This window comes from Vombatus ursinus, unplaced genomic scaffold, assembly GCF_900497805.2.
Source record: "Vombatus ursinus unplaced genomic scaffold, bare-nosed wombat genome assembly UNPS02014811.1, whole genome shotgun sequence".
Taxonomy (NCBI): domain Eukaryota; kingdom Metazoa; phylum Chordata; class Mammalia; order Diprotodontia; family Vombatidae; genus Vombatus; species Vombatus ursinus.
Genome location: NW_020954589.1, coordinates 5,727,803 through 5,855,270, shown reverse-complemented (window position 1 = coordinate 5,855,270; position 127,468 = coordinate 5,727,803). Strand labels below are relative to the sequence as shown.

General features: G+C 39.1%; 3 protein-coding genes across 11 annotated transcripts in view; 1 reads left to right on the top strand and 2 right to left on the bottom strand.

The window, feature by feature from the left end:
* The window catches only part of LOC114053387 (E3 ubiquitin-protein ligase TRIM39), a 31,577-nt gene extending 7,218 nt beyond the window's left edge, over positions 1–24,359 (bottom strand). Inside the window, exons 1-4 of one of the 7 annotated variants that reach the window (XM_027876390.1) lie at positions 22,981–24,359; positions 7,406–7,489; positions 5,603–5,800; positions 457–916 (exon numbers count right to left, since the gene is read on the bottom strand). In XM_027876390.1, the coding sequence (XP_027732191.1) occupies positions 457–909 (453 nt within the window). In that variant the 5' untranslated portion in view covers positions 910–916; positions 5,603–5,800; positions 7,406–7,489; positions 22,981–24,359. Of the gene's footprint in view, positions 1–245; positions 917–5,602; positions 5,801–7,405; positions 7,490–8,192; positions 8,289–22,980 lie in introns of those variants that run through there. The other 6 variants (XM_027876388.1, XM_027876391.1, XM_027876389.1 and 3 more) reach the window with 6 other exon arrangements.
* Positions 24,360–41,670: 17,311 nt separating this feature from the next.
* LOC114053299 (tripartite motif-containing protein 59-like) lies at positions 41,671–59,122 on the bottom strand. Of its 2 annotated transcripts, XM_027876237.1 has the most exons (9): positions 58,941–59,122; positions 57,453–57,519; positions 56,338–56,811; positions 54,285–54,374; positions 53,015–53,245; positions 52,654–52,676; positions 45,276–45,391; positions 44,903–44,949; positions 41,671–44,301 (listed from the first exon to the last, which is right to left on the bottom strand). In XM_027876237.1, the coding sequence occupies exons 3-9, from the start codon at positions 56,779–56,781 to the stop codon at positions 43,162–43,164; spliced, it is 2,091 nt and encodes a 696-aa protein (XP_027732038.1). In that variant the 5' UTR covers positions 56,782–56,811; positions 57,453–57,519; positions 58,941–59,122; the 3' UTR covers positions 41,671–43,161. The 2 variants fall into 2 exon arrangements, with proteins under 2 accessions (XP_027732038.1, XP_027732039.1); XM_027876238.1 differs by lacking the exon at positions 54,285–54,374.
* An 18,246-nt stretch (positions 59,123–77,368) lies between these two features.
* TRIM26 (tripartite motif containing 26) lies at positions 77,369–113,847 on the top strand. 2 transcript variants are annotated; one of them, XM_027876239.1, is made up of 11 exons: positions 77,369–77,421; positions 79,098–79,232; positions 89,182–89,478; positions 92,843–92,946; positions 103,941–104,429; positions 104,669–104,764; positions 106,234–106,464; positions 109,971–109,993; positions 110,399–110,514; positions 110,776–110,808; positions 111,439–113,847. In XM_027876239.1, exons 5-11 carry the CDS (start codon positions 103,992–103,994, stop codon positions 112,113–112,115), a joined length of 1,614 nt encoding a protein of 537 aa, XP_027732040.1. In that variant the 5' UTR covers positions 77,369–77,421; positions 79,098–79,232; positions 89,182–89,478; positions 92,843–92,946; positions 103,941–103,991; the 3' UTR covers positions 112,116–113,847. The 2 variants fall into 2 exon arrangements, with proteins under 2 accessions (XP_027732040.1, XP_027732041.1); XM_027876240.1 differs by lacking the exon at positions 92,843–92,946.
* The last annotated feature ends 13,621 nt before the right edge of the window (positions 113,848–127,468 follow it).

The following is a 127,468-nucleotide window of genomic DNA, read 5'->3' as shown; positions in this document are numbered from 1 at the left end:
GTGTGTGTGTGTGTGTGTGTGTGTGTGTGTGTGTGTGTGTGTGTGTGGTAGGGGGTAAAGGGTGGAAAGAAGGGAGAAGGGGAAGGCCAGATCACTGTCCAGTTTCTCCCAGTCAGAAATTCTCAAACTGTCATTTATTTGCACAAAATACTGTAAATTCCCAGATCAGACACACCGATATTCACACATAAGGCCCCAAAATGTGCTGCAAAGTCAAAAATAAATGATTTTTGGATAATCCTCACCACTGTTTGCTTCCATTCGCGTGGATAATTGAGTTGACTGGATGTACTGAGCGCCCCCTGTGTGTGTAGCTCTGGGAGGTTTACAGAATGTGGACCAGATGCAGTCTTGCCCTCAAGGAGCTTACAATCCTCTACCCAATGGAGTCTCCCATCCTCTGTTGCTCCTCCCTCTTTTTCTCCCCACGTCGGCATCACGCATCAGGTTCCCCACCTTGTACTCCTGTGCAGCATCATCCAGTGGCACGATGGTGTGAGCCCGATGGGCATGGGAGATCTCGCACACCAAGCATACAGGTTCCTGGTCCTCACAGCAAAAGAGGTTAAGGGCTTCATGGTGCTGGGGGCAGAGACTCTCATCTCGGGTCTTCCGCTTGACGGCTTGTAGCTGTTTGGCGATTTCCACCATGTTGCCCAGTTGCCTATTGGGCCGGAGGCTGCGATAACGTGATGTCTTGCGGCACACAGGGCAGGGGAAGTCTCTTTCCAGTTCCTCCCACCAACGGGTAATGCAGGCCCGACAAAAATTATGCCCACATTCAATGATGACAGGCTCCTTCAGGTACTCCAGGCACACTGAACAGCTTGCCTCTACTTGTAAGTTCTCCAGGGCTGTAGCTGCTGAGGCCGCTGAGGCCCCCGCCTCAATCAGGCCTGTATCTGCCATTATTCACCTGATAGTAGGAAAGAAAAGGAAAGAAGGTGGATTGAGTTTCAATTCTTTGGTGCCCTAGTCCAACAAACAGTCTCATCCCTCATCCCTGATCCCAATATTCCTGTATGATCCTAGGTCTGGATGCCACTAGGTATTCTCATCCAGGCATTTTCCATATTACCTTGCCCTAGCCTAAACCTTCCATACCATACCTTTTGAAAAACATATTTACCACAGTTTTTATTTCATTTACCCTGCTCTCAAACTCTGTACCTTTTATTATGTTTTCCTGCTCTGTTTCTTTGGCACATCCCCTCTTCTGTTCTTGGGTTCTTCTATAGATCCCCATTCTCCTCCCACCTCTACATCCCATTGTGCTGGGCAGTAGAAGGGATACAGAGTTTAGATAAGATAGTTCCCCTGCTTTCATAGTACTTTTCTCCTTTGATTCTCCGTGAGGTATGCAGGACATATAGACATTCCCAGCACAATGGTCTGCATATTGAAAGACTATAAATAAACATTACACAAATGCAAAGTATTAGTATACAGTGTATCTAAATAAAATAGTCCTGTAAAAAAATTTGGTAAAAAAAAAAATTTTGTTTTGAAGAAAATCAAGTGGTTAGCTCCTCTTTACATACATTCCTAGTCTGACACTGGTCCTTTGCAGACATAGCAGGTACTTTGGAAATGTATAAAGTCCTCCAAAAGGCAAAGTACAATAATTATCTCATATTCCACACCTTTTCATTTAAGTTATTCCAAAACAAAACATAGCAAATAGGATCGTATATTTTTATAGTTGGAAGGGGTCTTTAAAGACCATCTAGTCTAATTCCTTCATTTACAGATCAGGAAGGTGAAGTCCAGGTATTAAATGACTTGCCCAAGTTCATATAGGTGATTTTGCAGTGACATAAAACTGACTAAAAGAGCTATCTTCTCTTGGAATAGCACAGTTCCACTTAATAAACATACCTCATTCTATTCAATAGGATGTTTGCACAATCCTTCACCATACTTTTAAAAATGAAACTTGACTAGGCCTAGTAAGTTTCATGGTGTTCCAAGTGAGCACTGTTCTAATAGCAAACTATTAAGGTTTATTACTTCGAGTATGCTCCCAGTCTTCTCATCCTTTCATTAGTTACTCCTATTAACACTGCTTTACAAAATTATTTTTCCTCAAGTCAGCTGATAAATTACCAGAGTGCATCAATTTGAATCCAACTTATCAACATAACTAAGAAAAATAGTCAACTCTTAAGGTATGGGATACCTCTGCTTATTACACAGACATTTACTTCAAGCAGTGGGTTCCAACCTGTAGAGCAGAGCTAAAACAAAGGATCCATATTTCATTACATGACTTAGTATAATAAGTAAGCAAACATACCTTCTGGAGGCTCAATATATTATGTCACATATATGCATTTATTTTCAAATCTATGTGGATGGATAAAATACAAATTCATTTTAAAGTTAATAAATTCATAGTAGCCTTGTCATAATATATCTTCTCAATCAATAGATAATAGTACAACTGTCATCATATTAAGATTCTAGAATTTTATTCCCCTCAAAATCAAAGCTTCATCTGAATACCAGAAAAGGTTAGAAGCCACTGAAGCTTCGCTATCAAAAATAATCCCTCCAAAGCCCTTCTCAATTTTACAGGCAAACAAAATTCTTGTTAATTAGATCATTAACTGAAGTTTACTATTACATTATTACTTAGTTCCCAGGACTAAAACCTCCTTGTTATTTTTGACCTTCCTCTCTTCCTTCATTCCTAATTCATAAAGTTACCAAGTCTTGTCACTTTACTTCTGAAATCTTTGCCACGTGGCCTTTCTATAGTCCCACTGCCCCCACCCAATAGGCCCTTATTACTATGTTCTCTTCACTCCATTGACAATGCCACTTCCCTGGTGCAAGTCTCATTCCCTCACATCTGGACTATTAAATAAGACTGCTGGTTGGTCTTCCTGACTAAAGTCTCTCCCTGCTCCAGTCTATCTTCTACTCAGCTGTCAAAGTGAACTTCCTATAAAATGCAAGTTCAACCCATGTCACCCTCCTCCTCCTCCCCCCATTCAATAAACTCTAGTAAGCTCTAAGATAAAATTACAAAATCCTGTTTAGCTTTCAAAGCCCTTCAGATAACTTGGGCCCTTTTTACCTTCCCAGTTGTCTTATATTTTATTCCCCTCCATATACCCTATGATCCAAGGACACCACCCTCCTTGCGGTTCCTCCATAGTAGTCCATCTTTCTGACTCTGAATTTTCACTGGCTGTCCACCTGGATGCTCTCTTCTCTCCAAGTTTCCACCTCCTGGCTTCCTTCAAGTCTCAGTTATGCCATGTTTTGTAAGAAGCCATTCCTGGTCCTGCTTAATGCTAGAGTCTTTCCTGTGTCACTAATAACCTCTACACTCTTCTGATCTCAAACAGCATTGCTGGACGCAGAAGAGCCAGAGAGGGTCAAGACCTTGGGCAATTCACTTAATCTAGGACTGTTTCCTCATCTGGAAAATAGTAATCTCACTAATCACGGGGTTGTTGTGAAGAAAGTTCTTTATAAATCTTGAAGCCCTATGTAAGAATTTATTGTTATTATTACATACCCCCTACTAGGCTGAAAACTGAGGGCAGTAGTCAAGTAGTACTTGAATCTCTTCCAGCACCTACCTAACACAATGGCTAACACACAGTAAGGCTTAGTTTTAGGTCAAGTTTATGATGCTGTAAAGCTGTATTTATGTGCGAGGAGCAGTGCTAATTAACAAGCTGGCTTGAGGAGGCAGGAAAACCAGGTTTTAAGTCCTACCTTGGACACATAATGGTTGTGGGACCCTCGGAAAATCAGCCAACCTCTCAGTGCCCAAGCAATTCTGTAAGACTGAGCTGCACAACACGTGTTGCTTTGAATTAATAGACTTTGCTTCACCTAGAATTTCAATATTCTTACACCACCAAAATCAGAGGTCCCAACTAGGAAAGAAAAAATATAAGCACTGGGGCCCCTTATATAACTGGTGTCTAACAGCACAGTTATATGGGATTTGGAGCATAATTTTATTACTATAAATTAATCAGAACCCACCAAATGAATCTGAGACATCTGAACTTCATTATGGATGGTGACCGCTACAGCACTAAGGAGGTCCCATGGGAAAAAGTTAAAGAAGCCCTGACCTAGGGGGTCTTAGCTATTACATGATCACATTCTCTGAACATCCAACCAAACTGCAAAGGCTTCTGGAAAGAGACTGTTCAGAGGCTGTGTCTGCTGAGAATCACCCCATGGTCAATGAGGCTCATCTTCAGACTGGTCACAGGTGAGGAATTTCTGATCCAGAATAAAACATTAAGATTATCTACTAAGAAATGGAAGTGTTCTAATTTTTATGTTTTTCAGAATACCCTCCATGATGAAATCATTAGTTCATTGAAATACAGAGATATACTATATAAATATGTTTGCTTTAACTATTGGTCACACTTATAAATTATTTGACGACAGATTCTATAAGAACAGAATACTCCAATTTCTGCTGCTTACAAATATGCCCAAGTCTCCCCTATTCCTTAAACCTTCACTAGACTCTATACCATCTACTCAAGCTATCATCCATCCACCTTTTCTCAGTCAAACTCCTAGAAAAGGCTATCTATAGATCTTCTTTCCTGACATCATATGAGGAAGAACTATAATACTGGCCACTTCTTGCTTTAAATTCCAAATCAAGAATTTTCTTATGTATTTTAGACACCATATGAAGTCACTAAAACTTTCAGAGCAAGGTAGTGGTGTGGTGAGACCTGTGCTTACTGGCTACTCTTGACACAAAACATTTCCTCTCCTCTCACCTTTCAACCTTAAGCAATGTCTTCCAAACACATCATTTATCTGAAATTGCTCTCTTTTGAGTTACTAATGTCCCTCTTCATGTCTAAATTTGATGATTATTTCTAAGTCCTTGACTTTCTTGACCCTTCTGTAGCTTTTGACACTGTTGATCACCTTCGCCTCCTAAATGCTCTCTAAGTCTTTGTTACACTACACTGGTTTTACTACTACCTGTCTGACCATGCCTGCCCAATCTCTTTTGCTGTTTATTTATCCATATATTGGCCCTGTGGGTCAAGACTCAAGGCTCGTGTATGGAACCCTCTCTTTCTCACTTTATACTCTTATTTGGTGACATCAACAGCTCCAGATCCCATGGGTTTAATTATCCATGCAGATGACTTGCGGATCTACATCAAGCCTCAGTCCCTCCTGAGATTGTCAAAATATCACCAATTGACATCTTACAGATAACAAAATTGAGGCTCATAAATTAAATTAAACTCATGGAACACAATTAGTAACATAAGAGATTAAAAAAAAAAGGATTTAGATTCAGGTCTCCTAAGTTCTACTACAAGTATCAGAATGAGGATTTTAGAAACTACATCTCTTCTTCTCCCCATAACCAGGACTTCAGATCTGTCTGGCCTACAAGGCTCATACTCTTCATACTGGGCCTTTCCAAGCATTATCATTATCATTATCAATACTCAAAACTGTGTAAACATTTTATTGAAAGAATTAAAGGAGGCATACCTCCCCATCAAAATTCTGTGATACATACAAAATGAACATTTTCCTCTCTACTCTAGGACATACCAAATTGTCAACTTCTACCACTCACCTGTTATCTACTATTTTTCCCCATCCTCCAACTTGTCCCAATCATTCTTCTCTCCTAGAGTTGCTCTTCATCTTTCTTCTAGGCCTATTCCTCACCAATTTTTTCATACACCTCCTCATGGGTCATTCATCCCCCACTCTTTCACAGGACTTGAATTGGGATGAGGATGGATGCCACCCTGCTTCTTTTCAGGAAGGCCTGATAGATAAAGCCAGCAAAAAGTAACATGATGTTAAAAGGTGCGCACTTTGCCCCTCTGTTCTAACTGAAATGATCCACAAAGTGCTCCATTGCTCTTTGGGCACATTTTGTCTGAACATGCTCCTGATACTGGAGATCTATTCATGTTGGTGCACACATTTAAAGTGTTGCAAACATGTGGCACCCATGTTCAATAGCGACAAGGGTAATGCCCTGTAGGCTCAAGGAAATCACCCTTTGAAAACAAGAAAGGTTGTCAAACACACTCCCAATTAGTTAGCAGTGATGAGATTTTTTAACATGGATCACTCCAGCACATTCCAGAAACACATTCTACTTCATTCCATCAAATCCATCAAAAAGTATTTATTGTATACTATGTGCTGCTACAAAATCTGCTAAGCAGTAAGGATAAAAAAAAAAAAAAGAAAAATACCAGTAAGCTTGATCTTTTCACTAACTCATTCTGCCTTTATCCTTCCCTCCTCCAGGATCCAAATTCTGTAACTACCTCAAGTCCATACTCCCTTATACCTAATTCATAGCTTACTGCCAAAAACTATTTACAGAGCTCTCTACTAAACACAATCCACTGGCCAAATTATCTTTCTTCCATTAGGTCAACAATAATGTAAACAAAATCTGCCAACAAATCATCTCAAAGCAGAATGATTTTAATGATCAATCTTTGCAGTATGAAAGAGATAAGGAAAGCTCCTCCCTTCTCTCTAAAAAGTTGGGAACCTATAGGAATAGAACATTGCATACCTGTTCAGAAGTGTCAGTCATTATGTTGATTTGCTTAATTGGTTTTCTTTGTTTCAAGGTAGGGTTTAGGGGGAAAATAACTGACACAAAATCTGTTTAAAAAAATGCAACTTCATCCAGTCCAATCTCTAATCACAGAAGAGTTTTCACCCTTTATACCTATAAAAATATAATGTTCAACCTCTAACAAATCCTATACTCACTTTTTACTTTCTTCTCGACCTATATGGGGAACACACATCCTCTCTATGCCATATCACAGGTCTCTTTTTTATGCCTAACACCAGGAAAACTCTAAATGGCCCAAAGAGAACAAAAAACTTCTATGACCAGCAAACAAACTAATGTCTAACATTACACCTTCTCCTGACTCATTTTCTCTATTATTAGATTCTGATTTTTTTTTTGGGGTGGGGAAGAGAAGGGAAAGGGAGGATAAGCAGTAGTACAGTATCTCTCATTATGCAGTAATGCATAATAAAGCTTAGAAATAAAGGATGTTAAAGAAAAGGAAGCTGGGATTCTTAGACATTCTATATCTATTAGTACCTACCTAAGTTCATTAAGGTCCCCAATGGGGGAAACTAGCATTCATTTTCTTTCATCCCCAGAACCTAACATAATATATTTGGGATTAATAAGTATGTATTGATTTGCACTATAGTTCCCTGTGAATGGAGAGTAAGTTAGCAACAGGCCGTTCCTGTGTCATCCTTTCCTCATCAACCAGGAGATGAATTAAGTTTTTACATTTTTCTACCTGTAAGGAACCCAGCTCTAAGACCTTCTCTTGCCATGTTCATAAAACATCTAAAAGCTGAGAGGTTTACTCACCTGGGGAAGAGTTGTAGTCTCTGTAGCTTAGGAGCCAAGATTGAACAGGGCATTAGGATGGGAAAAGGGAAGGACCACCCAGCCCTGAAGAAAGAAAGGGAAAGAAGGAAAACGGTCAGATATTTAGAGGGGGAAGGGTCTATGGAAGGAGCCAAAGCCAAAACTCTGTTCCTACAGATACTGACTCTGTGGGTGGTGAAACAGATTCTCTTCCTCCTCCTCTGAACGTGTCAGTGGATGAAGTGCAAATTTTGTGGGAACCCCCATTCTGCTTCTCCCCATCTTTGGGGGTCTCTAACTTTACCATTCTTTTCTTCTAAGCATTGACCTCAACTCTGTCCCCAGTACACCCTTATTTCCTCTCTCCAGCTCTGCCTAACGTGACTTTGCAGGGAGGGAGAAGGATAACAAGGCCTCTGGCTGGCAGCAAGAGTGATTTTGACTCCAAAAGGAGGAGAGTTTCTCAGACTGTTATGATGGAGTGGAGGGTATCTATGACATCATGAAGTTGGGTAAGCAGGAGGATGACGAGCATCATGAAGAAAGTACGGCAGAGGGAAGATGGTAAGGCAGTGTAGCTAGACAACGCTGGACGCCCTGACATCACCAGGGCAGAGGTGACGTTGGCACCAGCCCCCCAAGCAGGAGGAGGAAGGCGATTGTTACGTGCTGGGGGTGGCAGTGACGTAGTAACAGGGCGCGGGGACGCTGGAGCGCAGAGCTGAAGCTGGCCAGGGAGAAAAGGGTAGCAGAATCGGGGGGCGAGGGGGAAGGTATTCCCACTTACCTCCCCCAGGTCCAGATCCGGGGGTCCGGGGGACCGGAGCCGCCGAGGCCACTGCCTCCTCCTCCAGCCCCCGAAAGATACACACAATACACACCGGAAGCGGAATCTACGCTCCACGAGTCCCACCCCGGGCTGAAGCCTCGCTGCCCACAGCCGGCTGGGGGGAGGAGCCCGTGATGCCATCGCCAACACGACGTGGGTATAAACTAGGCTCAACCCCGATCAGCTGGGGCGAGAAGGGATTAAGGAAAATCGGGTTAGGGCCGTTACGTTGTTCGCACCCAATGGACCCGCGAGGCCATCGCGAAAAGGGCGGAAGGAGAGGGAGGCGTTGGGAACGCACGCTTGCGCAGAGGCCCCAGGAGCTGGTAAAGTCTCCGAGAGGGGTGGTGTTGGCCAGGTTGGGGGTGGGGCATCGGAGAGCAGGCGCCCCGGAGCCATCTGAGGCCACTGAGAAGCGGGCGCGGGCTAGAGTGGCCGTGGTAACGGGGTGTTAAGCCCAGGTGGCCGCGGGCGCCCTCTTCAGCTGGCCTGGGAACTGGGGCGAGGTGAGTGAATCTTCTGATGGGAAGGCTGAACCACCACACCTCTCCCTACCCCCATGACTGGGCCTGGAAAGCAAACCTAGAGGGAAGCTAGGGCAGAACCCCCGGCGGTACGGTGGCCGGCCGTGCCCATTTCTCCTCGCACCCCTGGAGGGGAAGGTTTACCAAAATCAAAACTAAAATGGGAATTATAGTATTAGTTCAATTCACTGATCTGTCTGTCCCAAGAAAAGCGTTTTTACTTAAAGTGCTATGTGAATGTGAGCAACTCTTACATAGCGTTCCCTCTTTAAAAGAACAGATCAGTAAGAAGGCTCCCTCCCCCTTTCTATTAAATTACAGCTGGTAGGTAAACGTACTTTGAAGGTGGGGGAAAGAGGCGGCGTGGCTCAGTGCAAAACAAACAAACGTGCATTTGAACTCTGAAGACCTCTGTTTCAATCCCGATCCGGACCTCCCCTTTACTAAGGCCTTGTGTGAGTTTGAGCTCGAGCTTGGATAGAGAAGGCTCTTCCACCTCCGTGATTCTGGGAAATCTCAGGTGATAATGGCACGGGGGAAGTTTGCAGTCTTGGGAATTTGGGGGGAGGGGCAGCAAGAATTGGTTCTCGAGCAGGATCCTTTACCTCATGTGGGAGAATTCAAAGGACTAGGAGGGCGAACTATGCCCAGAAAGGTGTTGCTATTAAACTTGTAAAGAATGATGACAACTACATCCTTGGATACTGATCAACGTTGTTCAACTTAAGTTCAGAAAATTCCAAAAGTTTTGCTAAGCTTATTTGAAGAATTTTCAGAACTGAAGATCAGTTGTCCTTAGTTTTGTAAAGCATCTGCAAGTCATACCTTGAAAGCCCTGTCACGTTTTTAGTAAAGCTTTCACTTGAACTACTTTGCAAGAGCCTTCCAATTGGTCTCCCTACCTCCAGTCTTTTCCTTCTTCAATTCTTCCTTTATAGGGTTCTTCCAGATACACAATCATAATAACCACGTCACTGCCTCTTTCTTGCTAGCCTTATTTTGTACTTCAGACACTACATTTCAGCCAAACTGTACTTCTAGCTGTTCCTCAAGACATTTAGCACTCATATTCCTTGAGTTTTCCCCCATACCTGATATTATCTTTCACCACTTATCTCCCTTTTGAAATCCTCAACCTTCAAGGTCCAGATCACGCACCTAGAAGCCTTTTCAGATCTCTCTCCCCAATTAGGGAGGGTATGTGAGTCTTCAACCAATAAGGAGGAAAAATGCATGAGTGTGTTGCCCCACTGGCTAAACTGAATATTTAACTGTTATAAGAAAACAACAGCAGAATATATAGAAACAACATACAACAACAACTAAAAGTTGACATTTTACATAGTACCCTAAGATTTGTAAAGCCTTTTACACAGATTATCTCATTCGAGCCTCACAACAAATCCCTTAAGGGACGTGATAAGCACTGATTATGGCCAATCAAAATATCCCCTGCTGGAACTGATTTTTTTCCTCTGATCTTAGAGTGCTTGTCCTGGGTCTCTGCTTTATTCTCCTTGTATCTTACCTGTTTGTGCATCCATCTTTCTCCCCTATTAATATTGTAAAGTCCTTGAGAGTAAGTTCTTTGTTGTTTTTTTCATGGATATACATACACAGTATATATGCATATCTATTTATAGATCTCTTTGTGTATATATAATACATACACATTTTTTCATCTTAGAATCCTTACTGTCCTTCAATGTTTAGTTTAGGTGTCACAAACTTAAGGTACCACAAAGTTGAAACCTCTTCGGATCTCCCCAGTTGTTAATATACTTTCTCTTCTCAATTTATCTTGTACATGCTTCTTTGTATAAATACTGTATTTCCCAAGGAAAATGTAAGTATTGAGGGCAGGGAATATTGTTTTTGTCACAATATTGATAGAGACTAGCACGGTACCTTGTAAGACAAATGGATTTACTAAATGTTGGTTGTATCAAATGAAAGTTCAGCAGTTCACAATGATGAGTTAGAAAGGAGTGAAGGGCAGATGGAGCAAGCAGGATGCAGGATGTCAGATATGAGATACAAGATAAGATGCAGGATGTGACCAGCCAGAATAGTGATCAAAGAAGACTATGTATTGAATCCCCCCATTGTGGACTTAATTGTGTGCTTTCACAAAGTACTCCCAATTACCTGACATTCCAGAACAACTTGTCCCCTCCCCTTTCCTGTTCCCTTTGTTTATCTGTATGGACTTGGTTCTACCTGATACCCCAGGCATTCCAGAGCCATGCTTGCGTCTCTTCCTCTTCTTCTGTTAAACTATATTTAAGATCAGACGGCTAACCTGGCCAATCACTCTCCTTCCCACAGGGGAGCAGGGCCCACTTGAGTGCGTCACCCCAATCAATGCCTTTCTTTAACTGTCAGAGTGAATTCCTTCAGGACACTAGAACCCACACTACAACCCGTCTGTACTCCAACATTTCTAGTACCTATCATTTCTGGATGCTTGCTTCATCTGCCTAGAGCACTCTTTTCTACTTCATCAACAACCTCTTAAGAAATTGAAAAATGTAGAGGACTATAGGAAAATTCTGTTCTGGTTCCTTTTTTCTTCTCTCCTCTCTCTCTTTCTCTCCTCAATCCCTTGGCAATCCCATCTGCACCTCATCTCTAGACATATTATTCTTAAATCTATAAATACTCTGCCTCAATTGCTCCTTGAGCTCAAGTCCTACCTGGGTGTCCTACTGGCATCTCCAACTCAGCATGTCTAAATTATCTTCTTCTTCCCATCTCCTTCACCCCTCCCCTACTTGTCCTTCTTGTTTTTGCTGATGATAACACAACCATTCAAACTCAAAATTTCCAAATTATCTTTGACTCTTTGTTTCTCCTTACCTTTACAATTCCTTAACTGTCAAGACCTTTAGCAAATCACTTAAGTCTCTATCAACCTCATGCAATCCTCATTTGCAAAATGGAAGTAACAACACCTGCATTATTTATATTATGAGTTTCTTGTCAGAATTAAATGAAGTAATGTCTGCAAAGTGCTTAAAAAAACTTTGGTGGTTGTTGTTTTAGCTCGAAGAGGACCAAAATATCACTATGTTGGGGTCAAGGTACAATGTGTCTGACTGTGGCTTATCAGACCAATATGAGCTCAGAAGGCAATACCACAGGTTGGGCACAAATAGTCCATGTGAACATTTGCAGCGGAGCTGTTTTTACATTTTCACATCTCACGTTTCTTTTGAGCGCCTTCTTTGATTTGGGCACACCATGCTGGGTGGTCCTGTGCCAGTCTCCCATACTAAAGTTCTTCAGAGAGACCTTGAGAGTATCCTTGTATCACTTTTTATGACCTTGTGAGCACTAAGCGCCTTGTGTGAGTAAAACCTTAACATGCTATATAAAAGCATCTATTCTCATTAAATTTCACCAGATTTTAATAGGTGCCTACTATGTGCAAAGCATTGTATTAGGTGATAGATATACAAAGGGGTCAGGGAGACACAGGATTAAATCCTAACTCAGACACATTAGCTGTGTGGCCCTGGACTAGTAACCTAACCTCTCTCAGCCTCAGTTTCCTTGTTGGTAAAATGGAGCTCCAGGCCTGAGCCTCCATGGCTTACAGTTTAGGTTCTGATGGCTTAGAATAAGTGTAAACAGCAATTGTTTTTCTATGAGGGCCAGAAACTTTGAGGGTCTTCCCCTCCCAGATTGATTTATTGACTGGTTGATCTTAAGCATTGGGGATGAAAGTATAAAGAATGAAACAATTTCTATTGCTAAGGAGTTAACATTCTAATGAAGGAGACAAGTAAATATTTTACACATACACATCATAAATACAAAGTGAATACATACAAATATTTAGAAGTAGTTAAATATAAAGTAGTTTGAGAGGGAGGACATTAGCATCTGGGAACATCAGGAAAGGCAGAAGATGGTGCCTTAGCTGTAGCTTAAAGAAAGAGGGACTCTATTGGGTAGAGGTAAGGAGGGAGTACATTCCAGGAGTGGAGAATGACCAGTGCAAAGGCAAAGAAATAGGGGATGGGGTGGTATATGTGTGGAGCAGGGGGCAGGCCAGTTTGTCTGGATCAAAGAGTGCAGGATGTAGATTACTGTCCACTGAATCTAGAAAGACAGGCTGAGGTCAGGTTGCAGAGAGTTTTAAAAGCTAAACAGAGGAGATTATATTTTATCTTGAAGGTAAGAGCCCCTGGAGTTGGCTGAATAGGGGAGTTAGATGGTCAGTTTGTCCTTAAGGAAAATAACTTTGGCAGTAGTATATAGGATGAAGAGGAGTAGTCTAAGACTTGAGGCAGGGAGACCAATTAGGAGGCTGCTGCAATAATCTAGGTGTGAGAGATGATGAAGGCCTAAACCATGGTAGTGTGAGTGGCTATAAAGGGTCAGATGGGGAGAATGTGAAGGTAGAGAAAACATTGGATATGGAAGGTTGAAGGAAAGTGAGTTCAGGATAATGCTGAGATTACAAATCTGAAACACTAAAAAATGATGGTGCGCTCAATAGAAATAAGGAAGTTTAGAATAGGGGAGTTTGGAATGTGAGTTCAGTTTTAGAGATGCTTAGTTGTTTCTGGTGTTATGGAACTGAAACTGAGAGGAGAGACTGGGATTAGAAATATATGTATATGTATATAATACACACACAAATACATATATATACACAGACCTATATATATATTAATATGTATACATATATATATATATATGTATATAGTCTGCATAGAGATGAAAGATAGTTAAACCCATAGGGACTAATGAGGTGAACAAATGAGAGAATGAACTGCTTTTCCTCCCACTCTTTTTTTTTTTTTAAGTTCTCTGTTATGATGGAAGAGGACGGTAGAGGAGAGATTAAGGATAAATTAGGAAATTAAATGATTTAAAAACAATATATCAATAAAATTTTTAAACAATATCACCATGAAACTCATGGAGATTGCTTCAGTTTTGGTATTAATATCTCATTACAACTCTCTGCCCTTCTGGAGGGTTGGAGGGAGGAGCAAAAAACTCTTCCCAAAGCCTCCTTTTTAAAAAGAGCCCAGTGAACTCTTCATTTCCCATCATCTGCACTCTTTGGATTCTACTCCAACATCATCATGATGCCTCCATGCCTGGTATCTTCCCCCCTCCCCCCAAGGTTGTGTGTTGTTTTGTTGTCTTGTGTGTTGACTTCCCCCATTAGATTGTAAGCTCTGTAGACCCCTCTCCAAACCATTTTGAACCCCCAAGACCTAAGAAAGGCCTAAAACCTGGATTGGCCAATCAGGAGAGACACTTTTGGCCCACTCTGAGCTTAACCTACCATAATGCTTTTTATGTGCCCTGGCATAACAGACATCCCTTGCTTTGCTCTCTGAGTGAAAATGCCCCTTCCTGTGTTAACAACTACAGGGCTGGATGAGGCTGACCAGGAGCATTTTTCTGTTTATGACCACTAAGGACATGGCCCCTGGGACCAGACACTTTCTTGAATAATGAGACTTTTCTTATCTTGGTAAACAAGGATATCCTTTCAATTGACACTTTGACATTCTCCTATCTTACTGTATTTACAATCTATCCACTTAAGAAATTCCTTTCTCATATCATGGTTAACACATATGGAGACCATGATTTTGGCTGCCATAGGTATCCTGAGCCAGGAAGGGAGGGAGAGGTGAAAGGGCATTGCTCTGAAGATATAAGGTCTTCTTTGTCTGTCCATCCTTGGACTCATTTGAACAATGAGCTCCCATGTGTATCTCTATATGCATGTTCCACAAGCTTTGATAGAAATAAACACTCACTTGCAGCCTAATTTTGTCTTTCTAAGAATGAATTTAGAAATGGTAGACAGCTCCTAGAGGAAAGGAATTCTTATTTGTATCTCTAGCATTTAGCACATTTCCTAGCACACAGTAGGTGCTTAATAAATGTTTATTATTTGTATGTTAAAAATGGCATAATAATACCAAAAACCTATAAGCAACCCAGAATGGCCTACAACAGGACTGAGACTTGGCTGACTTGCTTGGCACCTAGCAAATTCATGATTCTCTACATTTAGAATATGTAAGAACCCCCCCTCCCCCTTTTAAGGAAAGAAAACAAGGAAACAAAGCAGCACATTATGTTCTTCAAGTACAAGTCAAGACCCAAATTAGTACCATTGCAGGATCTCAAGTTTCTCTGGAAGGGCTTAAAGCCATATCTAGGTAAATTTAGTCAGAGTGTAAATGCAGCAAGTATTAAATACTATGAGAAGTATTGACAAAGTTTAGACAAGACTTTCCTTGTTCTCAAAAAGTGTGCAGTCTAGTGGAGCAAGAGACACTAATATAGATAGCTATAATACATACATTGTATTGTATGTATTCTGGGCCAGGCCATTCATGCTTTGGACTGGACTTTGTACTGGAATATAATGAAATACTCATGGACCAAAAAAAATTCGACAAAAATAAATTTACATATAAGAGATTTAAAGGGATACAGGCACTCATTATTAATTCAAATGAACTGCTCTCCTTCACCTACACATTTGCCATGGTAATGCTGGGTTAGAAAGACATCCTGCAGTGTATTAGGAATTCTGCTAAACTTCTAGCATCTCAACCTCCCAAGGTCAGGTTTTTTATGCCTTGGGGAAAAAAGGAAACTATCTTAATGGGTCAAGCCTGAGTTCCCAACCAACCAAATTCTGAGGATACCCTCCCTGCTCTCTCTAAAGGGGAACTAGTTCAGCCTACATACAATGAAACTACATCACTGGTTCAGGCCCTAGTTCCTTAGATTAACCAAATCCTGATGGTGCCCTTCCACCCCCCCCCCCCACCAGGATGCCATTCTTACCACATCCCGCTCCTTGATGTCAAGATCCCTAAAATCTGCAAGGAGAACTTCCGCTACTTAAATGTCCTTAATGCCATTATTAAACAACTCAGAACTAGGGGATATGAGAAGCCTACCATAGGCAGTACTGAAGGAGATAAACATAAGTGAGAAAAAGTAAAAATAGAAACATCAAACAATATCAAAGTACCCTAAGTGGGGCAGGGGGATATGACAAATGGTTCATAGGGAGTGTCCTGATATAAAACAGTGATAATGATCAAAAGCAAGATTAGGAACACTAGTAGTATATCACCCATGATGACACCTCTGACAGTCATGAACCTCCCTCACAAGTCAGAATCATCTGAAGCAAGGTAACTAGGAGATCATAAAGCTTCTTTCATGCAGCCTGTCCCAGGGCCTGCCTGAGTTGACATTGAGAACTTGCCCTATGCTGCCACCCATCAGTGTTCTCCAGCCCACTAGCTCAAATCTCCCTCTCCATGGAAGTCTTGTCAGAACATGATCCCAAATCCTTGCCCTTTAAAGGTATCAAATTCAGTATTACTCTCCTTTTTCTCTGGTGTTTCTGTGGGAGTCCCTCACCTTCATCCAGGGACTCAGGATGAAGAAGCCTAAGGGATTTCCTTTTTTTTCCAGAATTCCCATTCCCCATAATTATGTAAAGAGTTTCACTTTCTCCATATCATTAGAAAGTAAAAAACCATTCTACCCTTTTGTCAGCCAAGCTTTTTCTAGAAAGGAGTTACCCTAACCATGGGGTCGGGAGTAAGACTTGCCAATTAAGGGGCTCCTGAAAGGTTTGTTCTTTCCTACAGAACCTTCTGAGGTGAAAAAACTTCAAGACTTGAGTGATTCTGATCAGGGGTCAGAATAAGGGTAGAGTGCATATGATTCTAGACTATGTCTAAAAGTAGTTCATTCTTATCAGTTAAGTCTCAGAGGCTACATCTAAGAAATCTTGAAGAATATTGCTAATTTATCACAGACACAACTTCTGGAAGGTATGATCAAGGCTATGATAACAAAGCTTTTAGTTCAAGAGTCCTTTCTGGTATTCAACAATTCCAGATGTCTGAGAAAGATAGAGGATATGGAAAACCCAGAATGTAATGGTGGTGAGGTCAATTTATGATCTCTGCTATAAAATGGGCTCCCTGATCAGAGGTAGAGAGGCACATAGGAAAGAAGAATATGTTCTTAAACAACATATGGTGGGGTATGTTCTTAAAGAATATATTTGACTGGCACTGTAATGTCATATACCCTGAATAATTATCAGTTGCTGTAAGAGCAAACCTTTTGTCCTGAGATGGGAAAGAAGGCCAGTGTAATCAACTTACTAGTTGGAGGCAGGTTGGAAATCATTCATGATACTTATCTTTCAGAGATGGGTGCCCCAAGTGGCATGAAGTGTATTGTTGCACATAAGTAGCTGCCTCATCCTTGGTGGATCACATGGTCCTACACCTACTGCAACATAGCATCATGGCCCCTATTAATAATGGACACAGTCCCCAATCTCTATCATTTTTATGAGGAAACTATATGTGCTCATAACTGTAAGTGGTAGGAAGCATGGCAAAATTCCTCCTTTGTTTCTGACTCCAAAGAGAAGAACCTTTTATTGTCCAGTCCTTTTTTCTTCCAGGCTCTAGACCACCCACTCAGACTCTTGGCCACCACTTAGGAATCGGTATAAATGAAGCTCTTATCTGCTCTATTCCTCAGGGCTTTCTCACAGGCTGTCTTGTGACATGCAGCTTGGTCCATTGGGAAGATTTGCCATTCCCATTCCTCAAGGCATTCTCCAATACTTGATTAATAGAGATACTGAGGTCCAATTAATTATTCATGCCACTCTCATTGTGTATAGTACTGTAGGTTTACCAAGTAACATAGTTCCTCAAAAGTTAAGTCTTCATAGACTGGCCCACTAGTTTAGAGAGGAAAGCAAAACATTGGAACTAGTAATCAGTTCTATACTACTTGCAAAATTACAACCTTTTCATGAAGGACACTAACAACAGACAGACCTGGGTGAACACAACATTCAATTTCCATTTAACAGTATCATCAGTCAATTGCATCAGTCAATTCATAATGTGCAATTTTTGATGAAGGGTGATGGCATGACCCAAACTCATTTGTTTAGTGTAGTTAAGTCCCAGTAATAGACAAGCAACTAATTTTTCAAAAGTAGCAGCATAATGAGTGGCCACGTTAAAACCTAACAATCATTTAGTCCAGCTACCTACTGGTGCTTGCCAAAGGACAGAGACCTTCACAAACACAATCACAAGGATCATAAGGATCCAGGGAGAGAGATTGCTAAATAGCCAACTTTAGCTCTTCCAAGGTAATAGTTTGTTCTGAGCCCCACTTAAAAGTAGATCTGCAAATGACTTGGTAAATAGGGAATATTAAAATAATCAGATGACGAATATGAATTCTCCAGAACTCAAAGTGTCTAATAACCTCTGAGCTTCCTTTTTAGATTTTGATGACGCAAATGTCAGCTTATTTCAGACTACATCTGGAGTCATCTGGATTTTCTCTACCCAGTGTGTTCCCCCCAAATTAACCAAATAGGTTAGACTCTGAAATTTCTTAGGGTTTATCTCCCACCCCTTTTTTCTTATATAAATCACCATCTGATAACAGGTTTCTACCATTGTTGGCCCAGTCAACATTACATCATCAATACAGTGGTGGTTATTAATGCCCTCAGGAAGTAGGTCTCCTCAGCTCTTTGCCCACCAAAATGGTAGCAATACGAAGGAAAATTATGATAGACAATAAAGGTATTCTCAATTCCTTTCCAGGTAAAAGCAAACTGCTTCTGACAAGCCTCAACCACAGGAACAGAGAAAAATGTATTGGCCCAATAACTCCCTACCATTAGCCCAGGACCTGCGCCTCTGATCTGCCACATTGATAAAGTCAGGAAAGACTGCTCTAATTGGCATAACAACTTTATTTTAGCCTATTTCATCTCTATTACTTGGGAGAAAAATCTTTGTAAAACTTCCCAACTTTGAAATCAAACAATTCCAAGGGCTTCCATTTAGCTCCTCAGATGCTCCATTTCCCACTTCTGTGCCTTTGTACTGGCTGGCTGTCCCTTATATCTGGAATGCCCATCTTCTTCAACATGGCTTCCTGGAATCCCTGGTTTCTTTTAAGACTTAGATGAATCATTACATTTTACTTATGAAACCTTTTGTGATTGCCTTCCTCCCTCCCCCAACTTCTAGGGCCCTCCCTTCCAAAACTACCTTGTCCTCATCAGCACCCTTGTCATTTTCTGCTGCTACTCTTTCCATATTGGATGTCTAGAATTCATGCCCAAAAGAAGCTAAGCTCGTCAGCTATGAAATCTCTAGAGTTGTTCTTCCTCATCTTCATGACTGCCATTTGCTGTTCTGACACTATATATATATTGCCTTACTTTCCACCTCTTCATCTAAGAACTAATAAAATCTACATTACCTTTGCCTTTGGAAAGGGCACGTAAATGGACTGTGATAACGTCCATACCAAAACAACCCTCCCTGGCTACCACTCTCCTATATGTACCGTCTTCTTGAGGTCAGGAACTGTCTTTGCTTTTGTATTTGTATTCTCAGCTTAGCACAGGTCTTTGGCACAAAGTATTTGATAATTTTTTATTCATTCAAATATGCAGACTATATTATACATGAAAATGAGTACAAGAAATAACCGAAAAGGGCAGAACACAAAATATATATACTTTGATGACAACTCAGCAAAAAAAAAGAATAAACATTAATAAAGATCAGAAGACAGTTTTGAAAGATGTACATAAAATTTAATGTTCATTAAACCATTAATGTTCATTAGGTTCATTAAGAGGTGTGTGTGTGTATGTGTGTGTGTGTGTGTGTGTGTGTGTTAAAATCATGATAAAAAAGCAAATTAAACAAAGTAAATGCCATCCTGGTCTGCCAGACAGTTTTAAAGATGACCCTACAGGAATCTAAAAGGGACATAAGAGATTATTTTATCAAGTTCACTCATTTTAGAGACAAGGAAACTGAGGTCCAAAGAGGCTAACTTACTTTAGCTAACATCACACACTTGGTTGATGGTAGAATTGTGATTACAGTCTAGGTTTCCTAAAAAGTCAGCAGAATATCAAAATCAACTCTGAGGGAGGAAGGAGGGGATTAGAGTAACACGTACCCAGGAAGAGGCTTACCAAATGGTAAGACCATTGGACATCTCATGCCTTCTTGACTGGAATTAGGAAGAAGATGGAATGCATAATTCCAGAAGAATTAGATTCCCTAGTAAAGGAATAGTCAAGCTAAACCAAACTCATGCCAAGATACTATTAGCAGACACCCTATTTTCCAGAGCTAAGGCCCAGCAAGCAAGTTGTGACAACAATCCTTTGCGCTCACCTTCTGGAACTGATGGTCCCTGAATGTGAGCAAGCACCAAAGGGCCCAGACATGAAACCCTGCTATGAATGGACTTTTTGTCACTGGACAACCTTGTCTCACTGTTGTTGTGCCTCACTACTGTTGCTGCACTACACTATTTGACTCTTTGTCTAGCCACAAGTATATAAATCAAGGTTCTACCACACTAAAGCAGATCCCCTCACTAGGGGTGGGGCCCCAGCACGAGTCTAGATCCCTTTCTTGCTTGCAAGCCGTTTCCCTCACTTTGAAATTAATCTTCTGTTTGATTCCTGACTCTCCTGTCTCTAGCCTGCTCTGTTCAGCTCCAGCCACCCAGAGGTTAGAAGTCTGTTAGGTCCAGTTGACACTAGCATCTGTCAAGACAGGCTATACACCAAGAACTTTGCTATCATTGTCATTTTTTTCAGCTTTTTAAATGTTTGCTTCATGCTGTGCAGTCCCAAGAAATACTACAGATAACATTCATGTTCAAACTTCCCACACATGGATAAATGTAATGGTTGTGCTATAAATACAAGGTGAGAAATGAGAGAAACATGCTTATTGGTGTTGCTAATAGGGCTGTGGAATGTCGGCAGGTGCTGGGATTCTGTAATGATACAGAAAAATCTCTTAACTGGGCTTATTTTTGGGCTAGAGATAATTCAATTCAGTAGGCACTTAATAAGTATCCAGCACTATGTTGGAAATTAAAAACACTGAACAGCTCCTGCCTACAAGGAGCTTACATTTTATTGGAAGGAAAAAATATGTGCACAGATCAGTAATTGCAAAACATATTCAAAGTAATTTCAGGATTGAGGGAGAGCGTTAACTGAAAATCAGGAAAGGTCTTCAGTGGGAATTAGCACATGAACTGAGTCTAGAAGGGAAATCAGGATTCCAAGAGGCAGAGGTGAAGAGGAGGCATATCCCAGGTTTGAGGTAGATTTTGTGTAAAGGCAATACAAGCAATGCATTGAGTGCCACATATGAGAAAGACCAAGAAAGCCAGTTTGAATGGTATGTATATTGCATAGGAGGAAGTATTAATCAGTCTAGATAGTTTGAAGACGATTATGAGGGGTTTTAAATGCCAGAAAAAGGCATTTATATTTTATCCTAGAGGCAATAGGAAGATACTGATTCTTCTTAATCAGAGAAATGTTATGGTCAGACCTAAGCTTTGGGAATATCAATTTGGCAGCCGTAAGGAGGATAGACGAGTGGGGAGAATAGAGGCTAAGAAACCAATTAGGAGGTTATTTCAATAGTCCAGGGAAGAGGTGGAGGTAAAAATGACAAGATGTGGAAACTGATTGGACTTGAGAGGTAAAGGAGAGAAGAGTTGAGAATGGCAAGTTTTGAATGTGGATGACTAAAAGGATGGTTATGCTATCAGGAAAAATAGACGATTTAGGAAGAGGAATGAATTGAGAATAAAGATAATGAATTATTTTATATATGTTTGAGATGCTAATGAGTCATTTGGATAGCAATGTCCAGCAGACAGTTGGTGATGCATAATTGGAGCTCAGGAAAGAAATGGGGGCTAGGTAAGTCAATTTATAGTCATCTCCATACAGATGATTAGTGGACTCATGGGAATTGATGAGAGAGTGAAGTGAAGAGGACCCAGGACATAGCCATGGGATACCCCCATGCATTACAGGTGGGTAGGGATGTTCCAGCAAAACACTTGGCAATTACAATTAGAGTAATTTCCATTGATGAGTGGGGTTGCCAAATTTTAAGGGGCTGACAAATGAGTGGAAGGTGAGGATGTGGAAAAAACAAATGTAGACACTTTCTCCTGACAGTTTAGCTTTGAAAAGTTTGAGTTTGAGAAGGATATCAGGGAAGAGTTTGAGAGGATAGCAGGGTCAAATGAAGGGTTTTTCTTAAAGAGGGAGATCTGGGGATGTTTATAAGTAACAGAAGAAAAGCTACTGGAGGTGGAGGAGAGAAGAGAATGATCAAGGAGCAAGTGTTCAGAAGCAATAGGATCAAGGGCACAAGTAGAGGGACTGGCCTTCAGAAGGATAAGGTCTACCTCTTCCTCCTACACTAGATCTAAGGGGGAATGATGACAGAATTTGAGGCACAGAATTAAGAAGAATATATATTTACACAGTTGGCCTTTTAAAAAAAATTACAAGGTGAGGTCTTTTGATAAGAGGAAGGGGTTATGTAAGTGGCTTGAGGAGAGAAGGTTTGGAAAGGTCTCTGTGAGTAGGAGTATATCTAGAGTCAATCAGGGATGAGTAAGGGTATTGACATGTAGCAGTGAGAGCCCAGTTGAGGTTAGATAATGTAACTTTGTAGCAGATTTGGTCAGCACAGTTGTGACTTCCTCCAGAAGAATTCAGACCTATGTGAACAGGAGTAGAGTAGAGAAGGTGGGAGTAACCCAGAGGTAGGGTTTGAAAAGGTAGGAGCATTTATAATGACAAGGCAACAAAATACATGGCTATAAAGTCGAATCTGGTTGAGATTGTGAAGGGAAGAAAATGGGGCCAGAACAGGGACGGTGAACTATGAAAGCAGGAAGGGGTAGAGTGACTAGAGAGAATGATGAAGATGAAGAAAAGGTTTAGGAGTGAGCTAGAGGAAAAGAGGGAAAGATAAGCAGTTACAGTCTGATAAAGGAAACTCTGAGTTCTGAATCATGAAGGTCAAAGAGCTAGATGTGATAGTGGGATCAAGAGCATTATGATCCCTCTGTGCGGATGAGGGAAAATGGAGGTGCAGATCATGGAGGCTGAGGAGATCAGCATTATTTTATGTGTCATGTGTGTAGGGACAATCAACATGTATACTGAAGTTCCTAAGTTTGAGGGAAGGGGTGGGGTAGGGAAGAAGCTTAAACCAGGTACTAAACTACTAATGACATGGGGGGGACTAGCAGATAATAGTAACCAGGATGTTGTAAAGGAAAGATGATTGTCCTACCTTGTATGGTAGAGCATCCTCCTCCGTCTGCAGCTCAAAATAATCTTTGTACTTTTTCAGATCTTTGTAAACTCCACATTGGAAGCACTCATCCTCTTGAAGTAGAAAATGTCACCCCCAAACTGCTCACAAAACTGATACTCCCTTGGTGGCTGCCCACTCTAGTGCTCTAGAGTAATAAGGCTCAGCATTAAATTGGCTAAAATCCCATTGGGTCTGGCGTCTCTTTTTTGAAAAGGCTTCTGGCATAAAGTTCAGGTTGTAGTTCCTTCTGTGGATTTCGATATGCCACAGCCCTCAGGTTCAGCAGAAGCTGGGGCCATATGGGATGCTCAGGGTCCAAAATGTATTCCAGGCAGATGCTACAGGTCACTTGCTCAAGCAGCTTTTCCAGAACAGGCTCAGAAACCATGACTGCTGTCTGAGGTGTGTTTGAAAATTCCTCCTATGAAGGATTCTGCTTCCTTATTTGATTGGTGAGAGGGATAGGGTTGGGGTCGTGGGGTATGGGTAGGAACTCAAGATGGGATTGGAAGGATTTAGGACATAGATAATTGACAGCCCTAGTACTATCAAGTGCTACCCAAGGCAGTTTTTAAACGTCTCCAATATCTTATCAGCTAGGACTCATGGTTATTAGAAGTTACTGCCTCTAATTTTATACCCCAAGAACAGTAATGGATATTAAAATTAATGGATTTAGGGGTTAATTCCTCATCGCTGAGGAAGGTGTCATGGAAGATAGCCATTACACTTTCCAATGAACCATCCTTGCTGTCTCAGAGAAAGAATATTGGACTAGCATGGTGCTTGCACCAGCGTGGTATTTATTGATTTCTTGATTTGGACTAGAGTGACTAGGGGTCTGACCCAGTGTGGCAATTCTTATATTTGTTTTGCTAGGTTTTCTTCTTTTTATTTCTCTCTCATTCTTCCTACTTTTCTCTCTGTTCTTCCCTTCACTAGGGCCCCTCAATCAACATGGATCTCTCCCTTCTATGACGCTAGACAGCTCCTATTGTAGCCCTTAATCTCTCTCTCTCTCTCACACACACAGAGCTTTTCCCTGTTGTTTCTTTTGAATCTTTCTCAATGCCTAGTATGTGTTGAATTCATAGTAGGTATTCAATAAAAAAATTTCAAATACTGATTGAATGGATGCCAATGGCAAATGGGATTATAGCTATACTTAGAGTTTAAGAAGTTAAGGCAAAGAAAAGGAACTTATTTATATAGTGAACAGTAAACAAATGAGAACACTGGGGAGGCATCAATTGAGTAAGTGAAAAGAACAACAGATGAGGAATCAGGAAACCTGGGTTCTAGTCTCAACTCTGCCAGTAACATGCTGTATGACCTTGAGCAAGTCCCTTAATTTCTTTGGACTTCAAGTTCCTCACCTGTAAAATGAACATGGTAGAATAACTGATATTTAAAGTCCTTTCCAATCATAAGACCAGGTTTTCTCTGTGAAAATTTTGATTATTCCTTTTTCATAACCCACATAACCAATTATAACTATTGCCAACTCATTCTCTTATCTACACCCTCACAACTCACCAAGATATGTTTGTGGAGGGCAAATGGTTGCAAGCTAGATGCTGAGTCAATCCACTGTATACCCTAAACACTGAACACCCAGGCTAGGGAGGGAGGGCAGAAAAAAACAGATTTTCCTCAGGCTCTTCTAGTATTACTTATACCCCAGGAGTACATCTGTAAGAAGAGAGGGGACAAAAAGGGAACCTGAGATGAGGAGGCCTGAGAGAAAGATGGGATTGATGCAGAGAGAAAGAGAGATACTGATTTACTTACATGGAAATGATCAACTTAAAAATCTTGCTGAAATGAATTGAAAAGAGCTCTACCTACTTTGCTTCATCCTTCCTTGTGTCCTGTGTGAAGAGCTACAAAGAGAAGTAGCACCATGGTGTTGGTGAAAGAGAACTGACTCTAAAGTCAAAGGACTTGAATTCAAAATCTGGCTCTGGCTCTTCTGCCTCTATGACCTTGGGCAAATCACTCTGTCTGGGGGCCTTAAGTATCCTCATCTTTGAAAAGAAAAAATTGGTCTACAATGCCAAGATCCCTACCATCTCTAAATCTATGACCCTATGAATAACACATAAGGAACTTAGACATATACACCAATAATTCAACAAGAAATATTTTTAAAGCAACTACTCTAGAGGATTATGCTAGACACTGGAACAATAACAAGATTAAATGAGATAAGGTTCTTCACACCTAATCTTCAGATAATTTGCAAACTAGTAGTAATGGCATGTGACTCCTCACTGGGGAGGAGGGGTGGGGTAACAGCCCTATGATATTTCACAGGGAAAGGCTGGTATTAACACATGTAAGTCACAACTAAGGTCTCTGATGCTGCTGAGTCTAAAATTCCATGCACCTGGATTTATGAACCTTCAGAATAAGAGGAGAAGGAGCTCATTATAATTGTGAGGTAGCATAGTATAGTGATAATTTTGGATTTGAAGTCAAATAATGTGATAAGTGACTAGTAGAGAAAATAAATGCCATAGAGGATCAGAGGAGAGCTAGTTCACCATGGTCTGGAGTAGTCTGAGAAGGCTTTACAGAGGAGGTATGACTTGAAGGACAGGTGGGGCTTAGATAAGTAAAGAGAGGGGCAGCTAGGTGGTGCAGTGGATAGAGCACCGACCCTGGATTCAGGAGGACCTGAGTTCAAATCTGGCCTCAGACACATAACACTCTAGCTATGTGACCCTGGGCAAGTCACTTCACCCCCAATTGCCTAAGCAAAGAAAAAAAAAACCCAAAAAACTAAAAACTATGTCAACAGAGTACAATCTCTGGTAGGTTCTACTATATTGGAAAGGCTTTAAGGATAGTTCCAGCAACTGATTATGTCTGCTTTCTGACGACCAGCCAACTTAAGTACAAAGAATTTCATTACCATTAGGATGGTAGTGAATTCTTTGGTTATGGCAACCAGTGAAACAAAAGTACAAACTGGTCCTCAATCCTGTGAGTTCTGGTTTTGAACTTACTAAGGCAGAATAATGAAGAAGGGCAGGTGTTAAGAATCATAGTTTTTAGGGACAGCTAGGTGGCGCAGTGGATAGAGCACCAGCCCTAGATTCAGGAGGACCTGAGTTCAAATCCAGCCTCAGACACATAACACTTAACTACCTGTGTACCCCTGGGCAAGTTACTTAACCCCATTGCTTAGGCAAAAAAAAAAAAAAAAGAATCATAGTTTTTAGACAATTGATAAACAGTAACATTGATACCATAAATATGTTATCCTTGTCCAAAATCTGATAGGTCAACATACTGAAAGAACTGAATCATAAGGAAATTGTAGCTAGATGGAGGGATGGCTTACAGTTTCTCCCTGCAGAAGGGGAAAAAAAGGAGCCAGTGTAATTGGTTGTATGTTGGTCCAAAGGCAATAAGAAACATAATTTCATGGAATACTTGTTCATCTCATATCGAAATGCTCATAATAAGTATTTTGGAGGGAAAATCCCCAATTATCATTAAGATAATTTTAGCTTATATATCAACATTTGTTGCAGAAGATGAAGAGGTAGGGAAATTCTTTAAAGAACTAAATAAGACAAACATAAATTAGTGACTTCAAATACAAAGTTGAACACTGGGGAATGGGAAAAACATGGCCAAAAGTTAAAAAATGAAGGAGACTAAAGTTTTGTAGGTAAATGACTGATGGCTTATGTCTATGTATCATGAACACTTTCTTCCAGAAGGAAGTCAGGAGATGGAAAGCATCTACAAACAGCACAATAAATGAAATTTAGTGTATCTTAATAGACATGAAATACCTGATTACCAATGTCATAGTCATTGCTAAGTCTATGCATAGTAAGACTATCAGTTTTTTAGAGCAAAGATTAAAATTAACACCAAAGTAAAATAAGAATGAGAAGATGATATGGAGTATAATTTAAAACAACTCCTATCTGACTTCTGCAAACAGAAGGGGAAAAAATGGAAGTGGATATCAAGGACAGCCAATTCCTACTGAAATTTAAGTGATATAAATCAATTGCCAGAATAAAGAAGCCAAAAAAGTTAAAAAACCACTTCAGCAGGCAGCCAGAGTCAACACCAGTTTAAATAATAAATTCATTTGTGAAATTTTATTGGATCTGGGAAAGTTATAAATCGTATCCTCTCAGAAGAGTAAGAAGCAATTGAGGGGAAAAATAAATTTACAGAAAGTCTGATGAGAGACCTAATTTAAACCAAGATCATCCTGAGAGCACTTAAGGATGAAACCAAAAAGAGGACAACAAAGACAAAAAAAGGGAAAAGATCTGTCAAGATTTCTATAACAAACTATTTCTTCCACATTTGGATTAAAACATCATAGTCCCCAACATGCTACAAAAGGATACAGAAATTACATTAAAGAAAATATAGATAGGAAGAGCAGTTAGACTAGACTAAATATACAGAAAGGAGGTCCGTGCTGAAGGTGACACAATTTGGGGCAGTGGTGGTGGGGTTTGAGAGGTTAATCCTTGAAATGTCTGAAAAAGGTGAAGACACTAAACACTTGAAAAAATGGACAGGGTAATCAAGAAAACATTGATAATAAATACCTAGTTTCTCATACCTATGAAATGAGAATAGTTAACAAACATATCAAAACTATCCATGAAAGTACTAGAAAGGAACAGGTAGGCTCTAACAATGGTATTCTATAGCAGACCACTTCTTTATAGTCACATCACTGAATGGAAGCTACAGAGAGTACATGATCTTACTGTGCTTACTGTTTGTTGACTGAAAAAAAGCATTTGATTTGGTAAAGCAAAATGCCGCTTTAAAGCCTCTCCTCCAACAAAGTGTCCTCCATGCATATGTTAAAACCATACACGACTCCTTGAAAGATTCAACAAAACTGGTAACATTGTTCAATAATTCTCTAATATTTAATATTAAGCAAGACATAAAACAGGGAGACACATAGTTGCCAAAGGTATGTACCACTGTCATGAAGGATGTCCAGTGCAGAGACCTAATGGAAGATAATATAGATTCCCTATAAATATTGAGGTCTTCCAGATAACTTCTGTTTACAGATGACAGTGCTGATTGCATCAATTCCCAGCTACTCAAATGACATCCGTAATCATTCATAAGAGTTAGATTTAACTAGATACATTGGGAAAACAAAGTGAATGAGGAATACCTATTTTATATACTATGGTAGGAGTTGGCAAACCATGCGAGTCAAATCCAGGCCGTGCCTGTGAGCTAAGAATGGTTTATATATTTTAAAATACAATAAAGCTTTGTTTAAAAATGTAAAAACCATTCTTAGCTGGGGAAGCTGTACAAAAACCAGGCAGCGGGCTGAATTTAGCTCACAGATCATCACCAACCCCTGTATGTAGTTGGATGCACACAACCTATAGAACTGGTCCATTAGTACATAGATCTTAGCCAAACACCATAGATGGATAATGAAGTAGGCTTAGAATTGAATAAGAAAAGAAAGGGCTGGATTATATTTGGGAAATCACATAGTGATTTCTGAAACAGAAACCCAACTTTTTACATCAGTATTCTTCCAGTGATGTTAGGTATTTGAATCATGGAACAGCATTATCTCTGAAAGACCAAAACCACATGTCATTCTAGGGGCAATGGAGAGATGTATGGTGGGAATGAATAGATCACAGCATACTACTGACAGAGAATTGCACACAAGATGTGGTGCAAAAAATGTCACAGAGATGTCCTACTAGAAAAGAAGGTGGGCTAGCCCTGTAGCAAGAACAAGAGCAGCTGTGCAGCCCAAATCTATGTAATGTTAGGAAACCTGGTTACATTCTTTACTTTTATATTCCCAGCAGCTAGCACAGTGCCTAGCACACAGTAAGTACTTAATACATACTTCTTAATTGACAACTCTAATTCTGAGCTGAGTTTGGCCTCTTCTAACCCAGGGCACTTACTCTAATCTCCTTCTCCCTCCCAACTGTCATGGCAATGCCAAAATGATCCTGCCTTTAAACTGTGGCCTCCTTGGACTCTCAACATTCTTTCCCCAAACCTCCCCCACCTTCACCCAGGGAAAATGGTGTAAACTACCTCTAGTCAACTCTCTGACTATAGCAACCTTAATAGCAACCAGTGACTCCTACCACCATCTATTTCCAGAAGCAGTCCTTCCCCATTCTGCACTGCCCTACTCCCTCAGGGTTCTCTCTCAGCTCAAAATTTCCTAGAAAACTTTGTCTTGATCCCTCCATTGCCTCCATTCCAGTCTACCTGTTATTATACTTAGGTATGTGCAAATTGTGCCTCTCCCACTCACACCCCCCTTAAGTTGACTAGAAGCTCCTTTAAGGTAAAGATTGTGTCACTTTTTAAAATCTTTGTATTCTTAGTGAAGAACATAATGCCGTGCACAAAGCAAGACCTTAACGAATATTTATTTAATTGGGTTTAGTCCAAAGCCGTCATTTTATAAATGAGGAAAGTGAAGTACAGTGAACGGACTTGCCCACGATCACAGATGTGGCAAAGCCTGGACTAGAAACCAGATTCCTTGACAACCTAGAGGGAGTTCTTTCCGCCTTACCTTCTCTCTTTTTAAATTTCCCCTTATATTTCTCTCTCCTGTTTCTGTTTCCTCAAAGCACATGGTCTTAGGAACGAGACCCACGTGATCAGCCCCTGGGCTTGAGCTCATCTGGTAGCAAGGAGGGCCTGTGAGGATCCTAGAGGAAGCTCAAGAGCGGAGGGATGCATGCACAGCAGCAGCAGAGGAGGAGGAAGGAAGAGAGCAGCAGAATCTGCTGTCCCTCACGTCTCCGCCTTTCCCCTTCTCCCCGCCCCTCCCCTCCTCTCAGGCTACAGGTACCAGTCCCAGGCCAGTGGCCCTTGGTCCCTCCAGAGCCCCTCCACCTACCCCGAGTCTCGGTCTCCGCCCTGGGGGAGAGGAAGTCTCCTGGCTTCTCAGCAATACCCAAGACATCTCTTCAAGGGATGGAAGGAGGGAGAGAGGGAAGGAGGGAGGAGAGGAGGTGTGTGAGTGAGTGTGTGTGTGTGTGTGTGTGTGTGTGTGTGTGTGTGTGTGTGTGAGATTTGCCCGCATGCAGAGGAGAGACCGTGCAGAGGGGTTTCTTCTCCGTGGGCTCCGCTAGCTCCTCCGAACTGCTTCCCGTCGGGGCTGGGTTTCCGGTTTTCTCCTATTCATTCAGTCAGACTGTTCTGCCTAGAGACCGAAGGGGGAGCTCCGATTGTGGTTCTCATTGGAGCAGCTGGACCTGGCCTGGACCAATCAGCGAGGTGATGTGTGGAACCCCATCCCACTTTTAGACCGGATCTATTCCATTCCCTGAGGCGACTCCAATGGGCAATAAGACTAATAGGGAAGTAAGAAAAACTTGGGGGTTGGGGTGGGGTGGGGTTGAAATGAAACAAACCTTGCCCTCAAGAAGATTACAGACTCAGGTGTCCTTTCTCTCCCTCATCTTTCACTTGACAGGAGGTCCCAGCTAGGGGTTATGTTGGTAAATGTTCAACCACCAACTCTCCTGGAAAAGAAAAAAAGAAACCACAGGTCCAGGTCATATTTCCCGTAAAGTTTATAGAGTACTTTTCTCAAATCAACCTCAGAGATATATAGTGTAATTATTAATACCCCCATTTTACAGATGATAAAACTGAGGCTTAGCAGAAAGGCTAAATGATTTGCTCAGGTCATATAGCTAGTAAGTTTTAAGGATTTCGAACTCCAACTTCTGACTTCAAATTCAGCATTTTTTTTTCTTCCACATCTTGCTGGGATGTCTACTTGTATTATCCCAAACTGTATAAAGAGAAAAATACCTCCATTGAGAGCTATCAGTTCTTTGTTATATATTTGGACATTCCCAATTCCATTTTTCTTTAAAAAAATTCAGCAAAAATCCACCTTATTTTCCTCCCCCCCCAATTGAGAACAAAATAAAAGCAAAACCCTTGTAACAAACATGTATAGTCAACTAAGATATGTTTCCTCATTGGCCATGTCCAAAAAAAAAAAAAAAGCCTAATTCTGCACTCTTGAATCCTTCACTTCTCTGTCAAGAAGTGAGTAGCATCATTAGTCCTCTGGAATCATGATTAGTAATTACACTGATCAGAATTCCTAATTATTTCAAAGGTATTTGTTTTTACCTTTTGTTAAATAAATTATTCTCCTGGTTCCGCTCACTTTACTCTGCATTAGTTCATATAAGTCTTCCCAGTTTTCTCTGAAACAGTTTCCATTATTTTTTATACCACAGCAGTATTCCATCACATCCAACTTGCTCAGCCATTCCTCAATTTATAGGCACCCCCTCAGATTCCTATCCTTTGCCACCTTAAAAAGAGTTATACATATTTTTGTATATCCTAAGTTAACGATTGTTTTGCTTAGGTAGGACTGATCCCTCCCTTAATCTGTCCTTTTACTAATTCTCCCTTTTCCCTTCTCTGCTTTCCCTATTGAGTGAGATGTATTTTTGTACGCAACTATAGGTGTATGTGTTATATGTGTGTGAGAGGGTCTGTTCTTCCTTCCTTTTACCAGAAGGTGGTTAAAGGGTTAATCACTCCTCTCTCCTTCGTCTTTGTTCATTTAGATGCATTCTTACTTATCCTGATTATGTGAGATAATTTCCTCTACCCTTCCTTTCTATTCTCCTCCACCCTTCCCAGTGTATTCCTCTTCTCCTTTCTTTCTCTTATTCTCTTACGATCATCCAGACAGAACCATCCCAGGTCTTCTGATTATGATGATAAGGTTTACTGGGACACATCTATCATTTCCGTGTATTAAAATATGAGCAGTTTATCTTTGTCCTTTATCTTTGTTCACTTGTGTTTATCTTTTTACATTTCTCTTAACTTTTTTGTGAGTTTCAAAGTTCTACTTAGCTCTGGTCTTTTTAGCAGGAATGCTCTATTTCATCAAAAATCTATTTTTTTCCCCTGTAGGATTATAACTTGGTTTTGCTGAGTAAGTTATTCCTGAACTGTATTCTTTACCTTCTGGAATCTTATTCCAAGCTCTTTGCTTCTTTATGGTGTTGGCTGCTAAATTCTGTGTAATCCCAACTGTGGCTCCTTGATATTTGAATTATTTCTTTCTAGCTGCTTGCAGTATTTTTTTTTCTTTGACCTGAAAGCTCAGGATTTTGCCTACGGTGTTCCTAGAAGTTTTCATTTGGAGGTTTCTTTCAGAAAGTGACTGGTAGGTAGATTCTTTCTGTTTATCATTTTGCCCTCTGGTTCTAAGTGATCTGGGCAGATTTCTTTTCAATTGTCTTGAAATATAATGTCTAGGCTCTTGTTTTGGTTATGATATTCAGATAGTCTAATGATTCTTAAAATTTTTCTTTTCAATCTGTTTTCCAGATCAATTGTTTTTTGCTACAAGATACCTTACATTTTCTTATGTTTTTTAAGTCGTCCAACTTTGTTTTAATATTTCTTGTTGTCTCATACTTTCATTGGCTTCTATTTGGTCCACTCTAATTTTTAGAGATTTTGTTGCTTGGGCAAGGCTTTGTATCTCTTGTTCTAAGCTATTAATTTCCTTTCCAAGTCATTCTTTCATAGCCCTCATTTTTTTTCTAATTTTTTCTTTTAGTGCTCTCATTTCATTAACTACATTTTTAACTTCTTTTTAAACCCTTGCTTCATTTCTTCCAGGAATTATAGTGCATTTGTGCCTTTGCTGTGTTTTTCCTTAGAGGCTTTGCTGGTAGATGTTTTGGAGTCCTTCTCTTGTACGTTTGTGTTTTAAGCATTCTTGTCACTATAAAAACTTTTTATAGAGGAATTTTTATTTTGTTTGCTTATTCTTCCAGCCTATTTCCTGAATTCAGATTTTATGTTAGGGCCAGACTCTGTGTACTTTTGTATGAAAGGTCTGGCCTGGTCCCATTGCTATTTTCTTAGGGTATTGAATGTTGTGTTGTTCCAGGATCTTAGGAACAGCTTAGACTGGGGACCTGTGAGTCTTCAGTGCTCACAAAGTAGTCTGATCCATTAACATGATACCATCTCATTGCTGTCCCCCTGGTCTGATCTCTGCAAATTCTTGACCTAAGTTTGGGTCTTAGCAATAATAGACTCCTTCTAGACTCAGCCACTATCAGCCAGATGGAAAACTGTTCTTTCAGATTCACAGAACTGTAACCTCCCCTTTGGTCTGAAATTCCAGCCCTGGTTATTCTTCTGTAGGCATCAGATTGGGTTAGAAGCTGGAACTGAGATCCTGCTCTACTCCTAGGATCTGAGCCACATCATTACTGCTTGCTTCTGAATCTGGGACAACTTGGGTTGGAGAGAGGAGTGGAGGGAGGGGTAGACAACATAGTTTCCCTTCCTCAGTCCACCCTAGACCTGGAACTGGGTAGTGGGTGACAAAGCTACCATTTGGCCCCTGTCCTCAATTCTTATTTTCTACATCTTAACTCAACCCCAGGCAAACCAGGATAGTCATGCCTAGGATCTCACCATCACCCATAAATGTTTGAACTCCTTGATCCAGAACACCAAACTTCCTCTGGCATATTATCAAAGAAACGCTGGAAAAATGGAGAAGTTAAGTTTAGATTAACATCTTATACCACATACCATAATAATCTCAAAATGTATATTCTACCTAAATATAAAAGGTCATATCACACCAACATACACAGAAAGGCACAGATATGGACAGAGGGAGAATTTTTTTTTTAAATAATTCATTCTGTTATATTTTACTTTTACAATGTATGCGTTTCTTTTTTAAAGCTACATTTTTAGTAGTTTCTATCTATTCTAGTCTTGTTTTTTTGTTTGCTTTTGGCTAGGCAATAGGGTTAAGTAATTTGCCCAGGGTCACACAGCTAGTAAGTGTAAAGTGTCTGAGGTCAAATTTGAACTCAGGTCTTCCTGACTCCAAGGCCAGAACTCTATCCACTACGCGACCTAGCTGCCCCCAATCTATTCTAGTCTTGAGTGGCCTACTCATTACCAACTTAACATGCTCAGAAGACAGTCATCTCTAGTCACCTTTCCTAGATTCTAATCTAGCTTAATGGTAATAAATTCCCTCAAAACCATAACTAATTTATTCTCTAATCTCCTTTCCATTTCAGTATTATCCCCAAAGACTATTCACTTATATGTAGATTAACATTTTTTTACTGAAATGAAATTAAAAATCAAAATAGAGTATTGAAACCCATACCAGCTTAAGTAAACCATAGATCTTTGTGGCAGAGTCTGAACTTTTCAACTTTTCCCCATTTCCTTTGTGCTCTATCTTTACTGTCACCATTCAGATAAATGTCGTCTTGGTAGGAAATCACCCCCTGTGATCTCAAAAGTAGAGAATATAGGGCAAACTCTTGACTCACCACCATTGGCTCTCACTTCCTCGATTGCCATCTCACCCAGGCTAATCTGTTTTGTGCCACTTTCCCTTGATAGAGGGTCTGTGGCTAGCTGCTGTCTCAGTATCTTCTCATGGGGGAAGGTGCTGCTATGCCTCTCAGTAGTTCTCATTACCAGCTTAGCACTTCTTGATGGATTTTTCTTATTTGTATCATCTCTTACAAAGCATGGCAGCTCTCTTTTTAAAAGGTCCCACTCACAGAGTGAGTTATATTAGAACAATCTCAAATAACTCCATTTATGTTTAAAAAAAATCTAAGAGTTGTCCAAGACCTACATTTCCTTTTATTTTTGGAATCTAAAAAAATTAGGAAATTGAGGGGATGAGAAAACCAAGCTGTTTTTTTTTTTTAGCAAGGGTCTTTTCAGCTTTCATTAACAGATGAAAGTCCATATGCACATATTGCAAAATAGGAAAGAGATATTGGTCACATACTAAAGGAAAAGACTTGGTCCCACATTTGATCCACTGACTCAGTATATTTGCAGGTGATAATGCCTTTGTATTGTTTACCCAGGAATATAAAAATCCTGCATTGCTATCCTGAACTCCTTCAGATCAGCAAATGGCTTAAAGGGAGGTGGGTACAAGGGGAAAATGGGGCTACTTTTTCATATGTGTTACTTATAACTCAAAATAACGAACTATGGAGGTAGAATCTTTTTATATGTTAAGCCCACCACTGGAAAAATCAGGTGGATGTTACCCTCTATTAATTGGTTCATCCAAAAAGACCAGAATATTAACCTTAATGATTTACATCTGATACTTTTTCTTTTAAAAAGTATCTTGCTGATGCCTTTATTTAAAGAATAAATTTTATTGATGCCTTTTGTCTTTGTCTGTGGTCATTTCATACCTCCCTGTATGGTGAGACTCAGTTCAAATATGTCAGCCCTGGCCCTGAGCATTTGGAGGGTCCTATTAGGAGCAACAGGGGTGTGTAGCCAGTGGGTAGTGATGTTAACATCTGGGCAGGCCACCAGGTGGCACTCTAAAGCCAAGCTGCACCAGGCTACTTTAGCTATGTCTACACAGCCTTGACCTACCCTCTCACTCACTCTGTGCCTATGCAGATAGCAACAGCTTTTATTTTTGGCTAGGCAATTGGGGTTAAGTGACTTGCCCAGGGTCACACAGCTAGTAAGTGTCAAGTGTTGTACTCAGGTTCTGCTGACTTCAGGGCCGGTGCTGTATCTACTGCGCCACCTAGCTGCCCCTAGTAACAGCCTTCAAAGCACCATTAATTTGTGAGCTCCTCAAGGACAGGGATTGTCTTTTGCCTTTCTTTTTATCCCTAGCACTTAGCACAATACTTGGCACATAGTAGGTGCTTAATAAATGTTTATTGACTGAATGAATGTGACTGGTATCCCCTAGTGACAGTGATATAAAAGAACAGAAAAAAAACAAACGGCAACATTAAAAATTTTTTTTTTCATGTAGAAGAAAAGACCTATGTAGAGAGAATAGCCCCACATGTATAGAGAGCTGTACTTGTGTGGCTTGAGAGAAAGCAGAATAAACATCTCTAGCCCCTTCTCCCTCTACCCTTTTCCAAGGGAGACTTTAATTCCTGCCAAGAGGGGAAGCTCGAGGTTGGGGCCAGAGGCCACCACTCTACTCTCTTCAAAGAGAGGGGATACTGGGCTGTATGTGTATCTATCTGTTCCCTTAAATATTGTTCATCTAGGGAATACGATCAGTTTGAACTAACTTCCAATCACTTTGTTGTTTTTGGAGGGGACTGCAAGTTCCATATTCAAGACCTGACCACTTTCCCACCAAATGCCAGTTCCACAATGAGTGAATTGAGAGAATTAGGAAGGCAAGTAGGTAATTGTGGCAGTTGAGTGAACCACATTTATTACATCATGTGACTCAATTCTGGAGCTACCTTAGTTCCTATTCAATTACGCATTTAGTCCAACTTCTGTCTTGTGAGAAAACTTTATTCAATTGTGGGAATTGGGAGAAAACTTTATTGTATTGTTTGAAACTAACACTGCGTGTCGGGGAAATAGGAACACCTCTACCTTCTGCTTATAGACCCTTAATCAAGCATGATAGATGATTTATTGGACCCCTATTTTATTCTGATCAGTATTAATCTGTTTGATATGATTCCATGGGGTGGTGATAAGTTCTTTACGTTGGGCCCCAGAGCTGTGAACTGCAGATAGTAAATTCACTTGCTTAATCATAGGAAGCTGAGAGGACCTCCACCCTTGTTTTTCCTTACTTGACAGAGGTGACTCAGTTACATGGAAAGTCCTCCAGCTATCTTTGTTGCCCCTCTGTCCCTTGTCATCCCTCTGTTGCCCAACATGGGGAGATGACCATGAGCATGTAGCCAATGAGTGACCCTGGTTGCTGCCTGTGGCTTGCCCTTCTACTGGCCTGTCAGCTCATGCATTTGTTTTGACATCTGCTCATTAGCCCAATCCCATGCTTCTCCATTTTGGTAGGGCCTCCTGGAAGGTTAAGATAGGTCTGTTAAGGTATGCTCACAAGCCTGTCTGTCAACCAATGGGATTCTGTATTTTGTGTAGACCCTCCTGGAGGGTCAAGGGCAAGGTCTGTCCACCAATCAGACTCCGTGTTTTTGGCCTGATCCGCCTGTGCTGTCCAGGTATCAAGCACTATAAAACTAAGGCCCTGGAGGAAGGGGGCATCTCAGATCATGAGGAAGATCTGGGGTTCACTTCATTGGAGGGGACCATGGAACCTTTAATAAAGTGCCATTGGCTCAGAGCTCTGCCTCAGTGGTTTTTTTTCTCCTTGCAGATTGTACAGTTTTGGAAAATCTACACACAAAGACCCCGATAGTCCCTTCCTTCCTTCCTCTTCCTCTTTCTTTTTTCTTTCTTTCTTTCTTCCCTCTCCTTCTCACTCCCAACCTCTGTTGAAAAAAACAAAAAACAAAGACAATTTCTTACATTGACTGTATCTGAAAACGTACTACTTCTTCAGCATCTTGAATCCATGACCTCTTTGTCAAATGGTAGGGTGAGAGGTAAGAAAACTATTATATTTCCACATGAGGAAATTGAGAGAACCGGTAGCTCTAGGTCAGAGGTTCTAGAACTGACTAAAAATGGATGAAACTGGTTGTTTGGTTAAAGAGGCAGGAAGTAGGACAAAGATTAAGCTTTACTTAGAGTGCAGCATGTGTAATGGGCTCATTAATACTGACTTCTCCCCCCAGAGGGGAGCAATAGCACAAAACTAGGCACATTTCATATGTTAGCGGGAGAAGGAACATGTTAAGAAGTAATATGAAGTGGAAGTATCAGGTAGATTGTAACCTGGAAGAGCAGGGACCAATCATGGCTCTGAAGGGAGGGACAAGAAGGAACTAACTGCATAAAAGGCTTGCTGTGGTGTCTCTCGGTTTGTGTGTCTTTTTGGGGTACCACACACACCCACTTCTTACAAGAATTATAAATAAACACCTCCTTCACTCACTTCAGTTTAAGTTTTGTTTCTTAAGGGAGGATGGAACTCTATATGGTATGTTTCTAGGGGACCAGTGGGTTGTGACTGCATGCTTGGGCTAAACCCCTAACCCTCCCAAGGAGTGACTGAACCCCATTTCTCACAGTAGATAATTGGCTTCTTCACAATTTCTCAAAAATTGTGGTTGGCTAATGCATTGATCAGAGTTCTGAAATCTTTAAAAGTTGCTTTTTTAGAAAATGTTATTACATAAATAGTTACTTCATTTTACATACATACTTCATTCTATATCATTTTACACAGGTCTTTGTTATCTCAGAAAACATTTGTAACCCTTTTCCTAAAGCCCAGTGGTATGGGACTCTCCTCATTGGTGGAGATGAATGCCCTGCCCAACCTTAGGGGCAGGGCTGAGTTGGTGAGAGGTGAGAGAACCCCAACTTTTGCCAGTTCTTTATGGACTCTCCAAGTGAGTCTTACTTTGAGATTCTTCAAGGCTTGTCTCCTTTAGGACTGGTTAAGCTTTAAGTCTTCTTGTTGAGTCATTTCTGTTGCTCCTGGCTTCCAGCTTCAATAGAGATGTAAGAAGGAAACTCCACTTCAGGTTGCTGAAGACCATGGGAAGGCAAAAGAGGAGCTGGCAGTCTCTGTCATGTTCCTGTTTCCAGCTTGCTACTCTTGAGACTTTGGGGAGTTTTCCCTTAGGTGAGATCTACAATACTCTCTGGGTTAAGCTGAGTTATCTCACTTCCAAAGGGAGAGCTCCTTCACTCTATATTGTCTGGTATATATTCTCCTACATGTACCTTCTCTGATTTTTGTTTTGCTATCGATTTGGATAAATGGGCTTCTAAAGTATTCCCTGTGTATGATCTTTAAGGAACTGATATTTCGTGGGAAAGGGGTCAAGTCTGGCTATAGAGCTTGGAGTCCTTTTTCCCCCACCCCAAAATGACAAAGCAATCACAAGTTAACTAGAACCTAATCATGTCCCCCTAGATGCACAGTGTTTAAAGGAGCAGATAGATATACTTCTAGCCCAGGACCCCTCCTCTCTGAGGAGAGCAGAGTGGCCTCTGGCCCCAACTTCCTGTTTCCCCTCCTGGCAGAAATAAAAGTCTTTCTTGGAGAAGGGTTGGGGGGAAAAGAAACTAGAGATGTCTATTCTGCACTCCCCTCCCCCTTCAAGCCATACGAGAACAGCTGTCACCACACATGGAGCCTCACTATACGTAAGGCTCAGTCTCTATCTCTACACATCCTTTTCACAACTTCTCACAACACAATTCCATTTCATTCATATACTATAATTTGTCTAACCATTCCCCAATTTATGGTCATCTCCTTAGTTTCCAGTCCTTTGCTTCTACAAAAAGAGCTGCTGTAAGTGTTTTTGTATATATGCATCTTTTTCCTCTTTCATTTTTTTGGCGGATGGTAGTGGTAATTGAGTCAAAGAGTATACCACTGTTTAGTGATTTTGGGGTTTATGGCTCCAGATCACTTTATAGACTGGCTAGACCAATTCATGGATCTACAAACAGTGTATAGTATGCTTTATTCCATTCATGTTTTCTTTGGTCCAGCGACACTGGCCTTCTTGCTGTTCCTCACACTCTGCCTCCCAAGTCTGAGCATTTTCACTGACTGTCCTCCAAGTCTAGAGCTCTCTCCCTGCTCATCTCCACTTTTCTGGATTACCTGTAATTTCAATCTGTAATTTTCAACTATGTTCTGTAAGAAGTGCTTTTAAGTCCCTCTTCCTCTTAGTGCCTTATGTCTGATATCTTCAATTTATCCTGACTATATCTTATTTGTACATAGTTGTTTGGATGAATATGAATTTCTGGAGGGCAAGGACTTATTTTTTTTTTTAAATCTCTAGCATTTATCACAGTTATTAACACATAATAGACACTTAAAAAATGCTTGCTGACTTGACAGTTTTCCTGAAGCCCATCTAACAATTGTGATTTTTTTGGTCATCTTTGCCAGTCTGTGGGTGTGATGTAGAACCCCAGAGTTGCTTTAATCTTCTCTCTAATTATTAGTGATTTAGAGCATTTTTTTTCATATGGTTGTGATAGCTTGAATTTCTTACTTTGAAAACTACCTATTCATATTACTTGACTAGTTATTGAGGAATGGCTCTCATTTTTTATAAATTTGAATTAGTTCCTTATGTATCTTGCATATAAGATTCTATTATTTTTCTGGATATATTTCCATCCTAATTTTTACTGCATATCAGACCTTTATGAGAGAAATTTACTTGTAAAGGCTCTAGCCCAATTATCTATTTCCCTTCTAATTACAACTACATTAATTTTGTTTCTGCAAAAGCTTTTAAATTTTGTGCAAATTTGCCCACTTTATTTTCACTCATTTCTTCACTTCATTTCAGTTAATAATTCTCCCCCTGTTCATAGATGTAAAGGGTATCTCTTTCCCTTCTTTTCTAATTTATGATTGCTTGAGTATTTAGATCATGTAGCCATGTAAAGCTTATTGTTGTATATGGTGTAAGTTGCTGGCCTAAATCTAATTTCTGCCAGACTGCTTTCCAGTTTTCCCAGAAGTTTTTGTCAAATAGAGGAGTCCTTATCCCACTAGTTGGTATCCATGGGCTTATCAAACAGTATGCTACTATTTTTGCTTGCTTCTTGTTTACTTAATCTACTCCATTGGCCAACTTTTCTGTTTGTTTGTTTGTTTTTTTAACCAATACAAAAATATTTTGATTATACTTTCCTAATGTAGCTTTTTTTTTTTTGTTTTTTTAGCCTGAGATTTGGTACTGAGGCCTCCTTCATTTTTACTTTTACCCCATTATTTTCCTTCACCTTTTGTTTCTCCAGATGAATTTAAAAAAAATTCTATATAGCAATACCTTGCTATTTTGAATGTTTTAGAACTAAATCTGTAAATTAATTTAGATACTATCATTTTTATTGTTAATACAGTCCAACCATGACAATTAATCTTTCTTCATTTAATTAAGTCCTTTATTTTTACAAAGACCATTTTGTGTAGTATTCATATGTATCCTGAGTATGTTTTGGTAGGTGAACTTCTAGCCATTTTATACATTTTGTAGTTTTTTTTTTTTGTTTTTTTTTTGGGCTAGGCAATGGGAGTAAGTGACTTGCCCAGGGTCACACAGCTATTAAGTGTCAAGTGTCTAAGGCCAGATTTGAACTCAGGTCCTCCTGACTCCAGGGCTGGTGCTCTATTCACTGTACCACCTGGCTGCCCCCTGTAGTTATTTTTAATAAAATTTCTTTTTCTATCTTTTCCTACAGAGGCTTGTTAGTAATACACTGAAAGTTTGATGATTTTTATGGATCTATTTTATATTTATTATCTTAGTGAAGTTATTGTTTCAATAACTTTTAGTTGACTCTCAAGGAGCCTCCAAATATCAGCAAATAACAATAATTTTATTTCTTGTTTCGCTGTATTTCCTCAATTTCTTTGGCAATAGACATCTTCATCCACATGGTTTTTCTGGTATAGTTTATCAGGTTAAAATTTTTGAGTGGTTGTAGCTTTCTTCTAGGACATTCTGTAACATCATAGAGCCTCATATGAATAGCACAATATAATCCACAAAATCTGCAGGACCTCCCCATCCATAGGAAAACACTTTTCAGCTTGTATGCTATACTGGACCTCCTCCATGACAGTAGTGGATACCTTTGGTGAAATATATCTCCCTGTTTTATGGCTCTCCTGATGTTTATTATCTGTAGGCCATCTAATAAAGTTCTCTCTATTGTCATATCTTTTTAAAAAATTTTTATTATAAACTTAACATTAATAAATGAACATTTCAATATACAAAGAACATAAAAGATTATGTATGCAGCTTTAAACTTTCATAGTGTTAGTTTTAAAGTGTATATTAAATTTAACATGACAATAAAACTTCCCAGCTTATCTATGTCCTCTTTTGAACTTCTCACTGCTTTCTTCTTTGTATTTTAAGATATTTTACTGATGCTTTTTTTTATTTTTCTGCATTACTATTACCATCCCTTATCTCCTCTTCCAACTCCAATACCCCCTTCCTATAGGAGTCCTCCATTGTAACAAATAAGTATAGTTAAGCAAAACAAATCATTAGCTGGGTCTGAAAAATGGATGTCCCATTCTGTATCTCTATTCATCACTTTTCTGCCAAGACTGCATCATCAGTGTTATGGAGTAATAATTGGTAATTGCATTGATCAGCGTTCTTATGTCTTTTAAAATTATTTTCCTTTACACTACTATTATCACTGTGTTAACTGTCCTGGTGTCCTGCTCATTTCACTTTATATCAGTTTAGAAAAATCTTTCCAAGTTTCTCTGAGTCTATCATACTTATCATTTCTTACAGTGTGATATTCTGTTATATCCTATGCCTTAATTTATTCAATCACCAAATGATGACCACCCACTTTGTTTTCCAGTTATTATAATAAAAAGTACTGATATAACTGTTTTTGTATTGTCACATCTTTTGAAGTATTTTGAATGATTTTGGTGTGTGGATTGAAGATATTTTTGGAAGAGAACCTTTAAGGCAATTTTTTTGCACCTTGAACAAATGTACTTCCATAAAAACAATCAAAGTTAGTCAAAAGTCGAAGATGTTGCCTTGGGAGATACTCAGTTCTTGTACTGGACTTGATGTTTTTATCGGGGATGTTATAATGGAGATTTTTAAATGGGACTTGGACTAAATAATGTCTGTTTCCTTCAAAAATAAGGTCCTATGATTTCCTTAATTAGATTACAATGTTATAGAAGGCAGAAACTTCTTGCACTTCTCCATATCTCCCATATCACCTAGCATAATAAGAGTTCATTAATAAATACTTGTGGATTAAAGCTAACTATGGATCAGGGGAAAAATCCTGTCTTGGGAGACAGGTGAACTGGCTCAAACCTATCTCTGACACTAACTGGTCACAGAATGGTAGCTTGTTGCAATAGATATAGGTGGTAATGGTATGGGTCAGAGGTTCTGCAGTCTCATGAAACTTCATTGTGGGACACGAAGACCAACTTTGAAACAGAATAAAGTGTTAGCAGCCCTTGAAACCAAGTGGTTAGTTTGCCTTGTGTACAAAAATTACGAATTATTTCAGTCTTCTATGCCAATGATATGGAAGTCCAAGAAGCATTTTGGTTGCAGTACTTGGAAGATGAACAGAAGAGGGATTTTGGGTGGAAGTAAAATTGCAGGGGATTGGTCATAGTTTCTGAGACTTACAAGATCAATTGGCTTCTTAAGACAGCTCCAGCCATATTTTCTGAAAGACCGTCATTGCATCATTGGTCACTATTTCAAGAAAATAGTTATGTATGTCATGAGCTTGATTATATAATTTTTGGTAACTGTGTTGGTGAGGAAGCTTTGCTACCTCAACCTTCCTGCCTGTGAAAATAGCTAATTTTTGATTGTCTTTTATGAGTGCCTGCAAATTCCAGGACTTGGTTGTGCCCTGTAATTCCTTTATGTTCCAACCAAACATCTGAGCCAGATTAGTGAGGGAAAGATCATCCACCCCAAAGAACTTTCGATAATGACTCAGACAGGCCCTGAGCTGGGCTAAAACCCCAGAACTAGCAGTGACTTGTAGGGCTACCATCAAAGATTCCACTCCAATTATCCCCTGCAAGGCAGTCTTCTTCCTCTCAATGGCATCTACACAGATATGACACAGGTAATCCATCAAAGTCTGAGCCTTGACCCTCCTCTGATCTTCAAATGCCCTCAAGGCACTAGAAAAAGTTGCAAAGTCAGATATGTCATTCATGACAGAGATCAGGAATACTTGAGGATTACTTATACCTATCCTTTCCAGGTTCCATACAAATAGCTTTGCATTTTCCAAGTTGAACCATAAATCTGGGAATGCTGAGATGAGATGTGCATTTATTGAGATGAAATACACCTTCTTCCCCATATTGTGGAGCTCTATTGCTAGGCTGGTATGAATGGATTCAATGCAGATAGAGACAATAATGAGGACAACATCAAAATGGCCACAATCTATCTCCTTCAGGTAAGTTGTTACTGGTTCCCTGTATGTCTCAATATCTGGTAGCGACTCTGCAACAAAGGGGACCGTGAAAACATCTGGGAAAGAAAGAGCTTCCATATTTGCCTTCAAAGTAAATACATGCAGAGAATGAATCAGTGAATCACTCAGGGAAGCATTTCCAACCACAGCTACTCTCAAGGGGGTAGTCTTCATTTTCATTCTTAATCTGGAAGATACTTCTTTTAATTTTCCCAGGACCAGCATCTCTAGTATTTCAGACATGTCTGTTTCAGAAATGACTCCTTGACCATCTTTCAACTTAGATTGGGTTATTATTTCAGTGGCAAGTTGGTATAACACCTGCTCCACTGTGTGGCATATCTAGGAGAAAGACACAATGGATGGAGATTGAGTTAGGCACATGAGGGAAAAAAGAGGGACAGGAGAGGTGGATTTACCGAGAAGAAAAAGTCAAACCTTCCACAATTTCTAAAAAACTCATCATTTTTACATTTAACCTTTAATTCTGTGTTAGAAGAGAAGTGGGATACAGATAATCCAAAAGCTACTTGTTTGGCCTGGTAGTGGTCAGATATACACATGCTCAGATGCTGCCTCCCTTTAAACCAAGGGTTCTTAATATTTCTAGGGTTATCCCTATTTTAGACAGAGAAGAATGAGAAATGACTTTTGAAATTCTACCTTGGAAAAAATGGATAACTAAGAGTTGACCATATTTTTTTTTTGGGGGGGGGGGAGTGCCAAATAGCTTCTCAATAATGTTGCACTTTCCATTCAGATGCAGAGAACCAAGAGGTAAGGGTAAGAGAATGGGGTAGTAGTAACTGGTGGAATCCTCATCAATCATTTGTACTTGAGGGCTAGGTTCCTAATCAATGATTCTCCCTTTGCAAAGATGGATACATTAGCTCATTAGAACACTGATAAATACATAACAAAATTGCAAAAATGTATGCCAAACCTCTTTCTTAGTTGTCTTGTTCTGAAGGTGAAGTTGTAGCCATGGAGCTAGGAGAGAGAGAAAGAAGACTGAACTTGCAGGTTTCTATCATTTGCCAATCTCATTGATAGGGAAAAACATGACTTTTTCTGGATATATAAAGGCTCTCTGAGAAAAGAGGAAGCAGTCTGATCTGTTGCAAGCCATTTTCCTCTTGGGGTCTCAGCAGCTGTAGAAAACGGCCCATGAATTCAAGCTTACCTACCACCCCACCCCACTGAACTTGGAAACAAATCTTTTAGGCTTCTGGGCTAGGTTTCCTCCTTTGTCAAATGCAGACATTAAACTGGATGAATGCTAATGTCCCTAGGATGCTATGAGCCCTTCTCCTTACCTTTGAAACTTCTCATGGATTCCTCCAAGGCATCTATCTTTCCAGTGAATGCACACACTCTCTCTTCTAGGTCTTGGGAGGTGGTGAAAGGGGTCAGGACCTGTTCTTTCTCCCACCTAGGTAGAAACAGAAAACATCAATAGAAATAGAGAACATCAGAAGGGACTTCAGGAAAAACAGGAGTGAAAGGGTCTGGCAACATCCAGGTCTCCTCCCATTCAACTCAAAAACAGAAATACACAAAATGCATTAAAAGAACAATAAGCAAGAGAAAGAAAAATTCCTCTAGAATAATAACCACATAATTTTTTAAAAAGTAAAGACTGTACTATTGGTCCACATTCCACCTGATCCCTACCACCACCTCAGATCAAACCATTTCCAGTATCAAAAATGAAAAAAGGACTAAATTAAAAAGAATAAAAGGAAACTCTTGTTGTTGTTCAGTCGTATCTGACTGTTTGTGACCCCATCTGGGGTTTTCTTGGCAAAGATACTGGAGTGGTTTGCCATTTCCTTCTCCTGTTCATTTTGCAGATGAGGAACTGAGGTAAACAGGGTTAAGTGACTTGCCCAGGGGCACACAGCTAGGAAGTGTTTGAGGCCAGATCTGAACTCAGGAAGATGAGTCTTTCTTCAGGCCAAGCACTCTATCCAATGCACCACCTAGCTGCCCAATCATATGCTAATAAACCTGACAAATTAAACAAAATAGATGAATATTTACAAAAATAGAAAATGTCTATATTAGAAAAAAACAAGAAACCGAATTTAAATAACCCAATCTCAGAAAAAGAAATTGAACAAATCACAAATGGGCTTCCAAAGAGGGGAAAACAACAACAGAAAACCTGGAACCAGATAGACTTACAAGTGAAGTCTATCAAACATTCAAAGAATAATTAATTCCAATATTAAATCAGTTGTTTTTTTAAAAAAAGAAAATATGGAATCCTACCAAATGTGATACAAATATTGTTTTGATACCTAACTCAGGGAGAGACAAAACAGAGGAAGAAAACTCTAAGCAAATATCTCTTCTGCATATCAACAAAAAATTTGAATAAGACATTAACAAAGAGGCTACAGCAACACATCCAAAAAGATTATATACTATGACTCTTTAATTTATACCAGGAATGGATGGTTGGTTTGTATTAGAAAAAGTATAAGCAATATTGAGCATATTAATAACAAAACAATTAAAATTATATCAATATATGCAGAAAAGGCTTTTGACAAAAATATAACATCTATTTTTGTTTAAAAAACTCAAAATAGGAATACATGGGCCTTTTAAAAATATAGTAAATAGTATCTATTTAAAAACTAAAGTCCAGGGACAATGAAGTGGCACAGTGGACAGAGCACCAGCCCTGGAGTCAGAAGGACCTGAATTCAAATCTGGCCTCAGACACATAACACTTACTAGCTGTGTGACCCTGGGCGAGTCACTTAATCTCATTGCCTAGACAAAAAAAAAAAAAAAAAAAAAAAAAAAAAAAAAAAAAGATAAAAACTAAAGCCGACATCATATGTAATAGGGATAAGTTAGAGATATATCCATAAGATCAGGAATAAAGAAGGATGTCCATTGTCTCTAGTGTCATCAAATATCATGCTAGATATGTTAACAATAGCAATAAGATAATAAAAGAAAATTAAAGGAATATGCAAAGGTAAAGAAGAAACAAAACAGATGATTTGATGTGTTTATAGAACCCTGGGAGTCAACTAAAAATAAATTTAAACAATAACTAGCAAAATGGCAGGATATAAAGTAAACCCACACAAATCATCAGTTTTTCTATATATTAACAACAAAATCCTGTAGGAAAAGATGAAAGAGAAATTCTGTCCAAAATAACTACAGAATGTATAAGATATTTGGTAGTCTACTTATCAATGCATACATAGGAACTACATTAATACAATCACAAAATATTCTTATTATAGAAATAAAGGTAGATATGAATAAATGGAGATATTAATGGTTGACCAGGCCATAATAATACTGTTATTTAATTATTTATCTACTATCTAAGTTATTTAATCATTTATTTACTATCTAAGTTATTTAATCAGTTAATACCAAGCAAAGTACCAAAGGATTACTTTGTAGAAACAGGAGAAAAAATATCAAAATTCATCTGGCAGAACAAAAAGTTGAGACTCTCATGGGAAATAATGAAAAAATAAAGTAGGAAGGAAGGGTATCTAACATCAGGGTCTGATCTCAAATTATACGACACAGCAGTAATCCTGCAAGGTTATCTGGCATTGGTTAAAAAAAATAGAGATGTTAATCTGTGAAACAGATTAGGTACAAATATACAGAAGCAAATGAACATAGTAGCATCGTGTTTGACAAATTCAAAAGACCCCAATTACTGGGGTAAGGACTCATAAAATGACAAAAACGGTTAAAGTTGGAAAGTAGTCTGACAGAAGTTAAGTTTTGAGCAATTTCTCACAACATATACCAATGTAAGTTCCAAGTAGAGGACTTGGATTGTAAAAGGTCACATCATAAAAAAATTAGAGCCAGAAATGAATTGTGTTTTATACCTATGAATAGGGTGAGAATTGTTGACTAAATAAGGAATAAAGCAGGTCAGAGAAATAAAATGGACTAGTTTGACGGCATTGAAAATTTTAAAATAAAATTAATACAGTTAAAACTGGAAGAGAAATAGGTAACTGGGGAAAAATCTTTGCAGCAAGTTTTTTTGAGAAAGGTCTCATAGCCCAAGAGACATAAGGAGCTGATTTAGGTGTATAAGAAGAAGAATCATTCTCCATTAGGTAAATGGCCAGTGGATACGAACCAGGCAATTCTCAAAGGAAGAAATCTAAGCTATCAACAACCACATGAAAAAATGTTCTGAATCACTAGAGAGTGTAAGTAAAAGCAGCTCTTAAGTTCTATCTTACCCTAATTGAAATGGAAAATGAAAACTAATAGAGGGCTTTTAAAAAAAATTAGAGCAATTCTTTTTGTAGTGGAAAAGAATTGGAAATTAAGGGGTGAATTATGGTATATAATTGTTACAGAATGTTATTGTGCTATAAGAAGTGATGTGAGGGTGGTTTCAGAGAAACCTAGGAAGATTTGTTTGAACTTATGCAGAGTAAAATGAGTAGAACCAGGAGAACAATTTATACAATAACAACAGCAATGTAAAGGAAAATAACTTGGAAATACTTGAGAACTCTAATAGATGGAATGATCAACAAAAAATTTCAGAGAACCAGTCATGATGCCTGCTATCCATCCCCTGACAATGAGATGATGGACTTAAGGTGCAGAATAAGGTGCACTTTTTTGGACACTGCCAATGTGGGAATTTGTTTTTATTGACTGTACATAATTGTTAAAGAAATTTTGTTTTTGTTTTTTCTTTTTTAATGGAGTTAGGAGGTAGCTAGTAATAGGCCTTCTATAAACCATAAAACAAAAAGAATGATACTAGCATTGTTGAAACAATCTTTCAAAATGCACAGAAGAAAACAGAAGGCATGCTGTGTGACCTTGGGCAAATCACTTAACCCCAATTGCCTCACCAAAAAGCAAAAAACAAAACAAAACAAAGCAAAATCAGAAGGAAGGCCAGAAGCAAGTACAGACAATCAGGACAACTCTGAAAATTACATGTTGAAAGCATTTTTTTAAAAAACTTACTATAAAGTTAAAAGGAAAAAACAAGATGTATGTAACAGAAATGTACAGTTTCATGTATGATCTTTTTCTGTTCTATTTTGTCTATGGAAATGCTCACTTTATTTGGTGTTTAAGTTTGAAATTTTTTTTAATTTATTTTTTATTTTCAGGCAATTGGGGTTAAGTGACTTGCCCAGGGTCACACAGCTAGTAAGTGTCAAATGTTTGTTTTGAGGCCACATTTGAACTCAGGTTCTCCTGACTTCACGGCTGGTGCTCTATCCACTGTGCCACCTAGCTGCCCCTAAGTTTGAAATTTTTAAAATGCACAGAAGTGAACAGAAGGAATATTAGTAAGAAACAGAAAAGCAGATCAACTTTGAAAATAACATGTTGAATTTACTACATACTTGAAAAGCAAGCTATAGTACAGATTGGCAGGTTTATGTCCAATATTTTTCTATTTATAAGGAAATTCTAATCTTTATTTGATGTTCAAATCCAGAATTTGAAAGAAAATTAAAATGTTAAAAAAAGAGAAATAAAAATTTACAAAAATATAAAATACTCAGATTAATGGGAGAGCAAATGATGGATTACTGGATAAAAGAGAGAAAGAGATATATTTGAAAATTACGTGAAAACAAAACAATATCAATAAAAATAAGATTTTATGTATAATTATTCTATACAAAGTTTCCAAACTAGAGAAAGAAGGCACCTTTATCAACATCAGTGAAAACATATAATCATGATACCTAAAAGAGGAAGAGAGAAAGCAGAGAAAGTAATGTTTATTCTTAATGAATGCTGATGCCAAAAACACTAAAATATTTTCAGATACTACAGCAAAAAATCTCTATAACTAGGTAGGGGGGCCGCCAGGTGTTCTGATCTCACACACTTAATAGCTGTGTGACTTTGGGCAAGTCACTTAACCTCTGTTAGCCTCCATTTCCTCATCTGTAAAATGGGGATAATAATAGAACCTACTTATCTCCAAGGGTTGTTGTGAGGATCAAATAAAACAATAATTGTAAAGTGTTTAAGTACAGTGCCTGGTTAGTAAGAATAATACAGTAATACAAAGAATGCTTGACAATAGTAAAGCAAAAATAATAAAAAGCACACAATTATATCAACAAATGCAGAGAAAGCCTTCAACAAAATGTGGAACTAATGCTAAAAATACTAAAAAGTACAAAAACAAATGTACCTATCAGTAGTATCTATCTAAATTCACTGTTTGCAGTAGAAAAATACCAGAAGCTTTCTCCAATGAGATTAGGGGTAAAAGCATGTTACTTGTCTCTACTATTATTTGACACAGTGCTACAAGTCTAGCTATAGAAATAAGACAGGACACAGAAGCTGAAAAGACAAAATTATCTCTACTTATAGAAGTACTGTGGTTAATATAGGAGAGCCTAGAAAGTTAATGAAAAAGAGCTAACCGAAACAATTGTTTCAATAAAATATCAGAATGGAAAATAAACCAATAGATATCACCAACCCTTCTATAAAACAACAAAACTGAGGAAGAAGAGAAAAAAAACAATTCCATTTAAAATATCTACAAAATACATATAATATTTGGGTGTTCATCTACTAAGGCAAACATAGACCTTTTAGAAATACATCTGCAGCACACTCCACAGAAATTAAAGAAGATAATAAACTGTTGGAAAGTGTTGTTGGAAAGGCATTTGTTGTTCATAATCAATTGGGCTGTATAATAAAAATGACTACACCATATAAGTTGATTTACAATTTTATGCTACATTAATCAATCTATCAAGGGATTACTTTGTAGAACTATACCAAATAATAAAATTTATTTGGAAAAATAAAAGATCTAGAATCTCAAGTGTAGTAATGAATAAATGTAGGAATAAAGAAAAAAGAATTGTATAAGAAAATGTGAACTTCTGTTGCACAGTTTTAAAAATACATAAATTATATGACATTTAACCAAGTAGTAACAAAATTGCTGTTTGTGTCTCCTGCATTTTTGTTTTCTTTTGTGCATTTTAAAAATGTTTGATGCTTTTATTTTTTCATGTTTTTCATTATCCACTAATCCACCACTAAAACTAAACTGACTCACCAAAACAAAAGGCACTCTTCCCCTAACCCCCTAAAAAACAAAACAGAGACTCAGAGGAATGGTATGGAAAGAAGGAATCCATAGAAACCATCTCATTCCTCCTTGTCTCTATTCCTCCAGACTAGAAAACTGGGGAAAGTATAAGATTGAATGGATGCACTGAGTTTCTACGATGAACTAAAAGAAAAATGGAACAAGAGTATGAGATCTTATCTATTGATCAGTCAAAAATGAAACTTGGGCACATGCATGTGCATGTGTCTTTTCTTCTTATCTGATAATCTCTTGGTATTTATTCCCACAGCTCCAACTACCATCTCTATTTAGATGATTCTAAAATCTTGATCTCTACTTCTGATGGGCACTCAAACTCCAGACGGGGATGTCACAGCTACCCCTCCACCTCAGCATGTTACTTGGCCCAGAAGAACTACATCCTTAGATACTGAAAACCCTGGCAAATGTGAATGCTGAAACAGTAATATCTGAAAAATCTTAGAGAGCAGGAGAAATACTGTAGGATTGGAGAGTGCAAATGCCCCAATTTTCAAAATAGGGAAGAGAAAGTAACTTGCAAGTTACAGGCAAATTAATTTGATTTCAATTCCTGATCAAATTATAGAATGGATTCAAGTAATGCTTGGTGAACATCCAGAAGAGGAAAAGATGTTAACAAGCAACCAGTATGGCTTCACCAAGCACAAATCATAAGACATTAATTTAATTTAATTTTTATTTTTCAACGGGCTACCAAACTGGTAGATAGAGGGAATCTATAGATATAGTTTAAAGATACTTTTATCAAAGTATTTGATGAAGTTTCTTATGCTATGTTTGTGAGAAAGATGGAAAAGATGTGAACTAGATGGTAGTGGAATTAGATGGATCTGGGGGGGAAATGAAGGTTCAACAATGTTACATAGCAGCAACAAAAGCTAATGCAATCTTGGATTTTAGTGGAGACCAAAGAGGAATAGCTCCCAGGAAGAAGGAAGTGTTGGTCCCACTGTACTTTGTCCTGGTTAGTCTACATGTCTGGAATACCATATTCAGTTCTGGGCAACACATTTTACAAAAAATACTGATGAATTGGACAGCATCTAGAAGAGGGCAACTGGTATGGTGAAGGGCCTCAAGTTCATGCCGTATGCAGAACAGCTGAAGGAATTGGTGGAAAAGAGAACCATGGGGAAGAGAAGATCAGAGGAGCATGTGAATTGGAATGGGTTACCTTGGCACATAGTGGATCTCCTGTCATTGGGCAGCTTCAAGCAAAGGCTGGATTACTATGTGGCACTTTGCACAGGTCTCTGACATTCTCATATAATGTTGTGTATAAAAATTATTTTTTCATCTTAACCTCTTATTAAATTGTAAACCCATTGGGACTAGGATTTCCTACAGCAATTACCCCCGAATTCTACACCTGTTAGACACTGAATAAATGTTTGGGAAAATTTTTTTAAAATAGAAATATAAATCCTTATATTGAAGGTATTCCATCAGGCTGACAGGAGGAAAAAAAAAACTGACTTGCTTACGAGACATCAACAAATGAATGAGAGACAGAGAACATATACAGAGGGAAAAACCCAGCTAAGAACACTTACCTTTCTTCCAATTGTTTTTTGATCTATGGAAGAGAGGAGGAAAAAAAAAGGTCAGTTTTTCTATAGTCATTCCCCACTGGATATGGTATAAATCCCTAGAGAGTGCCAAAACTAATTTTTGTTTTTACCCCAGCTATTCCAGATGCTCACTCCACACCTACAAATCCCAGCTCCTCTCAATATCATTAATTCCCTCTATGTTCCAATACCTCATGCTTCTGATAGCTGGAAATTCATCCAGTTGTATATCATCATTGGTTCAATTTCAATTCATGTCTTCTTTCATGTCAGTTTCTATTCTGTAACACATCTATTATACTCACCATCTGGAGCATAGATGGTATGTTCTCTTGTTTCTCACCTTAAGGATTTCGCTTGGGGTCTGAGAAGCTCTCTCCTCCATTTTACTTATTAATTTTTCAAGATGAGATATTTTTTGAGAGACTTGGTTGACATGTTGCTCCTTCTTACAGGTGATGTCCTTCTCTAGCTCCTCCATTTGGGCCAAGAGGAGTTGTTCCTGTAGATCAAGGAACTCCCGGAACTGCTGATACTCAGACACAATTCTCAGTTTATTGTCTTGGATTTGATTCTGTAGAAATGAAGTGGAAAATGTTCTTTAGTCTAGAGCAGGAGTTCTTAATCTGGGGTCCATGGATGCCCAAAAGGTCAATAGACAGATACGAGTTTGGATGGAAAAAAAAGCCCCTACATCTTTATTTTCACCAATTCCTTAATGAATTTTCTTCAGTTATGAATGTAAGCAATGAATCAAAGTATTATTATACTTTACCACAGTGCCAAAGGGGTCCATGGCATAAAAAAGTTAAAAACTCCTTCTCTAGAGTCTCACTACCATTGACTCAAAGGGAAAAAAAAAAGATAGCATGATGATTATTAGAATTTCACTCCTCCCATTTTGCCTGGACTCCCAGGTTCAGGACTTGAGAATCTATGGCATAGAGTCACATAGATCTATGGCATAAAACTAATATGGTGTCTCCCGATTCATATAACCTCAGGTCTTCTCCTTACTTGTCCATCATGTGAAACTGATGGAAAATAATGGCTAGATTGGCTTTGAGTACAGTATGGATGGGAGTGGTGTAATACGTAGGAGGAATGACATCAGTGGGAAAGTGAGAAGCTATAAGAACATTCTCATATCTATCTCTCCTAGGCTTTTCATTATTCTCTAGTCCTGTCATCTCACCCAAGCCCTTCATGGCCTTGGACCTATCCCTGATAGACTAGATTTTTTTCTTATCAATAATAATTTTACATGTGCATAGCATTTTTCAAATAACTTTGACATCTATTACCTCATTTAAATTTACAACAATCCTATAAGATAGGCAGGGGTGTCAAATAGGATCTCACCCCCATTTAACAAAGATGAAAATCAAGGAGAAGACATTAATTTGCATAAAGACATAAAAGTAAAATCTGCATAAAGACACACTTTCTTCTCTCCTTTATTCTCTTAGGAACATGGGAACACTTGTTTCATACCCTGGAGGGTCACATTCTTCTTTCCAGGCCTCTAAGCAAATAATCCAGAGACACTGGGCCCCTGAAATAGAGCACTACTTTTTTTGGGGGGCAGGATGGAGGAAGGAATCATCTCCTACCAGCAGTGCCTGGAACGTATTGTTTCCCTTCAAATGCATAATTTTTTCTTTGGATTCCTTCAGACTTTCCAGCTGTCTCTGAATTTCATCCTGTAGAAAGAAGAGTTACTTTCCTACTGACAAATACAATTTCAACATCTCTTCATGAGAGGGTCATAGTATATAGAACTAGGAAGTACTTTTCATAGCATATAAATCATGCATAGGGGGCTAGTGACAGTGATGCCCAAAAAAGAAAAATAAAGAAAATAGCATCAAGGAAGCATTTAAAGAAATGCAGGAGACATGAGCAAGCAAGATGACTTTGGAACTAACCTGCTGAATTTATCATATACAACTTTAAAAAAATAAGCTGAACATAAGAGAGATTCATCATTTCATATGTCATCATTTTCTATTCTTTGTATATAGACATGTTCATGCTTATTGGTGTTTATCAAGTTCAGAATAAAGAACAAACATTTTAAAAAATAAATTGAGGGGACTGGGCTAATTATTGATGAAGGAGCTTTAAAGTAATGACATTTTATGAGTCTGAGTGAAAACTGATCAGTATGCTTCCAGCACTCACCATGGAGAAAGGGACTGAAACTCAATATCAGAATCCAGGAGATCACAGGAAGAGGAGAAATGAAAAAGTTAGCAGTAGGATTAGGACAGCCTTAAGCTTGATATAAGATTCAGAGTTAGTGATACAAAGAGGGGCCAGATTACAGCTACTATTTAGATTACAGTATGCTCTTCCTTATGTTCTTTCACCCCTCCTGGACTGTTCCTTACCTTTCTCCCCTCTATTTCCTTTGGAGCCCTGCTCCACTCACTTACTCCATGAAGCCTTTCCTGACAAAGTCCTTCCTAACTTAGCCCTTTTCCTGTGGCTACTCTTTCTAAGGGAAATTACTTGATCATCATCAAGAAAGTGGTTTTCCTTTAAAACACCACAGAACTCAGATCCCATCACTCCCATTGAGAAAGTAACCACCTTAGCCAGGAATTCCATTTTTCTAGATACAAAAAGAAAATGTTGGAGACTATTCCTAAAAATTGCCCAGGGATAAAGAAAACTTATATCTGCTCTAGGGCTTAATTACTGTATTTTTCTTTATAAGTGCTTTTCTTTATAATCGCTTCAACTCTAATTTTAGCTCATTTCTACTTTTTGTCAATGCAGATGGCTGTTCATTGAATAAATCTTCTCCAGTAGTTTGTTCTCTACAAATCTTAAGCAAAGTCTACCTGTACCCCTCCCGAACTCTTACTCCTCCTCGTTTCAACAACACACTTCCAAAACACTATTCTTTCTATTACCGTTACACACTTCTGCCCTTTCTGGTGACCAGCTGAACAGTAATAGTAATAGGATCACAGATTTAGAACTAGAAGGAATTCTACAGGGTCCAATGCTCTCATTGACAGAAACAGGAAGGCCACATAGGTTAAATGAGTCATGCAAGGTCACATTAGAAGTGAAAGGAAGCATACTATTTACTCTTTTTCGTCTTCTATTTTGTTTTGTTTCCTCTTTCTTGTAGTTCCTCCTATTGGTTCTAATTCTTCCTTAAAACATGAGTAATGTGAAAATATGTTTAATAGGAATGTATAAGTAGCGCCTATTTTCAGATTGCACGCCATCTTGGGGAGGAAGGTGGGGAGGGAAGGGGAGAAAAATTTAAAACAAATGCATATGGAAATGATTGTTGAAAACCAAAAATTAAAAAAAAAAAGTAAGTGAAGGAGCCAAGATATTAACCCAGGTACTCTAACTTCAAATTCAGAGTTCTTTTCACAGTACCACACTGCCCAGGATATGTATCTGTGTGGGGAGGGTGGTAGCATTTTGAGATAGCAGAGGATTTTGAGAGTGACAATCCCGGTGGGTGCACGATAACCAAACCACAGTTCTGCTGGTTAGCACAATGCCTGGCACACAGTAAATGCTTAACAAATACCTGCTGACTAATTGCTGATTGCAGGTACCATGACTACTACATTCACCAGTTTCTTCCTAGATTAATATTTCTAGGAGGAGAAAAGACCAAGGCAAATTTCTTACTTTGTAGGGCTGGGCAGCATCCTCTACCGGTAGGACAACATGACTACTGTGCTCTCGGAGCTCCCTGCACACAAAGCACAGGAACTGCTCATCTGTTTCACAGTAGAAAAAGGTCTTTTCCCCATGCCGCTTGCAAAGCTGATAATCTGCTGGTTGTTTAGAATCTTCTGGTTGCTTATCAGAGAGTCCTAGGTTGAGGAGGTTGGGGACTAATTGTGCCAGCACCCAATTGGGACTGATGTTTTCCTTTTGAAAAAGTTTCTTGCAAATCGGACAGGACACTGAGCCCCGGACATGGGTTTTATAATAGTCACATAGCTCAGTGATACAGACTCGGCAGAAACTGTGGCCACAGGGAATGCTGACTGGGTCCTTCAAGTGCTCCACACAAATACTGCAGGTCAGTTCTTCCAGGAGGGTCTCTGGTAGGGGTCTGGCAGCCATGACCACTTTATTTCACCTGGATTCTGCTTCCTAGACAGAGTAATGAGGTAAATGAGGTAAAGAGAGAAATTCTGAAAATGAATAGGGATTGAAATTATGGTTGGGGAAAGTCTGGGTGAAGATGGGTTAACATGAGCATTTTGCTACTTTCCTCAAAATGAGACTGAGCATAGAGTCACATTTCTAGGTATTCAGACTAGGGTCATGCAGTAGATTCAGAGCTTGAAGGGAAACTTTCAGGCCATCTATTCCAACTGTTCCAGGGTTACCCAGGGAGTAGGAAGTAGCAGAGCTGGGATTTGAATTCAGGTTGTCTGACTCTTTCTATTACACCAGACTTTTGGTCCATTTCCTTCTCAAAAGGAGTTTAGGAGAGTGGGTTTTGAGAAGATGTTTGGATAGGACTTAGAATGGTGGACAGGTCTAAACAGGCTGAAGATTTAGAAGGTGTGAGGGCAGGATTCTATTCAAAATGGAGGAAGAAGAGTGGTGTTGGATGGGAGGAATGGTGAAAACATTAATGTAGGTAGGTCATATATCCTGCACAGAAAAGAAATTAAGGAGGGTTGATATGACAGAATGATTAGTTAATATAAAAACATCATTTTTAGTGGTTCACAGGGGAAAATCCAACCGTATTTTGAATTCTGGAATGAGGTCTGAGTTCTCACCTTAGACTTAACAACTCTTTCAGGTAGTCTTAAATTCTTCCAAAATCTTGCCAGATGTTCCTGATTCCTAAGAAGGGCAGCAGACCACACAAGGCTGAAGGCTGAGGAGAACTTTCAGGCTCCCATTAGAGTAAGGGTTCATAACTTTTTTTGTGTCATGGACCCATTTGGCAGTCTGGTGAAGCCCAAAGACTCCTCAGAATAATGTTGAAGGAAATGAAATGCTAAATTTCAGTTAGAGGTTAGTGAAAATAAAAATAATTTTTTTTTCTTCTATCAAAATTCACAGATTCCCTGAAATCTATTGACAGATGTGTGTGTGTGTGTGTGTGTGTGTGTGTGTTGTAGATTCCAGGTTAAGAATCTCTATACAAGAGAATCCAGAGAATGTATTTAATCACTTTGAGTATTGCTAGTTATACAATTTAAAAAATTACTAGTTATACAACTTTAAAAATCAATATAGATGTAACTTCCATCTCACCAAAGTTCAGGACTTTGTAAATGGGTCTGAAGTTCCAGACTCCTGTTCTAGGACACAGAGATAATAAGCTCCAGTGCAGTACATTCCAGGATCCTCCCCACCCTGTGTGACATGCTGACCAAAAAACAAAATAAAACAACCCCACACACAAAAAATCAGGCTGATTTAAGGCCTCTGAGCCGGCATTTCCTTGTGTCCTTTCCTAAGGCCAAAGAAGCCCACGTGACACCTATTACATAAGTCGGGTAACCATTTTTTTCCTCAAAGTAACAGCGTTTTCATTGGCTGTCCCCCAAGTCTGAAACTCTCTCCCTCCCCTCTCTGCCTGTTGGCTTCCCTGGTTTCTTTCAAGTCTCAAATAAAGTCACACATTCTTTCTCAGTCTTTTAAAATCTCAATACCTTCCAACTGAGGACTGCCCTCAATTTATCCGGTCTTTATTTTGTTTGTACATAGTTGTTTGTGCCTTGTCTTCCCCATTGGATTGTGGGCTCCATGAGTGTGAGGACTGAGCCTTTCTTTGTGTTCCCAGAGCTCAGCACAGAGCTGGCACTTAATAAATGCTGACTGACACCAAGCAGCCCTGCCCAAGACCTGGACTATGTTAATGGGCTTTGGAATTAAATTTTTACTAGTTGGAGGTCCTCCGATCCAACCCTCATTTTACAGGTGGGGAAACTGAGTATATGAATAACAAATAAAAAAGCATTTATTAAACACTGGCTTAGCACAAATATAAAAAAGAAGGGCAATCCCTGCCCTCAAAGAGCTTACATCCTAGTGGGAAAGGTAACACATACATATAGTATGTGTTATGAGGCAGTGGCCTTAGAAGGGAGTTTTGGTCTGAGGAGTCCCGGAGAAGGAAAAGGTTTTGCTGGTAACTAAATAGCACGTCTAGAGTCTAAGCCCAGGTTCCCTGACTCCAAAACCGGGGTTCTTTCCGTAAAGCCTCCACCCCATCAACACCAACCTCCTCTGGGCCCAGCTTGAGAACATCTCACCTTGTCCGACCCAGGAGATGGAGAGGGCAGGGACAGACGGAGGGAAATGCAACCCCGCGGAGTCCGATGGTGGCTGGAGAAGCGGCAGGAGGTTGCAGGCTCGGGAAGAAAAAGCTGCCCAACCCAAGGGGGACTTTGGAAATCTTCTTTACGACTTTCACTTTTCCTTTTCCGCTGCGGCCTCAGGCTACTCGGTCTGACTAGAGATTGATGACGCCCCTTCAATAATCGGCCAATCCGAAGAGCCTATTGGTGTCCCTTCCAATCAAGTAATCCAGACCCTAGTCGCCAGTTCTTTTAGGCTTCCAAGATTATTAATTTGATGTTGAGGACGGGGAGCAGAATGAGATTAAATGAACACATCTGGAAAGCATCTGTAAAGGTAGGTTGGAGCTGGATGATGGAGAGCCTTAAACACTAGGATGAGTTTGTATTTTCTTCTAGATGCAAAAGGGAGCCGCTGAAGAGCTTTGAGTAGGGGAGTGACCAGTTCAGAACTGTGTCAGTCAGTCAGTAGTGTCAGTAAACATTTATCAGGCACCTACCATGTGCCGGGCACAGTACTAAACGCTGGAGTAAGAAAGAAAGGTCAAAGTCTCAGGTCTCAAGGAGTTCACAGTCTAGTGGAGGAGACAACATGCAAACAATTATGTCCAAATAAACTATAAACAGGATAAATTGGAAATAATCAACTTTGGGAAGGCATTAGCATTAAGAGGGATCAGAAGGTAAGATTTTAAATGGAACTGGAAGGAAGTCACGAGGCAGAGAGGAGGAGGGAGAGCATTCCAGGAATGGGAGGATAGCCAAGAAAAATGTTCAGTGTTGGGAGGAATATGATTTTGGCAACTGTATGGAGAACGAATTGGATAAGGAGAGACTGGAAGCAGGGAGACCAATTAAATGACTGTTTTGATAACCCAGGCAAGAGGTGATAAGGGCCTGAGTTAGTCTATTGGCTTTGGGAGTTGGAGAGAAGGAGATGGGTATCAGAGCTGTAACTGGAAGTAGAATTGACAAGACTTGGTAACTAATTAGATATGAGGGAGTTTAGGGTACCCTCAGGGGACTGATGGGAAGAGTCAAGAATGACTCTAAATTTATGACCCTCAGTGACTAGAAGATGCTGGTGATTTTAACAGAAACAAGGAAGTTTGGAAGAAAGGATAGTTTTGGGATTGGGGCATATGATGAATTCTCTTTTGGACATGTTGAATATGATAGGCTTTTGAACACAGAAAGAGGAAGTCACACAACTGTGCTGCCTAGGTCCACTACAAAGCATCCCTCTCTGCTGCATGCCTGTCCTTTGATTCTCCCATGATCGACTCTTTATCTCACTTCTCTCAGTATCTGTTAGAAACCTTTCCTTCTCTCTTAAAGCCACCTTCAGCACTGCTTGTCCTTTCCTCTCAGCAGAGGACCTAAAGCAGAGGTTTTTACTTTTTTTGTGTCATGGATCCCTTTGACATTTGGTTAAAATGGATCCCTTCTCAGAATAATATTTTTAAATGCATGAAGGAAAACATATAGGATTGCAAAGGTGATTAATTATGTTGGAATAGTTATAAAAATTTTTTTTAAAAGTTAGTTCAGAGACTCCAGATTAAGAACCTCTGAGTCCAAGATAAATACTCGAATGAAAAATTTGAGGCTATCTCTCATGAGGCCAAATCACCTCAACATCTCCCCCCCAACTTTCTCCACCTCCTCTACTTGTGCCCTTGGATTGTTCCTTCTGTTATCCCCATGATTTCCCTAATTTTCAACATCTCTTTATTCACTGCGTCGTTCCCAAGTTGCAAGTGTGCTTACATCTTCTCATTCTTTGAAAAAAAACCCAAAAAACCAAAAACAAACCTTTACTTGGTCCTTTCAGGTTGTTGCCCCATATCTTTTCCTTTATTTCATAGAAAAAGCTGTTTACACTCCTTGCCCCCATTTTCTCATTTCATGCTCACTTCTCAGCCCCTTGCAAGTTGGCTTCCAACCTTATCACCCAGTGCTCTCTATAGTGTAATATCTTTTGGTGTTCTCTCAGTCCTTATCCTTTTTGACCTCTCTGAAAACATGTCACCACCCTGTCTTCCAAGACATATTCTCTTCCCCAGATTTTCATGACACTATTATTATTATTATTATTATTTAGGTAGACAATGGGGTTAAGTGACTTGCCCAGGGTCATACAGCTAGTATTATGTCTGAGGCCGGATTTGAACTCAGGTCCTCCTGAATCCAGGGCTGGTGCTCTACCTACTGCGCCACCTAGCTGCCCCTATGACACTATTATGGCCTAGCTTCAGGTCCTACTTGTCTACCAGTTCTCAATCTTCTTTTCTTTCTTATTGTCACTTCCCTATCACCTGTGTGTGGTTGTACTGCAGGGACTCCACCTTGGACCCTCTTCTCTTTATATATTCTCTCTCTTAGTGACCTCATTTGCTACTATGGGTTTAACTATCACCTCTACAAACAAATCCGAGATCTATAGATTTAGCATGCAGAGAAAGAAGAGGGTCCAGTATAGAACTTAAGGGGGATACCTAGAATTAAGGGGTAGTATATGGAGGATTAGCCATAAAGGACCGTGAGGGAACAATTAGATAGGAGAACCAGAAAGCGATGTATTATTAGAGAGGAGAGAAGAAGAGAGTTTTTATGAAGTTTTGTTTGTTTGTTTGTTTGTTTTGACAATGTCAAAAGTTGCGGAGAGGTCAAGTAGAAAGAGGAACCAGAAAAATCCTTCATATTTAACATTAATAATAATAGCTAATATTTATATAGTGCTTTACGATTTGAAAAGTACCTTACATTTATGATTTCATTTGATTCTCATAATCCTGATCCTGTGAGGTAGGTGCTATAATTAAGTTCATTTTCCAAGTGAGGAAGCTAAGTCTGAGAAAGGTTAGGTGACTTACCTAGGACCATACAGACAGTAAGCTTCTGAGGAAAGATTTGAACTCAGGTCTGCCTGACTTCAAGTCCAATGCCCTATCTAATATGTCGAAGAGAACAGTTTCAGTTCAGTGGTGGGGTCAGAAACCAGATCCCAAGGGACTTCACATTGATGGCCTAAATTTTCTTAGTAAAGAAGGAAGTAAGGTACTGTGCTGGAGGAGGGTGGGGAGGAAGAAAGATGCTTTAAGGGGTCTAAGGATAGAGGAGATTTGGAACAGATATAACAGAGGGAATGTGATAAAGTTTGCAATTTAAAATTTGGCACGACACATGCATGAATAACTATAATAGAAGCATATGATAAAGGCAAGATAGAAGTGTCCACATATTCATAAGAAATTTAAGCTGACTTTTTGTAGTGGTCAAGAATTGGAAATTGAGGGGATGCCCAGCAATTGGGGAATGGCTGAACAAGTTGTGGTATATGAATGTAATGGAATACTGTTGCTATAAGCAATGATGAGTAGTCAGATTTCAGAAAAGCCCGGAAAGACTCATATGAACTGATGCTGAGTGAAGTAAGCAGAACCAGGAGAACAGTGTACACAGTAACAACCACATTGTGCAATGATTAACTTGGCTCTTCTCAGTAATGCAAAAATCTAAGGCAAATCTAAAACACTCATGATGGAAAATGCTGTCCACATCCATAGACAGAACATTGGAGTCTGAATTCAGATGGAAGAATACTGTTTGCTCTCTTTTTTTTGTTGTTTTGTTTTGTTTCTTCTTTCTTGTGGTTCCTCTCATTGCTTTTAATTCTTCTTTGTAACATGACTAATGTGAAAATGTTTAATATGAATGTATATGTAGAGCCTATATAGATAGCACACCATCTTGGGGAGGAGGGAGGGGAGGAGAGAAAATTTAAAACTCAAAAGCTTATGGAAGTGAATGTTAAAAACTAAAAAGAAATAAATTTAAAAAAGAAATTTCAGTTGAGATGGGAAAGGATTCATGGAGGAAGTGCTACTTGAATTGGGCCTTGAAGAAACAGGATTTAAACAGAGATTTTCAGAGACTTCCCAAAGAGCACCAATCCAGGCAAGCCCCAGGTCCCTGGATTGTGGCCCTTTCCCTTTTGGGATTTTCCAGGGAGCCCTGTCTTTACCCCATAGCCTTCTCCAGTGTCTCACCTGAATTACTAGCTCTTGCCTCCTGTCCAGACCCTATCTTCTCTTGCCCTTCCCCTGCCAGGCCATGCTTTTGTCTGCTTTTGCTTGCCCTCTTGGGCTTTTCAAGATTCAACATCTTTGGGGCAGCTAGGTGGCGCAGTGGATAGAGCACCAGCCCTGGATTCAGGAGGACCTGAGTTCAAACACGGCCTCAGACACATAACACTTACTAGCTGTGTAACTCTGGGCAAGTCACTTAACCCCATTGCCTAGCCAAAAAAAAAAAAAAAAGATTCAACATCTTCACCTGCTACAAAGTTAGACCTCCAGGGAGATCTTTGAACAGTTGAATCATGTGCCTCCCTTTGCAGACCTTCTCTTCAGTCACTTACTCTACCTGAACTCTTTCCTTCATGGTTAGCATATTCTCATCCCATTATACCGTCCCCATACCAATGATTCTGAACTTCTAGTTGTCATTATATAACCCTCTTCCCTATCCCTTACTGCTCACTCCATTACTCCCATCCTTCTCATCCTACCCTGCAAATGTCCTATGTCAGACCTACCTTCCATCCACAGTGCTCTTTGGAATGCCTGCTCCATAGTAAATAAATTTGCTTCCAATATAAAACTTTTCCTTTCCAACTCTCTCCATCTCCTGGCTCTCACTGAGACCTGGCTACCTTTTGATGATATTACATCACTGGACACCAGTAATTGTTTTACCGTTGAGGGACTGAAAGGAAGGGGAACTTATACCCTGGTGGTGGGGGTGGTACAGTTAGAATACTTCTTGCTCCCCATTGCCTCTTCCAGACTGTCCCTCTATAACTATCTTTCAGTAACTTCTTTTCTTTTAAGGTTTATTTAATCCAGATTTGCGACTTACCAAAAATTAAAGTAGTCACTATGTACCAACCCCCTGTCCATTCTCTTTTCTTCCTCAGTGAGTTCGGTGCCAGGCTCACAGGCGTCCTCTCTGCACCTGCCCTTCCCTCTAACCCTTCCCTTCATACTAGGAGATTTCAACATTCACATTGGTACTCCCTCAAACACTCTTAACTTTCTTGTTCCTTAATTACTGATTTACTATGACCTACTCCTCTACTCTAGCTACACAGTCATATGCTTGATCTCGCCATCACTCATAAGTGTTCTGTATCCATGTTCATGAACTCCAAAATTCCTTCATCTGATCATAATCTTTTATCATTCCATCTTCTCCTCTGCATTATGATCCCTAACCCTTTTTTTCCTCCTCACTATGACCTCCATTACTTCTACCCCTCAGTTCTTTCCCACATCACAACTCAGGGGTGTGCCAATTCTCTCTGGGTCACTTTTGTTAAATTTTCAGTATGAGCATCTACACTTCAGAAATCATCAGTCATTGCAAATCAGGGCTTGATTTATTATTTTGTCAATTTCTAGATTTAATAAAATATTAATAATGCAGATTAAAGTTAACAGTGTATGCATACTTTTTTTTCTCTGAGAGTCAGGTCATTAAACATTTGTCAGCATATCCCTGTGTTGTTCAATAAACCTTTCTTTAGCTCAGCAGGAGTGAAGTAGAAGGCTATGGTAATGAAGTCATCACCTGACCTGAGGCTAATAGCAATAATAATAATAACTGGCATTTATATAGAACAAAATTATTTATATCCATTATCTTGTTTGAATCTCAACATTCCTGCCTGCACTGGCTATACTATTTTCCTTTCTTTATCTTGACTTCTTGGTAAGCCAGTTGTTGTTGGTCAGGTGTTTTTCAGCCGTGTTCAACTCTTCATGACCCCTCTCCCCCATCAGTTGAAGGAACCAAGAATGTTACCTTTCTGTTTTTCAGTTGTGTTCGACTCTTCATGACCCCTCTCTCCCATCAGTTGAAGGAGCCAAGAATGTTACGTTTCTGTTTTTCAGTCCTGTTTGACTCTTCATGACCCCTCTCCCCCATCAGTTGAAGGAACCAAGAATGTTACCTTTCTGACTCACATTCTTTCCATATCCAGAGGGTGAAGATCCCAGTTCACCCACAGCATGGCACCCCGCTTTACTGGGATATCAGACCACCCTGCAGGCCTCATACCCAAAATCACAAGCGCTGAAATGATGCATAGCCTCTTGGGCAAATTAGCTCCTTGGGGTCTCCCTGTAGCCCTCTATTCCTTTAATAGAAGAAATGGAGCTGTCCTCAAATCTTCTACCTACTTGTGTCTTCAAAGTCCACTTTAATTCTTTAATATTCTCAAAAAGGCTGGATACCTCATATGCTTTAAATATTTCTTTTAGAATCTGCCTAGATAGGGAATAAGATGGTGTTCTATGAGGGCAAGTCATGGGACCGTGGTACAGGCTCTCATTATCTCATGCCTAGGCTATGTCAGAGCCTTCTGGTTGGTCTACCTGCCTTAAGTGTCTCCCTACTACAATCCATCTTCCACTCAGCTGCTTATGTGATTTTCCTAAAGTGCAAGTTTTGTCATATCACCCTCTTCCTCTTCCTTTTCCAACAAACTCCTCTGGTTCCCTATTACCTCAGGATTAAATATTAAAATTCTCTGAATGAATACATGACCTAGATGTAAAAAGTCACATTATAAACAAAATAAAGGAGCAAGAAAGAAATTACTTTTAAATTCTAGGATAGAGGAAGAATACAATTAAGTAAACAAGGAATCTAGAGGGTCACACAATATAAAAATGAACAATTTTGTTTATATAAAAATTTAAGTTTTTCAAAAAACAAGTCTTATGCAGTAAAAATTAAAAGGGAAATAGGTAACTAGAAAAAAAAGTTTCTTACCCAAGATATATGAAGAAATGATTCAAATTTATAAGACTAAGATTTTTTCTAATAGATAGTCAAAGTATATAAGCATGCAGTTTTCTTTTTTAAAATTATATGTATACACACATATGTATATATCTTTTTTTAATCAACAAATCTTTGCTTTCTTGTCCTTCCCAGCTTCTCCAACTGAGGATCTAAAGAGAAACAGACCCCATTACAAACATGTATGATTGATCATGACAAATTTTCACATTGTCCATGTCCAAAATGAAAAAGTCTCGTTCTGCATTCTGAGTCCTTTACCTCTCTATCAGGAGGTGGGTAGCATATTTTACTATTAGTCCTCTGGAATCCTAGTTAGTCATTATACTGGTAAGAGTTCTTAATTCTTTCAAAGTGCCACATTGTTTTACTATATTGCTGTCATTGAATAAATTGTTTTCCTGGTTCTGTTCACTTCACTTGGCATCAGATCATGCAAGGTTTTTTTGAAAATATCCCCTTCATCATTTCTTCCAACATAAGAATATTTCATCACATTTATATATGATAACTTTGAACAGGCAGTTTTCTTTTTTCTTTTCCCGGCAATTGGGGTTAAGTGACTTGCCCAGGGTCACATAGCTAGTAAGTGTCAAGTGTTTGGTCTGAGGCCGGATTTGAACTCAGGTCCTCCTGACTTCAGGGCCGATGTGCCATCTACCTGCTCTGGACAGGCAGTTTTCAAAAAAAGAAATTCAAACTGTCAACAATCCTAAAAATGCTCTAAATCATTGACCATTAGAAAAATGCGAATTAAAGTATCTTTGAAGTTCTATCTCATACCCATCAGAAGGGCAAAGATGACAATGTTGTAAATAAGACATACATGTTATGTAACAAAATTAAAAAAAAAAAAGAATCCTTGTTCTAGCCTCTTGGGCTCAGTATCAGAGATAATGGTGGTGGAATAAGGATAAGAGAGATAAGTGTCAAAAGAGGGTTGAATATAGTTCTACAAGGAAAAAAAAAAGTAGACATTCAATGAAATATAGGACTTTTAAATATTTCTGATAAAAAAAAAATCCAGAGCTGAAAAACTTTAGAATACAAATTTGGGAGTCAAGGAAAAAATAAAAAGGTAAATACAAATGAACAATCAAAAGGGATTTTATAAGGATGAACTCTTTACATTCTAATGTAGGGGAGGTAGAATGTTAAAAAAGGGTTCTTTTAGAATTCCTAATGTCACAATGGGTCATAGAAATAGTCATTGAGGCAGAAGATCTATAAATAGTTTTGAATATAGTGTAATAAAAAAAGAAAAAGGGGAGGGGAAGGTCACAGGAGAAAATGGTAGGAAAGATGGAGATAACCTGTTAACACACGTAATCAGTCTGCAAATAGAACTACATAGGAGTGGAGGTAGCAGGCATCACTTGAACTCAGTTTCATATAAATGTGTCAAAAAGGGCAGAACATACATACAAAGAATTTGGTGTGCAAAAAAATTTAACTCAATAGGGATAGAGAAGTAGATAGAAAAGGGATAGATTCTGGGAAGGATAAGCATAAGCAAAACATACCCTAAGCTTGGAGAGGGGCAAGAGAAGGTTAAAAGGAAAGGGTCACAACATGAAATAAACAGGGAATAAAGAATATAGAGAAGAAAAAATGTATAGGAAAATAAGACTGAGGGAAATAAGCAATTAACTATTATAATTGTGAGTGTGAATGGGGTGAACTCACCTGTAAAATGGAAGAGGTTAGCAGAGTGGATTCTATAAAACTTGCTTCACTTCATTCCTGTTTCCTCCTAATTTTCTGTATGTAAAAGATAAATAAATGACTCCCCTTCCCCCCAAAAAAGTAAAATTCAACAATATCTTATTTACAAGAAACACACTTGAAACATAAAGATTTATACAGAGTTAAAATAAGAGACCAGAGTAAAAACTATTATGCATCAGCTGAAAACTAAAAATTAGGGACAGCCATTATAATTTCAAATAAAACAATAACACAAATTAATTAAAAGAGATAGAGAGAAACTACATTTTGATGAAAGGTAATAGACAATGAATTTATTTTGGTACTTAACATTTATGCATCGAATGGTTCCAAATATTTAAAGCAAAAACAAAAAAAGCCACTAAATAATAAATAAAAGTCTGAGCTATTAAAAAAAAACCAAATAGATAAACCATTAGCTAAATTGATTAAAAAGAAGGAAAAGGAAAATAAAATTGTTGTTGTTCAGTCATTCAGATATGCCTGACTCTTCATGATCCCATGGACCATAGCACTCCAGTCCCTTCTATCCGTTACTATCTCTGGAAGTACATCCAAGTTCATGTTCATTGTTTCCATGATACTATCCATCTATCTCATCCTCTGCTATCTGCTTTTCCTCTTGCCTTCAATCTTTCCCAACATCAGGATCTTTTCCAATGATTCCCATCTTCTCATTATGTGGCCAGAGTATTTAAGCTTCAGCTTTAGTATTTGACCTTCCAGTGAATAGCCTGAATTAATTTTTTTAAGTATTGACTGATTTGATGTCTTTGTTGTCCAAGGGACTCTGAAAAGTCTTCTCTAGCACCACAATTTGAAAGTGTCAATTCTGCAGTGCTTAGCTTTCCTTATAGTCAAATTCTCACAGCCATCCATTGCTACTAGAAAAACCATAGCTTTGACTGTATAGACTTTGTAGGCAAGATGATATCTCTGCTTTTTAGTATGCTGTCCAGATTTGCCATAGCTGTCCTTCTAAGGAGCAAGTGTCTTTTAATTTCATGGTTGCAGTCACCATTTGCAGTGATCTTTGAACTTAAGAATATAAAATCTGACAACTGCTTCAATTTCTTTTTCTTTCTTTTTTTTGGTGAGGCAATCAGGGTTAAGTGACTTGCCCAGGGTCACACAGCTAGTAAATTTCAAAAGCGTCTGAGGCTAGATTTGAACTCAGGTCCTCCTGACTTCGAGGCCAAAGCTGTATCTACTATGCCACCGAGCTGTCCCCTTTAATTTCTTCTCCTCTATATGTCAGGAAGTGATGGAATGAGTTGCCAAGATCTTAGTTTTGTTTTGTTTTTGTTTTTTGTTTGATGATAAGCTTCAAGCTAGCTTTTCCATTCTTTTCTTTCACCTTCATCAAGGGGCTACTTAATTCTTCTTCATTTTCTGCCATCAGAACAGTATCATCTGCATATATGAGATTGTTGATATTTCTCCTGGCAACCTTAATTCCAGCTTTTGATTCATCCAGCCTGGCATTTACTCAGCAAAAGGTGATCCACTGGAGAAGGAATGACAAACCATTCCAGTGCCTTTGCCAAGAAAATCTTATGGATGGCACTAAAATGATAAAATCAAATGAAAAAAGAGAATGCAGCATAAATGAACAAGAAACAGCTATTATTAGAAATTATTTTGCCTAATTATATATCAATAGAATTGACAACTTAAATGAATTAAAGGAATATTTAAAAACTATAAAATAGCCATGTTAACAGAACAAGAGAGAATTTAAATACTGTTATGGTTGAAAATCAAGGTAAAATGAGAGAAAATGGTCTGAGCATGATCAATTTATTAGGCTAGCAGTAACCAATAAATTGGGTCAGTGGCCTCTCTCAATAACCAGAGACCCTGAGATAGAGCTCACCAGCCTAAATATGGTTTTGGGGAGTACAGAGTTGGGTAGTTGAGGAAGATAATGAGATTGATTATAGGGTAGACAGCATCAGGGGGTAGGGACAGCATGATTGGTTACATCAAGAAAAGTGGCCTTGCACCCACATGGGGCTAGTATCTACCCACTCTGTCATTAAGGAATGTTTGATTGATTTATGGGACTCATCTGTATCCAAAGGACATTGTTAGTAGACCAGGGATAGCAGGCTTCCTAGCTCCTAAGAGGATTTGTTAGGAGATAAGACCCTCCTTAATTGTAAAAGGATAGGCAAGTATGGTCAATATGCTTTGTGGAAATATACCAGATCAACTTGTAGGCCTTTAAAGATATGGTGTGGTAGATAACAGTTTTTCTTTTAATTATACCTTCTTTCACCCCCATTAGAATAGAATAAGACCACCTTTCATTATAATATTCATTCTGTCATTAATTGTTAACCAATCAGAGTTGATTTCTGCCTGTCAGGAATGCACACTCTTCCAAGGGTATATAAGCATTCAGCAGCCCCCAGAGTTCATCTTTGGTTTTCAAGAGTGCCACTGATCTCATTTATTATTACCTAGCCATAATTAATAAATTGATATTAATTACTTAGAAATTATAACTCTCAGACTTTTTATTCATCACATAATTAACTAATAAATTGTTCATGCTTGGAAACTTGTCTCTCAGTTTACCTTAATTTTCAAATGTAACAGCAATAAGATAAGAAAAAGTGATTGAGGGAATAGGGATAGGTAAAGAAGCAAAATTATTGCTTTTTTCACATATGATGGTTTACTTAAAGAATTCTAAAGAGTCAACTAAAAGTTCATTAAAACAAGTAATAACTTCAACAGACTTGCAGGATATAAAATAAATCCATGCAAATTATTAGCATTTATCTATAATACCAATAAAACTCAGAAGGTTAGAGACAGAAAAACAAATTCCATTTAAAATAACTACATAATGTATAAAATACTTGGGAGTCTACCTACCAAGATACAGAAGAACAAAATAAATATAACTAAATATAGATCCAAAGAATTGAAAAAAATATTAATTTCTTATGTGTAGGACAAATCAATATAATAAAAACAATACTATGTAAATTAACTTACTTATTCAATGCCATACCAATTGAGCTACCAGAGAATTACTTTACAGAACTGGAAAAAAAATAAGAAAATTCATATAGAGGCTTAAAAAGTCAAGAGTCTTATGGGAAATAATGAAAAATGGTAGTGAAGCGGCCCACCAAAGCCAGATCTCAAACTCAGCAATAATTTTCAAAACATTTTCATATTGGTTAAAAAATAGAGAGCACAAAACCCACAAAAACAAATTATCTATTACTTGATAAATACAAAGACCTCAGCTACTGGTATAAGAACTCATTTGACAAAAGTAGCTCAGAAAATTGAACAGCAATATGGAAGAAGTTAGATTTAGATGAATACCTCACACCTTATACCAAGATAAGTTCTAATTAGTACATGGAATAAATATAAATGGTCACATCATAAGCAAATTACAGAAACATGGAAAAAATTACTGAAAGGTTAATGTATAAGATCTTCCCTACCCACAGCCCAAGCCAAGGGACAAGGAACTTCCCTAATGTATTGTTCTGGGATTTGTTTCAATCCAGACCCACCTTGGGGAACTATTCCTTAAAAACAAGTCTTGAGGTAAACATCCAGGGACTTGGCCAGTTCCTGGGTATTGATCTGAGACATTTTTGACATAATTAAGATTGTTCTTGAGGTCAGAGAGTTTTGGCCAAAACTCTTAGGTCCTTAGGATTAATCACCTATTCCCTGGCTCCCTGCCATCTTTGTGTAAGAATGATAAAAAGGATCTTTCTTGGGAAAGTGACTTTGGGAGTCTTCCTCGGAGAGGATGCTGTGCCATAGGGACTTTCCAAACGGAGACCCTGACGGCTATGATACAGGACTCCCCCAGCCAGATGTTCAGGAGTTGGTGCTTCCTTGGATTGGTGATGTATTTCTTCTTCTTTATCTCTCTATCTTTCTGTTAATAGTTTTTGCTTCTAAGATTGTATAATCATATGTAATCATATTTATATGCATGTATGTTTATGATTATTGCCATTATTAAATCATTTATAAGCTAGGAAAAGTGTTAACGTGTCTTTGTGGGTACGGATCTGAATCTGTGAGATAAATTATAAGTGCTGAGCAGTCCGTAACACCTTACTGTTACAATTATCTATCAGATCTATAGATAGAAGAAAAGGTCATGTCAACTCAAGTGTAGAGAGGAACACAGAAGATTAAATGGATAACTTTAATTATATAAAATTAAAAATTTTTTTTGCAAAAACAGATCAATAAAGCCAAGGTTTTTAAAAAAGGAAATAATTAACTTAGAAAAAAAATCTTTGCATACAATTTCTTGAATAAATGTCTCGTATTCTAAGATATATAGGAATCTGATTCAAATACACGAGAACACAAACCATTCCCCAATTGATAAATGGCTTAAGGATATGAACAGGCAATTCTCAGGAGAAAAAAAACAAGGCTATTTATAGACATATGAAAATGCTCTAGAGCTTACTAATTAGAAGTATTCAAATTAAATCAATTTTGAGGTTCCACCTTATATCCATCAGAGTGACAAAGATAACAAAAAAGGAAAATAATAATTGTTGGTGAGGTTGTAGGAAAATAGGTATATAGATGCCAATACTTTTGAACTGATAAAGCCATTCAGGAAAGTAATTTGTAATGATATATTAAAAGTTACCAAATAGTGCATGCCATTGTTAGTGGACTGATCTAGCTATTCTGGAAACCAATTTGGAGCTATACTCAAAGGGCTATAAAACTGTGCATACTTTTTGATCCCACAATACCACTATTAGGTCTGTATCCTATCGAGATAATAAAAAAGGGAAAAGGACCCACATGTACAAAAATATTTATAGTAGCTCTTTTTGTGGTGGCCAAGAATTGGAAATTGAAGGGATGCCCATCAATCGGGGAATGACTGACCAAGTTGTGGTATATGAATGTAATGGAATACTGTTGGGCTATAAGAAATGATGAGCAGGTGGATTTCAGAAAACCCTGGAAAGACTAACATGAACTGATGTTGAATGAAGTGAGCAGAATCAGGAGAACATTGTACACAGCAACATTGTGTGATGACTGACTTTGATGGATTTAGCTCTTCTCAGCAATACAAGGATCTAAGATAATTCCAAAAGACTCATGATAGAAAATGCTATCCATATCCAGAGAAAGAACTATGGAGTCTGAATGCAGATTGAAGTATTTTCTCTCTCTTTTTTTTTTCTTTCTCTTGATTTTTTCCTTTTGTTCCAGTTCTTCTTTCACAACATGACTAATGTGGAAATGTTTAATATGAGTGTACATGTATAGCATTATCAGATAGCTTGCTGTCTTGGGGAGAGGGGAGGGAAGGGAAGGAGGGAGAAAAAAATTTGGAACTCAAAATTGTGTAAAAGTGAATGTTGAAAACTATCTTTACATATAGTTGAAAAAAATAAAATACTGTTAAATGGAAAAAAAAATAAAGAGTGCATGCCCTTTGACCCAGTTATACCACTGTAGGGCCTAGGTTCTATATGTACAAAAATATTTATAGCAACTCTTTTTATGGTGGCAAAAAAGTGAAAACTATGAAGATAGCCATCAATTGAGGAGTAGCTAAATAAGTTGGGGTACATGAATGTGATGGAATACTATTGAGGGTGAGAAATGAGGAAATGGATGATCTCAAAGTGGTGTAGAAAAACTTATATGCAGTGGTGCAGAGTGAAGCAAACAGACTTGAAGAATAATTTGTGCTATAACATCATTATTGTAAACATGAATAATTTTGAAGACTTCTATAAACTGATAAAGAATTAAAGGGAAAAGACCAGTAAAACAATTTAAATGACAACAAAACTGTAGACAAACAACTTTGAAATCAGTTATAACTATCAGTACAATGACCTATAATTCCAAAGGACTAAAGATAAAACATACTGTCCACCTCCTGAAAGATAAGTGATTGATTTGAGAAGCAGAATGAGATATATATTTGTGTATACAGCCAAAAACAAAATTTGTTTTTCTTGATTATACATATTTGTTAAAAGGAATTTTTCCATTCTCTCTTTTTTTTTCTAGTGGGGTAGTAGGAAAAGAAAATGGATTTCTGTTCATTTCTTTTTTTAATAGAAGAGTTGAGGAAATGTGGAATGTGCATGCAATTTCAGAGGGCACTGTATTGTTAGTTTTACTTAATTGTTTTACTTTGTTACTTGAGACCTTTCACAGAATGGCTAATCTGTAAATAATTATAATGTAAAAACAAAACACCCCACCAACTTCTCAAACTTTTTACAAAGAGGGTATACCAGTTTTTATTTAAAGCCTGTCATGACATGACTCCCACCTACCTTTCTATGTTGCTGTCTTATCCTGCATCTTCATTTAGTGATCGGGGCTTCCTTGCTCTTGAACATCCAACCATCCATGCAGATTTCCCATTCTGGGATATCTTTTTGTCAGGCTTGTGCCCTTCTCCCATTGGTGAATTCTTCTTGGGGACTCCCTTGGTGGAGGAGTCCAGGCTGGCTAGCCTTTATTTCCCTTCCAGTTATGCTCTTGACTTTTCAGACTTTAAAACTAGACCTCTGTTTATCTCTCATCCTGCAACTTCCCTCAGCACCTGGAGCCTTCCTGCCCTGGACCATGCAACCCTATATGAAGTCTTCTCAACTTGGAAAATCCCTCTACCAGGATGGCCTCCTTTGCCCACTGGTAGGTTCCTCTTGGGGCCTTCATTTTATCAAGGGGCCCAGATTGGCCAGCTTTCAATCCCCTCCTGAATCTGCTCCTGACTTCTGAGACTTCAAAACCTTCCTTACCTTATCTCTTTTGTGTGTATTGTCTTCCCCCATTAGAATATAAATTCCATGACAGCAGGGACTATCTTTGTTTTTGTTTGTATTTGTATCCCTAGCACTTAGAACAGTGCCTGGCACATAGTAGGTGCCTAATAAATGATTATTTCTTTCCTTTCTCCCTCCTTTCCTTCTTTCCTTTTTTTCTAGCTTCTTTCCTCCTTCCCTCCATTCCTTCCTTCCTTCCTTGCTTCCTTTCTTCCTTCCTTCCTTCTTTCCCCTTCACAAACACTATGGTCCAACCAAACTGGCTTTCTTTCTGTTCCTCTTATACAATATTCCAATTCCCATTTTTGTGCATTTACACAAGCTGTCTCCGATGCATGGAATGCATTCCTTCCTCACCCCTGCCTGCCTTTTGTAATCCTTAGTTTCATTTTTGTCTCTTTATCACCAGTACCTATCACTGTGCTTAACACATAGTAGGCACTTGATAGATTGATTGGTGTTTAGGAACTTCAAATTTTACCTTATCTCCAGGAAGAAAACAAATCCTTTTTCTTGCCATCAAAGTGTTTATGACACTCGTCCTTCCTTCTCTGTCAGTGCACCACCCAGCCTTCCATTACTAGTAAGGGATATAATGTATTCTCTCATAGGTTCCTAGGAGCAACCGATCATAGATTTAGAGCTGGAAGGGACCTCAGAAGCCATTGGTCAGTCAAGGATTTATTAAGAGTTTACTTTGCAGCACTGTGCTACATGATGTAGATACAAGGAAAGGCAAAAACAATTCTTGTTCTCAAGGAACTTACATTCTAATGAGGAAGACATCATGTAAATAACTCTTTTTACAGATGAGGCAGCTAGGTGGTACAGTGGATAGAGCACCAGGTCTGGGGTCAGAAAGATCTGAGTTCAAATTCAGCTCACTAACTGTGTGAGTGTCACTTAACCTCTGTGGCCTCCCATTACTCATGTGTAAATTGGGGTTAATAATAGCACCTACTAAGAACTGATACAGAAGAATTAGATGGGGGAGACGGGCAGGTGGTTCTGGAACCCTACTCTCATCAGGAATGGGTTAAAGAGGTAACAATACATATATATCTAGAAGAGTATAAAAGTCTTCTAAATTCAGAAAGAAATAAGAGGGAAGGGATAGGAAGGGGGGAGAAGATAAGGAAGAGACAGGGAATAGGATAAGGAAATATGAGAAAGAGGGAACAACATATACATTTAGCAGGGCATAAAAAAATCTAAATTCAGAAAGAAATAAGAGGGTAAGGAGAGGATAAAGGAGGGATTCTTGGAGGGGGTAGATTAAGGAATAGGAGGGTTAGGTATCAGGTAGAAGTAGAGGAGTGAGGAGGAATAGGAATAGGGGGAGAAGAATAGTGAAGAAAAATAAGGAGGAAAATATACAAGTAATTATAGTTTAGAATGTGAAAGGGATGAATTTACCTATAAAATGGAAACTGATAGATTAAAAATTTGAATTCAACAATATGTTGTTTTCAGGAAATGCTATAAAAATGCGAGATACACACAAACATAAAATAAAGGTCAGGAGTAGAATTTATTATGTAAAAAAGCAGGGATAATAATCATGATCTCAGACAAAGCTAAAGCTAAAATCAGATTTAATCAAAAGAGAAAAATAGAGAAACTACACCATGTCTTAGCCATATTAGTCAATAGTTTTAGACCATATAAAATAACTAGACAGTATTAAAAAAATGAGACTATTCCTTCCAAAATAGATATAGGAACTATACAAATATAAACACAAAACACTTTTTATACAAAGTTAGATCTAAATAATTGAAGTAATATTTATTGTGCCTAGGTAGGTATAGCTAATATAATTTTTAAAACCCTGACACTTTTTTTTGTTTTACTTTTCACAGCAATTGGGGTAAGTGACTTGCTCAGGGTCACACAGCTAGTAAATGTCAAATGTCTAGTCTGAGACCTGGATTTGAACTCAGATCCTACTGCCTCCCAGGTTGATGCTCTATCCACTGCGCCACCTAGCTGCCCCAAGATCCTGATGCTTTTAACTAATTCATCTATTTATGTAATGCCGTCCCAATTAAATTACTAAAAGTTATCTTACTGAGTTAGGAAAAATAATAACAGGATTCATTTGGAAGAGCAGAGGGTCAGAAATTTCAAGGAAACCAGGGGAAAAAGATGTGAAGGAACTAGATTCAGTAGTATTGGACCTTAGTGTTAAATTGTAAAATGGATAATTTTGATTATTTTAAATTAAAAATTTCCTGCATAAATAAAACCTTTGTAGCCAATAATAGATGGAATGTAGAAAATTTTGGGGAAAAAAACCTCTTATAGACAATCTCCCAGATAGAATGTGATTGGGTCAGAATATTGTTGTGGCATAGGAAATGATGAGCTGGTGGATTTAGAAAAATATGGAAAGACTTGGACTTGTGAAGGAAGTTGCTATCAACCTTCAGAGAAACACATAACAAGTGGAAATAAGCATAATACAGTCATACGTATATGTGTTTGAGTGTATATGTGTGTGTTTCTGGACATCTATGTATATGTGTGTATGTCTCTGTGTGTGTGTGTGTGTGTATCTGTGCTTAATTGTAGCCTTATTGGGGTAGGGGTAGAGGAAGGAAAAAAAAATTAAGTAAAAAGTACACAGCAGAGGACAAAAGAAAACATACAAACTTACAAGAGATCAAAGAAAAGATGGACAGCTTTGAAAATAATATGTAGTATTCATTACATAGATTTTCTTGAAATGGAAATTTATAGCTTTATATTGAATCTCTCTTATGTTCTGCTATGTACATGGTAATGTTTTTTTCTTTTCTTATTTTGTATTTAAATTTAAAATAAATTTAAAAATTAAAAGAAATAGCACCCACCTTTCAGAGTTGTTGTGAGGATCCAATGAGATAATAATTGTAAAGTGCTTTAGCACAGTTCCTGGAACGTAGTAAGTGTCTTATAAATGTTTGTTTGTTTTTTTTAAAGATGGGGAAAACGAGGCTCATGGAAGAGTAAGTGACTTGCCCAAGGTCACAAAGGTAAGGCCAGAGGCAAAATTTGAACCTAGATACTTTGAGCCCAGAGCCAACGAGAGGAGAGGTCAGGTTCTAAGAAGACCAAGGTACGAACTGCAAGAGAAACTTCATGGGAAAAGGATGCCAGAGGCCATAAGTGAGAGACAACAGATGAAAAAAAAAATAAAACTAGACCCATGATTTTAATTATAGAGGGAATTCTCAGATAAGGAAATTCCTCCTGCCAGGAGAGAGTACTTTGCAGTCTTAGAGAGTCATCAGAGACACTGACTTGGCTCTGCTCATGAAGCCAGGGATGTGCCAGAGTAGGAGCTTGTATTTTGGTCTTTCTATGTCTGAGGCCAATTGTGATATGGCGAGTTATTCAGGAAGAGATAGAGAGGAACAAACCAGAGAGAGACAGACCCAGTTGGAAACATAGTACAAGATTCACAGGAAGTGGTAAGAGTGGTAGAGAAACCTCTGTTTAAGCGGTAGCTAACAGTAACAAGGAGATCTTATCTGCTAGAAAAGAAGCAGGAGTGGTACCCAACCTCTATTGTGTATGAATGGCTATTGAAGCAAACAGGAAACAGAATCCCTAGGGATGCTTACAAATGCTGTTTTCATGGCTCGGATTGGCTGAGCTTGTGCACTGAGAGCAGTCTCTAGCAAAGAAGCCCACAAAGTACTCTGGGAATTTGAGTCTTCCTCTCTTCTCTCCTGGAGAATGTAGTTCATTGTAAATAGCTCCATAGTGGGTGGAGAGGATGCCTGGAGGAATCGGGTTTGATCCAGTTTGTTCCTGGAACCAGTCAGAAGAGAAAAGGGCTGAAGATCCTCAAAGGAAATAAAATAATTGTAGAGAGGTTGGAAGGAGGCAGCAGCAGTACAATGAAAAGGGCATGATTTTAGAGCTGGAAAAGGCTTTAGAGATCAAATCCAGCCTCTCCATTTTACGCTGCCTATGCTACGTCTAGCTGTGTGATCTTGAATACATTGTTTACCTTTCATGAACCTCAATTTCTTCATCTATAAAACAGGAGAGACATTCTCGTACTATCTACCTTTTTTGGTAAGAAAAGGATTTTGCAAGAAAAAAAAAGTTCCGTAGAAATATGAGTTATTACTATTGTTGTCAGGCAGAGGTTAGTGCATTCCAGTCCTAGTTGGTCGTTGTCCTTTGTAATCACAGAGAACCAAAATGACACCGCTATGTTGGAGTCAAGGCATATTTTGTCCAACTATGGCTGATCAGACCAATATGGCCTCAGAAGGCTCTACCACAGGTTAGGCACAAATAGTCCATATGAACATTTGGAATGGACATGTATCTAAATTTATGCATGTCATGTTTCTTTTGAGCTACTGCACTTCTGCTTTGCTCATAGAGCACAGTATCCTCTTTGATGTGAACATACCATGCTGGATAGTCCTATGCCAGTGTCTCCCATGTATCATAATTGATTCCAGAAATTTTCAGAGAGGCCTTGAGAGCGTGCTTGTATCACTTCTTCTGACCTCTGTGTGAGTGCTTGTCTTGCGTGAGTCTTCTGTAAAATAATCTTTTAGGCAAACATATGTTTGGCATTAGAACAATGTGGCCAGCCCATTGGAGTTGCACTCTCTGTAGTAGGGTTTGAGTGATTGGCAGTTCAGCTAAAGAAAGGACCTCAATGTCCCGTACTTTATCTTGCCAGGTGATCTTCAAAATCTTCCCAAGACAATTCAAATGGAAGACGTTCAGTCTCCTGGCACGGCACTGGTATGCTGTCCAGGCTTCACAGGCATAGAACAATGAGGTCAGCACAACAGTTCTGTAGACCTTCAGTTTGGTAGGTAGCCTAATACCTCTTCTTTCCCATGTTTTCCTTTGGAGTCTCCCAAACATTGAGCTGGCTCTGGTAATTCATGAGTCAACCTCATCATCTGTATGTACATACTTGGAAAGTATACTGCCAAGGTCAGTGAGATTATCCACAGTATTCATAATTTATCCATTTGTTGTAACCGATGGTTCCACGTAGAGATGATGCGGTGCAGGCTGGTGGAGAGTCTCTGTTTTCTTGGTGTTAATTGCCAGGCCAAAATTAGCACAAGCAGCAGAGAATTGATCCATACTCTGTTGTATCTCAGCTGCAGAGGCTGCACTGAGTGCACAATGATCTGTGAACAAAAAGTTGAGCATCAGCTCTCCCTCGGCTTTAGTCTTGCATTGTAGCCTTTTCAAGTTAAGTAATTTACCATCACTTTGGTAGCTGACCTTGATGTGGTTTTCCTCCTTGTTGCATCCCTGAAAACATTAGGGGCAGCTAGGTGGCTCAGTGAAAAGAGTTCAGGGCCTAGAGTTAGGAAGACTCCTTGAGTTCAAATCTGGCCTCAGTCAATAGCTGTGTGACCCTAGGCAAGTCACTTAACCCTGTTTGCTTCAGTTTCCTCATTTGTAAAATGAGCTGGAGGAGGAAACGGCAAACCACTCCAGTATCTTTGCTAAGAATACCCCAAGTTGGGTCATGAAGAGTTGTACATGACTGAAATGACTGAATGACAACAACAAAATTCCAGTCCTAGGTCTTGACTCCATCCCAGGGAGAAACACACTCAAGACTACAGCCCCACACATTTCTTCCAAGGGGCTTGACTTTTTTGCTCTTGTCTAGCAGCTTCCCATAAGTTATCTGTTCCCCAAAATAGATGCAACTGCAGGTACTTGTAAGATATCATATCTATATTTCTCCAGTCTGACCTTATTTGCTTCCTCAGACTTTAGCTTCTTCTTTAGCCTCTTTAATAGACTATGCACTAGCATACAAAGACAAAAGACTTCCTTTTGTTGCATTGAGTGGTATTAAAAAAAAACCAAACAAACAAAAAAAAAATAGGATTCATTTGGTGCACAACTCTGTTGCCATCAGATTGTCTCTCCTACATTTATAAACTTTCCAGCTATATGATTTTAAGATTCTCAGCTTTTAGGATTTACATATATGTAAAGGCTAGAACTCCAATAGGTTCTCTCTGTAGTCCATATGAGCTCTGAGGATCTTTATCCCAACTCCTGCTGATCAGTCCCAGAGCCTGGTTGTCTACATCTCTGCCTCAGGCTTCTCGGGGTACCTATGAGGGATCAGGGGTGATTCTCTAATGCAATAGACTTGAGCCTCCCACTGATGAATTTTTCCCCTGAGATTATCAGTTAGGAATCATTTCATCCTATATGAGCATTTAGAAAGAGGTATTTACTAAGGTTGTACAATAAAAATAATTGGTACGAAATATTCCCCCTGCCCCTCAAATCCATGACACACTCTACCTCTTGCACATACAAAGGCTAGGGAAAAATGGATTCAGGTTTGTAGAGCATGTGTGGCCAAGGAGTAACTCACATTTCCTGGTTGCTAGAAGTCCTTTTTTTTTTTCCATTCTTAGGGTACTCAAGAAATTTTCTTTAGATATGTTGTATTCTCTTTGCTGGGTTCCTTGTAGAGACATGGATCCAATCTACTTTTGGAGGGACTGCTGCCAGCTAATTTAGGGATGTCTTTTAGGACACTGCTGGGAAGATGGGAGCCATTTCTGTCTCTAAGTGCAGTGCTAGGGAACTTAATGGAAGATGGGAAGGTCCAACATCCTCCACACACCTTGAAGCTGACAAGGTCCTTCTTGAGTCAAAGGGGACGGGGAGGGAGACCTGGCCAAGGCCTGTTCTTCCTCTCCCAAGTGATTCCTTCTCAGAGATGTTTGAAGCCACAGTGCAATTGAATTCAATTCAATAAACATTTATTAAGTGTTGACTATGTATCAGGTACTTTGTTAAGCAGTGGGGTTACAAATAAGAAAGAGATAGTCTCTGATCTCAAGGAGTTAATCTAATGGGGGAAGACAGCACACAAAAGAAAGCTGGAAAGCAGGGTGGTGGTGGACATCAGGGAGTACCAAGTAGGGGATAGGGCATGGTAATGAGATTTCAGGTAATTGGCTTATTCTGGGGAGGGCATCTTGATCCCTGGAGTTCAGGCCCAGCAGAATTGCTGATTTCTTGAAAAGCTGCTAACTAAATAGTTTTATACAGGATTCAGTTCCTTACTCAGTGAGTTCAATAGCTAAATTACAATTTTTCTCTCCTCTCCAACTCCTCCCCTCATACTAGGGGACTTCAACATTGATTCTCCCTCACCTAACTACTCAGTTTGATAACCTATTCACCTCCCATGAACTACTCTTCCACCTCAGCCATACACAAAGATGGTCACATCCTTGATTTTGCCATCACCTACAAATGTACCCTCCATGTTCAAGAATTCTAAAATCTCCTTATCTAATCATAATCTATTGTTTTTTTTTATCTCTCCCTCTGCCTTCCCTTACATAACCCTAATCTTCATCCTCATTGTGACCTCTATTCCCTTGAACCCTCAATTCTCTTCAAGGCCATCTTCCCTATACTAGCTACATTTTCCTCTTCTCCCCATCTTGACTCCTTGATGAACCAATTCAACTCTACATTTTCTTCCGCTCTTGAATTGCTAAGCGCCTTATCACATTATGATCACGTCCAGTCAAGACTCAGCCTTGGATTGATCACTCCCACCATTTGTTGCCTTAACTCCTACACATGAGCTGCTGAATGAAGGTGGAGAAAATCATGCCATTGTTCTTACTGGGCCCACTACAAATTTATGTTAAGCAACCTTAACTGGACCCTTGCTGCTGCTAGACAATCTTATTATGCTTCCCTCATCAATCCACTATCCCTCTCTCCACAGTGGCTCTTCCAAACCTTTTCATCCCTTCTTAAGCCTCCCATGGATCCCCTTTTCCAAACTCTCTCAGCTAAGAATCTTGCCTCATTTTTATAGGGAAAATTTAGGCCCTTTGCCACAAACTCCCTCTTCTTCTCTCTTCATCTTCCATCACTCAGATACCTTCTGTCACTCTCTCCTTCACCCCTGTCTCATATGATGAAGTGGCCTTACTCCTTACCAAGGCTAACCCCTCTACTTGTTCAAGTGATCCTATTCTATCCCAACTCCTCCAACTGATTGTCCCCACTGTTACCCCTTCTCTTCCACTTATTTTCAGTCTCTCCCTCTTTACTGGCTCATTTCCTACTGCCTACAAAGATGTTCATGTCTTCCCTGTCTGGAAAAAACCTTCATTTCATCCTTCCATCCCTACTAAATATCCTCCTATATCTTTTCTGTCCTTTGTGGCTAAACTCCTTGAAAAGGCTTTTATAATAGATGCCTTTACTTTCCTCTCACTCTCTCTTTAACCCCTTACAACCTGGCTTCTAATCTTATCATGCTACCAAAACTACTCTCTCCAAAGTTACTATTGATCTCTTAGCTACCAAATCCAATGCCCTTTTCTCAAGTCTCATTTTCCTTGACCTCTCCATAGCCTTTGACTCTATTGATCACTCTTGTCTCCTTAATACTCTCTGTTTTCTAGGTTTTTGGGACACCACTCTCTCCTGGTTTCCTGGTTACCATCTCTGTGTTGATAATTCTCAAATCTACCTTTCCTGCCCCAATCTCTCTGTTGATTTCCAATCACAACTCTCCAACTGCCTTTCAGACATCTTGAACTGGATGTCCAGTAGATGTCTTAAACTCAATATGTCCAAAACAGAACCTTTTATCTTTCCCCTTAAACTTTTTCCCCCTTCTACCTTTCCAGAAGGCAGCACCATCCTCCCAGTTCCTTAGGCTTACTACCTAGGAATCATTCAGGTTTCTACACTGTATTTCACCCCCTATATATCCAAACTGTTGTCAAGACCTACCAGTTTTACTTTTGCAATACCTCTCTAACACACCCTTTTCTCTCCTCTGACATCGTACCACTTTAATACAAATCCTTATCACTTCATGCCTTGATTATTGCAATAGCCTGTTGGTGGGTTTGCCTGCCTTGAGTCTCTCCCCACTCCAATTCATTCTCTATTCAGCCATTAAAGTGATTTTCCTAAAATGCATGCCTGATCACGTTCAGTCATTTTTCAGTCGTGTCCAACTCTTTGTGATCCTATTTGAGTTTCTTGGCAAAGATCTTGGAGTGGTTTTCCATTTCCTTCTCCAGCTCATTTTATAGATAAGGAACCAAGGCAAATGGGGGCAAGTGAGTTGCACAGCTAGTGAATGTCTGAGGCCAGATTTGAACTCAAGAAGAGGAGTCTTCCTGACTCCAGGCCCAGCTGTCTCATTGTCTGTAGTCAAATCCTATTATGTGAGGACTATTCCCATTTTATGAAAGGGGATGAACTGAGGTGACTCTTGCACTTCCTCTACCCGTGGAGTTAAAATGTCTACCCATGGGGGTTGTATTACCTTTGTTAGGGGAGGTCCAAATGATGTACTGTTAGGCCAATCAGAAGGAAGACACATCTAGGTTTGAAAGACCCATCAGATCTCATTTGGGGTCATTTGGTTAAAATGAGACACCTGTTTTGATCCACTTTATTAACAAACTGTTAATAAACTGATAAAGCTTGGAAATTTTGAACCTCAGTTTACCTTTATCAATTTCTATTGCCACAGTTGTTTCAATCCAGCTCACACATACTGGTTTATATCTTTTCTATATTATTTACGTTGATAGTGGATTTTAGGGAGAACATAATTTACTCCATTTTGTCTTATGTTTGCTGTTATACTTCTTTCTCTTTCTGAAGCCTCTTTGACACTATCCCCTTTGGTGCATTCCTTCCCCCTAATCACTTTAGTCTATCTAATCCTAGGAGGGGCAACTTATTCCATGGAGGTAGGAGCTAGTAAATTCTAATTAACTAACTTTATAAAAAAGATTATTTTCTTTGGTCTGGTATAAAGGGTTATGGTAGAGGACGTGTTCTTGCTTTTTTTTTTTAATTTAAGTGCTAACAGGAAAATTCTTTGTTTGGGTTTTCACTCCAACTAAGGAGGCAAAACTCAGGAAAAAAGAGAATTACAGGGAGTTTACTAAAAAATGCAACAAGGTAGCAATAGGTTGAGGGTCTAATCACTAGCAATCAGCTAGGGATTCAAGATGGAGTCAGCTTTTATTGGTAACTTTTGTAATGAGATAAAAACAATTTGGATAGGTACACATTAGCAAAAGGGAATGCCTATTTCATCTCAGCTTCTCCCTAATTTCCAAAACATAAAGAAATGAGGTTATCGATAAAGGGAATGGGCTTCTATGTGCTGGCTAACAGGTAGGGGATGACCTGCTATGTTATGTGCTGGATTGCAGGTAATACAAAAGCTGAAGATTAAGTGATGCCTCCTTCAAAATAGCCTCCCCCAATACTGATTAACAAGTATCTGGAAAACAAGCCAGACTGGAGACCAGAACGGGGATCTCTACATAAATTTCAATATAAGTGTCCTAATGAGCAACTTTTCTTGCCTAGTACCTTATCGAAACTTACCCAAGATGACTTATACTTGTGGGACACAGATATCTATCACCTAATAATGATGTGTGTGTCACACTCTTGAGTGGATAAATAAACTTCAGTTTACCTGCCTATATTGTACGAGCTTATTTGTGCAGTTGCTACTAAGGACCCTGAAAATTTTCAGAAATATTACCTGAAAATTGTTTAGATAATTCAAATTTCAAATGTTTCTTCCATGGGGGTATCTGGATCTTCTCCTCAAAAGCTTTTTAGCCTGGATTAGTGAAGCCTATGTCCTGAGGACAGAGTATGTGAAATGAATATTTCTCTCTTGTATTTAATAACTAATTAATGTATTAGGACCATGGTTTTTCCCCTTTTCTACTTCCTCCAGAAACCAACCAGTGTGGGAAATCTCTCTTAAAGATTTACTGAAGCCAAGATCTAATCAGAGAGTAAAAGAAATTTTAAGACTGTGCTAATGGGTATATTCCTGCTCGTGGTGTTTGTTCTGACAGGTCTGGGAAAATGTTGATTCTCTCTTTTCTGGAGACAGGTGATGTGGAAATTGATGTTTCTTTGACCAGGATTTGGGTGACCTAAGTCACATACCCCAAGACCTTCATTTTGATATAGCTCACCTCCCATTGTGTTAGTCAGAATTGATTGGCACCTTTCAAGAATACCTACTCTTCGAAGGGCAAATAAACTGTGAGCCCACCACCATTAGGGATCTTTGGTCTAAGAGAGGTGGCCAAATGACTATCTTTTTATTAATAACATGCTGGCCCTATTAATAAAATGATTAAATAACCCAGAAACCATGTCTCTCAAATTTTTTTATTGTCACAAGAAGCCTTTCAGCATCTTTAGCTGGTCCTGGTCCTGTTAAATTTTTATTGATTGTTTGTTTACCTATCACTTTTATGTTTGACTATATTCCCCCTCATTTCCTTACCCAGCAAGTAATTTCTTGTACAAAGAATACAAAAGAGGGGGAAAAGCAGTTTAGCTAAATACATCACAGGGGACAGCGTGGAAAGAGCATTGAGTCTGGAGTCAGAGGCCCTAGGTTCATATCCTGCTTCTATTTACTGACTCTGACCCTGAGCAGTAATAATAGTTAACATTTATGTAGCACTCTATAAAGTTTGCAAAACATTTTACAAATATCTCATTTGATCCTCACAATAAATGTGCGAGGTAGGTGAGGAAACTGAGACAGGTTAAATGACATGCCCAGGGTCACACAGCTAGTAAATGTCTGAGGCTGAATTTGAACTCGGATCTTCCTGATTCCAGGGCTAGTGCTCTATCTGCTTTGCCATCTAACTGACCAGGTAAGTCACTTAACCTTCTGGGTCTCAGTTTCCTTATCTATAAAATGACTGGGTTGTATTAGATGACCTCTGAGGTCTCTTCTAGCTGTCTTGAGAAAATTTAATAAAGGTAGACTGAGGTATAGACTTCCAGCAATATCAGATTATTAACAGTGAAACTTATCGGGTCAGACTAGCAACTTCAGCAAAGCTAGCAACCTCAAAAAAGGGAGGGGACCTACTTTATTGACACACAATAAAAAGGTATGGTAGGTATGGAGAAAAGGCCATAAGTTATAGGGTTGGGGCAGGAACATTATGACTGACTATACTAAGAAAGGTAGGTTGGCATTCAGGTAAGGCTAATCAAGCCCTAACAATTATCTGCATCTTGTAGTCTTTGCTAGGGGATCACAACTTCTAGACTTGCTGTCTTCTTGGACAGGATTGAAAACTCCCCTAAATGCACAAAGATAGGCAAGGACAAAAGACATGGTAACAAGTTAACTAAACTAACTTTAAGCTAACTCAGAGGGAAAGTTAAATTCCTGAGCTCAACTCAAGGACATGGAAAAGTGGCTTTAGGCAGATGCAGACTCAGTTATAAAAATCAATACAGCATAAAATCAATTACATTGTAGAACCAATATATACAGTAGAAACTAGAGGTAATATTAATTTTTAACTTTTCATAGTGCTAGGTCTGTGATCCTGTGATTAAGTCTTACAATATATGTAATATTTCACAGCTATCATTCTCTTACTTCTACAAGAAAGGGAGGGGGGTACATTTTCTCATCTCTTCTCTGGGGCAAGTTTGGTCACTATAGTTAACTAGTGTTCAGGTTTTTGTGGTTTGTTGTTTTTCTTTTCATTTACATTGGTGTAGTTATTATGTATATTGTTTTCCTGGTTTGCTTACTTTGCTTTGCATCTCTTTGTGTCTGTTCCAATGCTTTTGTGAATTTTTTTATAGACGTTGTTTTTTATGGCACTACATTCATCTACCACTATTTGTTTAGTCATTTCCCAATTGACGGACCTTAGATATTTTTTCTTTAGGGTCAGTAATGACAATCTGTCTTTAAATTTTAATTAAAAGGGTTTTGACTCAATGCATTATCTCTTTATCTTCAATTTTCAAATACTCTCCATAAATTTCATAGAGCCTTTAGAATAGAATCCTTTGTTCAGGTAACTAAATGAGAATACTGAGCCTTCATATTGTTTAGTTAATACTCTACATCTGCCAAAAATATCTGTATCATCACATAGAGCATTCTCAATTTTGTTATTCCTTAAATCATGAGATGCTTTTTTAACTGGAAGTCCTTTAGGTATGACGAAGGGTATCTTATGAAAAAACACAAACATAGAGAAGCGATTTGGTTTGGGCACATGTGAAAAGGGTGTACATTAGGGAACAAGAGTTGATTCTCACAGATGAAGGGACACATATAGGGAGCACACATAGCTAGGACAAATGTGGGGAACTCCAACATTGCAGTGCTTGCTAATGTCTTCTGCTGTTGTTATTGTTCCATTCCTGCTGGGCCTGCTCTCTAGCCTGAGCGTATGATCTCTGCTGAATGTATATTTTCTGGCCAGATGCTTTGCCTTTGCTGAGTGTTTCTCCACTGGACTTGGGGTTATTGCTGGCCACTGCTAGGCACTGATTCTTGGTGTGTGTAGTTGTAAAGCTTCCAGCTTTTAGATTCAGCTGGACTACTTTACTGGGGTGCTAATGAGAAGGATGGGCTCGCTCAATTCAAAACCTTTTTTTAAGCAGAGGGAGTAGACGTAAAAACCCAAAACCTTCCCAGCTTTTTTTATTCTAGGAGTGGACAACATGTTCTTTTTGGGGCATTGGCTACAAAAGACTTTTCATCTGCAGAAGATTTTTGCTTTAAGTACCTAGCTCTTCTTAGTACAGATCATGGTCACACCCAATTAAATAATACCTTCAGGGTTAGTTCTATTTTTTTGAACTCCATTTCTTGGGGATCAGGACTACAGTATCTCCATCATAGACCTTGCTCTAGGTTAGGGTGATCATTCCTTAGTATTCCTGGTTAAAATCTGGTAGGCAGATTGCGCCTAATCAGCCTATACTCTAGCCCTCCCATCCAAAATATCAGACTCTTGAGTTCTTCAGTTTTTCATTTGCAAAACTTTCATTCCTGCCTTTAAGTGACCAACAAAATCTTTTGAGGTCCTTTCTCCTAGAGACCTGGCTTCAAATTTCCACTTTGATGCTTACTGGATATGTGATTCTGAGGAAGTCATGCCATATCTCTGGCCCTCAGTTTTTTTTCCTGGTAAATTAGGGAACTAATACTTGGGAACACAGGCTTTCAGAGCTGGAAGAGACCTTGAAGATCAAATGACAAAGTGGACAGAGCTCTTGAGTCAAGAAGCCTGGAGTTTAAATCCAGGCTCAGACATTAACTAGCTGTATTACCTTGGGCAAGTCACTTAGCTTTTGTCTGCCTCAGTTCCCTCATCTCTAAAATGGAAACAATAACACCTACCTCCCAGGGTTGTTGTGAAGATCAAATGAAATGATATTTGTAAAATTCCTGTGACATAGTAAGCTCTGTAGCTATTATTATTAAAGTGCTGTGTACAGGTGCCTGGTACATAGTTGGCACTTTATAAATGTTAGCTATTATTGTTATTATCAAAGAGTTGTTTTGAGGAAAACATTTTGCAAGTGTTATATTAAGGCGAATTATTAACAGGAGTTGTTATGGACCTGTGACCCTTTCCTTGGCCATCTGGGTTCAGATATCTGTCTGGTGGGGCCCAGGGGCCTGGCCACTCTCCTCTCTTTTACTTCCTGCTGAAGGAGGGAACTGAAAGCCAGCTCTGGGGTACTGAAGTGTGAGTCAGAAAAAGTTCTTTTTCTTGTCCTCGGGATGGCTTTTTCCAAGCCCCGAAGGTCTGTCCAAAGGGTCATGTTCTTCTAGAGACAAGCTGAAAAGTGGGAAGTCCTTTCAGCTTCAAAAACTGGCCTTAGGCAAACAGCAACCTCCTCCCCCTCCAATACCCCCTGGAGCCAATTTCAGTTTTCTTTTCCAGCCAAGGCTGTCTTCAGTTTCCTACCCAGTAACAGGTGACTTCAAAGAATTTGAAAATGTGATTGGAAGATATTACCTGGATACAGCCAATCCTGGGATCGGCCTTGTTTTAAAAAAAAAAAAAAAAAATCTGCGCTGCGGGCTGGCTGGAGTGTGGCGTCCTGTGGGTGGGGACTCTCTATTGAGCCGTCTGTTCCTGGAAGATCGGAGCCACAGCTGGAGGGAGCTGGGGGGCCATACAGTCGTTTCTCCCCGCCTTCCCCTCCCACACCTAGCTGCGGACTAGAGCTTGGGGCTGGTGAGTATAGGCCATCAAGGTTAAAGCTTCAATAATTCTCCGCCCGTCTTCCCCCAACCCCCCCTCCCCCACCCCCAATCCCAGGATCCAGAGGGGCCAAATGCGGGCATCGGTGCGGTGGTTGGGGAGGGAGGTGAGGGGGTGGGCAGCCTGTATTACGTATGGATTCCTGATGATGGTTTAGAGCTCTGGCAGCTCTTTGGGTTTCTTTCAGCGCAATCTCCCTGTGCATTTAACCTTTCCTTTTCCAGGTGGTGATCTATCTATCTCTTGTTGCCTAGCTCCTTGCTTCTTAGGTCTATTTCTTAGAGGCATCAGAGCATGGAGTTACAAAGGAGATTGTGGGAAGGTGGACCATCCGTGTCCTAAAGCGCATTAATTTTTTTTTTTATTCAAAATGACCTGGTTTGCCTGCCCATAAAGAACCAGCAGGATTGCTGACCTTTGATGTAGGCGCAGCTCTAGGGGGTGTATGTGTTGTAACGGAAAAGGGGAGACCTGGGTTTGAGCCCTGGCTGTGCCACATATTCGTTTTGCAAACCTGGTCAAGTTATTTTACCTCATTGTGCTTCAAGTAAACGGGGGATAATATCTGCCCTGCCTCCTGCCCTCACAGGGTTGTCCTGAAGAACAAAAATGAGGACTTTGTAAATGGTAAAATGCTGTTAAATGGAAATATTTTATTATATTAATAACCATGACATCCTTGATGTCAGTCATTCCATGAATATTCACTATGCTTTTTCCCCATCCCCCTCTTAGAGAGTGTATAAATTATTCTCTTTGGGATTTCAGGGAACCAAAGGGATGGTAAGCCTTATTGTTTTTACAATCCTGATTATGAGACACAGTACTGCTACGTCTGATTTATAAGGCATTTAAGGTTCATAAAGCATTGCTTTAAGGGAATGTAACAACCTTATGCCGACCTGAGAGGAGGAAGTTGAGGCACTTAGAGATGAAGTGACTTGACCAGAGTCAGATATTGAGGGTGGCCCTGATTTGGGCCTTGAGCTCAGGTCTTATGACTCAGAGACTGATATTTTTTGTACTCCACATACTAAATGCACTGCTGAGGTAATGCCATGGACCTGAATTTGTGTATTTCAAAAACAGAGTTGAATTATCCACTCCTTTTTGCCCCTTTGTCCTTCCTCTCCCCCCCTTCCTCTTCCTCCTTCATTGTTATTAATCCTTTGAATCTATACAGTGCCTTTTAATTTTATAGCATTTTTTCCCCATTAGTATTATCATTTGATTTTTACAAAAATCCTATGAGTTGAACAAGATAGATAAGATTCTCATTTTATAGATATAGAAATTGAGGCCCGGAGAGGGTATGATTTCTGTTGATGCTACAGAATGGGAGTGATAGAATCTGAATGAATACTAGGTTTTCTGCTGCCCAGCCTAAGGCCCTTTCATCACAAAACACATTGTTTGAATTTGATTTTGGGTGTGACTAAAACCCACATAAGGAAAAGAAAGAATGAAAAGAAGTTGGTTTTGGAAAGCAGAAAATTAACTTGGGTGGTATCCAGGTTAAACTAGGACTTGCTGATTTAGTTGCAACAGAGTGGTCAGACTTACTCTCAAGGCCATGGGAAGTTGAGCTGAGGCTGTCTAATCAGAGAAGAACCTTTGGTGCCTTCTAGAATAGAGATAGAGGGTGCAATTTGAGGGAGGAGCCTAAGAAAAAGGAGATGGATGCATACAATTTGAAGCTGGGAGGGATCATACCAATAATTTAATTTAACCTAATTTTGCAAATGAGGAGACCTAAACAGGTAGAACCTATTTGAACCTTGATCTTCTAGCTCCAAATCCAACCTTCTCTCTCCACTGCACTAGGCAGACAAAAGTGATTAGGTAGGAGGTAGCTGGGCTCAGCAGTGGGGGAAGGGAGGAGAAAGGAGGAAAAGAGAGAAGGGGAAAGATGGGAGGGCAGTAGAGAGCAGTCTACAAATGGTGATTCTGATTAGCTCCCTTTACTGCTGGGAGAGAGTGGTTGAAATGTGTTTTTTCTCTGTAACTCAGATTCTGAGTAACTTAAATATTTAGTTTATTCACTCCATTTGTGAGTTTGAGCAAATGAAATTTCATGAAAGTTGATTGGATAACCAGTCTGAATCAGATTCTATAATCTGGGAAGTGAAAAGTGATCCCTTTTATTCTTCCTTGAGAAGGAGGAAGAGTTTTAAATTGTTTTCCTGATGATTTCTCATGTTAATTAGACCAACTGAGATTTGTTTCCACCCACTGATTTCAGTGCTTGAGGTCTAGCTGGCTCCAGCAGCACTCTTCTAATAGTGAAGATATGCTGTAGTGTAAAGAGACCTGAATTTTGACTTTTTATTCTATAACTGGTCACTCCAGCTGTGTGGTAATGGGCAAGTTACCTGATTTTTTTGAGCATCAATTTGCTCACCAGTAAAATGGAGAATTAATACTTACAATATGACTGGGCTCTTGCAGAGAGAGAAAAACCCCAAAGTGCTATGGAGATATGAGTTGTTACTGTTATTTATATTTATACTTAAGATAATATTTCCCAGTCTGTTAACTAATTTTATCTTGATGACAAGCCTACAAAGCATATAGGATAGGGTTTTTTCTTTCTGTTTTACATATAAAAAAATCTGAGCCCAGAGAGCTTTAATATTTTGCCCAATGCTATGAAGCAACTAAATATGGAAGTAAGACAAAAATACAGATTTCTGAATTCCTAGCGAAGGAACACTTTAGCTAAAAACACTATAATAATTTATTGCTGTTATAGAAATCTGGTGAGATGATAGATGTCCCAGAGTCCTTTCTTTAGGATTGATATTTATATATAATAAATTCCTAATTCATAAAATTAATAATCATAATAAGTATTTATATAAAGCTTTAAGGTTTTCAAAGTGCTTTGCAATTTTTTTTTATCCTCATAGAAACCCTGAGAGGGAGGTAGTATTATTGCCACCTTTTAACAGATGAGGAATCTGAGGCAAAAAGTAGTTAAGTGACTTACCTAGGTTCACATAGCTAAGTGTCTGAGGCTAGATTTGAATTCAGGTCTTCCTGACTCCAGGTCCAGCATTCTATCCATTGTGCCAATTTAAATAGCTTGTATTTTGTAGTACTTTAAGATCAACAGAGCACTTTCTTCACAACTGTCCCATGAAGAAGATAGTATAAATATTATTATCCTCAAGTTATAGGTGAGGAAAATGAGAGGTTGTGCCCACAGTTGCATAGCTAAGTGTCAGAGGCAGAATTCAGAACCAGGCCTCTTGACTCCCAAATTCAAGATGCTTTCCACTTTACTGCCCTGCTTTTGACTTTTCCTGATGAGAAACTACTTTTTGACTTCTTTCAGATCGGTGATCATTAACCAGGTTGGGAAGAACGAAATGCTGAGAAGGATGCAAGAAACATAACCACTAATGACTAATCATCATCTTCTCTCCACTGGGAATTTCTGTGAGTGAAGGCCCAGGGAGAGTTAAAAATCATAGAATGGATGCTAGTTAGAAGGGATTGTAGAGATAGTCTGACTTAATTTTATGGATGAGGAAAATTGAGGCCAAGAGGAGAAGTGACCTGCTTTAGGTTAATCCATTTGGCCAGATCCTAGAGTCTAGCTCTTCTTACTCCCTGTGGGGGAGGGGGGAACTTGGTTCCAATTAATATTTGTTAAGTGCCTACTGTATACAAGGCTTTGTGCTAGGCAGACCCTGGAGATTCAGACAGAAATGAAACAATTCCCAATCTCCAGGAGATTACATTCTATCTCTGGGATATAATATGTACACAGAAAAGTAAATACAAAGCCATTTTGATAGGGAGAGAACATTAACCCCTAATGGGATCAGGAAAGGATTCTCCCAGGAATGGAACCTAAGCTGATTCTTGAAGAATGCTAGGAATTCTAAGAAGTTGAGGTGAGGAGAGCGTACATTCTAGGGATTGAGAACAGCCAGTGCAAAGATACAGAGGAGATACCATCTTGAGTTTGGGGGACAACTTAGGACATCTTGGCTGGAATGTGGTGTATGTGCAGGGAAATAACAGGAAATAAATATGTCAAGGTTGGCTGGAACCAGATTGTTCACAGCTTTAAATGCCAGGTGAGAAGTTTGTTTTTTATACCAGAGGCAGTAGGGAGCTAGTAAGAATTTTTGGATGGAGGGAGGGACATGATTAGATCTGTGTCTTAGGAACATTGATTTGGCAGCTATGTGAAGTGTGAATTGGAGAGGAGAACCCCTGGAAATAATGAGACCAATCAGGAGGTTGGGTAGTTCAGGTGAAAGATAATGAGAGCCTGAACCAGAATAGTTGCCATGTGAGTGGAATAAAGGTGATTAAAATTGATAGATACTGGGGACAAAGAATTGACAGGTTGTGGGCAGTGAGGGAGAAGGAAAAGCCAATGTTGACTTCATGGCATGGAGTTATGGTAGGTCATGTTCAGGAGGTCATGATAAGGACAAAGTCTAAGCTTAGGAACATTGAGGCAAAGTGGGAAGGGGTGTCATAATCAGAAAGAGATTTCAAAGCTGACAAAAATTATAGATTTCATGCTAGAAGAAACTTCAGAAGCCACTGAATCCAGCCCCCTCTCATTTTACAGATGAGGAAACTGAGGAACATAGGAGGTTATGTGTCCTGCCTAAGATTGTATGGTTAATAAATGGCTGAGGCTAGATTTGAACCTAGTCTTCCTGACTCCAAGTCCAGTGTCCTATCAGAATGCTATTTTGTCTCTTTGGTTCTGGATTATGGAGGTATCACAGTTAGATGTGATGATGAGAACAGAAAATATGACCATTTTTATAGGTAACTGAGGTGAAGTGACAATGAATTGAGGAAGTTGATGAACTGGAAGCCAAGAGTGTTGAAGAGGACTTTGATATATTTCACTGTATAATTGTCGCCACAGCATAATCATCACACCCTGTTTTTTCAGTCAAAAAATTGGTTTATAACTTTCCATTGTGTAATCATGGCATGCAATAATTCTGTTCATTATGCTGCTTAAAAGGTAAACAGAGCAGCAATGTATTCACCAGTGGCATATAGATATGCATTTATCTCTCTAATATTGTGAGCTGCATTGTCAGTATTCAATTTTAACATATGTTCATGTGTATTTCGTGCATCCTAATCTTGCTTCAAAGACAGTTTAGTAAAAATGATTTTAAGTAATATCAGCACAATTTTTAAAAAGCTTTACATAATGGTCGCACCCTACTTTTTTACAAAAAAATTTGGTATAAAATCTGTGATGATTATGTGGTGAAATATGGTACTGAGTGCCCCAAGTATGAAGAAAATAATATGGAGAAAAGCAGTTACTGAAGTCTTGACCAAGATGTCTACCTGCAGTGGTTACTGCCATTTCTGGTGGCTCCTAAATTCTTCACTGTGGTTTCCTGATCTCTGCCTGAGACTTTCTCTTAGAAGCCCTCACTTCTTCCTGCTTTTGGATACTTGAAAACTTGAAAGCTATACCTTTCTCTGGGTGGTCTCTGGTAAAGTGGGAAGGCTGTTGGCAAGTTTGTCTGGGCTGATGTTTGCTTTGGTAGCAGCCCCCTCTCCTTTTGCCAGTAGGCTTGCGTGTGTGTAGGGGGATAGTATTAGTATGAAAGTAGTAATTTACTGTACATTCTTACTGATTCCTTTTTTTTTTTAAATGTTTTATTAATTTATTTTGAATTATCAACAATCACTTCCATAAGCTTTTGAGTTTTAAATTTTTCTCCCCCTCTCTACCTCCCTCCCCAAGAGAGCTTGCAATCTAATATAGGCTGTACATATATATTCCTATTAAACATATTTTCACATTAGTGATGTTGTAAGTAAGAGTTAGAACTAATAGGAGGAACCTCCAGAAAGAGGAAACAAAGCACAACAGAAGAGAAAAAAAAATAGCAAATAGTATTCTTTGGTCTGCATTCAAACTCCATAGTTCTTTCTTTGGATGTGGATAGCATTTTCCATCATGAGGTTTTTGAAGATGTCTTAGATCCTTACTGATTTCTTAATCATTATTCAGCCTGGTGTGGTTTTTAGGGTTTTACTAGAGTAGGTGTTGAGGACCTGATCTGCCTGTTGCCATTTGGACAGCCAGACATTTTTGCAGCTCAAACTGAGAATTTGTTTCCTGGTCTTTAGTATCTGTGGCCTCTAAGGAAGCAGAGTTAAAAGACAAGTTCAGTTCTGACCTCAGGCATTTATTAGCTGGGCAAGATAATCTGTTTGCTTCAGTTTCCTCATCTGTAAAATGGTAATAATAGCAGCTACCTTCCAAGGTTGTTGTGAGGATAAAACGTGATATTTGTAAAACACTTTGCAAATTTTGAAGCTGTAAAAATGCTGGTCATCATCATGGTTGTTTTCATCAACACAAGGGTTGTTTTCCTTTAAAATGACTTCAGAGGCCATCCAGGAAGAAGCCTTGGTAGTCTGAGAGGTATGGCTATTCCTGGGGCTCTTGGATTCTGGGTTGGGCTGTTTACACCAGGTTCTGATGGGAGTTGGTTGTCAAGGTGGTAGTGATGGTTTGGCCTACCTAACCAATCTTTCCTCCTGTCTCCCTCTCAGAATGCCTTGCTGCTTATGCCTATGATGATTTGATTATGGAAGGGAGGATTAAAATAGGGTGGGGATAATCTGTAGAGAAAGAGGAAAAGGGGAAAGAGAAGAAATATTTAACAGGATTTGGTGGAAAGATAAATGCACACTAATTTTCGAATGTCAGGGAGCTAGTCACACATAAAATGTAGGAGAGTGACAATGGTTTAGAAAACAAAATCCAATCATTGTTGATAAGAATCACACTCAAAACCAAGATTCATATAGTTAAAATAAGGATTTGGAATAGTATAAGGAGTAGCTGCAGGATCTTAAAAAACAGGAACAACAATGTTAATCGCAGCCAAGGCCAAAGTAAAAATAGATGTAGTTAAGTGAGTCAAGCAAGGGAATGTGCTTACAGTCATCATATATAATGAAACTATCAGTATTAAATATTTGCAACAAAGCACTTAGTATAGCATCTAGGTACTTAAAGGATAAGTTAATGGAAATACAGGAAGATCTAGATAGTTAATAATTGTTGGAGATATCATTATTCTTCTTTCTGACTTAGTCAAATCTAACAGAAAGATAAACAGGAAAGAAGTTAAAGATCTAAGCAGAATATTGGGAAAAATAGAGATAATAGACCTTTGGCAATTACTGAACAGGAATCTTAAGGAGATACATTTCTGCACTGCATAACACCTTTATAAGATTTGACCACATGTTTGGGGAAAAAAAGAAATCATTAATAAATTCAGAAAAGCAGAAGTGTTAAATATAACCCTTGAAGACTATAATGCTATAAATATTGTAATCAATAAGATAAATGTGAAAGATACCATAGAGATGATGCTAAATAATTAGATAAAATAATCCAAAAAAATGAATGAATGAATGAATGAAATAAAGCGTTTAAACACTTTCTATGTGCAGATCACTGTAGTAAGTGCTGGGGATCCACAGAGAAAATTAAATCAATCCCTTCTCTTTAAGGAGCTCACCTTCTAATGGGAGAAATAATGCATGGGACATTTCATTTCCAAGTCAGATGGAAAAGTCCCATGGTCCTTAGGGTGTAGTGGCAAAGCAGTAAATGCCATTTCTTTAATGTCATTATATAATGTCACTATTCCCAGAGCTTTTGGGTTCAGGGTCCTAGGCTTTCCCCATCAGGGTCTGAGGGGAGATAATGGTCAAGATGATGGTAAGGGTTTGACTTTACTGGCACATGTTGCCTCCTGTCTTGCCCTCAAGATGCCTATCTGGTTCTGCTTGCGTGACTTCCCTGCCATGTTTAAATAGTTCAAGATTGTTTCAATTGTGTACCATTATCATTTTCTTAAAATTTTAGCTTTTTTCTCTGACAAGTCAAACTGTACCAACAGCTGATTTAGGGGTACTTCCCACATTATTAATGAGGAGTTAATCATTAGATAACTTGATAGGTAAATAACCAGACAGTTCATGCATTTTGTGGTTATTTTGAATGCATTTTCTCTTTGTGTGTGTGTTTGACAGAAAACACAAATCTTCTTAAAGGGGTAGGGACAGGGGTTTAACTTGTGATTCTGTGGATACAATAAACTTTCCATGGGAAGATGCCTCCTTAACTTATCTACTTTGGCATCTTCTCAGCAATTTATAGTCTTGGGTACTTGCTGAGAAGGTGCCAAGTGATTTGTCCAGAGTCATATAGCCAGTGTATGTCAGAGGCAGTGCTTTCCTGGCTTCAAGGACAGTTCTATCCATTACATCATGCTGCTAAAATCCATTCAGAATTACTACAAAATGCATGAAATGTTTGGGTGCTAATGTTTGGGTACCAGAACCATAGAATTTTTTATAAATACAAGTACAAAATACTCTTTAAAGAGATAAAAGAAGACTTAAACATTGGAGAAATGTGGGTTGGTCATAGTTGTGCCCTACTAATATAATATAAATAATATAATATAAAATGATGATACTGCCTAAATGAATTTACATCAATCAAACCACCAAGAGATTGGATTAGCTTTGTAAAAGTAGACAAAATAACAAGATCACTTATAGGAACAAAAAGATTAGAGCTCAAGAGAAATTATGAAAATAAGAATGCACTGGGCCTAGCACTACCAAATCTCATTTTGGGTGTCCCAAAAGCCTTGGTGCAGTTTAAGATTTAATAGACTTGAAACCCCCTGTTTTGTGAGATAATAATCAAAATTAAACTACGTAATGCTAATTAGAAAAATAGATCAGTGGAACAGACTAGATAAGCAAGACCAGAAGCAAACATAGTATTTGATAAATCCAAGAATATCTTGGGGCCACTGAGGGATTAAGTGACTTGCATATGGTTATATAACTGGTATGTATAAATGGCAGGACTTGAATGAATCAAGGTTTTGTGATGGTAGAAATCTGTGATAATGAGAAATTGAGGCATTAAAGTTCCAAGCACAATCCGTTCATTAGCAAAGCTAGTATTTGCCAATAAATGGGGGTCTAAGACTCCTTAGTAGCCAAGGACACTGGAGAGTTTATAGAGCTTTCTTATAGTCAATAAAGAGGAGTTAAAGCAAATTACAAAACTTTAGTAACATGAGTGTTTGTTGATTTCTGATTGGTCAGTGCAGAGTTTGTTAACCACAAATTGTATCAGTTTACCACAAGGTAGGCTTAACAGACCTTAGGTACCTTGACTAAGGACAAAAATAGGGAAATTGTGGTTCTGGGGATACGGAGCTAGAATCCCTTTGATTGAATAGGCATTACAGAATTTTATTGATTAATAGGCTATTGACAACATCAGTTTCTTAGTTGAACATTATGTGGAAAGTTTGTAAGTTTCTTTGAGTCAAAATGAGGAATTAACTCACGCTAAAAGAACTTTAACTTGTACAGAAAGAAGAGGAATTCTTATAAAACCATGAGCTTAGGTTCATGAGAATAGGGAAGTTAAGCTCTAACAATTTAACTAATACAAGCTAGTTTGATTAAGTTTAATAAATCATAGCAGGCCTTATCAAGAAATCAGTCTGATGTCTTTAATTAAGCATAATTCCAGTTTTGTATTTCTCGGTTTTTCAAACTCTGTATCTGAATTGCTTTCCTCCTCACTACAATGCCTGCCTATCAGAGAAGATCATGAAAGAGAAAATGTTGATTAGGTAAAATTAAAAAGCTTTTGTACAAAAAATATCAGCACAACAGGGATAAGAAGAGAAACTGTCAGTTGGGGGAAAAAAAGCTTTGCATCAAATACCTATGATTAAAGTCTGATGGGAACAGCTAGTGCTGAGCCTGGAGTCAGGAAGACTCATCTTTTTGAGTTCAAATCTGACTTCTGACACTTACTAGCTGTGTATCTCTAGGCAAGTCATTTAACTCTGTTTGCCTCAGTTTCCTCATCTTCAGAATGAGCTGGAGAAGGAAACGCAAACCTGCAGTATCTTTGCCGAGAAAACCCCAAATGAGGTTATGAAGACGTGACTGAAAATTACTGAACAATAACAGAAAACCCCAAGTGGGGTCAAGAAGAGTCAGACACGACTGAAAAATGACTCAGCACAGTCAGATAACCAAGATATATAGGGAATTGAAACACTAAATTTCATTCCCCAATAGATAAGCAGTCAAAGGATATGAACAGTTTTCAGAAGAAGAAATAAAATGGTCAACAGCCATATGAAATCCTCCGAATCACCAATAATAAGAGAATGCAAATTTAAATACCTTTGAGGTTTTTACCTCCTATCCATCATAATGGAGCATTCTGTGTTGGAGGGAACGTGGGAACTCAGGCACATTAATATTTCTGTTGGTTGATCTATGAATTGGTACAAATACCTGAAAAGCAGTTTAGAATTATGTCACTCAATATGAGAAGTCACTAAACTGCTCATACCTAGTGATTCCACTATTGGACTTATATACCAAGGAGGTCAATGACAGAAGAAAGACCCCTTATGTACAAAAATATTCCTAGCCAACACTTTTTATGGTAACAAAAAACTGGGAACAAAGCAAGTGCCCGTTGATTTGGTGAGTGACTGAAAAAATGGTGAAGTGTGCATGTAATGCAGTGTTATTGACAAAATGACAAATATGAGGAATTCAGAGAAACACTGGAATACTTGAATGAACTGACTCACGGAAAAGAAGTCAAAACTAAGGGAGTGATATATACAATGGCAAAAATGATCTAAACAGAAACAACATTAAAAGGAAGCTGAACTCAGATTAATTGCAATTAACAATCATAGTTTCAGAGAAGAGAGGATAAAGTGTACTTTTCTCACTAGAGTTTGAGGCCTATGGCTATGGAATTTTGCCAATGCTGTTAGACTCATTTGGTTTTTGTTGTTATGCAGGATTCATTTTGTTGTATTGGAAAATGATCTGTTATGTAACTACATAAAATGGACAATTCTGACTATATAAAATTAAAGTTTTTGCACAAATAAAACCAAATGCAGTGAAAATTAGAAGGGGAACAAGTAGCGGAGGGAAAGAAAGTCTTTGTACCAAGTATCACTGAGAAAGGTCCCAGATTCAGCATATGAACTATTTTAAGCTGTTAAAACTTAACTTAAAAAACTTTTGAGATACCTTCTATATAAGGGACTAATTCAAATCCATAAGACTTAAGATCTGTTTCCCAGTAGATAAATGGTCAAAGGGGAAGAACAGTCAATTGGTTTGGTTTTTTTTGTTTGTTTTTTGTTTTTTGTTTTTAGTGAGACAATTGGCATTAAGTAACTTGCCCAGAGTCACACAGCTAGAGAGTTATGTGTCTGAGGCTGGGTTTGAACTCAGGTCCTCCTGACTCCAGGGCTGGTGCTCTATCCACAGTCCCAAATTATTAGTAATTAATGATTTGCAATAATAATTATAATTAATTTACATGATGCTATCATTGACAATTTGCAGTAGTTAATGAAATGTAAATTAATGCATCTCTGAGGTTCTACTTCACTCTCATTAGATTAGCAAAGATGACAAAAGAGGAAACTGACAGCTGTTGGAGAGGCTTCTGAGAAAGCAGACATGCTAACATACTTTTACTGTGAATTGGTCCATCCGTTTTCTTTTTTTTTTTTTTTTTGGTTGGTCTATCCATTTTCTAAAGCAATTTGGAATTATGTCCCCAAAGTCACTAAACGGACACAGTAACATCACTACCAGACATACCAAAGAGACCAGGAAAAAATACAGAGGCCAGGAAAAGGTACAAAAATATTTATAGCATCGCCTTTCATAATAGCAAAATATTGGATACTAATGGGGTGCTTGCCTATTGAGCAATGACTAAATAAATCATGATATATGAATGTAATGGAGTATTTTGGAATGTGAAATGATGAAATGAATAATCTCAGAAGAAACTTGGAAGACATGTGTGAATTGGTGTAGAATGAAGTGAACAGAACTAGGAGAAGCATTTATACAATGACAGAAACACAAAGACAATTTTAAAGAAGTCTGATCCATGCAATGACGAATCAGGATTTCAGAGGACAAAAGATGAAGTATGCTGTCTGCTTCCTGCCAGAGAGGGGGTGTACTTAAAATGAAGGAATAGATATAGATTTTTGGACATAGCCAATGAGAGAATTTGTTTTATTTAATCATACATATTTGTTATGAGACTTTTAAAAACGTATCATTGTCTGATGTGGGGGAGAGGTAGCTAGAGTGCCACGCCTGGAGTCAGGAAGATTCATCTTCCTGAGTTCAAATGTGGCTTCAGATATACTAGCTGTGTGACCCTGGGAAAGTCACTTAACCCTGTTTGTTTGCCTCAATTTCCTCATTTGTAAAATGAGCTGGAGAAGGAAATGGCAAACTACTCCAGTATCTTTGCCAAGAAAATCCCAAATGGGATCACAAATAGTCAGACACAACTGAAACGACTGAATAATAATAGATTAAAATATTTAAGGGAAATTTTCTTACTGAGGACTCCTACATAGATGAAATGACAAGTTTGGACAAAAACAAACAACATATCCACTTAGAGTCAGTCACATAGATAGTAGGTGTTTTGCACACAGTGCTTAAGTTTGTTTCATGAATACATGTTGAATGAAGTGTTAGGACCAGAATTTCCTTCCCTTTGTTTTCTTCCTATCTTAATCTTCCTAGCCTTTAAGGCCCAACTTAGGTCCTGCTTCTTCTGTGGAGTCTTCCTAGATCGCTGTAGCAGCTCCCAGTGCTCATTCTATTTTCCAAACCCCTGAAGCTCTTACTGATTGTACTGTATAATCTAGCACTTAGTTGTTCTCTTAATTGCTTAATGTGTATAATAAGCATTTTTTAAAATGTGTAAGACACTGTTCGACATCTTATCCTATAGTTTACCCCTAAGTGAATACAATGCTGGGCATATATTAGTCACGCAATATATGTCTGTTGATTGATTGGTTCCTTTTGTCACTGTTTGAAGGAGGTGCCTTTGAGTGTGACTGATAGCTATTAGTCCTATGTACAATATTTTAAATTGTTTTTATTAATTTAAATAAATTGTTTCTAACTTTTGTGAAACTGAAAATTGATTTTGTCCTGTAAGTAAGCCTTTTCTGTATTTTGTGTAACTACTCTATACTGTCCCTTTGTCTTTTAATTAGCTCATATAGCCATAGGTTTAAAAATTCAGCCATCAGTTCTGAGTTAAGGTTTTTTTTCTTTTTTTTGGTGAGGCAGTTGGGGTTAAGTGATATGCCCGGGGTCACACAGCTAGTAAGTGGCACGTATCTAAGGCTGGATTTGAACTCGAGTCCTCTTGACTCCAAGGCCAGAGCTCTATCCACAGTACCACCTGGCTTCCCCTTGAGTTAAGGTTTAAAAGTTCAGTTTCCCTCTAAGTCACTTTGATTAGAAAAAAACTTGTTATCTTTTAGACTCTTAAGCTACACTGGTGGAATCCTAGAACAACTATTGGCATTTTTATGCCATTTAATTTAATTCCATGAAATGCATATTATTTCCAGATATCCTTAAGGGCAGCCTGTTATCTAACTAATAAAACTTGCACCCCAACATATAATTAAAGGAGATCTGTCATCCTACTAACAGGCCTTACAGAATGAAGGTGGGAGCCAAGAAGTCTTGTTATCTTTGTTCAGCTAATGAGCAGATAGATCCTTTCAAGCAACCCTTCCTGATAGCAGGATTGAAGGAGGGGCTGTTGTTAGCCCCAGATGTTCAGTCAGTCATATTATTTTTGTTGACTATGACACTTGGGGCTTTGTAACCAATCCTACTGTTTTCCATCTGTGATGCTCCCTGTTCTTTGTTATCTTTTGCTTTGCAAAACTACGTGAAGACTAGTAAGCCCTATCTCATAGTCTTTGGTCATTGAGACAGGCCATTGACCTAATTTATTGGTGACTACTTGTCTAACTAACAAGTTGATCATGCTTGGAACTTTGTCTCTCTGTTAACCTTAATTTTCAAACATAACACTTTTATTTTTACACCACAGTCATACTTCTCCTTTTTTTTGCCCATGCCAATGAGCATCCCTTGTAACAAAGGAGAAAAAAAAACACCAGGTGAACAAAATCTTTTGACAGCTTAATACAACATTCCATATTCCCTCATATCTCCAAATGAAAGGTACATTTCCTCATATTTTCTTGGGCCAAGTTGGTTGTCATCATCTTGCTTATTGTTTTCTTGGTTCTACTTTTTTCATCCTTCATTGGTTCATGCAAGTTTAATCATATTTTTCAGAATTTCTTATATTTGTAATTTCTTATGCCAGATGATATTTCATTACATCCCTGTGTGACCATTTGTTTAGCTTTTCCCTGTTCACTGTGCACCTATTTTTTCTTCCTGTAGTTCTTTGCCACTATAACAAGTTCCCATGCATACTCTTGATTCCATCCTCTGGTATACAGGAAAAAGGAGCCTACCCATTGAGCAGAGATCATTCCTGTGGACCAGGCACCATGGCTGCCTCTGCCCCCTTGAGAACCTTGGAAGAGGAGGTGACATGCTCCATCTGCCTTGACTACCTGAGGGACCCAGTGACCATCGACTGTGGCCATGTCTTCTGCAGAAGCTGTGTCATAGATATCCGAGCACCCCCAGGCGGCCGCCCATCATGCCCACTCTGTAAAAAGACATTTAAGAAGGATAATATTCGGCCAGTTTGGCAGCTGGCCAGCCTTGTGCAGAATATTGAGAGACTCAATGTGGAAAAGGGGAGAGACGCTAAGGAGAAGCGACTTGAGTCAATGACCATGATGCAGTGTGAACGGCACAAGGAGAAGCTACACTATTACTGTGAGGATGATGGGCGGTTCCTTTGTGTGATGTGCCGGGAGTCCAGGGAGCACAAGTACCATACGGCCATCCTCATTGAAAAGGCTGCCCAGCCCCACCGGGTAAGCCTTGGTGGTCCCTAGCTCAGTTAACTTGTAGCCAGGAGGGTCACAAACATCCTCCTGGAGGGTGATGAGAAAATGTATCTCCCCTTGAGAATTTGAGCAAATTAGAATTGGGTACCCCTGCCATAAATAACTAAGGAAACCTTGAGTGAGAATAATTTGATAGTCTAGACTAGCCCTGTCCAAGGCCTCAAATTAGATCCCAACTGTCCTTTATCTGCTAATTTTTTCCACAGGAAAAAATCCTGAGTCACCTGGGTACTCTAAGGAGAGACAGAGAGAGGGTTCAGAGCTTTCAGATGAAGGGGGAAACTGAGATTCAGCACCTGCTGGTAAGTGAAGTCTTCAGGCCAAACATCTAGGCACATTCACTGGGTTTCTGCTGAGAGGATATAGTAAACATATCAGATTAATATACATATAATATACATTTATAATAAATATTTCAGAAGAAAAGGAAGGAAAAGATGAATTTGGTTAGTGAGTTCAGTCAGTCAACTTGCATTTATTAAGTGCCTACTATGTGCCATGCAACATGGTAAGTGCTGGGGATACATCAAAAGACAAAAGACAATCTCTGCTCTCAATGAGCTCACAGGCCAATGGAGGAGACAATGTAAAGACAACTATGTACAAATGAGATATTTACAGGTTACATTGATGATAATCAACAGAGGGAAGTTACTAGCATTAAGGGAGATTGGGACAGGCTTCTTGCAAAAGGTGGGACTTTAGATCTGAAGAAAGCCAGGCTGAAGCCAGGGGACAGAAAAGAGGAGGGAAAAGAATTCCAGGCATGGAAATTCAGTCAAATAGGCCATAAGTGATGATGGAAAGAATGTAAAGGACAGTGAGCAAACCTGAGTGGGACTGCTTAGAAAGGAGGTTGGCATGGACTGATTTAAAGGAAGGCATCCTTGAGAGCACCACCAGTGGCAGCAAGTGTACAGTGGCTATGAGATAGTCATCTAAGTGAAAGAAAGTATTAGTTTGGTTAGAGTAGTGAACTCAAATTTAATGGAAAGAATGTTTCACTCAGGAGTCAGGCAACCTAAGTTCTAGGTTTGGCTTTTCCACTAATCAACCGTATTACTTGACTTTAGGCAAGTTCTGGATTTCAGTTTTCTCATCTGTCTAACAGTATAATAATACCTGAGTGAGATTACATAAGGCCCCTTTCACCTCTCATGTTTTGTGATTCATAGACTTTAGGGACTTTAAAGGTCTCCTAATCCAGTCCCCTCATTTAATTGTAAGAAACTGAGGTATGGAGAAGTTGAATAATGTCCAAGGTCATACAGATACTAAGTGGCAGAGGTGGAATTCAAACTTGTATCTTCTCATGCCAGAATTGGTCCATTTTCCACTACTGCCTCTGTTAAACAGAGTTGGAACGAGGTGAAAAGAAGTGAGTAAGGCTTGAGCCGTTGTGGGGACAGAAGAAGCAAAATATCAAACTAAGCATAAAGGGTCTCATGAAATGTGCTGAGCTTTTCTCCAAGACCTGGTGAATGTTTAGTGGGGCACTGTGGTATAATGGTGGGAATGCTGGACTTTGAATCAGGAAGATCTGAGTTCAAATCTTGCCTCTGACACTAACCATGACAACAAGGCAAATTACATAACTTGTTTGGGCCTCAGTTTCCTCATTTGTAAAACCGGGGCAGGGGGGGAGGGGTGTTTGGATTTGATGACCATAAAAGATTTCTTCTAGCTTTAAATTTCTGATCTTATGATCCCTAGGAAAGCATTCATAATTATATTGTCTCAGTGTCTTTGTATGCACCTTCATCCTATGTAGACCAAACTCCAGATGGAGAGGCAGAACATTACCTCAGAGTTTGCCCAGGGGCATCAGTTCCTGAGAGAACGAGAACAGCACCTCCTGGAACGACTTGAGGGACTGGAGCGGGAGGTCATCGAGGGGAGAGAGAAGTACAACCTTAGGGCCTCTGGGGAGCTCACCAGGCTAGGGACTGTGATCTCAGAACTGGAGGAGAAGGCCCAGCAGCCGGCGGCAGAGCTCATGCAGGTGAGACACTCCTTAAAGAAAAGCTGTCCCATCAGTTCCCTGAGAGATAATCTGTTCTGATGGAAATAGTGCTTGACCAGGAGTCAAGAGTTCTAAATCACGTCCTTCCTTTTCTATTTTTCTGGGCCTTAGTCTCCTCATATATAAAATGAGGATAATAGGGTTATTATAGTAAGGAGCAAATGAGATAAGGCATATAAACATCATTTTATATGAAGGTAAGGTATAAGGTGGTATTATTGTTATCGCCGACAAGACTCTGGACCATAACTTGTTCTGTCTGATCTCTACTTTTGGCTATGACCTTTGGAAAATCTTTTTAAGCTTTTTGGACCTCAGTTTCCCCCATTTGTAAAATGGGTGAGTAACATCTGCTTTACCTGCCTTCAAAGTATGTATGTATGTGACTTACAGTGAATTAGTGGCTGTAGTTGTCAGCCACTATTGTAAAAACCTGCTCCATCTTGTTAATAGTTACAGAGTACACTTGTATGTATCATCTTACCAAAATTGTTCATTTGTGATCAGTGGAAAACTAGGTATTAACCCATAGCCAAGGAGTCTACCTTCGACCTTTTGTCAGTCATTAACCAGGTAAGCTGACGTGTTCCTGTGTTAGGAAGCTGCACTGGGGTTACCTTGCGGTGGAGAGAGAGAAAGTATTTATTTTGTGTAACTAAAATATTGCAGGCATTACTTAACTATGCTCTGTGTTTTAAGAAATTATAGGCTGTGTATTCACAGAACAGTTCCCATGAATTTAAGCAATTTGCTTGGAGTAGATGTATGTATGTGTCTCCCATGAAAACTTACTATCATAATTATTCATCCGCAAGTTAAAGATTTGCCAAAAAATTGTCAAAATCTCAGTTTTAGAATCTCTTTGAAATGCATAATATTTTAGAAAACCAATAAACTATTAATCTCAACATAAAAAAGCAAAAATTGTTGTAGAGGAGGCGGAGCCAAGATGGGAAAGTGAAAGCAGTGACTTGCTTGAGCTCTCCCCCAAACCCCTCCAAATACTTGTAAAAAAAATGGCTCTAAAGAAATTCTAAAGCAGCAGAACTGACGAAAAGACAGAGTGAAACAAATTTCCAGCCCAAGACAACCTGGATGGTTGATCTGAAAGGTATATCGCACCGGGCAGGGAAAGGAGCACAGTTTGGCCTGGGCGCGCAGGCCGCAGTGACCCTGGAGCAGGCCTCAGAGGGCTGAATTGCAGGCAGCTGTGGCAGTTTCCAGACTTCTCAACCCACAAAAGCCAAAGACAACTTAGAAGGTCAGTGGGAATTTTCTGTGACTGCAGTGAGAGAAGGAGCTAGGCCTCAGCCGCAAGTCCCGAGCATGACCTCTGGGGCAACGGCTGCCTCCTGAGCTTCCCGCCCACAGACTGAGGGGGAATTGAGTGGCTGATCAGAGGGGGATTGCAGGGATCTCTTTGCCAGTTCTGAGGCAAGAATTTCTTGCTCTGCCCATGCTTGGATCTGGGTCACAGTTCTGGGAGGTCCTGGGGCAAGGAGGAGTGCTGGCATGGTGGAGTTTGTTGTGGCAGTGGAGAGGAAACACCTCGCCCCTTATCATACCACCTTGGAAGAACTGAAAATTTACAGGTCCCTAGAATTACCTCTGAAAACAGCTGTACAAACCCCTGAAGCTTGGGACAGTACATTCTCCACATTGGAAGCAGACTCTTACCTTAACAAAGAGTTTGAAACTCAAGTAATTGGCCAAGATCATGAGTAAGCAGCACAAAAAGAGTCAGACTATATTATCTTACTTTGGTGACAAAGAAGATCAAAAATACAACTAGAAGAACACAACAAAGTCAAAGCTCCTACATCCAAAGCCTCCAAATAAAATATGAATCAGTCCCAGGCCTTGGAAGAACTCAAAAGGGATTTTGAGAAGCAAGTAAGAGAAGTAGAGGAAAAACTGGGAAGAGAAATGGGAGTGATGCAAGAAAATCATGAAAAACAACTCAACAGCTTGCTAAAGGAGACCCAAAAAAATACTGAAGAAAATAACACTTTAAAAAATAGCCTAACCCAAATGGCAAAAGAGGTCCAAGAAACTAATGAGGAGAAGAATGCCCTAAAAAACAAAACTGGCCAAATGGAAAAGGAAGTCCAAAAGCTTACTGAAGAAAATACTACCTTAAAAATTAGAATAGAGCAATTGGGAGCTAGTGACTTTATGAGAAATCAAGACACTGTAAAACAAATCCAAAAGAATGAAAAATTAGAAAACAATGTGAAATATCTCATTGGAAAAACAACTGATCTGGAAAATAGATCCAGGAGAGAGAATTTAAAAATTATTGGACTATCTGAAAGCCATGATCAAAAAAAAAGCCTAGACATTATCTTTCAAGAAATTATCAAGGAAAACTGCCCTGATACTTTAGAACCAGAGGGCAAAATAGAAATTGAAAGAATCCACTGATCTCCTCCTGAAAGAGATCCCCAAAGGAAAACTCCTAGGAATATTGTAGCCAAATTCCAGAGTTCCCAGGTCAAGGAGAAAATACTGCAAGCAGCCAGAAAGAAACAATTCAAATATTGTGGAAACACAATCAGGATAACACAAGATTTAGCTGCTTCTACATTAAGGGACCGCAGGGCATGGAATATAATATTCTGGAGAGCAAAGGACCATAGGATTACAACCAAGAATCACCCACCCAGCAAAACTGAGTATAATCCTTCAGGGGAAAAAATTCAGTGAAATAGAGGACTTTCAAGCATTCTTGATGAAAAGACCAGAGCTGAATAGAAAATTTGATTTTCAAATACAAGACTCAAGTGGAACATGAAGAGGTAAACAGCTAATGCCTTCAGCAAGAGTTAGTTTGCATATAGGGGCAACTAGGTGGTCCTGTGGATAGAGCTCTGCACCAAGCCTGAAGTCAGGAAGATCAGAGTTCAAATCTGGCCTCAGACATTTGCTAACTTTGTGACCCTAGGCAAGTCATTTAACCCTTTGTGGCCTCAGTTTCCTCATCTGTAAAATGAGCTGGTGAAGGAAATGGCAAACCATTCCAGGGTTTTTGCCAAGAAAACCCCAAAATGAGCTTGTGAGGAGTCAGACTTGACTGAAAATGACTGAACAATAACAAAATTTACTGATGGCTGAGGGAGAATGGAACAAGAAAGCCATTGAATGGATGAGATAGCTGGGGACTCCAAGCGAAGGCTGTATTCTAGAATGGGAAATCCCTTTTTAGCTATGACCAACTACTCAAATTCAAATCCAAAGCCATCTTTGTCATGAAGTTTGCAATTTGACAATTCCTAGCCAAGAATATTCTAAATCTTGTTGTACAACACTGTTATCAGTGATTATTTCATAACTCTTCTACTCTGGCAATAACGAATACTGGCTGATTAGAGCTATCTCCTAGTCAATTGTCGCTATTGTTTTTAAATGACTGCTCTTTTAACCATGGGTAACCTCTCCCCTTTATCTGTGAGTTAACTCTCATTGTGTGTCTCCTTCCTTTTTAGGACACCAGAGACTTCCTAAACAGGTAAAAAGACATATTTTCCACAATGTACATCATTCCTCTGTGCCCATATCCTTCTTATGTCTTTGACCCATTTTCATTTGCCACTTGTCTAACTACAAGCCTTTGAAATGCCACAATGAGAGTGTGGATGGTGCAAGGGAGACCATTACTCTTGTGTCCCATGTCTTTGTGGCTTTATTCTTGGTGGAGTGAGAACAAAGAAGAATCTTTTGGCACTGAGAATCCCCTGAAAGCTATCTCCCTGGATCCTGAGCTACACAAAGCAGAAATTTGGCCTTGCCATTTCTGAAACAGTTTCATCAGAAGGCCTTTTTCAACTGCTCCCTATGTGAGGGATATGCCCCAACCCTCAGGAAAGTTTCCACCAGCAGGGGATGACTTGTTTTACATTCATTCTCTTCTTAGGTATCCACGGAAGAAGTTCTGGAGTGGGAAACCTGTTGCTCCAGCTGTTAGGAAAAGAACTGGAGAATTCTCTGATAAGCTTCATTCCTTGCGGAAAGGCCTGAGGGAATTCCAAGGTAAAGGTCGGATGTGGAGGGAAACTTAGTGTCCCTTCTCCCCAGATATTTAACCGATTTCTGATTCTCATCATAGTCTCTCTGGCCTCGTTGTCAAAACTCAGGATGTCTTCCCTGCCTTTCTTTGGTGGTTCCTGGGCTATGACACTCTAAATGCTCTATTACTCTGCTGTAGAACCTCTCCCTCTCCCACGTTCATTCCTCCTTTGTTCTCAAGTTCTTGGGTCAGAATCTCATCATTGCCTCTTTCTTCTCCACCAGGGAAGCTGCTGAGAGTCCTGGAATATAAGACAGGTGAGTGTCCAGGATGTCTTCAAATAAAGAAAATTTTTTTTACACAAAGCTCCCACAACCAGTCTTAGTAATCCCTTTCTGTGGCAAACAGTTCTTCCCTTAGAATGTCCTTACATATATCATTAAATGACATTATATATGTAAAAGACTATATGAATGGTAAAGCATTACACACATGTAAGCCATTATTCATGTTTAAACTAAATCCCTCCTGTTGAAAAAGTCTGAGATGGGGATCAGTGAATCCCACCTTCTATGTCCTGTTGCCTAAGAAATATATAGACCATAATTTGTTCTCCCCTTTCCCTGATCTCCCTCTGCCCGCAGCATTCTTTTATTCATACTTAATTTTTCAGGTCCCCCTTTTTCTTCATAGACCTTTGTTTCCTGTTCCTCCCCCTTCCTAATTTTTTTTCCCCATTTCTGACTTTCATATAATCTGCATAGTATCATTTTGTCTGGAAAAGGGAGACAGTTTGGCCCAAGGCCAGATACCAAATGCCATCTCTGTTTCTGAATCTGTTGCTGGGTTTTTGTTGGGATGGCCTTGAATCCTGTGGGACTACTACTGCCAGACCCCTCTCCTTATTTTCTTCCCCTCCCTACCACTTTTCCCTCTTGTTTCCACAGTGAACGTCACTTTGGACCCCCAGACCGCCAGTGGGTACCTTATATTGTCTGAGGACTGGAAGTGTGTGTCCTTTACCAACATGTATCAGAGTCTATACCAACACCCCCAGCAGTTTGATCCTGAACCTGCAGTTCTGGGTAGTAAGGGCTTCACCTGGGGCAAAGTCTATTGGGAAGTGGTAGTGGAGAGGGAAGGATGGGGGGAAGAGGAAGGGGAGGAAGAAGAAGAAGGAGAGGAGGAAGAAGAAGAAGAAGAAAATGGATATGGGGAAGGAGAGGAGGACTGGGAGACAGATGAGGATGATGAATCAGGTGGAGATGAAGATGACGATGATTTGGAAGAGGATGACATTGTTCAGGAGTCCTGTCTGGTGGGTATTGCCAGAGACACTGTGAGGAAGAAGGGGGAGCTCCGCCTGAGCCCTGAGGATGGGGTATGGGCTCTGCGTCTGTCATCTGCTGGTGTGTGGGTTAACACCAATCCTGAAGCAGAGTTATTCCTTGCCCAGAGACCCAGAAAAGTAGGGATTGCTCTGGATTATGATGGGGGTACAGTGACCTTCACCAATGCAGAATCACAGGAACTTATTTACACATTCTCGGCATCCTTTACAAGGCGTTTAGTTCCCTTCTTTTGGCTAAATTGGCCAGGAACAAGTCTTATTCTGAAACCTTGAAAGAGAGAGACACAAACACACACACAGATCCTCTCTCTGGCCCCTCCCTTGCTTCAGTGCTTTGATTCCCCTTCAGAGGGGCAAATAGTCCTGGGAATGAACATAATTCATTGAGGGGAGAGGCTGTCCTCCTGGCCAGGATATCAGGAGTAAGAGAGAGGAGGGTCTCTGTGCCTACTGCTAATCCTTATGTCCATAGTTTTCATGGCCCCCATGTAGACTTTCACCCGGGCTAGTTCTAAAACTTAAACTGTCCTAATTGTGACATTTCTGATGGTCTCCCTTCTCCATGAGGTGATAAATTTCACCAAGGCTCTAGCTGTGAATTCTACTTGTTCAGTTTCTCTTCCCCCAAAGGCATTCCCAATTCCATTTAAGTTCTAGGTAATATTGATGATAAAACCCAGGAGTCTTGCAAAGTCTGTATCTCTCGTCTCCTGTACTATGTTTTCTCCCCTTTCCCGTAATAACCACTTAACCTTGACTGGCTAGCTGCTTCTCATCTCTCCATTCCAATCCTCACCTTTCCCAGTCAGGCTTCTTCCCTGTAGTAAAGAGACAATTTCCTCAAAATGTAAATGAAAATATGATGTATGGAATAAAATGGAACTTTCCTAGGGTTTCTTTCAGACTGAGGGGGTTCTAAGATTGTCTGAAGAAGGGAAAGGGACTCCATGGATCCCAGGTGCCAGTGGGGATCCATTTCTCTTAGTGTATATTATGTGAAGCCCTTGAGTGAGGTCCTGACCCAAGTTCATACTCTGTGTTGATCCAGGGCTTTGCAGGTGAGGTTCCTAATGGTTGTCAAGGTACTGACCTCGAGTCCTGATGTCCTGATGTGTACATAGACCCATTTGACTTTGGGAAAATTATCAAGATCAATAAATCACCTTTGTGAATCTATTCTTTTGAGTATGTGACTGAGCCCAGGGTCTCTTATTCCTGTGACTGGGTCTGGCACCCCTCCTCACCTCAAAGGGCAGTGTAGTGTAGGTGCTTTGTTCTTGCCTGTATATAGAAATGCCCCTGGTCTCTGGTGCTTTTCCAACCCTGACTCTGAGTTCCTCCAGTAAGGCCTTAACTTTTTGTCCACTTGTTCCCTCTCATGCAGTTTCAGTCCAGAGCCTTCCCTTCTCCTTAACAAGGGATAGGGGAAAGATACCAAGGTGCCTCAGAGGTCCACAATCAGATCTCCGTTCTCTACAAGCAAGAGAAGGGAATAAAATGGCTACCTACCTCCTAGGGGGGAAAAGTCCTGGCACCTTAACCTAGCATTCATGGTCTTCTACAATCTTCTGCTTATTTAACCCAATATCATGACTTAATGATCCCAAACAAACTCTGCTCGGACCAAATTACTCTAATCGATGTCTCTGCACCCTCCTGATGCACCAGGGTCACTGCTTTCTGTAGTCCCCAAGGCCTAGAATGTCCTTTTCCCTTTCTTTGCCTATCAAAGTCCTTGAGAGCCCACCTCTTCTGAGAGGTCTTTTTCAGTTGCTCTTGCCCACAGTGACTTTGTCTTTTCTTTTGTCCTGACGTGATTTCTTGTATGTACCATGTGGTGGCAGTTCTTGGATAGTACCTTGTATTACTAATTAACTGTTTCCTGTGTACATATTTGCCCCCCACAACTAGACTGTAAGCTACAGAGGGCAAGGGCCATGTTTTGCATATCCGCAGTGCTAGATATACTGCATTACTAGTGCTGAATAAATATTTGTCAAATCAACTGGGTAATGAAAAAGTAATTTCAGTCAAGCTTTGGAATATGTTCTGTATTTTGCAACATGCACAATGGTGTTATATAGTGTTTCTCAAAGTATGGTCTGGGGGTCCCTAGAGATCTCTTTCAGGGGATCTGAAGGATCAAAACTTTTCACAATACTAATTTCTAATATGGTAAATTTTTTTTTTGGTATGCCACACATCTTTATTAATTTATTTTGATTTATCAACAATCACTTCCATATGCTTTTGAGTGTAAAATTTTTCTCCCCCTTCCTCCCCACCACCCTCCCCAAGACAGCGCATAATCTGATATAGGCTATACATTTACATTCATATTAAACATATTTTCACATTAGTGATGTTGTAAGTAGAAATTAAATCCAGTAGGAAGAACCATCAGAAAAAGGAAACAAAACTCAACAGAAGAGAAAAAAATTAGCAATTCGGCTTCCATAGTTCTTTCTTTGAGTGTGAATAGCATTTTCTATCACAAGGCCTCTGGAGATGTCTTAGATCCCTGTATTGCCAGGAAGGGTTAAGTTTATCAATATTAGTCATTGCACAATGTGGCTGTTATTGTGTACAACATTCCCTTGGTTCTGCTCACTTCACTCAGTGTCAGACCGTACAAGTCTTCCCAGGTTTTTCTGAAGTCAGCCTGTTCCATCATTTCTTATAGCACAATAGTATTCTATCATATTCATATACCACAACTTGCTCAGCCATTCCTCAGTTGATGGGCATCTTCTCAATTTCCAATTCTTTGCCATTACAAAAAGAGCTGCTATGAATATTTTTGTACATGTAGGTCCTTTTCCCGTTTGTGTGATAGCCCTAGAAATGCTATTGCTGGGTCAAAGGGTATGCACATTTTTATAGCCTTTTGGGCATAGTTCCAAATTGCTCTCCAAAATGGTTGGATCATTTCACAGCTCCACCAACAATGCATTAGTGTTCCAATTTTCCCACATCTTCTCCAACATTTATCATTTTCCTGTTTTGTGATGTTGGCCATTCTGATAGGTGTGATGTGGTGCCTCAGAGTTGTTTTGATTTGCGTTTCTCTAATCAATAGTGATTTAGAGCATTTTTTCATATGATGGTAGATGGCTTTTATTTCTTCATCTGAGAACTGTCTGTTCATATCCTTTGACCATTTATCAGTTGGGGAATGGCTTGTATTCTTATAAATTTGACTTAATTCTCTATATATTTTAGAAATGAGGCCCTTATCAGAGACACTGATTGTAAAAATTCTTTCCCAATTTTCTACTTTCCTTCTAATCTTAGTTGCATTGGCTTTGTGCAAAAACTTTTCAATTTAATGTAATCAAAATTACCTATTTTGCTTTTCGGAATGTTCTCTATCTCCTGTTTGGTCATGAGTTCTTCTGTTCTCCATAGATCTGACAGGTAAACTATTCCTTGCTCTCTCAGCTTGCTTATAGTATCCACCTTTATATGTAAATCGTGTACCCATTTTGGCTTTATTTGGGTATATGGTGTGAGATTTTGGTCTATGCCTAGTTTCTGCCATTCTCTTTTCCAGTTTTCCCAGCAGTTTTTTTCAAAGAGTGGGTTCTTATCCCAGAAGCTAGGGTCTTTGGGTTTATCAAGTAATATATTACTATAGACATTGACTACTGTGTCTTGCATATTTAACCTACTGATCCATCACTCTATTTCTTAGCCAGTACCAAGCAGTTTTGATGATTGCTGCTTTATAATACAGTTTAAGATCTGGAACGGCTAGGCCACTTTCCCCTGCATTTCTTTTCATTAGTTCTCTTGATATTCTGGACCTTTTGTTCTTCCAAATGAATCTTGTTATTATTTTTTCTAACTCTATAAAATAGTTTTTTGGTAGTTTGATTGGTGTGGCACTGAATAAGTAAAGTAGCTTATATATTGATAGATATAATCCACCTAAACCAAAGCTTTTGGGGTGGGGTTGGGGCTCAGTAATGTTTAAGAGTGTTATCTGGGTCCCAAAACCAAAAAGTTCAAGAACCGCTGGTATGTTGGGTCTGGAAAACCTGGTTTCAAACCCCCATCCTGACATCAGCCTCAGTTTTCTCTTCTATAAAACAAAGTGGTTGGATTTCTGAGGATCCTTCCCAGTTTTGATCCTAGGATCACTCTCTTGCTCTGCCCAACAAATTTCAACTAGATGGGGTGGCGAAGTTGGAACTGAGTTACTATGTGACCTTGAACCAGGAATTTCCTTCTGGGGCTGGATTCCTCAGTTGGAAAATTTAGGGGTTGGCTCTATAATGTTGGCTCTGGCTAATTTACATTCCCCCAATTTTTTTTTCTTTGCTTTCTCATAATCTTAGGTAAATTACTTTCTCTTTTCAGATTATAGGGTTATCACGTACATTTTGTAAAGATAGGACGACATGATCTCGTTAGTAGGAGTTCTGAAAGGGATCGCAGGATTCTTTGGTTTCTCAGTAACAGAAAATACAGGAATTGGCTTTTGCAATGAAGAATGGCTGGGGTGCTTGGTTTCAAGGAAGAATTTTGTTTGGCATCCTGCACAGATCTATTCTGTTCTGGCTCATAACTATCAAAGGTTTCCCGGGTTTTAACTCTTCAACCTTACGTGATACGCCATTTCCACCTGGCAACAACATAGGCTTCTCATTGGAGACGGAGACTCGGGCAGAACCAATCATAGAGCGGGAACCTTTAACACGCCGCCCCCTAGTCTTCCAGGCTTATTTTTTGCTTATTGCTGGAAGTTTACTGGGGAGATACCACTTGGAGAAGTGGAGATGATTGGTGAGTCGACTGAAACAAGTTGGTTACCGAGTGCCCGCATCCCTTATAAGAACGTAGGCATCATCCTCTTCTGGGAAGGAAAAGATGGGGGGAAACGGCCATGTGGAGAAGGGATTTAAATCACCAGACCTGGAAAAACTGATTGATTTAGGGGAGGGGGAGAACAGGCATTCGAAGACGGAGGAAGTACAAGAAAAGTCGCGGGATGAGGACGGGCGCCTGTCCGGAAGTGACGCTATTAGGCGGCGCTCCAGTTTTTCCGCTGTACCAGGAGTGAGCGGGAGGATTTGCTTCTTAGTTGGGAAACTAGAGTGACGTGATTACGTCGATTGTAGGCGTGGGAAGGACGGCGCATCGCCGCAAATCTTGGTCTGGGAAAGGGGTTATGACTACGTAATACATTTAATGGAAATGAGCGTGGCCGCCATTTTTGTGGTTTGGTGACACTAGGCGTAGACACTGGGAATGGGAATAGATGGGGAAGGAAGTGTGGGGGAATAGATGACCGTTGGCAGGAGCGGAAAGGCAGTAATGAGAAATCAAGGCTAATGAGTTGTTTTGTTTTGTTTGGCTAGGCAGTGGGGTTAAGTGACTCGCGCAGGGTCATAGATTTAACCTCAAGTCCTCCTGATTCCAGGACCCAGTGCTCTACACCACCTAGCCGTCCCTGTCCTTTTTTTTTTTTTTTTCCCAACCAAGGACAAAGTTTATTAGAACACCAGTTTGGGGTGGGTGAGATTTGTGCCTTGTATCATAGTTATTTGTATGCATGTCCTATGGATACTGGACTTGGAGTCAGGAAGACCTAGGTTCAAACAGTGCTTCAAAAATTTACTAGTTGTATGATCTTTGGCAAGTCACTTTTGAACTTCTCTGTGCCTCAGTTTCCTCTTTCTAAATAGGATGGACTCTAAATCTCTAATGATCCTTCCACTCTTCCTATTGGGTTGTAAGGCAGCGGGCAGAGACTGTATTGCTTCATCTTTTGTATTCCCCTTAACTCTTAGGTCAATGTCTTGTACATAGCAGGCCTCAGTATTTGTTAATATTTCTAAAAAAGAATTCTGCTGCTGCCCATGTCATTTATCTTTTCCTTCCAGGCAATTTACTTCCTTCCAGTGATGGAGGCTTTAGAGCCTACCAGAAAAATAAATGAAGAAAAATGGACTCTTAGGTGGCGCAGAGGCCAAATAAAGAGAATAGTGCCTTAAGCAGAGAGGTCTGGGAATATGACAGAGATTTATAGATCCTTTTATTTGAAAAATGAGCACTCTGGTTAGTTGAGAAGCAGCCAGAAGAGTCTCATTGTCTTGGCAAAGTGCCTTTCATATAGTGGGTATTTATTAAATGTTTGTTAGTCAGTATTATTAAGCATCTACTATGTGCTTGGCCAAATTGCCAACATTTGCTGAGTTATGGAGAAAACGAGAGTTGCAGGAAAAAACATATACCTGTGTGGGTCACGACAAAATGTGGCAAATCCTTAAAGAGATGGGAGTACTAGATCATCTTCTTTCCTGAGGAACCTGTACATAGTTCAAGAAGCAACAGTTAGAACTGAACATGGAACAACTGATTCGTTAAAGATTGGGGAAAGAGTACAACAGTAGCTTTTTTGTTTAACTTATATGCAGAGTATGCATATACAAAAATGCCAGACTAGGTGAATTGAAAGACTAAAATTGCTGGGGGAAATACCAACAATCTCAGATATGCGGATGATACCACATTGGTAGCAAAAATTGAAGAAGAATTAAGCCTCTTGGTGAGGTTGAAGGAGGAGAATGTATGTAAAAGCTGGCTTGGAGCTTAACATTAAAAAAAAAAAACAAGATCATGGCATCTGGTCCCATTGCTTCCTGGTAAATGGAGGGAGAAGAAATGGAAACAGTGTCAGATTTTATATTTTTGGGCTCACAATCATTGTAGATGGCAGTTGCAGCCATGAAATTAAAAGACGTTTGCTCTTTGGAAGGAAAGCTATGGAAAATCTGGACAACATACTAAAAAGCAGAAACATCACCTTGGTGAGAAAGGTCTATACAGTCAAAGCTATGCTTTTTTTCTAGTAGCAATATATGGCTGTGAGAGTTGAGATGTAAGAAAAGTCGAGTGCCACAGAATTGGCCATCCATCTGCCAAAGTGGTTGAAAGCTGAACTTCAGAAAAGGCTTCTTATAGAGGGGACAGGACAATGGTCATATAATTTCTTAGGATTATTGAGCTGGTATTTCCCCATCTTTTGCCTCAGCAGTCTTTCAGGTATTTGATGTCAAAGCAAACTACATTATTTTGAACAGCTGTATTGACTCCAAAATACAGTTTTTATAATCAATACTTTTCAAGAAGCCTTCTGTAATTATATGTGTGATTTTCCCAACATAGGATATGCATGCATACATGCATGCACATACACACTTGTGTATTCCATCAGCTTTTTTGTTGGTCTTTTAAGAATCAACACAGGAGTGCCATGTACAATTTGAGATAAGTTTGCATTTACTTTGGCGTATTATACAATACTGAAAACGTCATATATTTGTAGTCATACAGTATGGATGTGAATATGAATCATGGAGTCTCTTGGGATTTATAGCTGAAAGTATCATTGATGTAGAACTGAAAGGGACTTTAAAGACCATCTAGTCAGCTCACTTATTTTATAGATGAAGTTAAATCAAGGCAACAAACTTTTATTAAGTCCTTGCTGTGTACCAGATGCTGTGCTAAGTACTGAGGATAGAATGGCGAAAAAAAAATCCTTGCTCTAAAAGGAGATCGGAGAAGTGAGATTTGAACTCAGGTCTTCTAAGTGCTCTTTCCACACTTTTATACTGCTTAGTATGAGGTCATCTATCCATCCCCCTTATTGTAAATGAGGAGAATGAGACCATAAAGGGAAGTGACTTGTCCAGTGTCCCATGTAGACTTGAACATAGGTCCTTGGATTTTAAATTCAGGGTGTTTTTCACTACATCACACTGCTTCCTTTCATAAATATTTGTCATTGTAAATTCTTGTTTCTTGCACTAGTCAAAATTTACCTTAACAAAATGGGGATACATTACCTACTGAAGGCAAGGGGACTGGATCAGATGATCTCTTGAAGTGTCTTTTAATTCTAAAATCTAGAAAGCGACTTCTTGAAACAATTGTTTATTTAATGTCTCCTATTCTTTCACCGTGGGGCCGCTAGTGGATGCAGTGGATGAAGTGCTGGGCATGGAGTCAGAAAGACTCATCTTTCTGAGTTCGTATCTGGCCTCAGACACTTACTAATTGTATGACCCTGAGCAAGTCACATAACCCTGTTTGCCTCAGTTTCCTCATCTGTAAAATGAGCTGGAGAAGAAAGTGGCAAACCACTCCAGTATCTTTGCCAAGAAAATCCCAAATGGGGTCACGAAGAGTTGGACATGACTAAAATGACTGAACAATTTCACTAGCCTCTTTCTCAGCCTTTGGTGATATGGCCCCCTTTCCTATCATCTTTCATGTTACTTTCATTCATGTACTCTCCATGATAGTCAAACTGGCCTGCTAGCTGTTCCCCTAATGTGACATTCCATTTCCTGTCTCTAACTTTTTCCACAGATGGTTCTCCGTATCTGAAATGTGCTCTTGTCTCACCTCTATCTCACAAAATCCCTAGCCTCTTTCAGAGCATAGTTCAGATGCCACCTGGCTCCATAAGGCATTTTTCTCATTCTCCTGGTAATTTTTCCCTCTTGAAAACATTTTGTATTAAGAGTTACTTTCTTGGGTGCAAGGCTCATCACCCAGGGGAATGTAAGAGAAGGGCCTTGAGTATTTGTTTTTGTGTCCCTGGCCTAGAGGTGCTCTGCATCAAGTAGGCATTTAGTAAATGCTTGTTGAATTGAATGCTTATGGCAGATAGAGTCGGACAATGACAAATGGAAGAACACACAGCATTTCCCTTAGATTTTGCATTCTGTATGTATAAATTTAAGTGCATATGATGTATGATTTTTTTTAAAAAACTGGCTACTAGATAATGAAGAGACAGATCAGAAAGAAGTCAGGATTTTAAGTCAATCGAACCAATCAATCAAGAAATCAGTCAAGATCAAGGGAAAAAAAAACACCAGAAATCTGTTCATCTTCCTCAACTTCACTGACTTCCCTATAACACTTTTATTTTTGTTCTTCTAGCCTTCTGTGGCTAGATGGTATCGGCTTTTAAATATAAAACCCCTAGTCTGAGCAAAGCTTCCCTTTCTGTGTCTCTCTGGCTGGTTCAGCTTCAGTGGCTCCTGGGATGTAACCTTCATGGGGTGAGAGGAGAATTAGTAAAAATGTTGGTAATTAATGTTGGTAATTGGTAAAAAATGGTTGGTAAAAAAATGTTGGTAATAATGACTCACATTTATCTATCATTTTAAGATGCAAATAGTATACTCGTTTTACAGATGAAGAAATTGAAGCTCATATTGGTGAAGTAAATTACCTAGGGTTATCCATCTAGGACGTGTCAATGTGGGGAATGGAATCTGGTCTTCCAACTCCAAGACCCTTAAGCTGAGGAAGAGCTAATGTTAGATTTACCAGGGATAAGCTGTTAAAATAAATGATCAAGAGACTGCACTGTGGGGTAAGTACAAACTTCTACTGGTTCTGAGCCATCTAAAGATGGAGCAAGATAAATTCAGATGTTAATTAGTAAAAGGGAACCTAGAGTCTTTTTTTTTTTTTTTTCAGTGGTGAGTAAATTGACTTGTTATTCTTTTGCTGAACTGTTTTCAAAGTCTTATCTCTTTCTAGGGGACTCATTTCTATTGAGGAAAACAACTTGAAGAACTATTGTCATACATCAGATAATCAACAAGCATCTGTTGAGCATCCATCGTCTTCTGGCCATTGTGTTTGATGCTGTACTGGGCACAGTGTTACAGGACACAGTGTCTTGTATGGCATCTTCTCAGAGAATTCATGATCTAGCTGAGAAGATAGAACACACACATGGAAATAACTCTTTAAAAAAAAAGATTTTAAGTTTACAACCAGACTAAACAACCTCATGAAATAGTAAATATTTGTATTATCATCATACCCTTTTTAGAAAAAATTGAGTCTAGAGAAGGGTGGCAAGTGACTGGCTTGGCAAAGCTGATATTGATAAATATCAGAACTAAGTTTTGAATACAGATGTGCCTACTTCAAGATCAGCATTCTTTCAACTACACCCTAGTTGAGAGAGCAGTTAATAAAACATAGAAGAAGAGAAAGGTCAATCATGGAGTAAATCAAATAAGAGTTAATAGGAAGGAGAGTTTGCTGAGGTCAGGAGCAATCAGGGAATGTTCCGTGGAAAGAGGCAGGGGCTTTAGCTGTTCCCTAAAAATGAAAATAGGAAGTGAACTATAGGAAGATTTAATGGGACAATGGTTTCCAAAGGGGAAATAGAATCCTCTGGGTGACCATAACCTTATGACAAGGGGCCCTTGGTCCAGGGCAAGGAGTGTGTGATCAACAAGTTATAGGGTGGGAAGATGGATCCATCCAGCCCTCCCCACAACAGTCATAGAGCTTGTCTTTTCCCCCCTACTCTTCCTCCTCCCTCTGGTGACTTGCTGAGGCGTGTAGAGTCCCAACCTTCTGTCTGAGCCCCATAGTTATAACCTAACCATATCTGGGTACTTAAAGCAATAGCTGCATAGGTGCCGTTGAGAAAATCTCCATCCCCTCCAACTTTCCCTACCCTCTCTTGCCACTCCCTACTCACCATGTGTCCATATGCTCTTTGGAGGGGCCCCAGGACAGTGACTATCTAGTAAGAGTTCATAATCCTTCCCCCTTTTCTGTTTTGGATGGGATAATGACTCTCAGGATGTCAGGCATTGATTGGTTGTGATGGGGAGTTCTTTCACTAACTTAGTATCATCTTCAATACCCCACCCTCCTTCACCTCACCTAAATAATTGCTAAATCATTATGCTACCTCTATAACATCTGTCACATCTGTTCCTTTCTCATATGAACATTACCCTATCATCCCCTCTTGACTAGACTGTTGCAATAGTTTTCTTATTGTTCTCCCTGCCTGAATTCTCCCCTCTCTAGTCATCTTTTGTACAGCTGCCAAAGTGATTTTCCTAAAGCTTGAGTCTGACCATGTCATTCCTCTATTCAGTTAACTTCAATGGGTTTTTTTTTTAACCTCTAGGATCCCTTTCTATTTCCATTCAATTCTCTCCAGATAGCTATCATGTCCAGCTTATCTAAAATTCTATTCACTGCCTTAACTTCTTATTTATTTTTTGGGTAGATTTGTCTAGTTCTGAGAGGGGAAGATTAAAGTCCCACGCTATTATAGTATTACTATTTATTTCCATCTGCAATTCATTTAACTTTTAAAAATTTGGATGCTATGGTATTTGGTGTATGTAAGTTTATTGATATTGCTTTGTTATCTATGGTACCTTTTATCATAATATAGTTTCCCTGTTTATCTCTTTAAATCTATTTTAGCTTTGACTTTGTCTAGTATCATGATTGCTCCTTCTGCTTTTTTTTTTTTTGCATTGACTGAGGCATAATACATTTTACTCCAGCCCTTTAACTCTGTGTGTTTCTCTCATCTTAAAAATGTGTTTCTTGTAAGCAGCATATTGTTAGATTCTGCATTTTAATCCATTTTGCTATCCATTTCTGTTTTATGAAAGGTGAGTTCACCCCATTCACATTCAAAGTTATAATGACTATTTGCATGTTTCTCTCCATCCTATTTTTCCTCACTATTGTCCTTCTTAGCTTCTTTTTGCCCTATCCCTCCTCTAGTTTACTTCTACCTCTCTATTCCACACCTTTTTAAAGAATCTCTCACTTATCCTCTTCCTTTACCCTCCTTTTTCATGTTCTACTCACTTCTCTAAGGGTTCCTCCTTTTTCTTCTTCCTCCAACCTCCTATACCTACACCCTTCTATACCACCTTCCCCTTAACCTGTTCCCTCACCTTCTTCTTTTAGAAGACTTCTATACCCTTCTAAATGTATACATTGCTCTCTCTTTAACCCAGATCTGATGTGAGTAGGGTTCCAGCACTACCAGACCTCCTCTGCCATCGGATTCCTCTGTATCTGTTCTTCCTCTCTCACCTCATTTGTATGAGATAATTGTTCTTTTTGCCTTTTCCTACATGATTTTGCTTTTTAGAATCACATCTACCACAGTCTTTCTTTTGAACTACCCAATTACTAATGACAGTCTTAGGCATATGGTTTACATTTCTATGTATAAAAAGTAAACAGTATGTCCTTATTTAGTCCTTTGTAATTGGTCTTTGATGTTTACCTCATATTACTCCTAAATCTTGTATGTCAAATTTTCTATTCAGTTCTAGTCTTTTTGCAGCAAAATCCTGAGTCTGTCGATTCATTGAATGTCCATTTTTTTTGTTCAGGGTTATAGTTAACTTTGCTGGGTATGTTATTTTTGGCCGCAACTCCAGTTCTTTTGCTCTTTGGTTTATAGTGTTCAAAGACCTGTGGTCTTTTAGTGTAACTGCTGCTAAGTCTTGTGTAGTTCTAATTGTGTCTCTGCAGTATTTGAATTATTTTTTTCTTGTTGGTTGTAATATTTTCTCCTACACCTGGGGGTTTTAGAATTTGGTTTGATATTCCTATAGGTTTTCATCCTGGGATCTTTTTCAGGTTGAGATTGGTGGATTTTTTCTATTTCTACTGTGCCCTCTTGTTCTCAAACTTCAGGGCAATTTTCCTTAATTATTTCTTGTATTTTTATACCAAGATTCTTGTTTTTTGATTATAGCTTTCAGGTAGTCCATTTATTCTTATATTTTCTTTTCTTGATCTATTTTCCAGATCAGTTGTTTTTCTTATGAGATGCTTCACATTCTCTTCTGTTTTTTCATTCTTTTTATTTTGTTTTATTATTTCTTGGTCTCTTATAATGTCATTGGCTTCTCTTTGCCCAATTCTAGTTTTCAAGGAGTTGTTTTCTTCCTTAAGATTCTGGATCTCCTTTTCCAGTTGGTTAACTTTCTTTTCATAATCTTCTTGGCTTTCTTAGATTGTTCTTATTTTTTAAAAATTTCTCCCCAATCTCTCTTATTTGTTTTATGAAGTCTTTTTTGGCAGGTGGCCATTTGATGTTAGTTACTTTTTGAGGTAGGAGAGGGTTTTTGTTTTTTTTTTTTGCCCTGCTCTTTTCCCAGTAGAGGAGTTCATATTTCTTGAATCATGAATCCAGCCTCCAACTTGTATCCAATCAAATGGCCAAAATCCTCTTGGGAGATGTCTACCTAGAATACTCCAGAATGGTGGGAAAATCACTGAGCTAGGAGTTATGAGCCTTCTTTCCAAGTGCTGTGTCTCAATTTTATCATCTTTGAAATGGGTATGATGCTAACTGTGTCCCCCCCTTCAACTTGCAGGGATATTGTGAAAATATGTATGTGTATTTCTTTATTTATACGCACACACACATATCCACATAGATATTCCATAGCTTACATAATGTGTGGACTGGATGTGCTGGGACAAACTGAGGGAGCCATCTCATTGGCCATTCCCCTTAGAGACCTATGATGAAAGCATCATCTTGGAGAAGCATTGGATTGGACTGGTAGTTATGAAGGAAGGAAACAAGCATTAATTAAGTGCCTACTATGTGCCATGTACTGTGCTAAGTGCTTTACAAATATTACTTCATTTGATCCTCACAACAACCCTGGGAGGTGGGTGCTATTATTAACCTCATTTTACAATTGAAGCAAACAGGTTAAATGACTTCCTATCCAGGGTTCTACAACTAGTAAGTGTCTGAGGTCACATTTGAACTCGGGTCTTCCTGACTTACTTTATCCATTGTACAACCTAGCTGCCTAGGAAATCTTAGTTATAGTCCTAGTCTTATAGTCTCCTGCTTTATTACAATGTGACCGTAGGCAAGTCATTTCACTTTCTGGGCCTCAGTTTCCTGAATTGTAAAATGAAGATGTTGGACTTGGTGGTCTCCAAAGTTCTGTCATAGTCACTCAAACTTTAATAGTTTAAATGATCTGGGATTTCATCCATGTGGATGCTCCTTTCCCAGAGGCAGATCACAACTTTCCTGCAGTAATAGCAGTGAATATAGTACTTAATGGTTTATAAAGCTGTTTTATTTGCTTGTTTATTGATGTTAGCTCATACTGCAGTCACTTCTCTATGTACACCAGAGAATCTTCTCTTGAAACTCAGAAAAATAGTTAAGCAAAACTAACTGACCTAGGAGCTGCATGAAAACAATTTTCCCACAACACAATGAAATAAGTAGGGCAAGAATTATTATCCTTGGGTCATGCAACCAGTGAACCAACAAGTACTAATTAAGCTATTAAGTCTGTGTGCCAGACCCTATGCTAGGTTCTGGGGCTACAAAAACAAAGAATGGTACCCTTCCTCCTTTCTAGGAGCTTACTCTATGAGGGTAGACAAGAAGTACACATAGAAGCATATACGGAGTAATTATAAAGAGAATAAATACAAAGAAATGCAAAGTAGTTAAATACAAGGTAATTAGGGAGGGCACTAGCATGAGGAGTGGCTAATGGTGGATGAAGGAAATGGAGTGCTGGGGGTAAGGAACAGAGAAAGCAAGTTTGGCTGGATTGCAGTTTGCAGGAGTGGGGAGCGACATACAATAAGCCAAGAAACAAGGGTTTGGGCTAGGTTGTGAAAGGCTTTAAAAACCAAACAAGGGAGTATATATTTTATCCTTGTAATATCCTGTTAGAAGAATTAGCTTGTTTTAGGAGCAGCTAGGTGGCGCAGTGGATAGAGTACCGGCCCTGGATTCAGGAGGACCTGAGTTCAAATTTGGCCTCAGACACATAACACTTACTAGTTGTGTAACCCTGGGCAAGTCACTTAACCCCATTGCCTAGCCAAAAAAAAAAAAATAATAAATTAGCTCATTTTAAGTCTAGGGGCAATATAATGCTTCCTAAGGTCCATGTGGCTCCTCCCTCTGCAGCTTTAGGGAGTTTATTTTAGACAGAAAGTACAATTATAATTATTTCAAGACCCCAGTAAGCAAAATTCTTAACATTTAGGCAGAAGTTTGGCTCTTTGCCTTAATTTACAGTTATATCTATCTCCATGTAACTCCTGGCCTCTTTGTGTTTGAGGCAAGATTCAGGTTGCCAGGAATGTTTGGGTAACAAAGCAGCAGATTATATTAAAGTGTCTATGGATACCAGACACCAGCAGGGGAAGCTGGAGAAAGAGTAGACCACCCTACCCTGTGGAGGATATGTGAGAGGATATGGATGATAGTCACACCAGATGACATATGGAAATGTTGTGATTTGTACTGTTGGAAGAAATACTTAGATCAAGAAGATCATTAATCAAAAAGCATTTATTAAGTACTAGCTGTCTGCCAGGTAAGTACTATGCACTATGCTAACATCATGAATCCAGTAAGTTATTGAAGTATTAGCATTTTTATCCAGGAGGCTGAATGCAGATTGAAGCATACTGTTTTTCATTTCATTTTTTCTTGGTGTGCTTTTTATTGGGGGGGAGGTCTAACTACTATGGAAATATGTTTTGCATGTTTGCACATGTATAACCTATCTCCAATTGATTACTGTCTCGGGGAGGTGGGAAAAGGAGGGAGAGAGTTTGGAACTCAAAATTAAGAAAAAAATGTTAAAACTTGTTTTTACATGTAATTGGGAAAAAATAAAATATTCAAAGAAAAAGAAATATTAACATTTTTATCTCATAATGTAGGTGCTGCTGCTGCTGCTACTACTACTACTACTACTACTACTACTACTACTACTACTACTACTACTACTACTACTACT

Coding starts and splice junctions, on each gene's coding strand:
- TRIM26 (XM_027876240.1), top strand. CDS start 103,992: ATGGCTGCCTCTGCCCCCTTGAGAACCTTGGAAGAGGAGGTGACATGC. Junction 104,765..106,233: donor CTGAGATTCAGCACCTGCTG/GTAAGTGAAGTC, acceptor CATCCTATGTAG/ACCAAACTCCAGATGGAGAG. Junction 106,465..109,970: donor CGGCGGCAGAGCTCATGCAG/GTGAGACACTCC, acceptor CTTCCTTTTTAG/GACACCAGAGACTTCCTAAA.
- LOC114053299 (XM_027876237.1), bottom strand. CDS start 56,781: ATGGCTGCCAGACCCCTACCAGAGACCCTCCTGGAAGAACTGACCTGC. Junction 52,677..53,014: donor CCCCAAGCGAAATCCTTAAG/GTGAGAAACAAG, acceptor TCTCTTCCATAG/ATCAAAAAACAATTGGAAGA. Junction 44,950..45,275: donor ATCCATGAGAAGTTTCAAAG/GTAAGGAGAAGG, acceptor TCTCTCTCCTAG/CTCCATGGCTACAACTTCAC.